The sequence below is a fragment of the Kogia breviceps genome, chromosome 4 (assembly GCF_026419965.1).
Source record: "Kogia breviceps isolate mKogBre1 chromosome 4, mKogBre1 haplotype 1, whole genome shotgun sequence".
Classification (NCBI taxonomy): Eukaryota; Metazoa; Chordata; class Mammalia; order Artiodactyla; family Physeteridae; genus Kogia; species Kogia breviceps.
The window spans coordinates 136,454,764-136,562,263 of NC_081313.1; the positions used below are offsets into that span (position 1 = coordinate 136,454,764).

General features: G+C 40.1%; 3 protein-coding genes across 12 annotated transcripts; 1 reads left to right on the forward strand and 2 right to left on the reverse strand.

Annotated features, from left to right (window-relative positions):
• Positions 1–1,252: 1,252 nt before the first annotated feature.
• LSM11 (LSM11, U7 small nuclear RNA associated) lies at positions 1,253–15,204 on the reverse strand. The gene is made up of 4 exons (XM_059062945.2): positions 14,757–15,204; positions 9,113–9,252; positions 7,225–7,308; positions 1,253–6,555 (listed from the first exon to the last, which is right to left on the reverse strand). Exons 1-4 carry the CDS (start codon positions 15,202–15,204, stop codon positions 6,145–6,147), a joined length of 1,083 nt encoding a protein of 360 aa, XP_058918928.1. The 3' UTR covers positions 1,253–6,144.
• A 1,758-nt stretch (positions 15,205–16,962) lies between these two features.
• Positions 16,963–23,786, reverse strand: THG1L (tRNA-histidine guanylyltransferase 1 like). 9 transcript variants are annotated; one of them, XR_010840291.1, is made up of 7 exons: positions 23,572–23,780; positions 22,604–22,780; positions 21,768–21,937; positions 20,857–20,945; positions 19,543–19,650; positions 18,817–18,990; positions 16,963–18,476 (listed from the first exon to the last, which is right to left on the reverse strand). XR_010840291.1 is itself a non-coding variant. In XM_067032001.1 (7 exons), exons 1-6 carry the CDS (start codon positions 23,760–23,762, stop codon positions 18,315–18,317), a joined length of 897 nt encoding a protein of 298 aa, XP_066888102.1. In that variant the 5' UTR covers positions 23,763–23,783; the 3' UTR covers positions 17,161–17,238; positions 18,295–18,314. The 9 variants fall into 9 exon arrangements, 8 of the variants coding, with proteins under 8 accessions (XP_058918940.1, XP_066888104.1, XP_058918936.1 ...); XM_067032001.1 differs by lacking the exon at positions 18,817–18,990 and having other exon boundaries at positions 17,161–17,238; positions 18,295–18,476; positions 23,572–23,783; XM_059062957.2 differs by lacking the exon at positions 18,817–18,990 and having other exon boundaries at positions 21,768–21,842; positions 23,572–23,786.
• Positions 23,787–40,060: 16,274 nt separating this feature from the next.
• Positions 40,061–85,541, forward strand: SOX30 (SRY-box transcription factor 30). Of its 2 annotated transcripts, XM_059062931.2 has the most exons (5): positions 40,061–41,219; positions 43,202–43,441; positions 44,660–44,839; positions 50,888–51,380; positions 83,777–85,541. In XM_059062931.2, the coding sequence occupies exons 1-5, from the start codon at positions 40,232–40,234 to the stop codon at positions 84,156–84,158; spliced, it is 2,283 nt and encodes a 760-aa protein (XP_058918914.1). In that variant the 5' UTR covers positions 40,061–40,231; the 3' UTR covers positions 84,159–85,541. The 2 variants fall into 2 exon arrangements, with proteins under 2 accessions (XP_058918914.1, XP_058918915.1); XM_059062932.2 differs by lacking the exon at positions 50,888–51,380 and having other exon boundaries at positions 83,777–83,949.
• Positions 85,542–107,500: the final 21,959 nt, after the last annotated feature.

Below are 107,500 nucleotides of genomic sequence, written 5' to 3' on the forward strand. Positions count from 1 at the left end.
CAGTGGGCCATCTCTCTCTTCATCACTCTTCCGCAGGCACGTTGGCTGGCTAATTGCCACTGGTCAGGCTTCCTTAACTTCACATTATGTAAATTCAGTAGTGGTAAGAGATGTTTATATTGCCACTTGGGTTGACTATAGTTTGTTTTTCCTTGATTATCTCAGACCAGACTGGTGAGCATTTAACAATAATTTGTAGCAGTGCCTGGAGATCTGGAGACTCAGGTCCCCCAGGGACTCTGTAGTTAAATAGTTCTCTTTAAACCACTGCCACCTAGTGGTTACTGAGCAGACTGAAATGCGCTTCACTTAATGTCCAAGGAGAGAACGGGGATGGGCAAAAAGGAACTTGTTTGTTCTCTGCCACCCTACCCAGGAAGCACAGGGAAAGAAGTGACAGATGAATCTCATTCCACTGGCCTCCACTTCCTGCCAATGTTTAACCATCACTGTACATTTTATATGTCAAGCTAGCAGACTCTTCTGATTTTATTTTGACTAATGACGACTTTTTCATTTAATCACAAGCCTTTGACATATAAAATAAACAAGCAAGGGCCGGAACTGGAGCACGTGGGTCTTGCCTCCCTTTCCTCCACCGTGGTGGTTAGCAACTTCCTGATGTCAGCTGCGCCCAACTTAACGTATTCCTTGAAAGTAGGGAATTGGGTCTTGACAATTAACTTGAGGTTTCCCCCTCTAAGAATCAATGTCATTTTTGTTTTTCCACCTCACTCAGGTGACTCAGCGCTAGAAGCACACAGAGGAGATCAAGTAATCAACGTGGCAAATCTCTGCAGATCAACTTCCTGTACGTGCACAGAGGAGCCGGTGGCAAATTCAGATACTCCTGGAAGCATGAGGACCAACAAGTCAGACGTGGTAAAACCCTCCGAGGTGAGCAGAGTCAATGGTAATCTCAGCAGGTTGTGAAGAGAGCTATTAGGTAGAATAAAATAAATTCACAGGGCAATTACCACTGCTTGGGTCTTAGAGGAGATAATCCACAATGTGGACCAATTCCCTTTTCTAAGCGTGAACTTCAAGTAAACTTGGAACAACAAAGCAACCTCAAGGATAGTGATCTAGGTATGTGAGCTCTGGTAAAGAGAAGGCACAAGGTTATAACAATGAGACTGCAGAAACCCTGAGATGTTTCAGCTTCCTAGATCAGTGTTTTCCCTTGGTAACAGACTCCCCTGCCTCCTTCTCTGCACCCACCCCTCTCCAATCAGCAGACACAAAGCAGCCATTATATTGTATTAATCATATTTATTACAGTTTCCAGACTCCCATATGACAAATACCTAAAGCAGAAGAACACTGAAAGCTGACGTTACTAGCAGCAACCCACCTAAACCCTTCCTGGGAGGAAGGGTTTAGGTGAATTTAACAATGAGGAGTAATTTCAAGACAAGAATAAAAGTCATGTTTTTTCTTTTAGCAGCTGGTATATGAATAGTGAAACTATAAATACATAGAGTCATCCAGGTTTAGCCTTGTCTAAAAAACATTAATAAGTCACGGGTGCAGAGGGGTATCCCCAGGGCTGCCAAACAGAAGGCTAATGCCTTTAGATGTCAGTATGAAATAAGCAAATCACTTTTCAAGACATCACTTACTATCTGCTTTGCTGTCAGGACAACAGAAAAAGAACCGGACATCTGCCCTGGAACTTAGCCGACACATAATTCAGCCAGACAATCATTGTTTCAATACACCCCTAAAATTTTTTAAAACACTTCCCCCACCCTGACAGCTCTAAAAACATAACATCAGACATAACATCAGACATTTGCTTGGAAGGACTAAAAATCAAAATCAATTGCAGTGTATTGGGAGTAGCTTTTACGGCTTTCCTGAGGGACAGTTCCTATCTCTTCAGAGAATGTTTTTAAAGAAGCACTACCTCTGGTAGCTTATCAAACTACTCTTTATTCTAAATAAATAAGACCAACTGAAGGTCTCAGGTGTACTTCTTCCACCACCACCCCTAGACCTCCAAACCATCCAAAGCCATTTCTTGACAGAGAGCTTTCATTTTTATTAGAGGAGTGCAAGAGAACTTACAAACATTTGAAAAATACTCGAAACACTGACAGTAAAGGAGGTCCAACCCTTCCTCAGAGCCCAGAAAACTGTGACAGGAACCCCAGAGGCTTATCTTAAATCCATCAACTCAATTTTCCAGAAAGTCATGACAGACCACTCACCTTTGCCACACAGGCCTAGATGGGATTTTCTTTCTTTACAATCACTAAGAAAAGCCTTCTGGGAGTTATTGCCCAGAAGAACACAGGCTGATGAACAGAAGCTACTGAAAAGGGATCAACTGCATTCTATATCTGGCACAGGAAAAGGAAAATTAAAACATCTGGAAACCATTACATTTACACCATGATACTCTTAGGTGAATCTTTACCTTCCCTCAGCAACCACTGCATTCATAAAAAAATACACAAAGGCTTAGAAAGCTTTGGGGCAGCACCAGTGACAGCTAGCTGTCTTTGAATAATTTTAATTTTTTCCTAAAGGCAAAATTAAGAGAAATTTAAAGAAGTAATTTACAGAACAGATTCTATTTCATGGTTTTGCCCATGTCAGCTGCTATGGAAACAGTACAAACAGAAATACAAATGTCCACTCTACATCAAGTTAGGTTTCCATTTTTTCTCAAGGGACAGAAGCAGTACACCTAGGTTTCTGTAAGGCTTCTGAGGATGAAGGGCAGCTCATAGCTCATGGCCTGACAATCTCTAAAAGTACTCCTGGATTATTTCCACCATGAGGATAGATAAAGCCCTTCTTCATTCGCTAACGACTCTAGCAAGGATTCCTATGTACCTAGACTTTAACGCTAATGGTTTCTAGGCTTTCTGACTTGACATGCGCCATGCACGGAGAGCAAGGAACCAACTAGCCCAAGGCCACCTGCCTTAGACACTGATAACTCCAGCTACCCATTGCACAAACGGCCCACCTATCATAAATGGTCTCTGAGAGGAAGCAGAAATATTTCCCAAATACTACCACAAACAACCTAAAGTACAGTCTCTCCTAGTGGTGAAGCAGTAGAACCATCTCTGTGTACAAAGAATGGCTCATGAAATCGTTCTGGGGGTGAAGCCACACCTTCCATTTCTTGATCCCTTGTTACTTCCTAACAAAGCTGGATACTCCTGAGAAGACCTCAACAAGTGTACAGGTCTGCCCTGTGAACTGCCCTGAAAACACACTGCCATGTCTAGAGATTACTTTGAAGAATCAAAGTTGAATGTTCAAAATTAAGTACTAGTGTCTCAAGCCCAAATCCCTAGAGAATACCAGAAGCCAGTTTTGCTGTACTTTGGCTGCTTAGGACCCCCTTGACAAGTTGATGGGGGGCCTCCAGAAATCTACCATTCTGGCTGTTACTTTCCCCTTTTCTTTTCTTGCCTTCTTCTGAGGAAGACTTCAGCTATTTCCATAGCAACTTATTTAAATGTCCTAGATGATCACATTTTTGAGCAGCATATACATTTTTAGGACACGTTTTTCATTCCTTTTGAACAATTTCTCCAATAATAAAGAAAAAGCAATAATTTAAAAAATTTACGTCTCTAAAAATATGGTTATCATGCTTTGTACACAACAGCACATCTACTAGATAATACTCATTCCAGAATCACTGTCCAAACCAAACAAATAAATGGGGGTATATGGGCACATAAGACAGATGACACACAGTTTTAAAATAATTTTCAGATCCAGAATTGGTAAGTTGGGCAGAAAAGCAGTAAATCAATCCTTATATGGATACATGAAAATTAAATGCAAACTAGAAAACAAGCATGTGTTTAAAATAAATCAGGTTAGATTTAATCAGGCACTACAATGAATGGAAATTGATTATATTCCTTTTGATTCCAAATTTCCACTTTATTGGGAAAATCTAGTAACCATTACAGCTTCTGGCTGAGGGACAAGAGGACAGACAGATGGCGACTTCCAAACAGGGAGGACTGGTAAAGAGGTAGAGGCAGGGGTGCCTGATGATTAAACAAGACAACTACTAATTGGGGAACTGAGATTTTAGACATACTGTTTAGAAGAGATTTAGACTGGCAGATTCCAAAGATAATTGTTCACGAGCGTTTGTAACCTAGAACTTCTCTAAATGTTTAGTGGCTCTAAAGAGTATATTTAAAATGCATCTGGCTCTAAAGAATATATTTAAAATGCATTTTGAAACAAAATCAAATAAACAAACAAAACAACTTCCAAAGATGTCCCTTTGGGGATGCGCTGTTTTTAGGTGTGCATTGTCCTTCGGTGCTGTCATATAAACTCAGAAAAAGCAGTGGAATTCCCTCTCATGGTGACCAGAAGAGGGTGGGGGCTGGGACGCAGGGGGCAGCAAGGAAATGCCCCTCTTCCTTCACTGAAGATACTCTCTGAGCACTTCCATTGTCCCTTAGGAGGAAGGAACGCAACATGGAAAACAGCTCCTGAAGGTATCACTGCTTTTTGATGATAACAAGATTGTAACTGTGACACCTATGGAGATTACTCTCTATTATATAGCACCTACCTTGCTCATGAAACACTGAACTTTTACCAAGCTATGAAACAGGGTGAGCAGAAATCACTCATGGCACTTACACGTGTTAAAAGACTTTAAAATGCCTTCCCCAAATTCTTTTACTCAGTGCCCCTGTGAGGTAGGTGTCTGGTGGGAAAAAACTGAGGCACAGAGGGGTTAGTCTGCTCTCCTCTCACTGCATGATGAGCCAGAGTCCCAGCTCCTTAAACTTGATTCACCAGCTTCTCAGAAGGCTTATTTAAGTAACACGACAAATACAGCAGACGAAGTTTTTCTTTTCAAACGTTTTAACTAGTTAGCTATTTATCATTCTCACTTTGAACCTAAGTTATCTAAACTAAAACCAAATAATGTATAAACTAACAAAACAAAAGGTCAACAATGCCTAACAGTCTGTGTCAAGATATAGCTTATTTTGCACTGGTGATTGGAAAAGCATATGGTTCAAGTAGAAGTAGTAGTAGCAGGTGGTCTAGTGTTCCTGTTACTCAAGCCGGGCTGAGTAAAGTGTCCCTTACAGACACCACCGCTGTACTCTGTGAGAACCTCTTTGGCCTGACACAGGGAATAAAACTCCACCCCTGTTTCATGGAAACCATCCTAAAAGATACTCTAGACAGGGGCCAGCCCTGCCTGGAAAGCGTACTCTCAACCACATGATGAGTGTGTATTATTGAGTCCACGCAGAACTCTTTGAAGCCACACATGAAGGTCACAGTCTCCTGACATAAAGCTCACAGGACAGGTCACACTATATACAGAGGGGCAATACACAGGGTACATGCACTATCACCATGCCACAGAAGTGAAAGAGAAGGACAAGAGCATCTTATAGTCCCATCTGGTACACAATCTGCAGAAGCTATCTCTGGCAAGAGGAAGACCAACCGCGAGGTCCCATATTTCTTTCCATAAAGTGGAGAGGGATAAAAACACAGCATTCATTGCTAGATGCTTTGAGCATACCACCTACCCAAATTTCACTCTTACATAAATTGGTGGGCTTCTTATATCTTATAGGTATTAAAAGATAACAAATTACGTTTCTTGATCAAGAGAGAATGGTGTAGAGCAAAATTCAAAGGTCAGTTACAAGATGTGGGTTCAGGGCTCAAGGTGATTTATACTGCTACTCTTAGAAACAAATTTATGAGTACTCAGGGCACTAGCTTTTAGAAATGAGATTATTCTTTTTGAGGTGTTTTTTTCCTTCACCCTGCTATAGTGTCTGTGGAGTGAATTCAATTCATACCATGCTCTCTAATTCAAATCTAGTATTTGGTTTGAGTGTCTGAAGTAGACCACGATACCAAATAAGATGCATGTACCTCTGTACAGCTTTTGCCTTGATATTAATGCAAACACCCACCCACCCTCTCAAGGCCTGTTTCCCCTTCAGGGACCTCATCTTCCAGAGGGCCCGAGCCTGGCTCTATGCTCTGCACATGCCAGACCAGAGGGAATCATTCCAACACATAGCTTCACTGGGATACTAGGATATAGCATAGCAGCGATTCATGCATTTATTTCTATAAACCAAAGCTCAAGTGAGGCCGAGCTGGTCACTGTGCAAGATGAACCAGCAGGACATTCTCGCCTCGAATGAAAATCTGATTTATGTGTCGAGTGAATACCTGCTGGTAATCCACTTTGGGCTTTCGCTTTTTCTTACGGGGCTGGCCCCTGGAAAGGGTGGTGGCCCTGGAAAAGGTACCTCCCGCACTCGACCCTTCTGTCTGTGTAGTCCTCCCTGACAGCTCTGACCTGGACTCCTCCCTTGCCGATGCCTGCAGGGAAGAAGGGACGGAGCGGGAACGCTTGCGTGAACCCCGGTCAGTGTCTCCTCGTCCCCACACCGAAGCCACCTTCCAGGTGGATGTCTGGGAGTATCTGGACAGAGTGGAGTCTTCAACTGCAGACTTGGAATCTGTTTCCTTCTTGGAGGAATCCTGCAGTTTTAGTCGATCAAAGAGCTATAAGGAAAGCAATGACAAGTATTAACCTTCCCTTTAGTTTATAACATCCCTCTTTCAATATGTAGAAGAAAGACTAGATTCCTTTATCATGCTCTGTGGACTGCTTGCTTTGCAAGTTTTAAAAAGTTAGTAATGAATTTTCTATTTCTAGCCATAACTCAGATAAATCAATAAATATGTCAAGAGAAAAGGCACCCGCTTTTTCTACGGTATAAAACAGAAAGACGGGCTTCCCTGGTGGCGCAGTGGTTGAGAGTCCGCCTGCCGATGCAGGGGACACAGGCTTGTGCCCCGGTCCGGGAGGATCCCACATGCCGTGGAGCGGCTGGGTCTGTGAGCCATGGCCGCTGAGCCTGTGCGTCCGGAGCCCGTGCTCCACAACGGGAGAGGCCACAACAGTGAGAGGCCCGCGTACCGCAAAAAAAAAAAAAAAAACCTGAAAGACTTCTAAACCTTATAAGAGGTAACTTGTTGTTCAAACAATATGCAAGTAAGAAGCACAGACTCATTTTTGATTTGCTGGATGCATGGGAAGAGACTAATGAAGACCGTGGTCCAGGCATACCTGGTTGACAGCAATAGGGTTTTTCCACCTGGGCTCAGTGATCTTAATTCCTAAGCTTGAAAGCATGTTGGGGACTCAGGAAGTCAGGTGAAACTGCCTACCCTAGTGAGAGTCAATGAAGAATCCCGTTCATATGCTTTGCCTAGAACAGGTTTTCGGTAGGTCTCATCCACATCAGTAAGTGCCTAGAGAAAAACAGACCAAAGAGGGGAAAATAAGGTAGCATTCAAATATTATTTTTATAGCTTTCAGGAAAAAATTTTAAAGGCAGAATAACATCTAATTATAGCAGAACTAACCTTAACAGGTGACTCAGCTCTTGGGCAGAAACAAATAGTAATACATGGCACCCTCTGAATAGGAATTCCAAGTGGCTATGACCATGCAAGATGGGTTTCCCCTATGGTAAGGTGCCTTTACCAACGCAGAGTAGAGGTTCATAAATTTCAGGAAGCATGAATATCTAGGAAGTTTATTAAAATATAAATCTAAGGCTATCCTCCTAGAGAGTCTTCATCCTGGGATGAAGCCCAGAAACTTTCTATTTTAACCAAAACCCCCATGATTCTGATGCAGGACAGCCACAGACCACATGTTAAGAAACACTACTCTACTGCTGCTTTTCCCTTTTCAGTCTGTATGTCTTATGACAGCAATTAATAAAGATTAACCAGGGTAACACATAGAATTGCTGGTGAATTCTTGTTGTGGAGAGATCAACCTCACAGGACAGCTATTAGGATCAAATGAGATCAGGTATGAGAAATTACTTTGAAAAGTGTGAATCATCCTACAAATATAAGCTGACAGTATTATGATTACCACCACTGTTATCAAATATATTCTTTTAAATCTGTTCCTTCAAAGGTAAAATTATAATAAAATATTTTCCCTACACTTTAGAGATGAGAAAACTGAGGCTCAGAGAAATTACTTGGCCTAGAGTCACACACACAAATGGTGAAGCTAGGATTCAAATCCAGGTTTTCTGATTCCATACAGCTTAAAACATGGTCTCCGAAGCCAGAAAGGACAAAGTCATGGTCCTTTCACTTACTTACAGTGTGATCTGGGACCAATCTTCCAAAATCGCTAGCCTCGATTTCTTCATTTGTGAAATAAAACAGTCATAGACCTACAACTCATTCATTGAGATATTATATATAAAGCCCTTAGTACAGTATCTGGCACATAGCAAGTGCTTAATAAGTATTAGCAACTATTATTATTATCAAAGTTATTTTAACTGCCTCATATTATAGTTGTGCTATAATATATACCTCCTCTCCTACAAATGTTTAGTAAATAGACAGTAAGCCTCTAGAAGACTGAGGGCACGTGGTACACTCCTTCACAAGGAAACACTATGCAAAGTGTCTGGCTTATTAATATGTCTGCTTCCCCTCTATCCACATCTGTCTTTCCAAAAGCTGTAGAGTAAAAGTTCCTTTCTGAAATTTCTATACCTAGCACTGTGCCCAGCCAAAGTGGGAAGTCAGCAAATATTTTTAAATGAATGAAAAATAGTTGGTAGGAAATCAACATAAAAGTACTAAAAGATGAAATAAGTAATTATTCCTTAGGGCTAGATTTCTCAACCCTGGCACTAATAACATTTTGGACCAGATAATTCTTTGTTTTTGGGCGGGGGGGGCGGTGTTTTGTGTATTGTTGGATGTGCAGCAGCAGCAGCCCTGGCCTCTACCCACTAGATGCCAGTAGTACTCCATCCCACAGTCATGACAATCAAAACAAATGACATTGCCAAATGTCCCTGGGAAGGAGGAATGGGCAAAATCACCGCAGGTGAAAGCCTCTGCCTTTGGGAACAGCAATAAAAAGAACTTTTTTGTTGTTGCTCAAGAGAGTGCAAAGATTCTAGCTCCTCTGGGAAGTTATTCTGGAGGTTTTGCTGAATAAGGTCCTTGAGATATATGAAAAATTTAATCCCTAGAAGGTTCTCCAGCCCCTCAAGAAAGGTTTAATTACCATATTCCAGAACTTGTCAAATGCAACAAGGAAGCCCGTACAGACGCCCCGAAGTCCCTTGAAAGTACGGATGTGAACATTCACCTTCACCCCCTCCCGGATACAACGATGGAGTTCACCCAGAGGGCTGCCTTCGTGCACTGAAACAAGAAAAACAGTCAGCACCGCATGAACACCTGCTCTGATTCCCAGAATTAACAACCAAGACCACCCAACCATCTCCAGCAACACAAGGCAACACAGTGTAGTGTCAACCACACCACAGGAGGAGGAAGGCCCAGTGGGCAAAATGGCTAGCGTAGGCAACGCACAATGAATTGAAACAAGATTCCCTGCAACATGGATAAATGAGCTGTATGGCTACCATCCAAATGTTTCACTACCTCTCTACCCTATTTCTATGATGTCACTGATTCTAAGAGGCACCATCATTTTAAAACTTTTTTGGACAAAACAGAAATACTACATTAAATATGCGTGTCAGCAGCTAGATTCTTCTCAGTTCTATGCCCTGTTAAGACAACCTCTTTCAGGATAAATCTCATGAACCACATATCCCGCTTGAGCCTTCCAAAGAACAAAAACCCTCATCATAGGTTTAAAGGAAATGAACCATGTAACTCATTTGCCCTGAAACACATGCAATCGTCTAAGAAAGAATGGCCTTTGGCCTCCCCAGTCTGAGCTACTTCATGCACAAGCTCTCTGGGGCCACTAGTGTTTCAGTGTATATCATCTTTACACTAGGATGAAGAGGCCCGGTTGTATTCCAAGCCTTGCTGGTGTAAAGGCACCTGCTGAGCATCTGACTCTTATGACATTGCTGATAAGCATAATATAAAAAGAGCAGTATGACAACTCATGGGAGGAATGCTGGGATTATAAACTGCAGCTTTTACTATGATGGACCCTTTTTTTCAGAGCTTGAGAGCAAGGCTGAATTTTATTTTTAATACTTCATGTTAACTTAGGCTTCAAAATATGCTGGCTATACTACATAAAACCTCCCTAAAGAAAACTGCGTGAGCACACGCGTGCACACACACACTCTCTCTCTCACAGTCACATTCACACTCACTCATATACAGTCTCATTCTTCCCCCCAAGTTTGCAAAGCACAATTCTTTGGAAGTTATTGTCACTGATAGTAAACAAACTAACAAAATCTCTGTTTCGTTTCTAGTGGCATAAAAGAGAACAAACGTCTTGCACTTCAACTTGGATAACTAAGGTGGTTACTCTTAACCTCCTTACCCCTCAGTCATGGATTGGCTTATAAATGATGGCAGTGATAAATTAACACAAGAAGATATGCTTGGATTAAGTGATTTAGCACCCTCAGATTGAGGGTTCAGCAAGAAGGCACAGTTGGAGGCAAAGTGACAGAAACAGTGGCCTTGGAAAGGAACATGAGAACCTTGGTCTGATTTTCATCACCTATCCCTCCTCTAGCCATCTTTTAAAATTCTTTGAATCTCTGACATATAAGGATGTATGTACATATATCTGGATATGTGTTATAGACAGTGTCAAATCAAGCATTGTAAACAACTTTTAGGTCATTATAACTAGTTGTGTGAACTTGGCGAACAACTTTTTCTCTATAAGCCCAAATTTCCTCATTCATTAAATGAGGTTAGACTACTTAACTTCTAGAGTCATGTAAGGAATAAGCCTTTATAATTCAATTTCTTAGAAACTGATCACAATGCCTGGATTACTCCATTTACCTATACACATTTACTCTCCTTTCTCACCATACACATGTATGTTCCACAAAGGGTGGAAAGAACACTCTTTTTCTAACTTGAAAGAAAATAGGGGCACCACTTCTCCCCATGCACCCCCAAATCAGAGAGAAAGGACAGGCATGTATCTTAACAACCATCTCTTATTCTAATTAAATGGCAAACTCAGGTTTTCCACCCTCACATCTGTACTTTTCTTTTGTTTTTTTTTTCTTCTAAAGATTTAATAAGGTGTAATTCCAGGGAGTATTTCTCTCCTTATGTGATCAAAAATACAACACTAGCACCACCTATCAGAGCAAAACACCAAGACAAAAATGAACTTCACATTCTGAATCAGAAGGCACAGTCTGAATCTCTTTGCAGCAGTGTTTGTGACAAACTCCAAATGGATATGAGCCAGTCTTCTAGATATGTATATATATAGATAGATAGATACACACACACACACACACACACACACACACACACACACACACATATATACACATACACATATGCCTTATCTTTGAAAAAGTTACTCTTCCAAATCCCGCTCTCCATTGCCATTACTCTTGGGCCACATCTTTCCAAATCCAGGTCATTTTTAACCCCACTCTTATTTTTCCCTGCTTGTAGCCAATACTAAGTCCAAACAATAGATTCTCAATAACTAAGACCTGCCCTTTCTTTTCTCTTTCCACAACCAACAATACAGTCCAGAGCCTCATCAGATGATTGGTTCACTTCAAGAGTCTCCTAGCTCCCCTTCTTCACATCAGCAACAGCATCATCATCATTGTCATCAACATTATCACCAATTACTGAGCCCTCAGTATGGGCCAGGCCCTATGGTAAGTTTAACTTTACAAACATTATTTAATCCTCACAACTCAAACAGGTTTAAATAATTTGCTCTAAGTTACTTACCTAGTAAACAGCTGAGCCAACAGTCAATACTGGTAGGTTATATGCATTCTCACCTGGGGCTTTTAATTAGGACAGTCTAAAACTAATAATAACCACAACAATCTACAACAATAAAAACAGTGACATTTAATACTCACTGAGAATTTCCCTACATGCTAGGCAACATTACAATTGTAAACCTTTAAATGTGTTAACTAATTTAAATTTCACAACTAGATTCTATTATTGTCCTCACTTCACTTATGAGGAAACTGAGGCCCCAAAGAGTTTAAGTAACTTGCTTAAAGTAAAACAGTTGGAAAGTGGAGGAGCAAGTATTCAAACCTAGGCAGTCAAGCCCCTGAGCCTGTGCTCTACTCTACCTCCCAAACACATTTTACTACTAGAAACTTAGCAATTAGAAACATTTGCCCTACAAAGCCTTTTGCTTAAGAATATACACCATGGTTCCCACTCTCTCTCATAACAAAGTCAAAGAAAAACTGTTTGACTGGTCTTCAAAACATTCTGGCTACCAATCCCTTTCTGGACCCAAATTCAGTTCTCATTGATCTGGACACAAACCACATATGCAGCACCCTCTACCCACCAAAAAAAAAAAGCAAGCAAGGAAACATTAGAATGTACTCTTCCTCTCCTGAGACTAGCATAATGGTTAAGCATATAGCCCCTGGACTGGGACAACCCAGGATGAGCGGCAAACTGACTAGTTTCGTGATGCTGGGCAAGAAGTTGAACTCAATGAGTGTCAGTTTCCTCATCTATAAAAGTGTATCCAAGGGTAAAATGAGATGCAATGCATCTAAAGGGCTTAACACTGTGTATAGCACACACTGGCTAAATAATAATAGTTATAATTAACAACAATAAAGTTACCACCTGACTTACAAAGGGACATGAGGAAACTTTTTGGTGAGGATTTGCTCTGTATCTTGATTGTGGTGGTGATTTCATGACCATACACTTGTCAAAACTCACTTTAAAAGAATGAATTTTGCTATGTGTAAATTATACCTCAATAGTCTGATTTTTAAATAATTGCTGTTATCTTCAACCATGCCCTTCCTTAACTTCAAGACCTAAAGCTGACCTCATACATGAACTATTTCTTTTTTTATTTTTTATTTTTTTAATTATTTATTTTTTTTTTTTGCGGTATGCGGGCCTCTCACTGTTGTGGCCTCTCCCGTTGCGGAGCACAGGTTCAGCGGCCATGGCTCACGGGCCCAGTTGCTCCGCGGCATGTGGGATCTTCCCGGACCAGGGCACGAACCCGTGTCTCCTGCATCGGCAGGCGGATTCTCAACCACTGCGCCACCAGGGAAGCCCTGAACTATTTCTTGAAAAAATCTAATCCTCACCCATGCTGCTGTACTTTTTTTGCTTTCTGAAGGTCATCAACTCTTTGTGCTATCTACTCATCTTTACCATGTACACCCAAGTGTTTCCAGTGGTGGGATTAAAATTTTCAGTGCCGAGGGTACATTCTGAGACTTTGATTCCAGGAATATATTTATCATGGGAGTCAATAAAGTTGGCTTTCACACACTTTCATACAAATAACATAGCAAAGTGCTCCAAAGGTAAAGGCAAAACCATCCACCACATAGAAATATTTCTTTTCTCTTGAAAATCCTGGAAGCAAAGCAATGATTGGCAAAATGGAAATAAATGTTACAATCTGAGACTTGGAGTGCATTTTAAAGATCTGATAGTGGCAAAAAGTATGGGCAAAATAAAGTTCCCCAAACTGCTCTTAATTTAGGAACATGCATAATCTATCTTTGTGCCACTGCTGGGCAAGCAAACTGGAGTAAACCCTAGCTTAGGCAGGGATGCTCCGGCATACTAAATCATCCCACAAAGGCACCCCTAACAGCACTCAGCTTTTCAGGATGTTTCTCTCTTAACAAACACATTTCTAGAAATGAAACAAAATATTCCTTTGCTTAGCACAACCCTCCATTCCAAAGGCAGTGATTTAATAATGCCAAGGTTTAGCTATCAGGATACAGATGCTCTGAATGGCTAAGTAGGTCATTGTGTTCATGGGGCAGATGTCAGAACTGCTTGCCAGATGACAAAGCTATAACCCTGGGCTGTTTTTATTCCATTTATACAAGACCTAACACACATTAGCAACTTCTGCTGTTTACAGCTTTACTCTAAGGATCTATTAGGAGGCTGCAAGAAATTCCCTTGTGCCATTTACACCTTCAGAACATAAAACAACCTGTGCATATGGTAGTATGAGCCTGACAGACACAGTCCTGCACTCAGCCTGGCAGAGTGGCTGTAAAATAGTGTCTGTGCTTTACTGGCATTTTGTGCCTGCTGCATTCCAGGACTTGTGATTTGCTAATGTGAACATATGTATACCAACACCCTGCAGCCCTTCTCCTGCTTACAGCACTGAGAACGAGCTGTAACTTAATGTGAAGGGGTTGTGGGATTATGTCCCCTGTGCTACCTGAACAGATTTCCTCACACTGCATCCCAACATCCCCAAATCTCAATGACCAAGCACTCTCCCTCCCCTAATATTGGCTGTGCCCTCCCTCCCCCCACTGTGCGTGGTCCCAAGACCTCAACGCCTCTGCAAACCCTCCCTGTGATGTCCCGTTTCCAGGCCCACCACCTCTCCAGACCCCCCAGCACTCCTGCAGATCCTTTCTGCAGGATCCTCATCACCTAGGTAGGCAGTTCCATGGACCCCATCACCTTCACGCACGTTATCCAAGTAGACGCTCCCCATGGCTATTTATTACCTCTACAGCCTCACCACTCTTCCCCAGCAGCTCACGCAGACCCTTTTTCACTCCTCAAGCTGACCCTCCCCACGGTCGCTGATTATCTCTTCAACATTCACCAAGACCCTCCTGCGATACACGCAGACCCGCGCCAAGCCGCTATCACCCCGCAAACGCCTCCAGGGCCGCCGCCTTCTCGACAGCCGGCCCGGCCCCAGCCCCGCCCGCCGGACTCACAGGGCATTCTCGTGAGCACGTTGCGCGGCGCCTTCCTGCTCCGACCCGGACCCCGCCGCCGCGCCCCGGCGGCCCCGTCCCCTTCCTCCTTGGCCACCATGAGGCGGCGGAGGCGCTGGATGCGCTCGGGGTCCGGGGCGGGGATGTCCGGGCGGCGGCGGGTCCTGCCCAAGGACCCGGCGGCGGCGGTGGCGGGGCCCCCAGAGCCCGCGGCCGCGCCCCGCGTCCGTCCGCGCCCGCCGCCCCGGCACCCGGTCCTGAGGAAGCTCTCGTACTCGGCCAGGTTGTTGAAGCAGGGCGCGTTGGGATAGGGGATAGGAGGCAGGCGAGGCGCGTACAGGGCCAGCAGTGGGTCGAAGCTGTCAGAGCTGACATCCAGCCGCGGGCTGGGCGGGCGCGCAGGGCTGCCGGCGCGAGCCGACCTCGCCCCCCTCTCCCGCTCCTCCATGTTTGAAAGGCCCGCAAGCCGAGGCCGATGGGAAGGAGAGGGGGCCGCCAGAGGGCGGCACTGCGCAGCCGCGACGCGGGTCTCACTGCGCCGGCCTGGCCGCCGGGGGGCAGCATCTGCCCGCGCTCTGCGTCTCCGGGGGTGTGGCGAGCGGCTGCGACCCGCCCGGTCCTCGCAGAGCATCAGCGTTCGGGGAAGAGGTTAATTTGCTCTAACGCAGTGTTTCCCCATCTATATCATTATCACTTTCGGTGTTTCCTAGTGGTGCGGATTCCCTGGGGGTGGAGCCCGGGCCCGGCATCTTAACAAGCTCCCCAGGTGTTTCTCTGCTCTCTGGAACTGCGCTCTACTCCTAGTTTGCGCTGGCGGGAAGCAGTGGGAAAGAGGGCAAGGAATGCCCTATTTTGCTCTCATGCTGAGTACCACTGGGGTTTAGCCTAGGTGGGCTCCAACTATTTAGCTTCTCTGGCTCTTTATATTCTCATCTGAGATATAGAAATGGTTGCCTACCTCACAGAATTGTCCAAAGAATGAAGAGATACTGCATATAGAGCGAATAAATGCTCTGTGAATGTTAACTAATATTGTTTAAATGTACAATGAAACTGAACGATGATGGGTGGACCCTGGTACTGCATTTCCTACACCCTCTGCAAAAAGAAATTTACGCATACACCAGAAAGACTCTAGTATTAAGGCAAATTCACTATCACTGTTCTTGTAAGCATTGCTAAGCACCTGGAGGAAATGAGGATGCCGCAACGCAATTGGAGGACAAGATAATGGAAGATTTTCAAAACCTGGTTGTACGTTGGAGCCTCTGTTCAGCGGAACATTTTTTGTTTTTTGATATTAAAATAAGTCTACTCTACACCAAAGGCCCAGATATTGTCCCTTCATCCAGCAGAGCCAAGATGTTTCCAGTCACCTACAGGCCACATAAATCACTTTCCTAACTGCCACCACTCTCCCAAACTGCTATCAACTGGTATTAATTCTATACTAGCTGCTTTTGTGTATATTTTAGTTTCCTTAAGACCTGGAAAGGAAGCCCGAGAGAATACTATTCTCTTAGAGAGCAGGATGAAAATATACAGCTGTGAAGTATACTCTAGAATACATGATGCAAAATAAAAAAGGTAACATAAAAAGCTACCAACAATGCTTCTGATAGCACTACATAACTCAATAGGTAAACCCGGGTCATTCCTTTGCTCGAAACCCCTGCCCCAACACAAACCTCAAACCTGTAAACTGCTGGCAATTCAACGAGCAAGTGCACATCCCCGTCTTATAACAAAATCAAGTGATAGCCTTTGTGGTATCACATAGCACCCACAGACACAAAACTTCCGTGGGTAGTTGTCTTGAAAATTTGTACTAATACCTACTTATATTTGTTTTGATATAAAATGCTATAATTTACTTACAATTAAGTTAAATTTGCCAGTCAAGAGCTACATTCTTATCGCCTTACTTGGCCTATCACAGTGTACTAGCCTACGTATATCATATTTGGGCCTTGTTACACAAAGTGTGGTACATTGACCATTATCCACCAAAAGCCTTTGAACCCCAAAATCTTCATGGGGAAAGCTTAGAACCATTTTAAATGAGTATTTCAAGTAAATTTGTTGCATCCAGAAGTCTGTGAACCGCCACTGTGAGGAAGGGATGTGAGCCTGGCTTATGTAAAGACACACACACATGAAAGTTGGACTCATATACTGCATTTGTATGAAAAAAACAAATGAAAAATTAGGCCAAGGGAGTTGAAACCTTTATTTTTTTCTCTCAAAGACATTTTATCAATTACCAAACATGAGCCATGCCTCCTATTCCCATGAAGTGAAAAGAACAGGAAGGGAAAAAAAGGCATTGACAGATGGGGTGTCAATTGGTGAGGGATGAGACCAGCCGTTGCCCTTTCAAAAATACATTTTCTTCTTGGCTGTAAATTCTACAATGCAAGACCAGGCACTGGGATGTGGGCTGTCTCTTAATTCTTTATAGAGCCAAATTAATCTTCTTCCTCTGAAACATGAAACAAGGACAGGAGATGTGAGTTCTCTACCACCTGTCCCCACTGCCTCCCCCCTTGAGAGGCCAATGGCTTGGCAACCTGCAGTTCCTGCTGCTCCTCACCCAACTCCACTTGCCCGTCGGCACGGAGAACTATTAGGACTCCTCTGCCACCTGCTACCTGTGACCCCAAGATGCGGGTTGGTCCCTCTGTTCTCCAACTCAAATGTCATTGTTCTGATTATACAGAGGCTACCTGAGAATCTTTTTCAGGAAGTCCACAGGAAGGTGACTTTCAAAACTGAAGTGTCTAGAAGACAGAGTAAATGTTTCTTCCTCCTCATTCATTCATTCTCGCGTTTTCTTTCTCCCACATAAACAGGCAATTCTCTTTCTTCTTAGAAAGAGGTTAAGTGGCCGTGTAATCATTGCCCCTGGCAAGATGATCATGATGATCAAGCTGCCAACTCCACAAAATCAATCTAGGGAATGTTTACACATGGACATGCAAACTACAACTCATTTGTTCAGCTCAAGTTGCCAATCTGGAGATAGGCACAAAGCCCTAAGTTTGCCCTGGAATTCCTGAATTCAGGGCATCGGTCAGGCATCAACCCATATTAACTCCAGATCTGCCAAAAATGAATGCAAGTAGATAGGTGGGAAAGGTGACCAAGGTCACTGGATGCTGTGCTTAAGAACAAGTGGGCGAGAGTAAAGTTTGGGCTCATCTTCTATCACAGGTGAAAAGAGCTTGACAAGTTTTTATAAGACTTATGCCACAATCTAAAAATGATTCATTTTGCAAGGCATAAAATAGTTCTTGCTTTATAAAAATAGTACGATTTTTTAAAAACTGCACTTCTACCAAAGGAACCATGTTTCAACACTGAAAAATAGGTGTTCCACTTAAAGCGGAACAAGATACACCACCCACATCCATTCTTTCTTTCTCTGTTCCCCTCCCAACTAGAGTCATGTCACTCCCAGGACACTGTTCTGCATGGCACAGATGCTAGGGCCACCTAAGGCCAGGAGACTTGGGGGACCCTGCATGGTCAAGCACACCAGTACTGAAAAGCAAAGGGTCAGCTGTCTTCATCTAGGATTTCTGGATGTTCCTTCCAGAAAGCATCCCCAATGATATCGCAGTGTAAGGGCACCGCCTTAGTCCTGGTCCGGGTCACCACCATCTTTTTTCCTTCCATTTCTGCTGGCAACCTAACTTCTTTTGTTGTGACTTCATCCACCTATAGGTAAAGTTAAAATATTGACACATTAACTAGAGAGTGGGTTTGGGAGAGAAGAGGGAGAAGTGGGGGAAGTTTATTTTTTTTCTTTATATCCTTCTGACAAATACATATTTTCAGGCATATATATATACATATATATATCAGAGATATATGTCTATCTCTCACCATACATGAATTTCTTTACAACTAAAATACTTTTTTAAGAAGTTATGTTGCAAAAAAAAAAAAAAAAAAGTTTTGTGGCTATATTTTGAAAGGAGGCCTTAGGAACAAAGAAGGAATTCTATGTTCCTTGTTAGCAATAACCATAAAATTAAAGACATTTCTGCTCTCCCACCTGCATTAAGAAGGATCCGAGTCTGTGCCAAACAAATGTTTTAAAAATACTAATAAAAGAGCTGAAGCTGCCAGTGGGATACCTAATACCCCTTAATACTTGAAAACATTCATTTCAGAAAAAAATACTTTAGACAGAAGGAAATAAATTTAGAGACTTCATTATGCCCAGGAGCTGGAACAGAGCAAAAATATTGGTAGAATTAAGGATATAGGTGAATGCACAGACAGAATATTAAGTAAAGTATGAATGTCTAGGGAAGCCCTCAAACATTCTGCAAGGGACAGAACCCTCACATATAACATCAGTTCCTCGTATTATAGTTCTCATGGGATGGATGGACCATTTAATGTAATTATCCAGTGTGGGAGAAATTATTTTTTTAAATGTTCTCTGAATGCAAAAATTCTCATATCTGTACTATACCTGTTTAAAGGGGGTTGATTAGATTTGGGGAGAGCTCATGACATGGAAAAATAAGTGCAGTAATTCTAAAATTCTGTGATTCTACTTACAGAATGGGGGAGTCCAGATCACAACCTTCACTGACAAACTAACAAAACAAGCATCCATAATAATAATCTATAGCATCTTATTTTGGAAAGGGTCTAATTTGTGCTAGTGACTGGAGTCACATCAGAATACAGGCAGCAGGCAAGACAAAGCCTGAGATGGGCACAGGCTTTCCTTCTGACCTCTGTTTTTCCTCAGACATAACAGCATTACCTTCTGCCATATCAACACAGTTCCCTTCCTATACATCAGTGGCTCATTATTGTAGTTGATGTTGAATTCGGAAAATAAAATCTCATTCTTGTCTGCTGTAAGAGTTCCCTGAAGAAATAAAAACAGATATAAAAAGCTTTGTAGGTCTTTTCTCTCCCCTAACCCCACCTATCCATTCTACTCTCTATCTAAACTTCCACAACAAATCAAGAAGTGGAAGCATTTCATCAAACATCATATAGGTGTTAATGAATTTTTATTTTAAAAGCAGTTCAAATCTTATTTAAATATCAAAATTCATAAAATTCTCTTTTGTAGCAAATAACTGGCTTTACAAGTCACGAATGCGATGGGGTGAGAGGAACTAATAGTAAGAGTACCAATTCTGTACTAGACAGCTTTTGTATTATTTGACCCTCATAACCATCTCCATTTTAGAGATGAGAGCTCTGAAGCTTAGAAAGATTATATAAATTTTCCAAGGCCAAAAATGCTCTTATTCATATAAGAATCAAAATCTGATCTCAGCACTTCCAAACTCTGGCTAGATCTACCAGTCTTCCTATTATTGCTACATATACAACTTTATCATTATTGTTAATAATGACAACCATTTACTCTGTCATTATAACATCCCAGGCATTGTATTAGGAGTTAATACAACACATCATCTCATTTCACGGTTAGTTTTCCTACAAGTAGCATGGTCATCTAATAATACAAGTCAGTATTTATTAAGTACTTACAGTGTGCTCTGTACTAGCCTTTATGTGTTTTACATGCATCATGCCGTTTAATTCTCACCAGAAACCTATGAGGTAGGAACTACTATTTTCTACATTTTACCTATTAAAAACTAAGGCAGAGATGGTAAAACTAAACAAAAGCCTCTGAGTACAATTATTTGACCCCCAGAGCCTAAACTCTTAATGATATACAGAAGTCCTAACCCCAAGAAACTCCAGGTCCCCAGCAGGGATTGACAATCATGAAGCAGCCAGGTGGGGCTGACAAAAAAAGAAGAGCATGTGCCCTTTATAGGGGGCAGCCTATACACAGCTCCAGCTAAGCATTACCATGTGGTAGTGTAGAGCCATTAATTCCATTTTCCAGCTGAGGACACTGAGGCTCAGGGAGTAGTAACAACTTATCCACAGTCACAAAGCAAGCAAGCAGCAGACCTGCTACTAGTATGATCTTTGTATCTTTTCAAAACAAAACTGTAAAAATTTAAGAGATTAAAAAGAAGGCCAAATGTCATGAGAGAGCATAAACTGTCCCCCTTAAAGTATTAATGCAGTAAGATCTTTATACCTGTAATCTCTCTTGGGCTTGTATTGGTGTTAATCCAGACTGCTGTACAAGTGCCCAGAAAACTGTATTATAAAGATTATTGATGTGACCTGTTAAGAAAACATAGTGGCACTGTGTATGCACATAGAATCTTTATTCAATATTCACCCTTCAAAGAGTACTGGAACCCCACCTCTCTCCTCCTTAAAGTAAAGAGACCACAGAGACATATAATTACTTGTGCAAAGCCATACACAGGGAACACAGGGGGCAGTGGTCAAGCAGAAAAAACTTATTTCCTAACAGTTTTATCCTGTCATTTCAGTTGTGCTTTACACAAATCTGTTAACTTGTGCATTAAGCTAAGGAATACTTTCCAAGTTATTTGATTTATATTATTCCCAACTCTCTTCCAGTTCTTCTGGCAAAATCAAGACACACCAAATGAATAAGTCTCACAAACATTTCACCATAGTCACGTAAGGAAGGGTCACAACTTGAATACCCACTGAAGCCAGCACAAACACAGGTGTGTAAAGCAGAGTTCCCGGGGGAACAACGGGGAATGGCAGAGGCTGAGGCACACTGGCTCCTATGTGCATGAATGTGTGCCTGCGTGTGTGTATTTATGTGTGTGTGTGTGTGTGTGTGTCTGTGTGTATAAAGGCAGCAGTCACTACGCAGGTTCTGACCAATACTAAGTGGGAATACAGACCCACTATTGCCAGACCTGATTTTTCAAAAAAAAAAAAAGTTGGAAATAAGTAGTATTTACATAAAACCTTCCAATTTTTCAAGTATTTTCAACTTATTTTAGAAACTTGAAATACTGCATTCCAAACAAAATACATGGGCCAAAAATGTATCAGATCATCATCTCTAATATAAAGAATCAGTAGTTTAACTACATCTGTTTATTTGGTTTCACTTACAATCTGCTTGCCGCCAGCTGAGATAGTCCTTTAAAGTCTGGTTGCTAGGATACACCACGACTCTTCCATCAAAGCCTGGGGGATACAGAAGGGGCTGGTCCTCAAAGTAATCCCGCCAGTAAAACACATAGCTGGAGGCGAACTGGGAGACCACGTGAGTCATAAACTTACTTGCAAAAGGCACAGTGGGTGGAGCAAGAAAAGAGAAAATACATGATATTAATTCAACACCAAGACAGGGTCTGTGGGTGTAACAGAGAGATAACACAAACTGTCCAGCGAGCTAAGAGATAAGATGCCATGGGTCAAGAAAAACTATTTTAGTATTTCAGTTATATATTTTAAAAGCAGCCTGTCTCTCCTTCTAGTCCTATAAGTAATTTACTAATGTCAAACGTTCTTCCATAGCATGTGACGTGAATTTATGGTTCAAGAGGTTTTTTTTCAAGTCTTGGAAGGAGGGGAACCATTGTTTTAAAAACACCCCAATTCATTACATGATCTGTTTCCTGTGAGACTTTCAAAATACTGCCAAATCAAATATCAGATTTGTCTAATTTGTACTGAGATCCTCCTTAGCTAAAATTTTAGTTTCTGTTTCTAGTCTTAATGTTCAATGTCAGATCAGTCTAGAAGCTAAGGTGATGGCGAATAGAGAGAAAAAATTAAAGAGGTATACAGAATGCTCAGGTATCAGATGGAAGTACAATAGTCTAACCTGTTATATACATACATTCTGCAGCTGCAAATACTACAGTCTGTAAGTCTGTGATTAAGACAAGCAGAAGCCAAATGCTGGTAGGAAATATTCTGAAGGAGCTAGGCCACAAAATTACCTGGCTCTTCTTTTAAACCAATTGCTTTTCCGCTTGAACACAAAGCTGTACTCATCACTCTGTCCATATGCAATCACAATATCCTCCAGTTCTTCCATTACGGTTTGGGCACATTTAGTCATTAGATGGAGAGCACGGCTGTCATTAGGTTTTGTAAAGTTGTGCTTCTCAGCAAAACTTCATAAGGGAAAAAGAAGCGGGAAAAGGGTATGGGTGGAAGAAAGCTTGTCATTAATACCACAGATCAAAGAGACTATTCAAAGAGGAACATACTGTAATAGTGGTGTGAGTCCAGACATTCCAGTAGCCACAACCTGATCCATTTCGTTAAGAACTCTAGTTTTTCTTGCTCTAACCAACTGAGAAAAAGGAACATAAATACTAAGCCTCCATTCCCTTTTCAGGGGAATGGGGATAAAGTTACTTCATAAGGATTCTCCTGAAGATGAGAGGGAGATAACAAATATAACTATGCCTGGCTCCTTGAAAGTGCTCAATAAATGTTAACTACAATAATCACTACTAAAGTAACACTTTTTAAGATTTAAATTCCCATCTTCCTGCTACACTTTTTTTTCTTTTTCCCTCCTGAATCCAGTCCATGTGTCCTGCTACTTATAATGAAACAACATAGTTGCCCACAGCAAGGCCAAAACGGGCCGCTAAACAGTCAGCCCTCAAAGATACCTACCAAAATAGCTTGTCAATTTGTTGGAGAGCTGAAATAATGGGCCCGAGAGTGACTTTTTCGACCACAGTCTTGCTAATGGACACCCAAGCCAGCTCCTCACTAGGGGAGCACCGTGTCCCCACCTAGCTCGCGCTCAAGCCGGTTGCAGCCAGCCCGCAGGGTGATGCTCAGTGCCGCGCGAGTTACCCCGGTAACCATGAGCTAGGGGCTGCGACAAATGTGTCGCATTCTCTGGAAGCACTGGAGAACCACGCAGCCCTGAGCCCAGCTCGCTCACCGATGGAAATTCCTGCCGTCCAGCCGCACCACCACCCAGCAGTGGGCAAGACACGTGTCGTCAGCCTCGAAGTCCCGCACGTACTCGAACTTGCTCTTTGCCATTGCCGCTCCCAATTTGAAGCACCGTCTCAAAGTGACGGAAATAGAAGCCAAGCAAACGCGAACTTTCACTGGGCCAGCAACCCACATTTCCCAAACGGAAATGAAATCACCAGAGAGCTCCGCCCCGGAAGTTCCTGTGTGCTCTCAGCGTCGCTCTAGCCGTAGTGGAGGGCAGCATCTCTCTCGCCTCTCCTTGTAGTTCTTAATGGACTTCCGGGCCTGGGAGGAGGGTTCCCTTCTTAGCACTACTCATGGTTGCTCGCTTGTCTCCTTCCGTCCTGCAACAAATCATTCTAACGAAATTTTAAAAAATTCATTTCTGGCCAAGTTTGAAGGTTTGTGATTTTTTTTTCTTTCCAAATAGCATTTGTTAATTTGTTGTAGAAAATGTGGGATATATCGAAAAATATGATTAAGAAAATTAACACTTCATGTCTCCCCTCTCCCCGTCAAAGCACTGTGGATGGTTCCTTACGGGCTCTTTTTGTATATGTATGTTTACACAGGAATACACAAAATTGGAATCAGACACCTGCACAATTTTTATATTTTTTCCACTCACCTCGAGTATTTGCCAAGGTCATTAAATATTTCAAAGAGTGACTTAAAATAAATAAATTAATTAAAAGGACTCATTCTAACATACGTAGTACTAAATGAAGTCCTTCAACTTTTTCACAAAGACCCAGTGCTTGAGATCTTGTTACTGTTAGATACTAGTAACAGTAAAACCCTCATATTTGTACGATGCTGTATGATTTATAAAGCTCTTTTGAATTCATTACCTTCATATATATATCCCTCAAGAAAATATCATTAAACAATATAAAAGTATATATGGTGAAAAGTAAATCTCTCACTGACTCCTAACTCCTTACTTTAAGCAATCACTGTTACCAGTTTCTTGCATATCCATTCAGGGAGAGATATAGAAATAGAGACAAAGATGAACATAGAGATAGAGATGTGTTTTGTTTTGGGGCAAATTATGCTCAGAGACTGAGAGTGTCTTTGCTAATATTTTATTTACTATAGGTTCACTGTGGGAATTATAATTTCACAAGCCAATAGCATAATGGATAAGTCTCTTAATAAGCCAATAAAGAAATAACATACTGCAGATGATAGATTGCTTACACTATTGTTCCAGGCAAGGGGAGATAAGAGAAAGTCCAAATTCAGTTGAGGTGTATCTTTCCTATGTGGTTTGTTCTAGGGAGACTTGGCTTAGCCAACCACAAGTTGATGTCTAGCTGCCAGCTAAAGGAAAGTGGAAAGTCCCCTGTTGCTAGAGTATGTTGTTAGGGAATGAAGCCTAGTGTTGAGGTGTAATAGGGTCTTTGCTGGGTCCCTGCACAGCTTTCACCAGTGCTGGTAAAAGAGTCACTTTTACCAAAAGAAGCTTATGTTCCAAGGGTCTTCAGAGAGCTGTTAAGTCAGCAAAGAGTCGCCTTGCCCAGGTCAAAACTCTCGGATAGTCCTCACAAACTTCTCACCACAGTTGCTTCTTAGTCTGTTTTTATTGATAAGCCCCCAGTGGGGCCCCTCAGCAGTTGAACTGCTGGGTGCTTATCGATGACAACAGATGAGATAATGACATCCTGACACAACTTACTTTATTCTTATAGCAAAACAACTTTATTTCTTTACTTTTTTTTAAAAGGGTCTTGGGGCTTCCCTGGTGGCGCAGTGGTTGAGAATCCGCCTGCCGATGCAGAGGACACGGGTTCGTGCCCCGGTTTGGGAAGATCCCACGTGCCGCGGAGCGGCTGGGCCCGTGAGCCATGGCCGCTGAGCCTGCACGTCCAGAGCCTGTGCTCCGCAACGGGAGAGGCCACGACAGTGAGAGGCCCACGTACCGCAAAAAAAAAAAAAGTCTTAAATTTATTTATTTATGGCTGCGTTGTGTCTTTGTTGCTGCGCGTGGGTTTTCTTTAGTTGCAGCGAGCCAGGGCTACTCTTTGTTGCGGTGCACAGGCTTCCCACTGCAGTGGCTTCCCTTGTTGCGGAGCACGGGCTCTAGGCATGCGGGCTCAGTGTTGTGGCTCGTCTCTAGAGCGTAGGCTCAGTAGTTGCGGTGCACAGGCTTAGCTGCTCCACAGCATGTGGGATCGCCCTGGACCAGGGCTCAAACCCGTGTCCCCTGCATTGGCAGGCGGATTCTAAACCAGTGCGCCACCAGGGAAGCCCAAAACAACTTTATTTCTAAAAACAACTCTTTTTTTGCCTTTGCCATAAACAAGTGGATTGAAACAACTTCACTTTAGTCGTGAACAAGTGAATCTGAAATCATATCAAACCACTTGGAGCTTTCTGGAGCAGCCTAGCCCAGTAGATGAGAAGGAGCAGTGATGTGGAGTAGCTGAGGAAAGGATGGGGATACCTCACTGCAGTCCCCCTCAGCTTTGGGGGCCTAGAAGAGATCATTATTAGTCCCATGAGAAGGATCTCAGAGGTTGATGGGGGGCAGGAGCTGGGAGTTTCCCCTGGGGCCACTGGGCAAGTGGCCTCCTGGAGAGGATATGGAGACAGACAGAGCTAGAAGGGCGAAAGGGAGCTATGGCTGCTTCTCTTCAAGGGATCCTTGGAGGATCACGCTGGTGCTAAAACCATGGCCCCAGGCACCATGCCAACCCAGGAAGAGAGGACTTCCCATCACCCAGCCTTAGAAGGCCACTGCCTTGTCTACACCCTAGTTCAGCCCTCAATCGGAATTAAGCCTTGAAAAGAGGGGAGTGATGCAGAGAATCTCAGAACCAGAATGTGCCTCCCACCTCTTTCCAGATTGTTGGAGTGGGAGCAGAGTGAAAGAGCAGACCCTGGACCTCCCACTCCAAGCCCTTTCAAGTAAGAGGCCTGGCCTGCACTGGGGCTTTGAGGGAGGGGACACTTTTCACAAAAAGACAAATACTGTATGATTCTGGAAACTTGATGAGGTGCTTAGAGAAGTGAAATTCATACAGACAGAAAGTAGAATGATGGTTGCTAGGGGATGGGGGCAGTGGGGGAAGGGGAGTTGTTGATGAGTATAGAATTTCTATTTTGTAAGATGAAAAGAGGCCTGGGGAATGGGTGCAGAATAATGTGAATATACTTACACCCCTGAACCGTACTTAAAAATGGTTAAAATGGTAAATTTTTTTGTTATGTGTATTTTACCAAAATTAAAAGTTAAAAAAAAATTCTGCATATAGATATTTATGACCTAACTGCATGCTGACCTCTATTTTTCAAAAATTCTATTACTTAGAAGATAATTTACTCACTAAGACTGACAGAAAGAAAAGTTGCCTTTGGTATGGAAGTCATGTTTCAGTTTGTCTTCCCCGATGCTGACTCATTTTATTTATACTAAGAACTGCATTATGTAAATGAAATTTAGGGTGGAGGCGGGTAAGAAGGAGTAATTTGTCTCTAAAGTCTCCATCCCTGCTCTGAACCACTGTAATCAAATTTGTGGCTGGGAGTAATGCATATGCTTCCAGGAACGAACTGCCTAGTTCTGTCACAGTCTTGAGGCAGAGAGAAGCATTAGGACGTACTAGGACGTACACAGGTATAAAATTTAGAACTATTATTCTAGAGTAAATTAATGATTACACATCTTGTAATTTCCATAATACATTTATTCTGAATTTTTGAGATGTAGCTTGCGTAGGTCAGAGTGAATGGATTTTATTTCTGAATAGTCATTGATTGTGTGTCCTTAAAAGAACATGCTTAGTCAACTACCCATTCTTTCTTTACTTAGCAGCAGTTCCGTAAGTCATGAGGACGTGGTCGCTGGAGGGCTTGGAAAAAAATATTAGGAGAGGGTGGTCCAGTGGTTAAGAATCTGCCTTCCAAAGCAGGGGACGCGGGTTCGATCCTTGGTCAGGGAACTAAGATCCCACATGCTACGGGCGGGGTAACTAAGCCCATGTACTGCAACTACTGAGCGTGCGTGCAACTAAGATCCGACGCAGCCAAATAAATAAATAAATATTTTTTAAAAAAATTAGGAGAACAGGGCTTCCCTGGTGGCGCAGTGGTTGAGAATCCGCCTGCCGATACAGGGGACACGGGTTCGTGACCCGGTCTGGGAAGATCCCACATGCCGCGGAGCGGCTGGGCCCGTGAGCCATGGCTGCTGAGCCTGCGCATCCGGAGCCTGTGCTCCGCAACGGGACAGGCCACAACAGTGAGAGGCCTGCGTACCACAAAAAAAAATAATAATAATTAGGAGAACAGAAAGGGGAAATTAGATGTATGTTTCCTAGTCCATTTGACCTTGTTCCACTTAATCTCATGAATTTACTCATTCATTGAACAAATGTTTCTTAATTTCCTACTATATACCATGCACAACAGGATGCAACAGCAAACAATGCAGCCATGGTGCCTGCAGAATGGAGTTCATGGCCAAGGATGGAGACAGACATTAAACAAGAGTTTCACAAGTAGCCATTAAACTAGAATTGTGTTAAGTGTTGTGAAACAGGTTGGAGACCCTGCAATGATTGGGGGACTGGGGATGAACGGTGAAGTTTCCCCTGAGGAAGTAATACTTAAATTGAGATCTGAATGATAAGGTCAAAAGATAGCTTACTCTGCATGTTCCTAGAGTCATTGAATTTTAATGTTTTTTTAAACATCTTTATTGGAGTATAACTGTTTTACAATGGTGTGTTAGTTTCTCCTTTACAACAAAGTGAATCATTTATACATATACATATGTTCCCATATCTCTTCCCTCTTGCGTCTCTCTCCCTCCCTCCCTCCCTGTCCCACCCTCCCTGTCCCACCCCTCTAGGTGGTCACAAAGCACAGAGCTGATCTCCCTGTGCTATGTGGCTGCTTCCCACTAGCTATCTAATTTACATTTGGTAGTGTATATATGTCCATGCCACTCTCTCACTTCGTCACTGCTTACCCTTCCCCCTCCCCATATCCTCAAGTCCATGCTCTAGTAGGTCTGTGTTTTATTACGTCCTACCACTAATCTCTTCATGACATTTTTTTTTTCTTAGATTCCATATATATGTGTTAGCATACGGTATTTGTTTTTCTCCTTCTGACTTACTTCACTCTGTATGACAGACTCCAGGCCTATCCACCTCATTACAAATAACTCAGTTTCATTTCTTTTTATGGCTGAGTAATATTCCATTGTATATATGTGCCACATCTTCCTTATCCATTCATCTGTTGATGGACACTTAGGTTGCTTCCATGTCCTGGCTATTGTAAATAGAGCTGCAATGAACATTTTGGTACATGACTCTTTTTGAATTATGGTTTTCTCAGGGTATATGCCCAGTAGTGGGATTGCTGGGTCATATAGTAGTTCTATTTTTAGTTTTTTAAGGAACCTCCATACTGTTCTCCATAGTGGCTGTATCAATTTGCATTCTCACCAGCAGTGCAAGTGTTCCCTTTTCTCCAGACCCTCTCCAGCATTTATTGTTTCTAGAGTTTTTGATGATGGCCAATCTGACTGGTGTGAGATGATACCTCATTGTAGTTTTGATTTGCATTTCTCTAATGATTAATGATGTTGAGCATTCTTTCATGTGTTTGTTGGCAATCTGCATATCTTCTTTGGAGAAATGTCTACTTAGTTCTTCTGCCCATTTTTGGATTGGGTTGTTTGTTTTTTTGTTATTGAGCTGCATGAGTTGCTTATAAATTTCGGATATTGATCTTTTGTCAGTTGCTTCATTTGCAAATATTTTCTCCCATTCTGAGGGTTGTCTTTTGGTCTTGTTTATGGTATCCTTTGCTGTGCAAAAGCTTTTAAGTTTCATTAGGTCCCATTTGTTTGTGTTTTTATTTCCATTTCTCTAGGAGATGGGTCAAAAAGGATCTTGCTGTGATTTATATCATAGAGTGTTCTGCCTATGTTTTCCTCTAAGACTTTGATAGTGTCTGGCCTTACACTTAGGTCTTTAACCCATTTTGAGTTTATTTTTCTGTGTGGTGTTAGGGAGTGTTCTAATTTCATACTTTTACAGGTAGCTGTCCAGCTTTCCCAGCACCACTTATTGAAGAGGCTGTCTTTTCTCCACTGTATATTCTTGCCTCCTTTATCAAAGATATGGTGACCATATGTGCATGGGTTTATCTCTGGGCTTTCTTTCCTGTTCCATTGATCTATATTTCTATTTTTGTGCCAGTACCATACTGTCTTGATTACTGTAGCCTTGTAGTATAGTCTGAAGTCAGGGAGCCTGATTCTTCCAGCTCCGTTTTTCGTTCTCAAGATTGCTTTGGCTATTCAGGGTCTTTTGTGTTTCACAAATTGTGAAATTTTATTGGATTCATTTTAAGTAACCTTCTTTGAGGACACTGTTGTGACCCTGAACAGTTTTGGTATGAATTTAAAATTTCTTTTAAAAAGGTAAGTTGTGTAAGGGAAGAGGAATCATTTGTCTAATTCCCTGTTATATTCCTAGTGCCTAGCACAGAGCTTTTCACATTCTAGGGGTTCAGGAAATATTTACTGCATGAATAAATCACTCAGTGAATGGAAATTCTCCTCTAGACTTTCCTTAGTCAATGGAAAAGAACTAATCCCAGAACTTTCTGTAACACGTTATCCATTAAGAAAAGAATATGGAATATATTAGTTTCCATGGGTTGTTATAACAAAGTATCACCAACTAGGTGGCTTAAAACAACATTTATTCTCTCACAGTTCTGGAGACTAGCACATTCAAATCAAGACTGATTCCTTCTGGAAGCTCTGAGGGAAAATCTGTTCAATGCCTCTTCCTAGCTACTGGTGGCTCTCAGCAATCCTTGACATTTCTTGGCTTGTAAATGTATCCCTCCAATCTCTGCCTCCATCTTTTTTATTTTTTCTTTTGCGGTACGTGGGACTCTCACTGTGTGGCCTCTCCCGTTGCGGAGCACAGGCTCTGGACGCGCAGGCTCAGCGGCCATGGTTCACGGGCCTAGCCGCTCTGCGGCATGTGGGATCTTCCCCGACCAGGGCATGAACCCATGTCCCCTACATCGGCAGGCAGACTCTCAACCACTGCGCCACAAGGGAAGCCCTCTGCCTCCATCTTTATATCATCTTCTCTGTGTCCTCTCCTCTTATTATGACACAAGTCATTGGATTTAAGGTTCACCCAAATCCAGTATGATTTCATCTCACTTGTTAAGTAATTAAATCTCCAAAGATCCTATTTCCAAATAAGTTCACATTGTGAAGTTCTGAACACTACAAGGAATCTGATGGCAGATAGATTTCCATCATTAAGTAAATAAATAAATAACACTTTGTGCTTTGCCTTATATAAACTGTCAAGGAACCAACTACTGAAATTAATATTTTATGTTATTTGACAATTATTATTGATGCCCTTCCATGAGAGATAAGAGAGCAAGAGTCTATCCGACCCATTAGCAAATCGAAAGATAGCTTTCTGTGAATAGAAACTTACTGTGTGTGAGTGGGGTTCAGATATTGAATTTAGCAGGTAAAAACTTCAAAGAAGCTATTAAGAATATGTTCAAAGAATTATAGAAAAGTATGATAATAAATAGGAAATCAATAACTAGAAGTTATTAAAATTTGAACTTCTAGAGTTAAAAAGTATTACAATTAAAATGAAAATTTCACTGGACACCTCAAAAGTAGAATTGAGATGGCTGAAGAAAGAATCAGCAAGCCTGGGGCTTCCCTGGTGGCGCAGTGGTTGAGAGTCCGCCTGCCGATGCAGGGGACACGGGTTCGTGCCCCGGTCCGGGAAGATCCCACATGCCGCCAAGCGGCTGGGTCCGTGAGCCATGGCCGCTGGGCCTGTGCATCCGGAGCCTGTGCTCCGCAACGGGAGAGGCCACAACAGTGAGAGGCCCGCGTATCACAAAAAAAAAAAAAACAAAAAAAAAAAACTACTGTATCAATTAGACTTCCTTTAAAAAAAAAAAAGAAAAAAAAAGAAAAAAAAAAGAATCAGCAAGCCTGAAGATTAGATTGGATCAACAGAAATGATCTAATCCAAAGAATAGAGATAAAAAGGACTGAAAAAAAATGAACAGAGCATCAGAGACTTACAGGATAATGGTAAGGGTCCCAACATGTGTTAATGGGAGTCCCCAAAGGAGAAGAGAAAGCCAATGGGTAGGAAAAAATACATGAAGAAATACTGGTTAAACTTTTCCAAATATGATTTAAGAGAAAACAAAACATACAATCCAAATCTCAACAAATCCCAAGTAGGATAAAAATAAAGAGAACCACAGCTACACTTATTACACTCAGACACCTGAAAACCAAAAACAAAGAGAAAACTGTGAAAGCTGCAAAAGAAAAATGACTCACTATGTATGGAAAAAACAAAAGTATAATTACTGACTGACTCCTCAGAAACAAGAGTGTAGTGGAATGACATATTCAAGGTGTTGAAAGAAAAACAAGTCAACTATAAATTCTACATCCAATTAAACTAACCTTCAAAGATGAAGGTGAAATAAAAATATTTGCAGATAAACAAAATGAGAGAAGTTGTTGCTAGCAGACATGCCTTCCAAAAAATACTAAAGGAAATGATGCTTGACAATAACTTGGATCTGTGGGAAGGAAAGAAGAACGTGGGAAATAATAAATGTGTGGGTAAATATAAAAGACTACATAATTTTTCTCTTATTTTCTTTGAAAACCACAAGTTTGTTTAAGGTAATAAATATATTACTCTATTATTTGGTTTATAATATATATAGCCATAATATATATTATAATAATAGCATAAAGGAAGGAGGAGGAAATGGAGTTCTACTGGCAAAATGTTGCAATATTTTATCAGAATCAAGTCAGTATAGGAAGACTGTAGAAGACTGTGATAGGTTAAAGATGAATATTGTAATCTAAAGAGTATGCACGTGTGTATGCACACATATACTCTCATACACACACACTAAACCTCATAAACTCATCTAAAAAAATCAACAGAGGAATTAAAATTGTAAGCTAAAAATATTTGTATAACTAAAGGAAAGCAGTATAGGAGAAACCAAAGAACCAAAAGCACAGAGAAAACAAATTCCAGGACAACAGACACAATTCTAAGCATATCAATAATTACATTAAATTGTACTGGACTAAAAACTCTAATTAATAAGCAAAACAATCAGATGGGATTTAAAAGCATATTCTGTTTACAGGAGAAATACTTTATATTTAAAATACAACACAGCAAATGTAATAGGATGGGGAAAGGTATACCAAGCAAACAGTAACCATAAGAAAACTGGAGAGGCTATATTAAAATAGATTTTTAAAAAATTAATTAATTTATTTATTTTTGGCTGTGTTGGGTCTTCGTTTCTGTGCAAGGGCTTTCTCTAGTTGCAGATAGCGGGGGCCACTCTTCATCGCAGTGTGCGGGCCTCTCACTGTTGCAGCCTCTCTTGTTGCGGAGCCCAGGCTCCAGACATGCAGGCTCAGTAGTTGTGGCTCATGGGCCCAGTTGCTCCATGGCATGTGGGATCTTCCCAGACCAGGGCTCGAAACCATGTCCCCTGCATTAGCAGGCGGATTCTTAACGACTGCGCCACCAGGGAAGCCCTAAAATAGATTTTAATAACAAAAATATTGCTAGAGACAGAGAGGGATATTTCATAATGACAAAAAGGTCAATTCATCAAAAAGTTACAACAATTACTAATATACTTGCACCTAACAAGAGAGCCCCAAAATATGTGAAGCAAAATTTGACAAAATCAAAGGAGAAATAGACCATTCATCAACTATAGTTGATATTTCAATATTTCTCTCTCAATAATTGATAATACTAATAGAGATGACAAGAGCAAATCAGAAAGTATACAGAATACTTGAATATTATTAAACAGCTAGAATGCTCTACCCAACAACAGTAGAATATACTTTCTTCTCAAGTACACATGAAACATTCTATAGAATAGACCATATGCAAGGTGATAGAACAAGTCACAATACATTTATAAGGACTGAAATCATACAAAGAATGTTCTTTGACCACAGTCGAATTAAATTAGAAATAAAGAGCAGAAGGAAATCTGGAACATCTCCGTACAGTTGGAAATTAAACAGTACGCTTCTAAATAAATCATAGGTCAAAGAAGAAATCACCAGAGATGAATGAACACAAAATCATGCCATAGCGGGCTTCCCTGGTGGCGCAGTGGTTGAGAGTCCGCCTGCCGATGCAGGGGACGCGGGTTCGTGCCCTGGTCCGGGAAGATCCCACATGCCGCGGAGTGGCTGGGCCCGTGAGCCATGGCCGCTGAGTCTGCGCGTCCGGAGCCTGTGCTCCGCAACGGGAGAGGCCACAACAGTGAGAGGCCCGCATGCCGCAAAAAAAAAAAAAAAAAAATCATGCCATAGGAAAAGTAATGGAAAGCAGGTAAAGCGGTGCATAGAGAGAAACTTACAGCTTTAAATGCTTCTATTAGAAAAGAAGTGATTTAAAATCAATAACTTAAAAAATCAACTAACTAAGCTTTCATCTTAAGAAGTTAGAAAAAAAAGAGCAAATCAAACCCCAAGTGAGTAGAATGAACAAAATAATAGAGCCCATAGCAGAAATTAAAAGAAAAAAAACAGCAGAACAATAGAGAAAATCAGTGAAACTGATGGTTGGTTCTTTGAAAAGACCTATGGAATTGACAAAACTTTAGTAAAATGACCAAGAAAAAAGAGAAAAGATACAGATTACCAAAATTAGGAATGAAAAGGAAACATCCTGAACTCTACAGAAATTTAAAAGATTATGAAGAAATATTATGAACAACCTTATGTCAACAATTTGATAACTTAGCTGAAATGGGCAAATTCATAGACAGAAATTATCAAATTGACTCGAGAAAAAATATAAAATCTGAATAGACCTATATCAAATAAAGACATTAAATTATTTGACTTACTAAAAACTCTTCCTACAAAGGAAAGTCCAGGCCCAGATGGCTTTACTGGTGAACTTTATCAACATTTAAGGAATTGATAGTACCAATACAACACAAACCCTTTCAAAACTAGAAGCGAATGGAACATTTTCCAGCTCATTTTACCCTGACACCAAAGTTTCAAAGATATCACAAGAAAACTACAGACCAATATCCATCATGAATATAAATGCTAAAATTCTTAAAAGAATAGTAACTGTGTATAATACTGTATAAAAAAGATTATACATTATGACCAAGTAGGTGTATCCACTAAGGCAGTCTAGTTTAACATCTATCAATTAATGTAATACATGTAGTAGTAACAGACTAAAGCAGGGGTCAGCAAACCACAACTCAGAGACCAAATCTGGCATGACTTTTGTTTTTTTAAATAAAGTTTGATTGGAAAACAATCATGCCCACTCATTTACACGTGTTCTATAATTGCTTCCATTCTATAATAGCAGAGTTGATCGGTTGCAACAAAGATCATATAGCTCACAAAACCAAAAATATTTACTATATGGCCCTTACTGGAAAATGTTGCTGACCCCTAGACTAAAGGGGAATATGACAATCTCAAAATATGTAGAAAAAGCTTTCGATAAAATATCAATATTTACAATACATCAGAAATCAAATCATTTGCAACTGTGTAAATTTAAAATGAAAAAATTTAGATGTGAATTTAAAAAAAGAAAAAGCATTTGATAAAATGCAACAAACATTCATGATAAATCTCTCAACAAACCAGGAAAGAAGAGAAAGAAACATCTTTAATTTGATAAAAGGCAGCTACATAAAACCTACAACTAACATCATGCTTAAACATAAAAGACATTGCTTTTCTCCTGACACTAGGTACAAAGCAAAGATGTCCACTCTCACCACTTGTATTCCACAGTAGACTGGAGCTTCTAGCCAGTGCAATAAGGCAATGAATACAAAATCAATACATAACCAACTAGAAATGAAATTAAGAAAACAATTACATTCATAACAGCATCAAAATTAAAGTATTTAGAGTGAAGTTAACAAAAGAAGTGCAGAACTGTACACTGAATATTATACAACATTGTCAAGAAAAATTAAAGACTGAAATAAATGGACATATATCCCATGCCTGCAAACTGAAGACTCAATATTGCTTAGAAGTCCATTTTTCCAAAATTGATCTATAGATCCAGTGCAGGCTACCTAAATCAGCAGGCTTGTTTTTGGTGAAAATTGATAAGCTGATACTAAAATTTACATGAAAATCTAAAGGATCAAGACTAGCCAATATGATTTTGAAAAAGAGCTAAATTTGAGAACTTATATGACATAATCCCCAAATTTACCATAAAGATATAGTAATCAAGACAATGTGGTATCAGCATAAAGACAGGCATAGATCAGAGGAACCGAACGGAGTTCAGAAATAAAGCCATGCATATATTGTCAATTAATTTTCAACAAAAGTATTAAAGTAATTCAATGGGAAAAGGATAGTTTTTTCAACAAATGGTACTGAAACAACTGTAGGGTGTTAAGTAAGGAACTAGTTCTTTCTTTGCATAAAAATTAACTTGAAATGGATCATAGTGCTAAATGTAAGAACTAAAACTAAACTCTTTTAGAGAAAATCACGAGAGAAAAATCTTTAATCTTAGGTTAGGCAGTGATTTCTTAAATATAATCAATGGCATATTGACAAATTAGACTTCATCAAAGGTAAAAATGTTGCTCTTCAAAAGACACTACTAAGAATGAAAAAAAAAGCAGAACAAAAAGACAAGCCACAGACTGGAAGAAAATATTTGCAAAACATATATCTAATAAAGAACTTATATCCAGAATATATTAAGAATCCTTAAAAATCAAAAATAAGAAAATCGGGCTTCCCTGGTGGCGCAGTGGTTGAGAGTCCGCCTGCCGATGCAGGGGACGCGGGTTCGTGCCCCAGTCCGGGAAGATCCCACATGCCATGGAGCGGCTGGGCCCGTGAGCCATGGCCGCTGAGCCTGCGCGTCCGGAGCCTGTGCTCCGCAACGGGAGAGGCCACAGCAGTGAGAGGCCCGCGTACCACAAAAAAAAAAAGAAAAGAAAAAAAGAAAATCAACAACACAATCTAAATACTAGGCAAAAGAAACTTTAACAGAACTAGCCAATAAAGATATATGAATAGCAACTAAGCACATGAAGAGATGCTCAACATCACTGTGGAAATGTAGTTTTAAAACACAATTATTTACTATTATATACTATTACAATAATATATTCTATATATACTATATAGAATGGATAAAATTTAAAAGACTTTTTTTTTTTTTTTTGCGGTACGCGGGCCTCTCACTGTTGTGGCCTCTCCCGTTGCAGAGCACAGGCTCCGGACACGCAGGCTCAGCGGCCATGGTCCACGGGCCTATGTGGGATCTTCCCAGACCAGGGCACGAACCCGTGTCCCCGGCATCGGCAGGTGGACTCTCAACCACTGTGCCACCAGGTAAGCTCTTAAAAGGCTTTTGACACCAAATATTGGAGAAGAGGTAGAGAAACTGGGACCCTCATATGTTGTAGGTGGAAATGTAAGATGATACATTTTGCAAAGCAGTTTGGCAGTTTTGTAAAATGTTATACATAAACTTATCACATAACCTAGTAAATCAGCTCCTAGGTGCCTACCGAAGTGAGATGCAAACCTATGTCCCCACAAATATTTATACATGAATGGGCATCATATTCATAGCAGCCAAAACCTAGAAATAATCCAAATGCTCATCAGCCAGTCAATGGATAAACAAAATGAGTGGGAGACATCTTCCAATAAAACATCCCTGAATAATTAGGTATTTCCATACTATGGAATACTACGCTGTAATAAAATAAAGAACTACTGATACATTAAACTTGGATGAACCTCAAAAACATTATGCTAAGTTAAAGAAGCCAGACATATAAGCCTACACATTATTTGATTCTATTTATATGAAATTTCTAGAAAAGGTAAAATTATAGAGACAGAAAGCATATAAGTGGTTGTTTGGGGTTGAAGGTGGGAGCATATATTGACTGCAAAAGGGAACAAGAGGATTTTTTGAGTTACCTTACCCCAACTTTTCTGAGTTTATGAAAATGTTCTGAAACTGGATTGTAGTGATGGTTACACAACTTTAAATATTTATTAAAACACATCAAATTGTACATTTAATTGTAAACATTATATATAAATCAAACCTCAGTAAGTTTTTTGTTTTTTAAAAAAGTTTACTTTCTGCTTAAAATATACTCCCCATATACTATTTGCACTGCTATCACAGAGGACTGACACATCACGTGCTCTGAATTACTAATTCAGATTGGAATATGTATTAGTCTTGCACAAAATCAACACTAACATGATTTATTCCTCTGCCTCTTTCACTAGCCTTTGTTTTGTCAGTGGTTCTCAAAGTGTGGTTCAGGGACTGACTCTTTCAGAGTGTCTGCTAGGTTAACACTACTTTCATAATAATTCTAAGACAATATTTGCCTTTTTTACTTCATACTCTCATGAGTGTACAGTGAAGCTTTCTAGAGCCTATATGTCATGAATTACAACAAACTGAATGCAGAAGCAGCCATGAGAATCCAACTTTTTTTTTTCAACCAAGTCAGACAGTAGATTCACAATTCCACTCTTCTAATTTGGGGGAAAACATAGTTTTATCATGATAATATGTTATGTTAATATGTAATGGGTTTATTACAGATACTTAAAATGAATTGATAACTTCATTAATGAATGAATTAAAATGAATTGATAACTATACTAGTCCTCAGTTTTTATTTATAATATGGCAAATATTGATAGATAAAACCACATAAATAAAAGCTCTTTGGAATCTTCAATCATTTTTGTGGATATAAAAGGTTCCTGAGATAAAAATTTGAGAACCACTGCCCTTGACTACCTGCCAGTTGTAAGAACGCCTATTTGCCACATTTGACAACAGGGCATTAGAAAGAGAGTTGGGTCAGGTCTTCTTTGAGAGCTAACTTGTTCTGGTGGCAAGGAATTATCTGCTTCAAGATAAATCTATAGCTTTTAATCAGGACATCACTTAGAATTGTAACAAATGTTAATACAAGATTTCTTCTTTCTCTTGGTGATATTTAATGGAAACAAACACAGTACAGTACTAGTAAAAGGAGAGGCATAAGCACTTGAAGGACTTGAAGCAATGCCTAGTGTAAAAGTAAGCCCTTAATATAGGTAGTGATTACTATTTTATTTTTAGACTACGACAGTCTTTATTCATTCAACAGGTATTTATTGAATGTCTACTATATGCCAGGCTCTATGGTTGGCATTGGAGATTTACAAAACACAATCGGCCCTCAAGGAGTATATAGGAAAGTGGAGGAGGCAGCAGAATAATGCCATAAAGAAATACGTAATTACAAATTGTGGTAAGAACTTTAAAAGAGGTGATAGAGGTAGGAGTCCATAAAGGAGATTTGACCTGATTTTCAGAGTCAGAGAATACGTCTTTGAGGAATTACTAGTTGAGTGCAATTCGGAATAGGAGCAGGAGGTGTTAAAGAGACACAAGGGAGAAATACAAGTGAGGGCATATTCAAACATCTTTGAAGTAGGAGAAAGAATGATGAGAGGCAGTGTAGCTAAAGCTGGGGCTAGAGTGGTAAGTAGGAGAACTACAGCCCAAGCCATTTGAGGCCTTATGGACCTTGCCAAGACTATTAAACCTTTACTGCGTGGCCTGAGAAGATTTTTTTTTTGGAGAGAGGGTGTGGGAAGACTAGATTTGTATTTTTCAAAGATTCTTGGCAGCTGGATCATAGTGGGACAAAAGCAAAAAGCAGGGAGACTATTTACAGAGCTATAGCAGTATCCAGGTGAAAGATGATGTAAGAGCAGAACAGAGTAATGGCGGGAGAAACCGAAAGAGGTGGATGAATTTGGGATGTATTTTGCAAGCAGGGCCCACAGGAGTGGTGATAAATGAAAAGTTTAACTAGCACAGTAATGGCCGAGTCGAACACTCTTCCCAGCAAGATCAGCTAAGGCGGTTATTGAGAAGTTGCAAAATTTGCCTTCTTTTCCCTTGGCACAAATCCAAAGACCCCGGTGAGGGTCAGGGCCCACGGGGTATTCTGGAATTGCAAACCACGCGTACAAGGCAGGGATCCCCAGCTCTTGTGAAGAACTCACACGGCTTTATCTCCTGGAGGTTAGTGGCGTGGAAGCGCTCTGTTTCCTGGGCAACGCCATTGCCGGGCGCTCCGGACGGGGGAGGGGTAACTAAGGACAACGGCCGGAAGAGAACTCCGGAAGAGAGGAAGAGTCACAGGGGGAAAATGGGTAGCACGTGCCGCGGCTCAGGCCGTAGCGGGTGATTCGAGGGGTTGGCACCAGGAGTGCGTGGAGGGCGGGAGGAGCCGGAGAACGTGCCTGTGATTGGCGGGCCGGAGGTGGGGGTACCAAGACGCTTGTGGTTGGGCGAGGCCAAGACCAAGGGCTGCTTTTTGAACCGCGTAGGGTTCTGGGTAGCAAAGGCTTTGGAAGGGTCTTAACTGAAAGGGGGAGGGGAGAAGGTCGCCAACAAACGGCTGAGGTCACAATCCGGGCCGGGACCAGGCCGGGGCGTCTCCCACCCCCCATGGAGAGAGCCAGACCGGAGCCAAGCCAACTGCCACGGGCGACCCCGCTGCGCCCCGCTCTGCCCACGATGCCTGTCGAGGGCGCCTCCTTTCGCGCAGCGGCCGCGGAGCCCTCTGCGTCGCCGCCCGCCCCGTGCGCGGCCGCCATTGCGACCGTAGCCCCGTCGTGCGGGGAGGCTCCGGCGTCGGGCGTACAGTCCGCGGCACAGCGGGTGCTGCAGGTGAACCCGGAGCAGGTGTTACTGCTGCCGCCTGGGCCACCATTGCCTCTGGCCTGGGAGGAAGGCGCAGCCGCCTCTCTGGCGCAGGCGCGGCTGCTGCAGCTGAGGCCCGACCTGCTACTGCTGCCGCCGCTGCCGGCGTTCGAGGGCGCCCCCTGCAGGCCTCATTTGCACCCGGTGCAGCCCCGGCCGGTGCACGTTAAGGCAGAGAAGCAGGAGCCGTACCCCAGCTTGGATCCGTCAGTGGGACCTCAGAGGGCCGTCAAGGCGGGCCCTAAGGCCTCCAGGGCGGCGAAGGCGGGAGGCCCCGGGCCGGCCCTCGACAGCCCCCGAGGGGACGAGAAGGGCAAGTTGGAGGAGGAGGAGGAGGTCATGAGCCACACGGCGAAAGGCGGGGAAGGCAAAAGCCTGGCGGCTATCAGAGAAGGAGTCATCAAAACGGAGGAGCCTGAGAGACTCCGCGAGGGCTCCAGGCTCGGCACAGAGCCCGCGTCCAGTGGCCTGGTCCATGGCATCAAAGATGTCATCCTGACCCAGCCGTCCAGTGCCTTTGGGCCGCACCAGCAAGACCTTAGAATCCCTTTGACTCTTCACACCGTGCCCCCTGGGGCCCGGATCCAGTTTCAGGGACCTCCACCTTCAGAGCTGATACGATTGACCAAGGTCCCCTTGACACCGGTGCCTATTAAAATGCAGTCCTTACTGGAGCCTTCTGTAAAAATTGAAACCAAAGATGTCCCGCTCACCGTGCTTCCCTCAGATGCAGGTATTAGACGGCAAGGGAATCAGTCTGGTTTTCAAACTTCGTCTGTTGCCCCGTAGCTGACATGTCAGCTGTTGAGAAGCATAAATTAGAAAAATTAAATCATGGGTTCAGGGCAAAGTCTGCAAAGGTATCACTTCTGACTTGTACATGTACCAGTAAAATATGCTAACACGTTCAAGATTCCCAAACATGAAAAATAATAATTTTTTTAAGGCCCAGTGAAGGATGAGATTTAGATATGACTAATGTTTATACACAAAAATAGAAATATTATTGCTAGATAACACAAAGCCCTCAGTTTATATGCTACAGATAATCAACATTTTAAAATATTGTATTATAGTAGTTCAGTATTTTTACGTGTATCAAGAAACAAGAAAAAATAGTGTTTAATGAAAAACAGGAAAGTTTATACTGGATTTAGAGGTGATTTATCTTCTTTAAAAATGAAGAGTAAACATTTTCTAGGAGAAAATACGTAATTAATTGTAATGGTATTCTAAAAGCTAAGGACTTATAGAAATATAGAAAATGAAAACACTGTAGAATAAGTTGTTTTCAAAGAAATGACCACAGTTACAGTAGTAACAATTACAAGTAGATATTTTATTTCTATCCATTATTTCCAAATATATAGCTAGAAAATTCTTATTTTAAGATTTAATTCAGACAGAATACTATGGCAGTAAATGTCAATGGAAAGTCATATTAATCTTCAGTTCATATCTTCATTGTCTTTTATCTTTATTGTTTTCTTATTTTCTTTACTGATTCTTCCTCCCCACCCCTCCCTCTTGCTTTTTTTTTCTAAAATTTTATTGGAGTATAGTTGCTTTACAATGTTGTGTTAGTTTCTGCTGTACAACAAAGTGAATCAGCTATACATATACATATATCCCCTCTTTTTCGGATTTCCTTCCTCTTTAGGTCACCACAGAGCATTGAGTAGAGTTCCCTGTGCTATACAGTAGGTTCTCATTAGTTATCTGTTTTACACATAGTAGTGTATATATGTTGATTCCAATCTCCCAATTCATCCCACCCTCCCCTTCCCCCCGTGGTACCCATATGTTTCTTCTCTCTACATCTGTGTCTTTATTTCTGCTTTGCAAATAAGTTCATCTGTACCCCATCCTCCTGCTTTTTATCGTCAGTAATTTTTAAACTTTGTTTTCATTTTATAAAGGAGACAAAGGGGAAGCTTTCTTTATAATACTTATTTCATCCTTTGTGCATTTTAAAATTTTATATATCAAGTAACCATAAAATAAAGAGAAACAATATATGAAGTTTATAGGCAGTGGTTTTTGATGCATTATGTAAGAGATGTGAATTTAAACAACTTCCTTTATTGTAATTTCAGCTGTCTCTGTAACTTTCAAAAAGTCATCTTTCTTATTTTCCTCTTATTTTTTCTCCTGGGACATGGAACTAGTGTTAGTGACCCACCTTGGCAGGTGCTTCACCTTCATAACAAAATGGAAATAATATAGTATATTAATATTATAAGTATTTTTGCTTGAATGGGCACTCCAGTGGCATGTAAATGAGTTTCTTTAAACATTTAGGGTACACCCACCTAGTGCTAGTATTATAGTCATTAATAAGTCATAATTCCTGTCCCCGAGTAATAGAATATTTTAGTGGGAAATAAGCTAAATGTTATTTATTGTTAGAGATATTAATATAGCTCAAAGAAGTAGTAAGCCAGCAGTTTACTGTGTCTTCAACATTATTACTTCCACAGTATCTTCAACAATGTTATTATTTATGAGGAAGAGAAGAGTCTTTCTAAGCCACAGTTCAGAATGTTGAGTTCAGGGGTTTTGAGGAATTCTGGAATGCTGGCAGTTCCTTGGCTATATTGAAGTGTATATTTTCTCCAGCTATTTAAAAAGTAAATATAGGTGGAAGTGCACTTCACTTTAAAATTGTGTGTGTGTGTGGCACGTTAATTTAGTCTCTTAATTTTTGTCATGTAGGAATACCAGATACTCCCTTCAGTAAGGACAGAAATGGTCATGTGAAGCGACCCATGAATGCATTTATGGTTTGGGCAAGGATCCACCGGCCAGCACTAGCCAAAGCTAACCCAGCAGCCAACAATGCAGAAATCAGTGTCCAGCTCGGGTTAGAGTGGAACAAACTTAGTGAAGAACAAAAGAAACCCTATTATGATGAAGCACAAAAGATTAAAGAAAAGCACAGAGAGGAATTTCCTGGTAATCAAATGAAATGAACAAAGCCTCTTTCTAATTTCTTTAAATTTATTTAGGTAAAGAATAGGATAGGTTGAGACTGAAAGACAAAAATGTAATTTTTTTCTAATTTGATATATACAATAGAGAAGAGACTGGCTAATATTACAGTAATGATTTAATTGATACTGGGCATAAGTTTCCTTAAACAGGACAAAGTAGAGGGATATCTGGTCTCATATTTGCCAACTAATGCAAACCTGGGGACAAACAGTATTACTGTCGTTTTGATTAAATATTTAAATATAAATGTAATGAAGGTAAAGCTCCAGAGTTCTAGGCTATAATTTTTCAAATATGCTAGAAAATGAAGTTCAAATCAGAGCAACAGAGGAAATATGCAGGGCATACTGCAGGCATTAACACCATGCTCCATTTTAATATTATATGGTTATCAGGATATAGTGCTGCCTTCTGATTGATAAATTTATCCTCATCATGATGTAGTTTGAAATAAATTCTGATTCTCTCCCCAGCAGTGAGGACATTGATATTAAGCTTGGTAAAAGCACAGTGTATGGCCAACATATTGTGCATGGTGGGAAAAGAATAACTTTTTCTAAAGTAATAGCAGAAAGGTTCTGGGGGGAATTGTCAGAGTGGCGGTTACAGGGAACCAGTGATTCTCTTGGTTATACTGTGGCTACAACTGCCCTAACTCCACTTTTCTGAGTTTGGAAGGAAATTGGGTGGTTTGTGGACTCGGAGACTGCCAAGTCTAAGAGAGTGAGTCTCTTCCCGAAGAAGGCATAAAAATAGTGACTGGTCATTAGTAACCACTTCATCATAAGATATAGATAATTGTATCTTATAGAAAGTGAGGAAACAGGAGGAGACAAATAGTTTCTTACTGGGGCATTGTTTTATGGGTAGAGGAAAAGCTTTGAGATTCAAACTCAGTGCCTTTAATGTTGATTTTACTATAAATTCATTATGTGTCTTTGGATAAAAGACATTTGCCCTTTCTCTTCCTTTGAATTATGGGTTACAACATTGGCCACTAGTTAGGAGCCGTATGGATATATATGCTAAAATGCACAGAAATAGTATCATAGAGCTGGAAAAGATACTTTAGACAATTAAGACTTAGAAGTGTTTTGGACTTTTAAGGTGAAAAGAACTATTTCAAGGCTAAATAGTACCTATATGTTCAAATTTAAAATAGTTTATCTTCTTCTCTAGGTTGGGTTTATCAGCCTCGTCCAGGGAAGCGAAAACGCTTCCCTCTAAGTGTTTCCAACGTACTTTCTGGTACCACACAGAATATCATCTCTACAAATCCAACAACAGTTTATCCTTATTGCTCACCTACCTACTCTGTGGTAATTCCCAGCCTACAGAACACCATCACTCATTCAGTTGGTGAGTTGGTTTTATTGTAGATTACACATTTTTTAATGGCTGTGTGATAATTTTACCTCTTAACTTGAAATTTTGTTTCTGTTAGCTTAAAACTTTAGAACAACAATGTTAAAAAAAATCAAAAATGGAGTGAAAACATTAAATCAGAGAAAGAAAGATTTCAGTAGGCATCAAAGCCCTTGGTTTGCTAGAGTAGCAAATATTCTGTCAGACTTTTAAGCAAATCAGGATGAGTCTGTAGATTATGCAGATAATGCAGGAAATGACTGAGGTAATTCAATAGGAAATAGGAATGTGTTTTTACTATTAGCATAAAAGAATGCCTTGCTGATGGGGTATGAGGCATCCTGTCCTGGAATATAGTAATGGTGACTGATCTCTTAAGACCGTTTTTTTTTGCTGCCCTAGAAAAGCAATGGAAATAATCTATCTTCTACCAGATATTTCGTTCATTACATTATCTTTCCCTAAATTTCTCCTCTATTATCAGTTCTTCACAACATTCCTGTCTTTTGCTTTTAAGAACCCAAAATTGAGAATCTAGTATCTTAATAACTTGTTATAGGTCTATCCATCATTAGTTTGTTCTTCCAGAGCCTATTTTAGTCATCTCTTAGGCAGAGCTTTGTACGTTCACTACTTGCTCTCACTTGTCCTGAAACTACTGTTCTTTCCAGTTTCTACCTCCTCATATCTATGTGCTGAGAGGTTTAGATATCTTGAAAATTAACTTATTATGATCTTAGGCATTTTCAGTTTTTTTCCCATGTATTATTATAGCAATGGATACCAACAAAGCCACATTTGGAGTATCTAGGCTCAAGGCAAAGAAAGCTGTCAGGCACTTTCATCCTTTGCTATTTGGTAGTATCTCTTTTAATCCTGTATTTCAATCTAGGCTTAATTGTGCTTTTTTTTAAACTTACCTTGTTTTATCTGTTATTTATGATTTATACTTTTATCATCTGTTTCTTCTCTTCACCCCTTTTTCTAAGACCCCTCTTCCATGTCATTCTATCCACAGTTAAATGCTGTATGTCTTCTCTCCCCAGAAATATATTTATCAGTGTTCTTACTTGAGGCAGCTGACAGTTTTATACAATATATTAATTTTATGCAATTCTGAGCAAAGATTTGGGGAGATGGAAAGTGGTAGAGCTCTTGCATCCATGATGTTTTATTTAAGTATGACAAGCAGTATTACAGGAAGCATTTCAGAGCCATATTCAAAGTAATCAAATCTAAGGATAATGATCTTTTGTTTGCTTTTTTCTTTTTAAATTTCTCTTATTTCTAGTAATATGTAGTATCAGTAAAGATTTAATTCTTGGATCTCAAATGATTAAAAAAATCATTATCTTTTAAGTATAAAATTTGGGAATTATTTTCCCAGATATATAAAGTTATATGTATAATAATTGATATATATGTATGTAATAGTTATATAATAGTTATGATGAGATTTATTGGCTACTCTGGTGCCCAATCATACAACTTTTGAAATATGTTCTTTTAGTTTGTACTCATCGGCTTGGCATTATATTACTTGGAGGAGTTGTTATCAGTTGCAAATTTGGAAATTTCACTGTATATTTTATATTCTAAATCATTTATAAAACTGTTAAATAAGATCAAATTATAGCAAAAATCCCTAAGAGAATCTACTTTTAATAGCTTATTATCTACAGATACAAATTTTTACACCATCCCTTTTTTTGTTTCTTTCAACTAATTTTATATTATATTTTAAACATAAAGTCATGGTAATTGTGTTTTTCAAACTTGTTTTGTTTATTCCCATGGAAGAAAGATATCAAGTTAGTGAGGTATAATTTATCTCTTATCAGAAAAAATTTGCTCTCATTTTTCCTAGCAACCTTTATACACTAGTACATTGTATAGATTTCATCAGCTTTTCATGTGTAGAAAATAGACTCACCAAACTATAGTTCTCAAGTTCACTACTTCCAATAACAAGTTCACTACTTCCAATAACTTGGAGTTACGTTGACTTTCCAAAAATGCTCTCGCATAGCATTTTTGGCAGAGAGACCACTTGTATTATTTACTTCATCTAATATTTTCTCAGTTCTAACTTTGAGTTTCTCTAAAATTCTTCAGTGAATGCCACCTAAGATCTTGTGATATTGTGATCTTGTGAGCTTGTCTCCTGTTTCTAGTTTCTGAAAGTACTTACAGCCAGATAGTCCAGAATACTTTTTAGGTGCTTTCTTTTATCATATGTCTTTGTTGCCAGTTATGCCAGCATTTTCATTTTACATTAAGTGATCAAATTTATTTATTTTAAAGGATTCTGGAAGTTTGGTGGAAGCTATATTTATTTTAGCCTGGCTTATTAAATGTCAATTTTATATATTTATGAATTTTCTGGTGAGATTATTTCATTTTCTACATTTTATTTCTCAAACCTGAAATGGGTTTTCCTTATTACATCTAAACTCAGTTGACATCTTTCAGTCTTCTGAATTCATACATTTTCTCTAAATTTTTACTTAAAAAATGTTTACTACTATTTTAATTTTTTGGTAGTAAACATGTGATGTGATTTTGGCTTACCCATCTATTCTTTTTTTTTTTTTTTTTTTTTTTTTACCCATCTATTCTTATTTAACAGAAATAGAACCAAAAAACCCCCTCCAACATTCTGATACTGTTATTATAATGCAAAAAAATCTGGTCTTGTCCCTGACTTAAGATCACTTCTAGGGCTTCCCTGGTGGCGCGGTGGTTGAGAGTCTGCCCGCCGATGCAGGGGACACGGGTTTGTGCCCCGGCCTGGGAAGATCCCATATGCCGTGGAGTGGCTGGGCCCGTGAGCCATGGTTGCTGAAGATCACTTCTAGCAAAGTTTTATATCCATAAGAAACAAAGATATGCCTTGAAAATTCCTTGAAAAGTGATGTAGCTCATTATTGTAGGTTTTCTTATGAGGCAAGGAAGGTGGAATCTTATGGTTCAAACTATAGTAAGTCTTCTTAGGTTCCTCATTACCATTTCTGTCCCCAAAGTCCCATCTTTCTTAGCAGTTGTCTAACTGTTCTTCCCAAGTCTCCATTTCCTATCTCTGTCTCTATGTCTCTGCCTCTTACTCTATTTCTCTCTGTCCTCTCCTCTCTCTGCCTCTGTTTCTCTCTCCTCAGCCATATGCTTGTCCTCCTGTTCTTCTTTCTACCTCTATACAACTTTTTCTTGTAGAGAAATTTGGTCTATCCTCAGTTTATGCCATTCTCTACTCCTTCCTGTTCATCCCAGTCACGCAACAAAAGCCTGGTTGCATCCTTCATCCATTCAACACAGGCAGTAGAGTCTTCCTCTTTAGGAGTGGGTGGGAGAGATTTGCCAGAATTGTTGAAAGTTATTAATAACTTTAGTTTTTTTCTTTTGTTCTTATCATATTGTACTATAGATCTAAAATTCTGCTCTGTACCTCATGTAACAATCAGATAATGCTAGCTGCTTCAACACTCACCTAAACATAACGGTTTAAACAGAATCATGGTTTATTTTTTTACCCATGTAAAGTCCAAAATAAGTATTTCTGGCTTTCTTCCAAGGGATTCATGGACATAGTTTTCTTCTACCCTATGGCTCTTCCATCTTTGATATGTAGCATCCAAGTGTGCATGACCTGCAGAAGGGAAAAGAGCATGGAGGATCATGCATGAGAGTTTTTTATGGGCCAGTTTCAGAAATGGTGCATATCACTTCTTCTTACATTCCATTGGTTAGCCTGAGCCACAGGACCACTTCTAAATGCAAGAGAGACTGAGAAATGTAACCTAGCTGTATGCTAGAAGGAGAGAAACCAGGTGACTGGCTGGTCTTTTCCATGCTTTATCTACAGTGTGATACATTAGATCTCTGCCCTTTCCACAAGTCTTCCCTATTCACTGACAGTTTATCAGTGATGACTAGGTGTTGCAGACTTTAACCTCTTGTTTAGCAACATGAATTTTGACATTTAGAACATCTTTATTATACTACCATATAACTCTCTATGCATCTGATTTATCTGATTTTTTTACCTCAGGCCAAAATGGTGCTTGACACATGTTAGTTGCTTAGTGAATATTTGTTTAGTTAAATGAATGCATGATTTTATCACCTCATGCCTCACTTTTGGTAGAAAAGAACATTTGTATCAGCTAAAAGATGAGTCCCTTCCTTCTTCAATAACTGAAATGATATCATTGTTCTCTACAGCTCCTATAATTTGTGTTTCCTTTGCCTAAAATGACCATACTTCTTTTCTGAGGACTAAGAGCCTCCTGTACTGTACAGGGAAAAGAAATCTGTGTCAGAGGTAGATTTTAGGAGCAGATGTCTTGAGTCCAGTGTTAATTCAATGAATAAAACTGAGAGATTTTACAGGTCAGCCTGGCTTCATAGTTGCATAGAGAAGATTTTCCTTATACCAGATGAGTGGTAGAGGTTCTGTCAGCTATAGGTTTATTTGTTCATTTGTTTTTTCTTTCACCTACTCATACCTTTCTTAACTATTATTAACCAGGTTCTGTGCCAGGTAATGGGGATACAAACATGAATTAAACTGTTCCTGCTCTTGAGCTCCCAGTTTTGTGATTGTGGTAAGGGTGGCAGACTTTCAAATTTACACTATTTTATGATATGTGATAGATTTATAGGTTCTGAGGGAACCTGAAGAGGGAAATTATGTTTGATTAATCAGGAAAGGCCTAAGGCCTGTGCCTCACAGATTGGAGGACTAGTCCATGTAACCCCATTAACTGAGAATCAGTACAGCTTCATCTACACCCTGCTCCTGTGTTGCCTCTACTTCACTGGGTCAGAGGCCAACTTGAAACAGATATACCCCTTAATTCCCTACCTCCAGGTTTAAGGGGGAGGAGGGGTAGTTATTTGACTTATCTGGAGAGAAGGAAGGAGAGGAAGGTGTTACCTGGCCAAGGCTGAGAGAAGATTCACAATCCTTTTGGCCTCTGACAGAAACATTTCTCATCATGGGGTCTGTTCTTGGACTGCATCTTCTATATTAACAGAGACCTAACTGCATTGAAATAAACTAGATCATGAATCTATTGCTTTGGCTTCTCTGTGTATTTCTGTGGAAAAGTTAAGTTAAATTTAGGCTAAGTGTGTCATTTGGATAACTCAGCAACTCGGTCAGCAGTCCTCTCTTCTTCAGGATCAAAAAGATCAAATACATGATTATTTCACTTGCCTCTAAAAATTCTGCTATATCCATCATGCCCTGCTGCGATAATATTCCTTTCTTATCTGTCACAAATTGCTGACCTATGGCAAGTCTTTGTCTCACTTGGGAATTTCCTTATGTATTCATATTGAATGCAATAAAGCAAAATAATTTTACTGATTGTTTCTTTAGTTTTTTCCAATTAAAAAATTAAATGTCATTTATAATTTAGTTTAATATAGAGAAGTATACAAAATAAAAGAAAAATGACCCATACCACTATGATGAAACCTCTATTAATATGTAAAATAGAATTGATATATTTAGAGAATAGAAAATTCAAGTAGCACCAATAGGTATAAAATGAAAGTCTGGTGTCCCACCACCCTGTCCCCTCTTCCAGATGACCACCTTTTAAAAGTAACCATTATCAGTAGTTTCATATTATTTCTTTTAGAAACATTTATATATATGTACCAGCATTTGTGTGTATTTGTCTTTCACCCAATCACTCAATCATTTTATTCATTTATTTATTCATCCAAAAAATATTTTTTAAGAGCCTATTCTGTGCCAGGCAGAATTTTGAGCCCTGGGGATACAGTAGTGAGCAAAACAGAAAGGTGTCTTCTCTTATGGCACTTAGAATCTAGGTGGGAAAGAGAGACAAGAATGTAAAATAAATGAACAAGATGACTTCAGTTTGTTCAAGATGCTAAAATAGAGTGGTGATGTTCTTAGGTAAGGTGGTTAGTGAAGGCTTCTGGTTGTACAGTTTATTAAGTTCTGCAGAAAAAAGAAAAATATGGAGTGACTCAGTTCATGCCTGACCCATGCTATTTTTATTTCCAAAGGTGAAGCTCCACCTGCCATCCAGCTGCCCACACCTGCAGTCCAGCGCCCAAGCCCCATCACGCTTTTCCAGCCGAGCGTCTCCAGTACTGCCCAGGTGGCTGTCCAGGCTCCAAGTTTGCCCCTCTGTCCACCACTCCCACCCCAGTGCTTTGCTGGGCCCTCCCAAACAGACACTCATCAGCTGCATTCTGGAGCCAGTTGCTCTGTGAAGAGACCCACTCCTGTCTCTCTGGAGAGCACCAGCAGGATTCCAACTAGTGCAAGTACTGCCCACGCCAGATTTGCACCCTCTACCATCCAACCTCCCAAGGAGTGTCCCAGCGTCTCCACTTGTCCCAGAAGTGCTCCAATCCCACAAGCTCCTCCTATTCCACATCCACATGTCTGCCAGCCCCCTCCCCTTGGCCACGCAGCCACACTGTTTGGGACCCCACCGCGATTCTCTTTTCATCACCCTTACTTCCTACCTGGACCTCACTACTTCCCATCAAGGTAAATGAACAATTTATTTCCTTTCACCTAAAACTACTTATAGCTAATGAATTTTTACCTCTGAAGGCCTCTCTTATTTACTGAAAAAGGAACTTCCTCATTACTGCTTGGGATCTATATAATTTAGATTAGTGGCTAAATAGGGGCCAAGCAGTTAACATAAGAGGGGCCAGATGAGAACTGGGGAAGCCAAGGAGAGTGCATGCCCCATCTTATGAGGCAGCTGCTACTCAGTTCCAGCCTACTGTTGCCGCATGAGAATACAGGCTCCAGTGTTGTCAGATCTGATTTTTCTCTTGAAAAAATAATCAGTTATATGTGACCTTAAGATCATTTAGTTAAACCCCCTTATTGTATAGAGGTGTGGTTCTGAAACTTTCATATATATATATATATATATATATATATATATATATATATATATATACCACATGTGATCTTGTTAAAATGAAGACTCTGAGTCAGCGGGTCTGGGGTACAGTAGTTTCCTATACTGAGTTATAGTAAGCCTAATATTCTGCATGTCTAACAAGCTCCCAAGTGATGTCAATTCTGCTGATTGTGGACCACACTTTGAGTAGCAGGGGTATAGAGAGCACTTGGTCTAAGAGGTTAAATGACTTGTCTGAAGTTATATACCCTCTCAGTGCCCTTTTTAACAAACTAAAACGTTTCTTATATAAATTACCAGTAAAGGAATTTATTTTCACAGGGAAGTATCTAGGGAAAATAAATTTGTAACTTCTCATTTTGGAGTGAGAATTTAACTTCTTTGCAAGCATTCTAATAGTGGCATTAACCTCCACTTTTCAGTTGCTGTTAAGTGTGTAGACAGAGATGGTTTCTGTTGAGAATGGAGTGTTACATGTTTAACACAATCTTTTACGGTTACTTACTTAGAAAGTAAAACTACTCCGCACTTGGGTACCAAGACCTCAAAGAACTTTCGAGATATATATTATGTTGCTTCAATTCATAATGGGATTGCTTGCTTTCAAGTCCTTAGCCCAGAACTGAAAGAAAGTGGAACTAGGGGATCAGATCAGGAGAAAGGAAGATTTTGCTATTTGTGGTTTGTTTTGTTTTTCCCAATAGGCTCTTCTTTAATAGCTTTCAGAAGTCTTTTAGTTCAAGAAATCAAACTTCAAGAGACTCCTAAGGCCAGGGGTTGATAATCTCTTCTCATTGCTATTTCCTAGGATCTGAGATGTTATAGGAATTTTAGAGAATTTTAAAGTGGTTTTTTTAGTTATAAGAAGAGTGCTAAGGACATAGCTGGAATTTAATAAATGAATAGGTTTGAGAAGATCAACCTTAGTTAGAACCTCGAGGTCCACAAACTAAAACTGCGGAAATTTTATCTTTGTTACATAATTCATTTTGTAATACAGGAAAGACTTAGACAATATTTACTCACATTAAAGGAGAAGAAGAGGCATCTAGAACAGGTTGTGTACCACGGTCTTACTCTAGTTGTTATTGTTTTTTCTTTTTAGCATTTTGAGAACTTGGCATTTTTATCTATAATTCTCACAACAGTCCTTTGTTTTAGGCATAGCAATCCCTTTACTTTTTCAGATAGAGAAACTGATCAGCTGTTAAATAGCTTTGTTAAGGTCACACAACTAGTAAATGGCAGAGCCAGTAGTCAAACTTAGATTTGCTATCCGATTTTGAATTCCGTGTTTGTTTTTCTCACTGTATCAGCAAGGCTTCTCAATATAATGGCTTCTCTTGATTGGTAGCTGTTAGTTGCTAGCAGAGAATCACATGGAAAATACATACTGCATTTTTGAATGGAAAAATCATGTAGTCAAGTAGACTTTGGGGCAGGAAATGTTTCCTTATATAATAAATAGATAAAATCATAGGAAATTTATCTTCCTTACTCATGACAAGACTTATGGGATTTGGCTGTTAATGTACAAATCATCTGATAGTTTAAAGAACATTTTGAAAAGAAACTCTGAAAATTATGTCCTGAGAGGAAAGAAACTACCTTTATCTTTACTACCATTATTGCTAATTAATAATAATGCTATTAAAGGAACCAAATGAAGTGAGTTGGTAGTTTTATAGTGAATTTTACTTTATGTAAGAATGTCAAAGAAGTATGTGAGCTATAAACATTAAGTTGCTCCTAACTTCTACCTGTATGTGTGTGATGATAATTTTCCCAAGGGTATAGATGATCTTATTTATGCTTGTTTAGATAGTATATTTCAGTAAAATCCAGCCTGGCTAAATAACAAAATTAATTGATTTCCTCTCAATTTTTCTATTGTCTCTTCTCCTGACTAATAATAGAGTCTTCTATAAAGAATATTTCCTCCCTAATCTAATCCATTTATGTGTGGAATTATTCAACCTTTTCAATACCGTAATTGTAATGACTTTTGATATATATATTAAATATATACCAAATATACATATTTGATATTTTTCCCTGTGTATCTAAAGTAAAAATCAAGGAGGTTAGGCAGTTTAATCAAGGAGTCACTTTATGAAACAGATGGGCACTTAGAAGTGCTGATCCCTAGCTGTGAGGGCTAACATCCTCCTGCCTTCAAATATTAACCATCTTCATACTGTGCTTATTGAGATACTGTCTTTCTGTACTACATTAATTTCTTAGTTATTCTTTTCACTCCCCACCTTTTCTTCTTTTTTTAAAAAAATTAATTAATTTATTTATTTTTGGCTGTGTTGGGTCTTCATTTCCGTGCAAGGGCTTTCTCTGGTTGTGGGGAGCGGGGGCCATTCTTCATCGTGGCTCGCGGGCCTCTCACTGTCGTGGCCTCTCTTGTTGCGGAGCACAAGCTACAGACGCGCAGGCTCAGTAGTTGTGGCTCACGGACCTAGTTGCTCCGCGGCATGTGGGATCTTCCCGGACCAGGGCTCGAACCTGTGTCCCCTGCATTGGCAGGCAGACTCTCAAGCACTGCGCCACCAGGGAAGCCCCACCTTTTCTTCTATTCCTCCTCCTTCTTGTAGTATTTATACTTTCATATGCACAAGAGATATCTAGGATCTTCATTCTGTTGGCCATTGAGTAAATAAACGTGTTCAAAAAGTGTAGTGCAGGGACTTCCCTGGTGGCACAGTGGTTGAGAATCTGCCTGCCAATGCAGGGGACACAGATTCGATCCCTGCTCTGGGAAGATGCCACATGCTGCAGAGCAACTAAGCCCGTGCGCCACAACTACTGAGCCTGCGCTCTTAGCCCGCGAGCCACAACTACTGAGCCCACGTGCCACAACTACTGAAGTCTGCACGCCTAGAGCCTGTGCTCCGCAACAGGAAGAACCACTGCAATGAAAAGCCCGCACACCGCAATGAAGAGTAGCCCTCGCTCGCCACAACTAGAGAAGGTCCACATGCAGCAACAAAGAACCAATTAAACCAAAAATATAAACAAATAAATAAATAAATAAAAATTTTTTAAAGTGTATTGCAGTTAGGGATATAGAAAAGATACGAATGATAAATGGGAATTTATTAGGTTGAAATGTATAAAAAATATAATCAGACAGCTATATCTATGTATTTATTAGGGAAGGTGAGTCCAAAGAATTCTAAATTTGTGGGATTATATAGCATCTTAACTGTAAAATTTTAGACAAACAGATCAAAAGTTAAAAGCAATTATCCTTAACCCTTGTTTGGTTTGTAGACCTATTTAAGAATTTAATTGAAGTTTTGGACCTATTTTCTGTAATAATGCACATCTACATACATATACAATATTTTGCCTAATCCTTATGGAGGATAGAATTTATAGCCCTGGGCTTCCCTGGTGGTGCAGTGGTTGAGAGTCCACCTGCCGATGCAGAGGACACGGGTTCGTGCCCCATTCCGGAAAGATCCCACATTCCGCGGAGCAGCTGGACCCGTGAGCCATGGCTGCTGAGCCTGTGCGTCTGGAGAGGCCACAACAGTGAGAGGTCCACATACTGCAAAAAAAAAAAAGAATTTATAGCCCCTAAACATGGTAGATTTAGCTAATATGGAATACCTTCTGCTGTAACTATCTATAAATGTTGAATTTAAATATGAACAATTTAATACCTAGCTGAAATCACAAGAAAGGAAAATAAATCCCCCTTTGTCAAAATGACAAAAGAGTTGAAAACTAGTACAGTGGTCTTGGGGGTAGTTTGCAGACTCAGATAGTCTCAGCATTTATAAACTTGGGTTTTAATGCCTACATAAGGAGAGGATATGAGGTCATGACTCCGCTCAAGGTGAGGAGCTGAAACTAAAGCCTCTTCATAAAGCTAAGACCCTAGAGGACTTCCCTGGTGGCGCAGTGGTTAAGAGTCTGCCTGCCAATGCAGGGGACACGGGTTTGATCCCTGGTCTGGGAAGATTCCACATGCTTGAGCAACTAAGCCCGTGCACCATAACTACTGAACCTGCGTTCTAGAGCCCATGAGCCACAACTACTGAGCCCACACGCCACAGCTATTGAAGCCTGTGTGCCTAGAGCCTGTGCTCCAAAACAAGAGAAGCCACCACAATGAGAAGCCCATGCACTGCAATGAAGAGTAGCCCCGACTCGCCGCAACTAGAGAAAGCCCACACACAGCAATGAAGACCCAATGCAGCCTAAATAAATAAATAAATAACTTTTTTAAAAAGCTAAGACCCTAGAAAGGCGTCTCAACCTTGATAAAGTAATAGAAGATTTTTATCATTGACCCAGAGAAAGCACAAAGGAAACTTGTTTTTATTCAGGGCTATATATGGAAAAAAGTCTTCTGTTAGAAATCAAAACCCTAGATTATACTGCACACTGGTTGAGAATCTGAAATCAACCTATCCACTTGATAAACTGAGCAATTAGGGATTTCCCTGGAGGTCCAGTGGTAAAGAATCCACCTTACAATGCAGGGGGCGTGGGTTCGATCCCTGGTCAGGGAACTAAGATCCCACATGCTGTGGGGCAGCTAAGCCCACGTGCCACAACTACTGAGCTCACATGCCTCAACTAGAGAGCCCATGTGCCACAAAGTACAGAGCCCACGTGCTCTGAAAACTGCGTGCCACAGCTACAGAGCCCATGTGCCCTGGAGCCTGTGCACTACAACTAGAAAAGAGAAAAAACCCACACGCCACAACTAGAGAGATGCCCACACGCCACAACGAAAGATCCCTCATGCCTCAACAAAGATCCTGCGTGCCACAACGAAGACCTGAGGCAGCCATCCCATAAAATAAATATTAAAAAATATTTAAAAATAAACTGAGAAATTAACACAGAAATTAGTTCTTGGATGACTTACCTGGGACAACTATTCTAGAGGAACACTTCCACAATTCGAGCCACTTGGAATTTCCAAAGGGAGAAAATTGTTATTACAGGTGAGCTTTAGAAAATTATGGAACACAAGGAAAGTATTCATTAAGAACAAGAGTCAGTAGATGCTACAAATAGGAGAATTAACACCCCAAGAATTTGAAATAACTGAAAATCAGGGAGAGACTAAAAATCAATATTTCAAATGTTTAAAGAGGACTTCTGTACCAGCCAAGATGCAATATAAGGAACTGTATCTACCCTCATCTGAAATGATAAAAAACAGACAAAATATATGAAGATATGGTTTTCAAGACACTGTTTACCAGGCAATGAATATGAAGATCCCTGAGAGACAGAAAGTAAATGAGGTAAGCTTTGCAATCTAACCAGCTTACTGACCTGGAAACCGTGGCACAGGGAGGAGAAACACAAGCAGATCCTTGCAGAATCCCTGAGTTGAGGAGATGGAGCTGAGAGACCAGTGAAACCAAGTCAGTTAGAATTCTCAGGATAGAGTACTGGAGAGAAGAAAGCTGCACGATGCAAGAACTCTGGATCTCTGCATAGATTCCATCTTGAGTATTCAGCTGAATACTGAACAGTGTATGCCTGTGAGGAAAATTACCCAAGGCTAGTGGAAAAACTACCTGAAAAATCAGAGACAACAGTTCCCAGCAATCACACCAGGCTGGAAATAGTTCCTGTTCTCACCAAACAGATTGGAAAACCTTGATGGGGTATTAAATACTTAGAGAGTCTTGTTTCAGCTAGGCCTAGATTAAATTTTTTTTTTTTTTTTTTTTTTTTTTTTTTTGCGGTACGCAGGCCTCTCACTGTTGTGGCCTCTCCCGTTGAGGAGCACAGGCTCCGGACGCACAGGCTCAGCGGCCATGGCTCACGGGCCCAGCCGCTTCGCAGCATGTGGGATCTTCCCGGACCGGGGCACAAACCCGTGTCCCCTGCCTCGGTAGGCAGACTCTCAACCACTGCGCCACCAGGGAAGCCCCTGAGACTAAAAATTTTTAATCAATTTTTATCTAAAAAATTTTATCTAAAAATTCTTAAGATCTGAAATGATCAAACTGTTTTCAAGTAATTAACTGCATCCAAAACAAAGCTCAAGGATATTAATAGAAATAGTATGATTAAAAAGATAAGTGAGAGGGAGTTTCATTTCTGGGGTGGCAGCATGAGGAGCTCTGTGAAGCTGCTTCCAAGCAAACAAGCATAACTGGTGAAAACTATTTTAAAAACTAACCACTTAAATTCTCTGGGCAGTGTCCTAAGGGCATACAGCAAATGAAGAAACATTTATTCAAGAAAACATCCTAAAACTTGGTGAGAACAGCAAGAGTCTATGACCCTTGAGCCATGACAAATACCATCCCTCACTCCCACCCTCAGTTCATCTGGGTGGAATGCCAACTCTGGGTGGGTATGGCCAAGAAGGTAGCTCTCACTCCCCTCAGCTCCTAATCAAGGGATACAATATCTTACAGAGAATGGTAGCATTTCTCATCCTCTCCAGCTCTTGAGTTAAAGAAACTAAGTTGATGGCGCGTGTGACCAAGAAGTTGGGGGTTCCTTTTCTTCTCTCAGCCCCTACTAACAGGATAACCATTCAACTCTAAGGATGACAGGCAGAGAATACTGCAACCCTGAACACGCTTGACCCAGGTCACTTGTACAAGAGATGTTCTATGCTGGCAGAGGCAAGCCAAGAAGACCAGAGATTTTGCCATAAGAACAGAGAACTCAGAAGCTTTCCCCAGAAGGAATTTCACTTTATCTGAAACAGTGTGGGGAAGTTCAAGCCTAAGGACACTTTTGAAAACAATGAGATTTTGGTGATAAGCAAATAAAAAGAGACTCTTCTTAATTGAGACCAAGAAGCTACTGTATGCCAGCTAGTACACCAAAGAGAACTAGGGAAAGAAAAAGCTTAAGAGCCCTCTTGCAGTCAGAACAAACCTCAGACTCCTCAAAATTTACCCTGTCTGAATTTAATTGGATCAGACTGTGGAACAATCTCTGCCCCAAGGCATTTCGAAAACATTAGAGCAATCAGCCAGCAATTAGTGGAATCTTAACAGCTGTATGTGATAGCAAATGAGTCAGAGAGCTTAACACAAAAATCAGGGAAAGAGATAGTCAAAGAAAGTCCTGCTAAAACCAATATCATCCTAGGGTGACTGTATTTATGTCCAAGTCTGTGCCCTCTAAGGAGTGACACTCAAGGTTCACACTGCAGAGGAAATAGACTTCACTAAAATAGTCTGTCCCTGGTGGTCCATTGGGTAAGACTCTGTGCTCCCAATGCAGGGGGCCTGGGTTTGATACCTGGTCTGGGAACTAGATCCCACTTGCATGCCACAACTAAGAGTCTGCATGCTGCAACTAAGAAGTCTGCATGCCTCAACCAAGACCCAGTATAGGGCTTCCCTGGTGGCGCAGTGGTTGAGAGTCCACCTGCCGATGCAGGGGACGCGGGTTCGTGCCCCGGTCCAGGAAGATCCCACATGCCGCAGAGCGGCTGGGCCCGTGAGCCATGGCTGCTGAGCCTGCGCGTCCGGAGCCTGTGCTCCGCAACAGGAGAGGCCACAACAGTGAGAGGCCTGCACACTGCAAAAAAAAAAAAAAAAAGACCCAGTATAGCCAAAACAAACAAATAAATAAATAAATAATTTTTAAAATAAAAAATAAAATAGTCTAGTCAAGTCAGTAAACAAAAAACAAGCAAAAAAACTAAAAAAGTAGCCCTGGAGAAGTGAAAGAGTCATTGTCCAGAGTTGCTACAGTATATTACCTAAAATGTCCAGACTTCAACCAAAAATTATGACATGCAGAGAAAAACAGGCAAAAGAAACTACCTGTGGTAGGGCCCAGATTTCAAATTTGACAAAGGCTTCCAAGACATTATAATAATATTCAAACAATTAAAGGAAACCATTTTTAAAGAAGTAAAGGAAATTATGATGACAATGTCTCTTCATAGAGATACTATCAATAAAGACATAGAAATTATAAAAACAGCCAAATGGAAATTCTGGAGTTGAAAAGTACAATAACCAAAATGAAAAATTCACTAGAGGGGCTCAACAGTAAAACTGAACTGACACAAGAATGAATCAGAAAACTTGAAAATAGACTGGTAGTGATTATACAGTCTGAAAAATAGAGTGGAAAAAGAATGAAGAAAAATTAACAGAGCCTCAGAACACAGTCATCATTAACTGTACCAGTGTACCTATAAAAGGAGTATCAGAAGGAGAGAGGAGAGAAAAAGAAGCAGAAAAAAATATTTGAAGACCTAATAGCTGAAAACTTCCCAGATTTGATGAAAAATATTACACATTTAAGAAATTTAATGAATTATGAGTAGTCTAAAAGCCAAGAGATCCACAGCGAGACACATTATAGTAAAATACTGAAATCCAAAGCCAAAGAGAAAATCAAAGTGAGAGAGACAGACAGACACTCATCATGTACAAGGAAACCCCAATAAAATGAACACCTGACATCCATGAGAAACAATGGAGGCCAGAATACATATTTAAAGTACTGAAAAAAACCTGTCAACTTACATTTAGTGAAGCCATGTTTCAAAAATGAAGCCAAAGTAAAGACATTCTCAGATAATCCAACACTGAGATTGCTAGCACACTTGCGTTGTGAGAAATAGTAAAGGGAGTTCTTCAGGCTGAACGTAAGTGATCACTAATGGTAGTTGGAATACAAACCAACAAAATACCAAAGAGTCCAGTAAAGGTAAAAATGCAATTATAAGAGATAGTATAGGAAATCTAAAAAAGACTGGATATATGTATACGTATAACCAATTCACTTTGCTGTACAGCAGAAACTAATACAACATTGTAAAGCAACTATACTCCAATAAAAATTAATAAAAAATAAATAAAAGATAGTATAAAAAAGACAGTATAAATCTTCTTTTGACTGGTTTTAAAAGCAGTTGCATAAAACAATATGCAAATAATTGTTTTGGGGGTCCTATAACATATAGAAATGTAATATATTTGATAATAAAAGCATAAAGAAGTAGGTGGAGGCAAAGTTATTTTAGAGTAAGGAAATGATGGCAGATGGTAACTTGAATCCACAGGAGCAAATGAAGAGAACCAGCAGTACTGAATAAAAAGGTTAATATAACAAACTTCAAAGTATATACTTGCTCTCCTTTCTCTTCTCAGCTTATTTAATAGGCATAAAATTATATAAATTAATAATCATACCAATAGATTGCTGGTTTTATAACACATATAGCTATAATTTATATAACAATAGTAGTACAAAAAGGGGGATGAAGGAGTAGAGCTATATACAAGCAACATTTCTATATTTGGGGACTTCCCTGGTGGTCCAGTGGGTAAGACTCCACGCTCCCCCAGGGGGCCTGGGTTCAATCCCTGGTCAGGGAACTAGATCCCGAATGCATGCCGCAACTGAAGATCCTGCATGCTGCAACGAAGATCCTGTATGCTGCAACTAAGACCCAGTGCAGCCAAAATAAATACATACTTTTTAAAAATTTCTATATTTTACTGGAATTAAGTTAGTAAAAATCTGAAGTTGATTCAGGTAAGGTAAGATGTATATGATTAGCCCTAGAGCAACCACTAAGAAAATAATGAAAAAATAGTGGAAAAGTTGTTAAAGGAACTAAAAACTTATTTAGAAAATATTTACTTCATGCAAAAGAAAGCAGTAAAGAAGGAATAGAAGGCCACAAGGAAAATACAAGACACATAGAAAACAAAAAATAAAATGGCAGACATGAATCCAGCTGTTTCAATAATTACATTAACTGTTAATGATTAAACAATCAAAAGGCAGATATTGTATAACTGGATAAAAATCAAGATCTTAACTATATGTTGTCTACAGTAGACACACTTCATAGTCAGACTCTTCCAAAAAATGTGAGGGCCTCATTCCATGAGCACAATATTGCAAAACCAGAAAAAGACAACATAAGAAGGAAAAACTGCAGGTCAATATCTCTAATGAATACAGAGACAAAAATCCTCAACAAAATACTAGCAAACTGAATTCAGCAGCATAAAAAAAGGATTATACACTGTATACAACTTGGATTTATTCCAGGAATGTGAGTTGTTTAACATTTGAAAATCGATTAATGTAATATACCATATCAATAGGATAAAGGACAAAACCACACAATCATCTCAATAAACCCAGAAAAAAAGCATTTGACAAAACTGAGCACTTCTTCATGTTGAACATGAAGTAACCAGCAAACTAGGAATACAAAGAAACTTCCTCAACTAGTTAAAGGGCATCTACCAAAAATACCCTAACTAACATTATACTTAATGGCAAAGACTGGAGATCAAGCAAGACCCACTTAAGATCAAGAATAAGACAAGGATGTACATTTTTACCACTTCTATTCAACATTTTATTGGAGGTTTAATCCAGGACAATTAGACATGAAAAATAAATAAAAGGTATCTAAATTGTAAAGGAAGAAATAAAACTATATTTATATATTGCACAATCTTATATATAGAAAATCCTGAGGAATCCACAAAAAAAGCTATTATAAGTAACAAATGAATTCAGCAAGTTTTCAGGATATAAGACTAATATATATAAAGCAGTTGCATTTCTGTATAGTAGCAATGAATAAATAGAAAATGAAATTGAAAAAACAATTCCATCTACAATAAAATAGAATTTAAAAACCTTAGGAATCAAGTTAACAAAATAAGTGCAAAACTTATATTCTGAAAAGTACAAAACACCACTGAGGTAGAATGTCACTGAGAGTTACAGAATAGGGAGCCCCAAGAATCTCTCTTTCCACTGAAGCAATAATTAAGCTGGCAAAAACTGTCAGAATCAGCTTGAGGGGTGTTTAATGAAGAAAGAAGCTGCTAAATTCTGATAAGAGAGCACTTTGGCATTTTTTGCCACAGCTATCTCATATTTTCTAGTTCAGTGATGGCCAAGGGGATAGTGACCCATGTTCCTGGTGTGACTTGTTGCTATTAGAGGAGGCAGTTCAGACCTTGTTCTTAAAGCATTATGGTTGTGCATTTTTGACCTGTCTGGTGACTTCCTGAGGAATTGGCTCAGGAACTTACCTTAGTTTGACTCTCCCAAGCATTCCCTTAGAGCTGGAGTGGCCTCCCAGCTAGTGTTTGTGGAAAATATTTAAAGGTATGTACTGTCCACAGCTGCCTGGGTTAAGGGACAACAGACAGGACAAGCAGCAGACAGACTGAAAAGCCTAGAAGAGACTGGGAAAGGAGATATATGTGGGAATAGAGGCTTTGAAAAACTCCCATGTATACTGAGGAATCAGTACACAAGGGCACAAACATATCCAGAGCTAGCATATCCAGGGCTGGACACATGTTCAGCAAACACTGGAGAAGACCCTAAGCTTTCACCTCTGACTGCTTTTTAGGCTCTGTGTAAATAGGAAGTCAAGGCTGAAGAAGACTTGTAAATAGCTTGACCCAAAACTTCCAAAATTTAAAGAAAGATAGGAATCCAAGAAGCTCAATGAACACTAAGTAGAGTAAATTCAAAGAGATACATTATAATCAAGCTGTCAAAGCCAAAGGAGAGAATCTTGAAAACAGCAAGAGGGAAGTGACTAATCTTGTACAGGAAATTCTCAATAAGGTCAACAGCCAGTTTCTCATCAGAAACCACGGAAGTCAAAAGACAGTGGCATAGCATAGTGCTGAAAGAAAAGAAACCATCAACCAAGAATTCTATAACCAACAAAACTACCCTTCAGAAATGAAGGAGGGCTTCCCTGGTGGTGCATTGGATAAGAATCTGCCTGCCAGTGCAGGGGACATGGGTTTGATCCCTGGTCCGGGAAGATCCCACATGCTGTGGAGCAACTAAGCCCGTGCGCCACAACTACTGAAGCCTGTGTGCCTAGAGCCCATGCTCTGCAATAAGAGAAGCCACTGCAGTGAGAAGCCCGTGCACCACAATGAAGAGTAGCCCCCGCTCACTACAACTAGAGAAAGCTTGTGTGCAGCAGCGAAGACCCAACACAGCCAAAAATTTTTTAAAAAAGAAAGAAAGGAAGAAAAGAAATGAAGGAGAGGAAATTCCCTGGCAGTCCAGTGGTTAGGACTCAGCACTCTCACTGCCAGGGCCCCAGATTTGATCCCTGGTTGGGAAACTAAGATCCCACAAGCCACGCAGTGTGGCCAAAAAAAAAAGTAGAGGAAGTTCATCACCAGTAAACCTACCCTACAAGGAATCTAAAGGAAATATTTCAGAATAAAATGAAAAGGCAGTAGACAGTAACTCAAAGCCAAACAAAGAAATAAAGAACACTGGTAAAAGTTACTAAAATAACAGATACAAAAGCCAAGTATCTTTTTTCTTTTGTTTTTTTGGCCTCGCCAGATGGCATGCAGGATCTTAGTTCCCTGAGCAGGGATCAAAGTCATGCCCCCTATAGTGGAAGCACAGAGTCTTCACCACTAGACCACCAGGGAAGTCCTTCTTTTGCTTTTAAAAGCAAGTATATTGTATTTTTGGTTAGTAACTTTTTTTTCTATATGATTTAAAAAGCAAATGCATAAAACATCTATTATAAAATCTATGATATATCTAGATATAAAATGTTTATAATGTTTATATAAAATGTTTATAAAATTTTATCTAGATGTAAAATGTATAAGTACATAATTTAGGACAGTAGCAATACAAAGGAAGGAAGTCACCGTATACAAGCAGAATTTTGATATGCTAATGAAGGTAACTTAGTATCAATTCAAACTAGATTGTTATAAATATAAGATGTTAATTATAAACCCCATGGTAACCACTTAAGAAAATAACTTAAAAATATTTGAGGGAATTCCCTGGCAGTGGTGGATAGGACTCCATGCTTCCACTGTACCCCTGTATCCCAGCTCAGGAACTAAGATCCCACATGCCACGTGGTACAGCCAAAAAAAAGAAAAAAGGCAGAGTAAGTATTTCCTTATCAGTAATCCCTTTAAATGGATTAAATTAAAAGGTAGATTGGCAGAATGAATTGAAAAAATAATCACACTAATCACACTAAATCTTGTCTCTAAGAGACGCACTTTACTTATTTTAAAAAATAAACATGATATTCACTGAGCAGAATTTTTTTTTTTTTTGGCTGTACCATGTGGCTTGTGGGCATCTTAGTTCTCTGACCAGGGATTGAGACTGTGCCCCCTGCAATGGAAGCGCAGAGCCCTAACCACTGGACCACCACGGAATTCCCACAAGAGACTCACTTTAGATCCAATGACACAAATAGGCTGAAGTGAAAAAATAAAAACAGATATTCCTTGCAAGTAGTAACCAAAAGAGAGCTGAGGTGGCTATAATAGTATTTAACAAAATAGACTTTATGTCAAAATTGTTACAAGAGACAAAGACATTACATATTTTATTTATTTATTGGCCACACTACATAACATGTAGTATCTCAGTTCCCTGACCAGGGATTGAACCCGGGCCACAGAAGTGAAAGCCTGGAATCCTAACCACTAGGCCACCAGGGAACTCCCACATATCTATTTTAAAACGTTAAGAAGGGACTTCCCTGGTGGCACAGTGGTTAAGAATCTGCTTGCCAATGCAGGGGACACGGTCTGGGAAGGTCCCAAATGTCATGGAGCAACTAAGCCTGTGAGCCACAACTACTGAGCCCAGGCGCTGCAACTACTGAAGCCCACGTGCTCTAGGGCCCATGTGCCACAACTACTGAGCCTGCATGCTGCAACTACTGAAACCTGTGCGCCTAGAGCCCATGTGCTGCAACTACTGAGCCCACATGCTGCAACTACTGGAGCCCACGTGCCTAGAGCCCATGCTCTGCAACAAGGGAAGCCACCACAATGAGAAGCTCGTGCACCGCAATGAAGAGTAGCCCCCACTTGCTGCAACTAGAGGAAGCCTGCGTGCAGCAACAAGGACCTAACACAGCCAAAAATAATAATAAAACGTTAAGAAGATATAGCAGTTATAATCACATACATATATAACAACAGTACCCCAAAATATATGAAGCAAATATTGACAGAATTGAAGGGAGAAATACAGAGTTATGCAATAATTGTTGAAGACTTCACTACTTTATTTTATTTATTTTTTTATTGAGATATAATTGACATATAACATTATATTAGTCTAGGTATGCAACATAATTTTTTTCTTGTGATGAGAACATTTAAGATTTAATCTCTTAGAAACTTTCAAAAATACAATACAGTATTATTAACTATAGTAACTATGCTGTACATTACATCCTGAGGACTTACTTATTTTATAAATAAGAAGTTTGTATATTTTGACCACTTTTATCCATAATGCTCACCTCTCACTCCCAATCTCTGGCAACCACAAACTGTATCTGTGATTTGGTTTTCTTTGTTTTTTGTTTGTTTGTTTTTAGACTCATGTAAGTGAACCCATATGGTATTTGTCTTTCTCTGACTTATTTCACTTAGCATAATGTCCTCAAGGTCCATCCATGTTGTTGCAACTGGCAGCATTTCCTGATATCATTGTGGTTTTAATGTGTATTTCCCTGATAATTGTGATAATTATGAGCACCTTTTTTTTTTTTGGCTGCACTGGGTCTTCGTTGCTGCGCATGGCCTTTCTCTAGTTGTGGTGAGCAGGTGCTACTCTTCATTGAGGTGTGTGCGCTTCTCATTTCTGTGGCTTCTCTTGTTGTGGAGCACAGGCTCTAGGTACACAGGCTTCAGTAGTTGCAGCACGTGGGCTCAGTTGTTGTGGCACATGGGCTCTAGGGTGCGTGGGCTTCAGTAGTCATAGTGCGCAGGCTCAGTAGTTGTGGCTTGCAGGGTCTAAACCGCAGGCTCAGTAGTTGTGGTGCACAGGCTTAGTTGCTCCACAGCGTGTGTGATCTTCCCAGACCAGGGGTTGAACCCATGTCCCCTGCATTGGTAGGTGAATTCTTAATCACTGCACCACCAGGGAAGTTCTTGAGCACCTTTTCATGTACCTGTTGGCCATCTGTATGTCTTCTTTGGGAAGAAAATGTCTGTTTAGCTCCTCTGCCCATTTTTAAATCAGATTTTTTTTTTTTGCTATTGAGTTATATGAATTTTATTTATTTATTTATTTATTTATTTATTTTAGCGGTATGCGGGCCTCTCACTGTTGTGGCCTCTCCCGCTGCGGAGCACAGGCTCCGGATGCACAGGTTCAGCGGCCATGGCTCATGGGCCCAGCCGCTCCGCGGCATGTGGGATCTTCCCGGACTGGGGCACGAACCCATGTCCCCCGCATATGCAGGCGGACTCCCAACCACAGTGCCACCAGGGAAGCCCTATGAATTTTTTTTTTTAAAGAAGATGTTGGGGGTAGGAGTTTATTAACTTATTTATTTATTGTTGCTGTGTTGGGTCTTCATTTCTGTGCGAGGGCTTTCTCTAGTTGTGGCAAACAGGGGCCACTCTTCATCGCGGTGCACGGGCCTCTCACTATCGCGGCCTCTCTTGTTGTGGAGCACGGGCTACAGATGCTCAGGCTCAGTAGTTGTGGCTCACGGGCCTAGTTGCTCTGCGGCATGTGGGATCCTCCCAGACCAAGACTCGAACCTGTGTCCCCTGCATTGGCAGGCAGATTCTCAACCACTGTGCCACCAGGGAAGCCCTATATGAATTCTTTATGTATTTTGTATATTAATTGTTTATCAGATGTATGATTTTCAAATATTTTCTCCCATTCAGTAGGTTGCCTTTTCATTTTGTTGATGGTTTCCTTTACAGTACAGAAGCTTTTCAGTTTGATGTAGTCCCACTTGTTTATTTTTGCTTTTGTTGCCTTTGCTTTTGGTGTCAAATAAAAAAAAACAATTGCCAATTCAGATGTTAAGGAGCTTATTGCCTATGTTTTCTTCTAGGAGTTTTATTTATTTATTTATTTATTTATTTATTTATTTTTGCGGTACGCGGGCCTCTCACTGTTGTGGCCTCTCCCATTGTGGAGCACAGGCTCCGGACGTGCAGACTCAGCGGCCGTGGCTCACGGTCCCAGCTGCTCCGCGGCACGTGGGATCCTCCCAGACCGGCGCACGAACCCGTGTCCCTGCATCAGCAGGCGGACTCTCAACCACTGCGCCACCAGGGAAGCCCCTCTTCTAGGAGTTTTAAAGCTCTAGGTCTTATGTTTAAGTCTTTAATCCATTTTGGCTTGATTTTTGTGTGTGATGTAAGATGGGGTCCAGTTTCATTCTTTTGCATGTGGCTGTCCAGTTTTTCCAACACCATTTATTGAAGCTACTATCTTTTCCCAATTGTCTATTTTTGTTAATTAATAGCCATGAATTAGCCACATATGCATGAGCTTTTTTATAGCTCTGTTTTCTGTTCCATTGATCTATGTGTCTGTTTTTATGCCAATACCATACTGTTTTGGTTACTATAGGTTTGTAATATAGTTTGAAATCAGAGAGTATAATGCCTCCAGCTTTGTTCTTCTTTCTCAAGATTGCTTTTACTATTCAGTCTTTCATGTTTCCAGAAAGCATTTGGGATTGTTTGTTCTATTTCTGTGAAAAATGCCATTGGATTTTGATAGGTATTTCGCTGAATCTGTAGATTGCTTTGGGTAGTATGGATATTTAAGCAATATTATTTCTTCTAGTCCATGAGCACAGAATATCTTTACATTTATTTGTGTTTTCTTCAATTTTTTTCATCAGTGTCTTATAGTTTTCAGTGTACAGGTCTTTCACATCCTTGGTTAAATTTATTCCTAGGTATTTTATTCTTTTTGATGCAATTGTAAATGGAATTGTTTCTCTTAATTTCTTTTTCTGACAGTTCACTGTTAGTGTATAGAAATATAACTGATTTTTGCATATTGATTTTGTATCCTGCAATTTTACTGAGTTCACTGACTAATTCTAACAGTTTTTTTAGTTGAGTTTTTAGGTTTTCCCAGATTTATTATTATGTCATTTGCAAATAGAGACCATTTTACTTCTTTCTTTCCAATTTGGATGCCTTGTATTTCTTCTACTTGCCTAATTGCTGTGGCTAGGGCTCCCAGTACTATGTTGAATAAGTGGTAAGAGTGGGCATCCTTGTTCAGTTCTTTATCTTAGAGGAAAAGCTTTAAACATTTTACCATTGAGTATGATATTAGCTGTGGATACTTTAAATAATGAATGGAAGACCATCCATCCAAAAATGATGAAGATCAAAAATGAAATAGAAGACTGTATGATACTTTAAACCAACTAGATCTAACAGAAATACATGGTCTCCACCCAACAATAGGATATAGATTCTTCTCAAGTGAAAATGTGTATTCTGTAGGATACACCATATGTTAGATCACAAAATGAGTCTCAGAAATTTCTATAAGATTGAAACCATACAAAGTTTCTTCTCTAACCATGATGGAATGAAACTAGTCATCAATAACAGAAAGAAAAACTGGAAAATTCACAAATATTGGAAATTAAACAGCACACTCTTAACCAATGGGTCAAATAATACATCACAAGGAAAATTAGAAAATACTTTGAGATGAATGAAAATGAAAACACAACATACCAGCTCGGGCGCGAGGAGAGGGGATTAAGAGCACTGCGTAAAGGAGCTCCAGAAACGGGCGCGAGCTGCGGCTGTCGGCACGGACAACAGAGACGGGTGTGGGACGCTAGGGTTGCTGCTGCCGCCACCAAGAGGCCTGTGTGTGAGCACAGGTCACTCTCCACACCGGCCCTCCCGGGAGCCCGTGCAGCCTGCCACTGCCGGGGTCCCGGGATCCAGGGACAGCTTCCCCGGGAGAACGCGCGGTGCACCTCACGCCTCGGGCCGGTGCAGCGTCAGGCCGGCCTCAGCCGCCACGGACTCGCCCCGCCCCCGTGCCACTCCCTCCCCCCAGCCTGAGTGAGCCAGAGCCCCCCAATCAGCTGCTCCTTTAACCCCGTCCTGTCTGAGCAAAGGGCAGAGGCCCTCAGACGACCTACGTGCAGAGGCGGGACCAAGTCCAAAGCTGAACCCCAGGAGCTGTGCGAACAGAGAGGAGAGGGAGAGGTCTCTCCCAGCAGCCTCAGAAGCGATGGATTAAAGCTCCACAATAAACTTGAAGTGCCCTGCATCTGTGGAAAACCTGAATAGCCAACGAATCATCCCAAGTTGAGGAGGTGGACTTTGGGAGCGAGATATACTATTATTTCCCCCCTTTTTTTCTTTTTGTGAGTGTGTATGTGTGTGCTGCTGTGTGAGATTTTGTCTGTATAGCTTTGCTTTCACCATTTGTCCTAGGGTTAGACCGACCCATTTTTCTGTTTTTTTTTTTTAATATAAATTTTTCTTCTTAATAATTATTTTTTATTTTAATAACTATACTTTATTCTACTTTGTCTTCTCCCTTTCTTTCTTCCTTTCTTTCTTCCTTCCTTCCCTCCTTCTTTCCTCCCTTCCTTCCTCCCTTCCTCTCTTCCTTCCTCCCTTTCCTCCTCTCCACCTTCCTTCCTTCCTTTCTTGCTTTCATCCTTCCTTCATTTCTTCCTTCCTTTCTTCCTTCCTTCCCTCCCTCCCTCCCTCCTTCCTTCCTTCCTCGCTTTTCCTTCCTTTCTATTTTTTCTCCCTTTTATTTTGAGCCGTGTGGATTAAAGGCTCTTGGCGCCCCAGCCAGGCACCAGGCCTGTGTCTCTGAGGTGGGAGAACCAACCTCAAGACACTGGTCCACAAGAGACCTCCCAGCTCCACGTAATATCAGACGGCGAAAATCTCCCAGAGATCTCCATCTCAACACCAAGACCCAGCTTCACTCAAGGACCAGCAACGAACAGTGCTGGACACCCTATTCCCAACAAAGAGCAAGACAGGTCTACAGCGCCATCCATTAGCAGAGAGGCTGCCTAAAATCATAATAAGGCTACCAACATCCCCAAACACACCACCAGACGTGGACCTGCCCACCAGAAAGACAAGATCCAGCCTCATCCACCAGAACAGAGGCACTAGACCCCCAACCAGGGAACCTACTCAACCCACTGAACCAACCTTAGCCACTGGGGACAGCCACCAAAAACAACGGGAACTACGAACCTGCAGCGTGCAAAAAGGAGACCCCAAACACAGTAAGATAAGCGAAATGAGAAGACAGAAAAACACACAACAGATGAAGGAGCAAGATGAAAAGACACCAGACCTAACAAATGAAGAAGAAATAGCCAGTCTACCTGAAAAAGAATTCAGAATAATGATAGTAAAGATGATTCAAAATCTTGGAAGTAGAATAGACAAATTGCAAGAAACAGTTAACAAGGACCTAGAAGAAATAAAGAGGAAGCAAGCAATGATGAGCAACACAATAAATGAAATGAAAAATACTCTAGATGGGATCAATAGCAGAATAACTGAGGCAGAAGGACAGATAAGTGACCTGGAAATAAAATAGTGGAAATAACTAATGCAGAGCAGAAGAAAGAAAAAAGAATGAAAAGAACTGAGGACAGTCTCAGAGACCTCTGGGACAACATTAAACGCACCAACATTCGAATTATAGGGGTCCCAGAAGAAGAAGAGAAAAAGAAAGGGACTGAGAAAATATTTGAAGAGATTATAATTGAAAACTTCCCTAATATAGGAAAGGAAATAGTCAATCAAGTCCAGGAAGCACAGAGAGTCCCATACAGGATAAACCCAAAGAGAAACACACCAAGACACATAATAATCAAACTGTCAAAAATTAAATACAAAGAAAACATATTAAAAGCAGCAAGGGAAAAACAACAAATAACACACAAGGGAATCCCCATAAGGTTAACATCTGATCTTTCAGCAGAAACTCTACAAGCCAGAAGGGAGTGGCAGGACATATTTAAAGTGATGAAGGAAAAAAACCTACAACCAAGATTACTCTACCCAGCAAGGATCTCATTCAGATTTGATGGAGAAATTAAAACCTTTACAGACAAGCAAAAGCTGAGAGAGTTCAGCACCACCAAACCAGCTCTACAACAAATCCTAAAGGAACTTCTCTAGGCAAGAAACACAAGAGAAGGAAAAGACCTACAAGAACAACCCGAAACAATTAAGTAAATGGCAATAGGAACATACATATCGATAATTACCTTAAATGTAAATGGATTAAATGCTCCCACCAAAAGACACAGACTGGCTGAATGGATACAAAAACAAGACCCATATATATGCTGTCTACAAGAGACCCACTTCAGACCTAGGGACACATACAGACTGAAAGTAAGGGGATGGAAAAAGATATTCCATGCAAATGGAAATCAGAAGAAAGCTGGAGTAGCAATTCTCATATCAGACAAAATAGACTTTAAAATAAAGTCTATTACAAGAGACAAAGAAGGACACTACATAATGATCAAGGGATCAATCCATGAAGAAAATATAACAATTGTAAATATTTATGCACCCAACATAGGAGCACCTCAATACATAAGGCAAATACTAACAGCCTTAAAAGGGGAAATCGATAGTAACACAATTATAGTAGGGGACTTTAACACCCCACTTTCACCAATGGACAGATCATCTAAAATGAAAATAAATAAGGAAACATAAGCTTTAAATGATACATTACACAAGATGGACTTAATTGATATTTATAGGACATTCCATCCAAAAACAACAGAATACACATTTTTCTCAAGTGCTCATGGAACATTCTCCAGGATCGATCATATATTGGGTCACAAATCTAGCCCTGGCAAATTTAAGAAAATTGAAATCGTATCAAGTATCTTTTCCGACCACAATGCTATGAGACTAGATATCAATTACAGGAAAAGATCTGTAAAAAATACAAACACATGGAGGCTAAACAATACACTACTTAATAACGAAGTGATCACTGAAGAAATCAAAGAGGAAATCAAAAAATACTTAGAAACAAATGACAATGGAGACATGACGACCCAAAACCTATGGGATACAGCAAAAGCAGTTCTAAGAGGGAAGTTTATAGCAATACAATCATACCTTAAGAAACAGGAAACATCTCGAATAAACAACCTAACTTTACACTTAAAGCAATTAGAGAAAGAAGAACAAAAAACCCCCAAATTTAGCAGAAGGAAAGAAATCATAAAGATCAGATCAGAAATAAATGAAAAAGAAGTGAAGGAAACAATAGCAAAGATCAATAAAACTAAAAGCTGGTTCTTTGAGAAGATAAATAAAATTGATAAACCATTAGCCAGACTCATCAAGAATAAAAGGGGGAAGACTCAAATCAATAGAATTAGAAATGAAAAAGGAGATATAACAACTGACACTGCAGAAATACAAAAGATTATTAGAGATTACTACAAGCAACTGTATGCCAATAAAATGGACAACCTGGAAAAAATGGACAAATTCTTAGAAATGCACAACCTGCCGAGACTGAACCAGGAAGAAATAGAAAATATGAACAGACCAATCACAAGCACTGAAATTGAAACTGTGATTAAAAATCTTCCAGCAAACAAAAGCCCAGGACCAGATGGCTTCACAGGCGAATTCTATCAAACATTTAGAGAAGAGCTAACACCTATCCTTCTCAAACTCTTCCAAAAGATAGCAGAGGGAGGAACACTCCCAAACTCATTCTATGAGGCCACCATCACCCTGATACCAAAACCAGACAAAGACGTCACAAAGAAAGAAAACTACAGGCCAATATCACTGATGAACATAGATGCAAAAATCCTCAACAAAATATTAGCAAACAGAATCCAACAGCACATTAAAAGGATCATACACCATGATCAAGTGGGGTTTATCCCAGGAATGCAAGGATTCTTCAATATACGCAAATCAATCAACGTGATACACCATATCAACAAACTGAAAGAGAAAAACCATATGATCATCTCAATAGATGCAGAGAAAGCTTTTGACACAATTCAACACTCATTTATGATAAAAACCTTGCAGAAAGTAGGCATACAGGGAACTTTCCTCAACATAATAAAGGCCATATATGACAAACCCACAGCTAGCATCGTTCTCAATGGTGAAAAACTGAAACCATTTCCACTAAGATCAGGAACAAGACAAGGTTGCCCACTCTCACCACTCTTATTCAACATAGTTTTGGAAGTTCTAGCCACAGCAATCAGAGAAAAAAAAGAAATAAAAGGAATCCAAATAGGAAAAGAAGAAGTAAAGCTGTCACTGTTTGCAGATGACATGATACTATACATAGAGAATCCTAAGGATGCTACCAGAAAACTACTAGAGCTAATCAATGAATTTGGTAAAGTTGCAGGATACAAAATTAATGCACAGAAATCTCTGGCATTCTTATACACTAATGATGAAAAATCTGAGAGTGAAATTAAGAAAACACTCCCATTTACCATTGCAACAAAAAGAATAAAATATCTAGGAATAAACCTACCTAAGGAGACAAAAGACTTGTATGCAGAAAACTATAAGACACTGATGAAAGAAATTAAAGATGATACAAATAGGTGGAGAAATATACCATGTTCTTGGATTGGAAGAATCAACATTGTGAAAATGACTCTACTACCCAAAGCAATCTACCGATTCAATGCAATCCCTATCAAATTACCACTGGCATTTTTTACAGAACTAGAACAAAAAATTTCACAATTTGTATGGAAACACAAAAGACCCCGAATAGCCAAAGCAATCTTGAGAACGAGAAATGGAGCTGGAAGAATTAGGCTCCCTGACTTCAGACTCTACTACAAGGCTACAGTAATCAAGACAATATGGTACTGGCACAAAAACAGAAATATAGATCAATGGAACAGGATAGAAAGCCCAGAGATAAACCCACACACATATGGTCACCTTATCTTTGATAAAGGAGGGAAGGATATACAGTGGAGAAAAGACAGCCTCTTCAATAAGTGGTGCTGGGAAAACTGGACAGCTACATGTAAAAGTATGAAATTAGAACAATCCCTAACACCACACACAAAAATAAACTCAAAATGGGTTAAAGACCTAAATGTAAGGCCAGACACTATCAAACTCTTAGAGGAAAACATAGGCAGAACACTATACGACATAAATCACAGCAAGATACTTTTTGACCCATCTCCTAGAGAAATGGAAATAAAAACACAAATAAACAAATGGGACCTAATGAAACTTAAAAGCTTTTGCACAGCAAAGGATACCATAAACAAGACCAAAAGACAACCCTCAGAATGGGAGAAAATATTTGCAAATGAAGCAACTGACAAAGGATTAATTTCCAAAATTTATAAGCAACTCATGCAGCTCAATAACAAAAAAACAAACAACCCAATCCAAAAATGGGCAGAAGAACTAAATAGACATTTCTCCAAAGAAGATATACAGATTGCTAACAAACACATGAAAGAATGCTCAACATCATTAATCATTAGAGAAATGCAAATCAAAACTACAATGAGATATCATCTCACACCGGTCAGATTGGCCATCATCAAAAACTCTAGAAACAATAAATGCTGGAGAGGGTGTGGAGAAAAGGGAACCCTCTTGCACTGCTGGTGGGAATGTAAATTGATACAGCCGCTATGGAGAACCGTATGGAGGTTCCTTAAAAAACTACAAATAGAACTACCATACGACCCAGCAATCCCACTACTGGGAATATACCCTGAGAAAACCATAATTCAGAAAGACTCATGTACCAAAATGTTCATTGCAGCTCTATTTACAATAGCCAGGACATGGAAGCAACCTAAGTGTCCATCAACAGATGAATGGATAAAGAAGATGTGGCACATATATACAATGGAATATTACTCAGCCATAAAAAGAAATGAAACTGAGTTATTTATAATGAGGTGGATGGACCTGGAGTCTGTCATACAGAGTGAAGTAAGTCAGAAGGAGAAAAACAAATACCGTATGCTAACACATATATATGGACTCTAAGGGAAAAAAATGTCATGAAGAGATTAGTGGTAGGACGGGAATAAAACACAGACTTACTCGAGCATGGACTTGAGGATATGGGGAGGGGGAGGGGTGGGCTGTGACGAAGTGGGGGAGTGGCAGGGACATATATACACTATCAAATGTAAATTAGATAGCTGGTGGGAAGCTGCTGCATAGCACAGGGAGATCACCTCTGTGCTTTGTGACCGCCTGGGGGGGTGGGATAGGGAGGGTGGGAGAGAGGGTGATGCAAGAAGGAGGAGATGTGGGAGCATGTGTGTATGTATAACTGATTTAGTTTGTTGTAGAGGGAAAACTAACACACTATTGTAAAACAATTATACTCCAATAAAGATGTTAAAAAAAAAGAATAAAAGAGAGAAGACTCAAATCAATAGAATTAGAAATGAAAAAGGAGATGTAACAACTGACACTGCAGAAATACAAAAAATTATTAGAGATTACTACAAGCAACTGTATGCCAATAAAATGGACAACCTGGAAAAAATGGACAAATTCTTAGAAATGCACAACCTGCCGAGACTGAACCAGGAAGAAATAGAAAATATGAACAGACCAATCACAAGCACTGAAATTGAAACTGTGATTAAAAATCTTCCAGCAAACAAAAGCCCAGGACCAGATGGCTTCACAGGCGAATTCTATCAAACATTTAGAGAAGAGCTAATACCTACCGTTCTCAAACCCTTCCAAAAGATAGCAGATGGAGGAACACTGGCAAGCTCATTCTATGAGGCCACCATCACCCTGATACCAAAACCAGACAAAGATGTCACAAAGAAAGAAAACTACAGGCCAATATCACTGATGAACATAGATGCAAAAATCCTCAACAAAATATTAGCAAACAGAATCCAACAGCACATTAAAAGGATCATACACCATGATCAAGTGGGGTTTATCCCAGGAATGCAAGGATTCTTCAATATACGCAAATCAATCAACGTGATACACCATATCAACAAACTGAAAGAGAAAAACCATATGATCATCTCAATAGATGCAGAGAAAGCTTTTGACAAAATTCAACACTCATTTATGATAAAAACCCTGCAGAAAGTAGGCATACAGGGAACTTTCCTCAACATAATAAAGGCCATATATGACAAACCCACAGCTAGCATCGTTCTCAATGGTGAAAAACTGAAACCATTTCCACTAAGATCAGGAACAAGACAAGGTTGCCCACTCTCACCACTCTTATTCAACATAGTTTTGGAAGTTCTAGCCACAGCAATCAGAGAAAAAAAAGAAATAAAAGGAATCCAAATAGGAAAAGAAGAAGTAAAGCTGTCACTGTTTGCAGATGACATGATACTATACATAGAGAATCCTAAGGATGCTACCAGAAAACTACTAGAGCTAATCAATGAATTTGGTAAAGTTGCAGGATACAAAATTAATGCACAGAAATCTCTGGCATTCTTATACACTAATGATGAAAAATCTGAGAGTGAAATTAAGAAAACACTCCCATTTACCATTGCAACAAAAAGAATAAAATATCTAGGAATAAACCTACCTAAGGAGACAAAAGACTTGTATGCAGAAAACTATAAGACACTGATGAAAGAAATTAAAGATGATACAAATAGGTGGAGAAATATACCATGTTCTTGGATTGGAAGAATCAACATTGTGAAAATGACTCTACTACCCAAAGCAATCTACAGATTCAATGCTATCCCTATCAAATTACCACTGGCATTTTTTACAGAACTAGAACAAAACATTTCACAATTTGTATGGAAACACAAAAGACCCTGAATAGCCAAAGCAATCTTGAGAATGAAAAATGGAGCAGGAGGAATTAGGCTCCCTGACTTCAGACTCTACTACAAGGCTACAGTAATCAAGACAGTATGGTACTGGCACAAAAACAGAAATATAGATCAATGGAACAGGATAGAAAGCCCAGAGATAAACCCACACACATATGGTCACCTTATCTTTGATAAAGGAGGGAAGGATATACAGTGGAGAAAAGACAGCCTCTTCAATAAGTGGTGCTGGGAAAACTGGACAGCTACATGTAAAAGTATGAAATTAGAACAATCCCTAACACCACACACAAAAATAAACTCAAAATGGGTTAAAGACCTAAATGTAAGGCCAGACACTATCAAACTCTTAGAGGAAAACATAGGCAGAACACTCTACGACATAAATCACAGCAAGATCCTTTTTGACCCACCTCCTAGAGAAATGGAAATCAAAACAAAAATAAACAAATGGGACCTAATAAAACTTAAAAGCTTTTGCACAGCAAAAGATACTATAAACAAGACCAAAAGACAACCCTCAGAATGGGAAAAAATATTTGCAAATGAAGCAACTGACAAAGGATTAATATCCAAAATTTATAAGCAACTCATGCAGCTCAATAACACAAAAAGAAACAACCCAACCCAGAAATGGGCAGAAGAACTAAATAGACATTTCTCCAAAGAAGATATACAGATTGCTAACAAACACATGAAAGAATGCTCAACATCATTAATCATTAGAGAAAAGCAAATCAAAACTACAATGAGATATCATCTCACACTGGTCAGATTGACCATCATCAAAAACTCTAGAAACAATAAATGCTGGAGAGGGTGTGGAGAAAAGGGAACCCTCTTGCACTGCTGGAGGGAATGTAAGTTGATACAGCCACTATGGAGAACAGTATGGAGGTTCCTTAAAAAAACTACAAATAGAACTACCATACGACCCAGCAATCCCACTACTGGGCATATACCCTGAGAAAACCATAATTCAAAAAGACTCATGTACCAAAATGTTCATTGCAGCTCTATTTACAATAGCCAGGACATGGAAGCAACCTAAGTGTCCATCAACAGATGAATGGATAAAGAAGATGTGGCACATATATACAATGGAATATTACTCAACCATAAAAAGAAATGAAACTGAGTTATTTATAATGAGGTGGATGGACCTGGAGTCTGTCATACAGAGTGAAGTAAGTCAGAAGGAGAAAAACAAATACCGTATGCTAACACATATATATGGACTCTAAGGGAAAAAAATGTCATGAAGAGATTAGCGGTAGGACAGGAATAAAACACAGACTTACTAGAGCATGGACTTGAGGATATGGGGAGGGGGAAGGGTGGGCTGTGATGAAGTGGGAGAGTGGCAGGGACATATATACACTACCAAATGTAAATTAGATAGCTAGTGGGAAGCTGCCACATAGCACAGGGAGATCACCTCTGTGCTTTGTGACCGCCTGGGGCGGTGGGATAGGGAGGGTGGGATAGAGGGTGATGCAAGAGGGAAGAGATATGGGAACATATGTATATGTATAACTGATTCACTTTGTTGTAAAGGAAAAACTAACACATTATTGTAAAACAGTTATACTCCAATAAAAAAAAATATTAAGTGGGAAAATACTAATGGAAACACTAAGAATCTGGAGTATATCTACTCCATCACTGTTCAACACATGCTTGATAATAATAGCTTCCTCTTTAGACACATGTACAGCGTGGACAAAAATCATAACTGAGTAGTTGCTTACATGGTACAAACATAAACAAAAGAAATACTTTATACAGATTTATCAAAGATTTCTGGCTGTTCGTATATCATATCTATGTGTTTTTAGTAAATAACAATAAGAGAAAGATCAGTATGTAGTAATCAGAAAACTAATAATTAAAAAGCTAAAATTTTATATGGACAAATTTACACATTGTAAACAATGACCAGCTCAGTAAATAGATTGCAGTCACAGTAAATCATGTTTACTAAGCACCTATTGTTCATGTGAGGTTTTATATGTTATCTATCACACAGATCCCCTTTGGAGATATACGTTATTGTATATTAAACATGAAAAACTAAAAAAAAAAAACACAACATACCAAAACTTAAGGAACTATATAGCAAAAGCAGTGCTGATAGAGGAATTCATAGCTGCCCTGGCCTACATTTAAAAATAAAGATGTCGGGCTTCCCTGGTGGCGCAGTGGTTGGGGGTCTGCCTGCCGTTGCAGGGGACACGGGTTCGTGCCCTGATCCGGCAGGATCCCACATGCCATGGAGTGGCTGGGCCCATGAGCCGTGGCCACTGAGCCTGCACGTCTGGAGCCTGTGCTCTGTGGCGGGAGAGGCCACAACAGTGAGAGGCCCATGTACCGCAAAAAAAAAAAAAAAAAAAAGGAAGATGTCAAATTAACAACCTAACTTTATACCTTAAGGAACTAGAAAAAGAAGAGCAAATAAAACCCAAAGCTAGCAGAAGGAAGGAAATAATAAAGATTAGAGTAGAGATAAATGAAATAAAGAATAGAAAAACAAAAGAATTTAATGAAATACAGAAAAAAAGATCAACAAAATTTGGCTTTTTGAAAATATCAACAAAATTGACAAACTTTTATAATTAAGCTAAGAAAAAAAGAGAGAAGACATAAATTACTAAAATCAGATATGAAACTGGGTACATTATTCTGACCTCATAGAAAAATGATTATAGGATAATAATAAATAATTGTACACCAACAAGTTAGATAACCTAGATGAAATGGACAAATACTTGAATTACCAATACTGCCTCAAGAAGAAATAGGAAATCTGAACAGGTGTATATCAAGAGATTGAATCAGTAATTAAAAACCTCCCAACAAAGAAAAGCCCTGGACTAGATAGCTTCACTGGTGAATTCTACCAGACTTTTAAAGAATTAACACTAATCCTTCTCACATTCTTCCAAAATATATAAGAGGGAACAATTCTAAAGCCAGCATTACTCTGTTACCAAAGCTAGAAAAAGATATCACAAGAAAGAAAATTACAGAATCAACAAAATACTAGCAAACTGAATCCAGCAGCATATTAAAAGGGTTATACACCAAGACCAAGTGGGATTTTCCCCAGGAATTGTAAGTGTGATTCAACATCAGGAAATCAATCAGGGTAACACATTTCATTAAAAGAATGAAGGAACAAAACCATCTGATCATTTCAATTGATGCCGAAAAAGCATTTGATAAAATCCAACACCTTTTCATGATAAAAATCAATTCCTGATTTCAAAACTTAGCAAACTAGGAGTAGAAGGGAACTTCTTCTATGTGATAAAAGGCATTTATCAAAAACTGACAGTTAACATCATACGCAATGAAAAGGACCAAAAGCTTTCCCCTTAAGACTGGGAACAGACAAGGATGTCTGCTTTCACCACTGCTGTTCAACATTGTACTAGAAGTTCCAACCAGAGCAATTAGGCAAGAAAAAAAGACATCTAAAATGGAAAAGAAGTAAAATTACCTCTTTTCACACATGATACTATATATGGAAAATCCTATATATGGAAAATCCTAAAGAATCCACAAAAATTTATTAGAGTGAATGAATGAATTCAGCAAAGTTGAAGGGTATAAGATCAATATACAAAATTCACTTGTATTTCTGAACACAAGCAACAAGCACTCAAAAAAGGAAATTGAGAATGCAGTTCTTTTTACAATAGCATCAAAAAGGGTAAAATACTTAGGAATAAATCTAACTAAGGAGATGCAAAACTTGTAAACTGAAAACTATAAAACATTGCTAAAATAAAGAAGACTGAAATAAATGGAAAGGTATTTGTGTATATGCATTGGCAGATTTATTATTAAGATGGCAATACTTCCCAAAGGGATTTACAAAATCAATACAATCCTTTTCAAGATCCCAGCAGCTTTTTTGCAGAAATGGAAAAGCTGATCCTAAAATTTACATGAAATTGTAAGTGACCTGGAATAGTTAAAACAATCTTGAAAAAGGAAAACAAAGTTGGAGGACTCACAATTCTTGACCTCAAACTTACTACAAAGCTACTTTGTATCAAAAATCATGGTATCAAGAGAAAGAGACAAGCCACAGACTAGGAGAAAATATTTTCAAAAGATGTATCTGATAAAGGACTGTTATCCAAATATACAAAGAACTCTGAAAATTCAATAATAAGAAAATGAACAACCAGTTAAAAATGGACAAAAGATGGGCTTCCCTGGTGGCACAGTGGTTGAGAGTCTACCTGCCAATGCAGGGGACGCGGGTTCGTGCCCTGGTCTGGGAAGATCCCACGTGCTGCAGAGCGGCTAGGCCCGTGAGCCATGACCGCTGAGCCTGTGCGTCCAGAGCCTGTGCTCCTCAACCGGAGAGGCCACAACAGTGAGAGGCCCGTGTAAAAAAAAAAAAAAAAAAAAAAGACAAAAGACCTGATCAGATACCTCACCAGAGAACATATACAGATGACAATTAAGCATATGAAAAGATTCTCCACATCATATATCATTAGGGAATTGAACTTTAAACAACGTTGCAATATCACTATACACCCCTCAGGATTGCTTTCCCCACTACACCATGATGCTTCTGTAGGTATTCATTTTCATCCATGTAACCTTTTACGATTACTCTTTTTTTTTTCAATAAATTTATTTTTTTATTTTTGGCTGTGTTGGGTCTTCGTTGCTGCATGCGGGCTTTCTCTAGTTGCGGCAAGCAGGGACTACTCTTCGTTGTGGTGCGCGGGCTTCTCATAGGGGTGGCTTCTCTTGTTGCAGAGCACTGGCTCTAGGCACGCGGGCTTCAGTAGTTGTGGCATGCAGGGTTAGTAGTTGTGGCTTGCGGGCTCTAGAGTGCAGGTTCAGTAGTTGTGGCACACGGGCTTAGTTGCTCCGTGGCATGTGAGATCTTCCCAGACCAGGGCTCAAACCCATGTCTCCTGTATTGGCAGGCGGATTCTTAACCACTGTGCCACCCGGGAAGTCCGGGATTACTCTTATCTTTACTGATCCTTTTGTTCTCCAGATATAATACTAACTTGTTTTTACCACACCAATATAGCCATGTGATGTTTGCATTATAGCACACTTTAGCACATATCAAGTATATACTACCTGGATTTTAGATTTTTTTAAATTAAATTCTCCACCAAACCTTGTGTAATATCTTGCCTATATTGAGTCCTAAAAGAATAGTTAGTAGGTGAATTGTTCCTAGCTGAAGAGAAGAAGGCTTTGTGGAGGAAGTAGATTTGAGCACACCCTTGAAGTATTTGTGGAATCCAATGGATGGAGAGATCTAAAGGTGGAAGAGCTATGGAGCAACGTCATAGTAGCTGCAAGTACAATGCATTCAGGATGTATATATTAAATTAAAAATGCCTGAATGAGGATGTGGCAGTAGGAATGGAAAGCTGAAACGTTTCAGAAACTAGGTCTCATATTTGTGATATTAAAAAAAATGTGGGAGCATGAAATGAAACACCCAACTTGTCTTGGGTTTTGCTAATGAGCATGGTTATTATGCTTATATTATCTGTCACTAGATGGAGTCCATGAGTCCAGGCAACTTTTGGTTGGACTTTTCTACATTACTCTTCCTATGATTCCTGTTCTGTGCTTTTGGAGGGTGGAGTAATTAATACTTTTCAAAAAAAAAATTGACAAATGGGTTTGAATGACAGAATTTTTAGATTTGCCTTACAAGAAAAACCATTAGTTTGTAAAACAGCAAAGTGATCTTTTCAATTCTTCACATTCCCACACTCCAAATTTTTTTTTGGATAAGATCTCTAAAAACCACAGTTTAATATCAGTTCTAAATCTTTCTGGTATTGAGTGTTTTAATATAATTAATTATTGAGTGGGAATTTTAAAATTAAGTTGTTATCCTCTGTTCGACTGCCCTCCCCCATCCCCAAGAGCTCTTGATTTCAACCCAGTTATACACTTCCCCCCACCTCCCATAAATTTTGCTTCAAATACTAGTAAGAACAATTGTTACACTGCTTACTAAGTGTCAATATTTAGCACAGCACAGCAGGTACCAGCATTTCTAAAACCTTACATGGTATAAGGCATCATGAGTGAAAGGCCCAGATAAGTAATTTCTCTTTGTCAAGTAATTTTTCTTTATCAAGGCTGCCAAAGGTAAGAAACCTGAGGCTGATAATAGGTAATAGTTATAAGCTTACTTTGCCAATTGTTTTATGTTGGGACTAGGCAACATGTGGATGAGTACATGAAGTAGTTGCAGAAAGTTATCTTGGGAGCTCTCTAGGCCCCAGTTAAACTTGCTCAGTTAGTCGGTATACAAAGCAACATGTGGACAAGTTATGATTGAATTCCTTTTTTGTCTTTCTGCTACAGCACGTGCCCTTATAGTCGGCCTCCTTTTGGCTATGGAAATTTTCCAAGTTCAGTGCCAGAATGCCTTGGTTATTATGAAGACAGTTACCAAATAAATGAGACTATGTTTTCAGCTTTAAATAGAGACTATACTTTTAGAGACTACCCAGATGAACGTGCTCACAGCGAAGATTTTCGGAGTTGTGAGAGCATGGATGGGACCTCTTCCTGTAACAGTCATAGCCACGGTGGGGAAGAATACTTAAATCCCATGCCTCAGCTGGACACTGGAGCCTTGGAAAGTGTCTTCACAGCCCCAACATCAACTCCCTCTAAAGTCCAGCAAGTCAATGTCACTGACAGTGATGAGGAAGAAGAAGAAAAAGTGCTCAGGAATTTATAATTATAAAACAAATATGTACAGAAAATAAACATTTCTTAAAATATATTCTGGGTCACTTGATGTGAAAAAAAAGCACCTAGAATGCTTTGCTGAGGCTTTTCAGCCATGATCTGAGGAGTCAAAACCAAATGCAATTTATGCCTTCATAAAGTTTTGATTAGTGAAACTGGAATCCTGATGTTTCATCATAGGAATATTTAAGATATGAAGTAGTTTATTTTTATGGCTGAAATTTGCATCAGCATATATTATCATTACTTTATCTTGGAACATGCAAAACACTGAATCCTCACAATTATATGCGAGGGGAAAGGGGGTGTATAATCTGGCATGACAAGTGTGATTTGTATTTTATCTCACGATACATTTATTTTTCTTTATATGATGTTTTGTTTGGTGTTTATGTAGTACATGGATGTTTCAGTTTTTATGTAACATTTTGAAAATATTTTGATAACTTTTAGTAGTAAATTGGGACTCAGTTACTAAATTTAATTTACACTAATAACCAATTATAAGTTGCAAATGTGTTTTAATGGAACCTGAGTAATTCCTTCAGCTAAATTAGTCATTTCTGTTCCTAAACATTTTCATCATCTTTTTTGGATATCTTTTTACATTTGGTATGCATTGTTCTACTTTTGTTATAATTAAATAAACATAGAGAAAATTGTTCTTGTTGGATGTTTTCTGTTTGGGAGACAGAAATAAGCAAAATGAGTATTGTTCAAATGAGAATGGGTTCCATACCACATGCAGATATTCATTTTTACCTAATAGTCTCTAGAATTGTACAGATCCTATTAGCTTACTTGAAACTGTATGAACAAAGATGGTGTGCACGTATTATGATGCCATTTCCAAACTCTTTACAGATGTGTACCTATGACTTAAGCACTCCCTAAATGGAAGAGCTCTTCCAGATTTGGTTCAAGCAGCTGTCTTTAAAACCATGGAGTTCATTTACGAGCACATGGAATTTGTTTAATTCACAAAGAGCAAAAAAATCCTATTTGCGATGTGGCCTCTGGGTAAATGCCCACTTATGGATGGAGAGAACCATATTAGAACAGGATCAGAACCACCAGAGTTGGGATCAGGGTAAAAGAGATCTACAAGACACAAGGTGAATTGATGATCAGAAATAGCCACAAACCAATACACTTTTCTCTCAATGATCTGTATAATTTATGCAAATTGAGATCTTTTACTTAAAACTGCTTGGAAATTATGTGTGGAAACCTATTCTAAGCTTCCAACTTCTTCCTTTATTAAACCTGTTCCTTAAGCAAAGGCTGTTACTGTATGATACATTTCATCAACCATATACTTCATTGTATGTAACATTTCCTCTTCCCAATAAAATTTTTATTTTCACATTTTATATTTATTATTACTCTGTGCAATATCATTTGAATGTGGTTAAAGACCAAAACTTGAATTTCTTGGTAGAGAATAAACATGTAACTTCACATTGGAACTACAGCACATTTGATGTCTATACCATGACATGTCTACACCATTGTATGTGACAGTTTGAGCCATTGTATCCCATTTCATTTTAATCACATCTTAAAGACTGAACTGGGTTGTTTTTTTTTTTTTTTTTGGTGGTACGCGGGCCTCTCACTGTTGTGGCCTCTCCCACTGCGGAGCACAGGCTCCGGACGCACAGGCTCAGTGGCCATGGCTCACGGGCCCAGCCGCTCCGCAGCATGTGGGATCTTCCCAGACTGGGGCACGAACCCGTGTCCCCTGCATTGGCAGGCGGACCCTCAACCACTGCGCCACCAGGAAAGCCCTGAACTGGATTTTGATCACAGACCTTATTCTTTTTTTACTGAAGTATAGCTCATTTACAATTTATACTAGTTTCAGGTGTAAACAGTGATTCAATGTTTTTATAGATTATACTCCATTTAAAGTTATTATAAAATACTGGCTATATTCCCTGTGCTGTACACTATATCCTCATAGCTTGTTTTATACATAGTAGTTTGTACCTCTTAATCCCCTATGCCTATCTTGACCCTCTCCCATTCCCTCTACTCACTGGTAATCACTAGTTTGTTCTTTATCCTGTGAGTCTGTTTCTGTTTTGCTATAGTTGTTTGTTTTATTTTTTAGATTCCTCATATAAGTGAAAACATACAGTATTTGTCTTTCTCTGTCTGACATTTCATTAATAGGGAATTTCCTGGCGGTTCAGTGGTTAGGACTCTGCACTTCCACTGCAGGGGACATGGGTCCCTCCTGGTCGGGGAACTAAGATCCCCCATGCTGCATGATGTGGCCACAAAAAAAAAAAAAAAAAGACATAATACCCTCCAGCTCCATCCATGTTGTTGCAAATGGCAAAATTTCATTCTTTTTATGGCTGAGTAATATTCCATTGTGTGTGTGTGTGTGTGTGTGTGTGTGTGTGTGTGTATCTTCTTTATCCATTCATCTATTGATGGACACTTAGTTTGCTTCTACATCTTGTATTTCCCAAAATTATTTGACCAAATATTGTCAGAATATCTAAAAGGCCTGAGTTCCAACTAACACCTTTAGAGAAAGACTGCTCTTGACTTTCTAAATTTGATAATTCAGCTACTTGAAAGTTGGGACTAAATCTATTTTCAGTCTATTTGCAGTGAAAAGAATAATGCTGCTGTGAACATTGGGGTGCGTATATCTTTTCGAATTAATGTTTTCCTTTTCTTTGGATATATATACCCAGGAGTGGAATTGCTGGATCATATGATGGCTCTATTTTTAGTTTTTTGAGGAACCTTCATGCTGTTTTCTGCAGTGGCTTCACCAGTTTACATTTCTAAAAACAGTGTACTAGGGTTCCCTTTTTTCCATGTCTGTGCCAACATTTGTTATTTGTAGACTTTTTGGTTATAGCCATTCTGAGAGGTGTGAGGCAATATCTCCAACAGACCTTGTTATTATAGACAAATTCGTTGGGGGAATCCCTTTGTAAGGCAGTGGAATGATATAGAGAATAGTTCAGTGCATCCTAACTATCTGTCTTCAGGCTAATCCTTCCCCAATCTTCATTTTAATGGCTGTTGAGTCAGGGCTACTCTTTTAATCTTCTTCCTTCTCTCCCTTAATGCTGGGATCAGAAGTCAGTTTAGATTGTTTACAGATCCACAATATAATTTGAGCTGGGAAATATGGATATCTCTTAGGTGAAACAATATCCAATAGCAGTTAAGCATGCCTAGCTGCAAATGCCCGTATCTGCTCATTTATAGCTCTTCAAACCACTGTTAGCTCTGAGTAGAGACCTAGAGACTAAACAAAAACCCTGCCCTATTGGAATGAATTCATTCACCTCTCCAAGTCATCGAAGTGAAATTCTCTAGAGCTTGAAACCACAAGCACTTTCTAATAGGTTTCAAGGCCTTATTTGTTCTTATTGTAAATTGGAGGTAACCATATTTGTAATAAGAATAACTTCCTTTCAAAGTGTGTTGAATGTCACTCAGACTGTTCTGTGCTTTGGACAAATCTGCCCTTCTTATTTGCAAATAAAAATTCTTTTCACTGCAAATAGACTGAAAATAGATTTAGTCCCAACTTCAAGTAGTTGAATTATCAAATTTAGAAAGTCAAGAGCAGTCTTCTTCTAAGGGTGTTAGTTGGAACCCAAGCCTTTTAGATATTCTGACAATATTTGGTCAAATAATTTTGGGAAATGTATGCTGTGTCCCCACCTTGGAGAGTGCCAATGCCTACTGTCTTTGCAAAGCTTCTCAAAAATCTTGACGTGAAGAAATATATTGAGCTCTGTTTATCTCAGTGCTCCCCTACCTGAGCGTGAGTATCCTTTTTTCTTTTAACATAATGTCTACTAACAGAATTCACTCCGGAAAATGCTGCTTATGGCTGTTGCTTTGGTTTTCAGTCGTTGGCTTCACATATGGTTTTCTGCATTGATCGGAAAAAATCCTTAAATCGTTTACTGAAAGAAGGTGGTGACTTAATTAAACTGTATTCTGCTTTAAGTATCTGATGGTCTTAAAAGACAGAAGAACTGAAACCTAGAATTGTTATAAATTTTGACTGTCCACTAAACTGACTTTTTAATGAAAGTTGATATTGCACCCAAGAATTTGAGTGGGCAAATGTGCTAAATTCCCATATAAGTGTATTTTTCACAGTGAAAACCAGCTGTCAGAAGGATTATTCCTGAGCCAAAAATACAAGCTACTTTTGAAAGTTCCAGTTTGGAAATGATTTCAAAATGAAATTCTGGGGGATTCTATGCATTACTTGCAATATTTTAAAGTAGTATAATTTTGATGTGAACAGCGTAATTCTGAAAAATCTGTCCTACATGTTAGAACAGACTCTGCTGAGGAACATCCTGTTCTAGCTTTCTGAATCATCTTAACTTTTTAGGATTTTAGAGAAATTAGTTTCACAATAAAACTACTTTTCTGAAAACAAGTATGGAAGGAGTTACTTTCTAATTCTACTTGATGAAAAATTCCACATCCTCTAGACAGATTTACCCTTTATCTCTACTTTCCTCATTCTAACTGCCTGACCGAACCCTACATGTCTCTTTTCTGATGGGTAACACACACAAATCTTAGTAAACTTTTCACTAAATGATGAATGCTTGCAGGAAAAAGGGGGAGATGGAGATGTAGGAGGAGGACCATTTGCTGCACCTTAAATCCCTGGCTCCTCTGAAACCACTTCAGGGAAATGTTTTATTTCTAAAAAATAATGAACAGCATTTTATATGTATTCTTTTTCAGAGGAAGATCTTCCAAAAGCTATGTTCGTGCCTGTATTCCCTGGGACACTGTCTGTGGAGGCTGATAACCCCTCCTGAAAAGGGTCTTTTTTTTTTTTTTCACTACGCGGGCCTCTCACTGTGGCTCCGGACGCGCAGGCTCAGCAGCCATGGCTCACGGGCCCAGCCGCTCCGCGGCACGTGGGATCTTCCCGGACCAGGGCACGAACCCGTGTCCCCTGCATCGGCAGGTGGACTCTCAACCACTGCGCCACCAGGGAAGCCCCTGAAAAGGGTCTTTTAAGCTGTGCATAATTACATGGGTCACAGGCAATGGAAAAGTATGGGGGTGACCAACTGTCCTAGTTTGCCCAGTACTGAGGGGTTGCAGGGGTGGAGGTCATGGGACCTAGGACCAGTGATAAAACCAGAAAATTCCTGGGCAAACAGATAAACTGATCATTCTAGTGAATACAGTGAGTATAGAATCAACTGGATCTATGCAGATCTATGCTTATGCACATTGTGCAATGCAGATGTAGAGTTTGAAATGACTGCGCTTCACTCACGAAGGCAGATTATGGCTGAACTTGTGCTGGGCCTATTAGAAAGGCGTGGAGTAAGTTACAGGATACATGGGGACTGTAAGAGAACTGGAGATACATAACTGTTAGTGCCTGGGTTGCTTTTATTAGATAGCTTCAAGTTTTTGCTCAAAGACAAAAGAAAAATGATCAAAGCTGTACCTTTTAGTGATATTTCACTATATAAGCCAGGGGGAGAAAACATTTTTGTGAATATGGAATATTTGTTTTAAACTTTCTTACTGTTTCCCCAACAATGATAGTGGAATATTGGCCAGAGTCCTTAGGACAATGCAAAGCTGGGCTGTTTTGGCACACATAATATTCCAACTCTATACATTTTTAAATGTCTCTGAGACACTAGATATGGTGGTGTTTTTCAGATGTGGTCAGTGCACTGCTTCCAACAAAATGATCTGGGGTGCTTGTTAAAAATGCAGCCATTCCCTAGATCTATAGATTCAGAATCTCTCTGGCTAGAGCCTGGGAATATGCATTTTTAATAAGCTCCTCAGGTGATTCTTAAGCACTCCTACCTTTGACACCATGTAAAGTTTGCAAGACATTTAAATTTTTGTTATGAAAACAATTTAACTGTACTAAAGGGAATCTTCAGGAAGAAAAAACCTGTAATCCATCCAATAATTGTTTTTATTTTATGATGGTCTTTCTATATTTGCCCATATACACACATTTTTCACACAGTTGTAATCACAACACATACACAATTTTGCATATACACAAAGTTGCATTTCCTCAATATTATATCATGAGCTGTTTTTCATACTCTGTAGCTTCGTAAGTGATGACTTTTCATGTTTGCATAATATTGCTTCAGGCAGATGTGCCATAACTAATTATATGAAAGGGTTAGGTTTGCAGTTTCAGTAATTTGTCCTAGTAAATTTCAATGATGAGATTTCAGAGTGAGCACTCTTACAGACTAGAGGCTTTTATATGAGAGAAAAGTAAATTTTTAACTAGTTTAATCCACTATAAGTTTGTGCCTTCTGTCACATGCAGCTGGAGCAGATTCTAACTCATTCAGAATTCTTCCCCTCCAGAAAGTTTTATCTAACCCTCAAAGACTTAGTTGTTCCTGCTTTGTATTCTCACAGCACCTTCATTTATATCTCCCACTACATTCTAAGTTCCTTGAGGGCCAACCAGGGCAAGTATTTTAGAAATTAGAAAAATAAATATATGGTGGCCAGCAGACACAGCCCTGTATTCTCAGTTTCAGTGACTAGTGGAATTCATAAGCTGCCTGACAAGCACTGCTTCCCATGATTGATTGCCCATAAGAATTAACAGTGAACTTAAAAAAAAAAAAAAAGCAACAACAACAAAAATTCCTGGATCTCCAGAATTTGAATATTTGAGGATGGGAACTGGGAGTCTGTATCTTTTTAAAAAATAAATGTATTTATTTTATTTATTTATTTTGGCTGCGTTGGGTCTTTGTTGCTGTGCGCGGGCTTTCTCTAGTTGTGGTGAGCCGGGGCTACTCTTTGTTGCAGTGTGCGGGCTTCTCATTGCAGTGGCTTCTCTTGTTGTGGAGCACAGGCTCTAGGTGTGCAGGCTTCAGTAGTTGCAGCACGCGGGCTCAGTAGTTGTGGTTCATGGGCTTTAGAGCGCAGGCTCAGTAGTTGCGGCGCATGAGCTTAGCTGCTCCATGGCATGTGGGATCTTCCTGGACCAGGGATTGAACCCGTGTCCCCTGCATTGGCAGGCAGATTCTCAACCACTGTGCCACCAGGGAAGCCCCAGGAGTCTGTATCTTTAAAATGCTCCCCAGGTAGTTCTGAATCCCACCAGGCAATGATTCACAAAATGGCATTTGGGAGCTATGGTACAGCTTCAGGATTTTCCTCTCACCAACGTTTCATTTTTCTCTCTGTCTTCTTCATGTTGCTTTAAGAGTCCATAGTTCAGTGAATTTCCAAGCTCAATTAAAGTCATTGTTGAGCTCTCTTTAATTTGAGAGTGGCTCCTAAAACATAAAGGAGTAGAGAGAGATTGACCAGGAATGTTTTTACACTAATAGTAAATATAAGCACAGAAATAATTTTCTTTTCAAAGCACTTATCACCAAATGTAATTATCTCATTTATTTGTTTCGTTGTTTATTTTCTCCCCACCAACCATGGCTAGAAGCTTCGAGAGAACAGGGACATTGTGTTTCTTGCTTGACGAATTATCCCTAATACCTAGCACTGTGCCTGCAGTGTATTGCGTGTTCAATAAATATTTGTTGGATTAATCAATAGATAGAAGCTACACTTTACTGAACACCTGCTATGTGCAACTGTATCTGGTATGTTATGGGATTATCTCAGTCTTCATAACAAGCTTGTAAATAGTTGTTTTCTTTATTTAACCAATGAAAAAACTGAGGACTTAAAAAGAAGTGAAGTGACTTATCCAAGTCCACCCACCAAGTGAGTGGAAGAAACTGAGACTCAGGAACAATTGACTTGTCCCACATCAAACATCTCTGTGGAGGAGCAGAACTCAGGTCTTCCAGGGAACAGTTCAACTTTGTACAGAAATAGAGTGCATACATTGGTAGTTATGACGTATTCAAACATTTTCTTAAAATATCTGTGATATCATGATTTATAACAATAAATGCAGATTTGGTCTTTGTCTCTGGCACAGAACTTCTAAAACCCTTGGAATCTCCAAAGTGATCAGAGAACTAGGAACATCTTTTTTTCTAATGGTTGGTCTTTGACCCGGGTTCCTGATGCTGTGCTCCTGAAACCCTTGTAGTTTTCTGGGTGATAGGAGTGTCTTTGTTCTGATGAGGTGACTCTGGGTGGGCTCCTGGATGACGGCTGGATGAGTGCTGGTCAGCCACCAGAAAGACCAAGCCATGATTAGAAGCTTGGAATTTTCAGCCCCACCCCCCATTCTCTTGAGAAGGGAGAAGGGCTGAAAATGGAGTTAATGATCTATCATGCCTATGTGATGAAGACTCCATAAAAATCCCCAAAGTATGAGGTTCAGAGAGCGTCCAGGTTGAATATATGAAGCTGCTGGGAGAGTAGCATGCCTGGAGAGGGCATGGAAGCTTCATGCCCTTTTCCCTATACTTTGTCCTGATGCATGTCTTCATCTGGATGGTCCTGACTTATATAGTTTATTACCGTGTATAATAAACCAGTAATCTAGTGAGTAAAATGTTTCTCTTAGTTCTGTGAGCCACTCTAACAAATTGGTTGAATCCTAGCAGAGGGTCACTGGGAAGCTTCATTCTATAGCTGGTCAGTCGGAAACACAGGTGGTAACCTGGTGATATGACTGGTGTCTGAAGTAGGGTGGAAACAGTCTTGTGGGACTGAGTCCTTCACCTGTAGGGTCTGACATTATCTCCAGGTGGATGGTGTCAGAATTGAGCTACATTGTAGAATACCCAGCCAGTGTCATAGAGAATTGCCTGTTGGTGGTGTGGGAAGTGCCCCCCTGCCCCAGGTTGGAATTGGTGATCAGAACCATTTCAGTGCACTAAAATGAAGCCAACTTTTCTTTGTTCTAAATTTCTTTTTATAAGAAATTTTACTCTTTTCAGTGAATTAGGAAAACACAGGAAAGCCCCAAATCCTAGAAGACTATCCTCCCATAACTTTTCTGTGCAAATATAGTTATGCATATATTTTTTCTAATTTTAAATATATTCATTGTTATTTCATGCTTATATATGAGTAATAATGATTATTATAAAAATTTATAGCAGTGAACACACTAAAAAAGTATAATCACTGTAATTCAGTCATTCAGAATTAATCATAGTTTATCAGTCATTTTGTTTCATATATTTTTGCAGACTTTTTCACACATACACACAGTTACAAAAATGAGATCATAATAGTACTTAAGATACAATTCCCTCTTTCTTTTAATGTAATATGCCATAAACAGTTTTCCATGACACAAGATTTCTTCCACATGATTTCCAAAAACTTTTTATTATGAAAAATTTCAAACCATATAAAAGTAGCATAGGACTTCCCTGGTGGCGCAATGGTTAAGAATCTGCCTGCCAATGCTGGGTTCATGACTTCTGGTGACACCACAGGTACTTACCTTAGCTCCTCCCACATGATAACATGTTTGCCATTGGGCCTAGTCAAGGGGTCAGTGCAGCAGGCCAGCCTAAGTCTCCCACACAGCTTTTGTTGGGAACCAAGACATCTGAATCATTCTGGAACCTCTAAAATCTCAGTTCTTCACCAGAAGATGAAGCAGCGCCTTCTCCACTCTGGTTTGTAGGAGAATGGAGGGGCAATCCCACCCCACTTCCAGCCTGGGAGTGTTGAACTCTTGTCATATAATGGTGCAAGCCTGTAACAGCCAAGATAGAGCAAGTCAACTTCTGACTCCCCTTGGCCTGAGAAGACAGTCCAAAGCACTGATGAAGACAGAAGCACTTCACACTTGCAAGGGATCTTACTGAGAAAGCAAGAAGACCAAGCAGGTGACTTTAAGGAGCTGGGAGAAGTGACTCGAGCAGAGGGGCAGAGGCGCTGTGCTCTGGCTTCTCCAGTCTTGGGTGAGACCCCACCTTGCACCAAATGGGCAGAGGTCGGAGTAGATCTGGAAGTAGGTAAAGATGCTGAATATAAACAAAAATGATAATAGAGCCTACTGATTCAGGACACTGAATTCTCTGCCTTGAGAGGAACTTTGTAACATTCCAGCCTTGTTTAGCTTATCAAACCTGGATGGAGCAAAAGCCCCAGGATCCACCCACTCCATCAGAAACAAGTCTGAATAAGCCAGGTACTGTCCATCAGATACCCAGGCATTTTGATGGTTCAGTTCCGACTGCCAGCCAAATGTAAATCGAGAACTCCAAGTCATCCATCATGCTTTAGCCATGCGTGAGGTTAATACCCTGTCTTTGAGAAGCACACAAAGGGCCATTTGAGTAGGAAAGTCCCACCTAATCCCACTGAAACACATAGCCCACATTTGGATCATCTTTCTGAACAGCATCTTGGTTTGGAAGGCACAGCTGTCACTGAGATCCCTGAATACAGCCTGCTGTTCTCTGTGGAAGTGAGAGTAGACTAGCGTGGTTAACTTGAGATGCACTAAAGCCCTCCAGACTGCCCCTTCCTCCTGCTGGGAGCCAGATGCTGGTGTTTGCCATAATATTCATCTCTGCTTGACAGTGGGCAAAGCTGGGTAGTAGCTGAACTTTTCGTAGGACTTTAGGAATATCAGCACCCCTTTCAGGGGTTTGGTTCCACTGAACCAAGGCACAAACGGGCTCTGCTTCACACTGGAAAGTCCCCTCCGGAATAAGCGCTCAGCACTTCTGTTTTCTGGGAGGGTGACGATTAGGAGAAGCGGCGTTCTCTGACTCAACCACCAGAGCGTGGCTTTTGGTGAGTTCCATGAAACATGAGACATGGATCAAGGACAAAGCTAGAATCAGGTTTATGCCTCTAACAGCTGTGGTTTTCAAATTGTTTCAGATTGCAGAAGTTCAAACAACAGCTGCAGATTTATTCCTTCTTCTTGGGATGGGAGGTGATGGGTGCAAATACAATGGAAGCACAACTGCCATGACTATTTTCTATGTCAGTAAATCCCAAGTCATGCCTTGGGTTCTGTGAAATAAGATGGAAAGTTAGTGATCTGCTACAACCTAACTAAACTGAATACATGTTAGGTACCCCTAACCCCTATGACTTTCCAAATTCAGATTAATATTTTCACTTAAAGATGCCCCAGACTCTTGGGGCTCTAAGAGACCTTAAAGTTATGTAGTCTACATACAGTAATGGCATGGTCCTCCTGTGTCAGTCCTCATTTGTCTGTCCATGACAGACAGATTGCTTTCTTAAGGACAAACACGTTTTAAACGCTTTTGACACACACTGACAAATTCCTCTCCAATAAAGCTCAAAGCAGGGGGCCAGCAGTATCTGAAAGACTAAATTGTACGTTTTTTAGCAACTTCACTAACGTGAGATTTCATTACTTCTGTTGTTCTTTTATTCTCCTGCCTGTATGGTTTGAGTGTCGAAATGGAAAATAGAATTCCCAAAGGCAAAACCACAGTTTTGCAGTCCCCGTGGTAAGAGGCATGAGTGAACACATAATAGTAATGAATCAACATTTACTGAATATCTACTAAGTGCCAGACATTAGGCATTAGCTCACAGGGTTCACAACGACCCATTTTGTAGAGGAAGCACAGCAGGGCTGAGCAACTTGCCTTATGCGACACAGGGACCAAGCTCAGACCAGTCTGATAAGAGTCTGCAGATCAGCCCATTGCCATGCTGCTTCCACATGGTCACTACAAATAAATATTCATACATAGGTTGATTAATTGGTTGTTTTCTCCTGGTAGGACAGACCTGAGCAACTCAGAAGGGAACAGCCATAAGAATGGGCTAAAAATGCAATCCTAGTTTCCCAGTCAGTCCTGACTGGAATAGTCCCAGCGGATTTCAACAATGTTGAGCTGAGTTTGAGGGTATGACCTGAGGTAGTATTTTTATTAAGGATTTCTTATGACTGGAAACTCTAAGAAGGAAGCTTGAATTATCCCATATAAAAATACAGCCATCTAAGATCATCAGTGGTATTTCCTTTTTATAGTGTGTGGTGCTAATAATAACCCCAAACTCCTCAACCCAACTTTCCAGCTTTTTAAAAGAACAGTACTTACGAGAATGTTTGAATGCTTGTGATTGGCGGGATTTATTCCATCCAATGTTTCCTGTGGCTTCGCTGAAGGAGAAGGTAAAGGATTCAGAGTTGATGGCTATTGCAGTCTCTGTTCTGCCCAAGGACCTGTGAGGGGCCCCTGGCTGCTGAGTGAGAGCTAGAGAGAGAGTGAGGCAGAGATGTGAGGCCAGAGGAGGAGCAAGGCCGTGAGGGTTTTTATGGAGAACTCAGAACTAAGTCAGATGATCTGTCCTAGGTTTAGGGAGGTACGTGGAAAAAACAGACCCCTTTCTCCATATTGTTATCCTTTGGGCAGCCCTGCTCCTGCCGGCCCAGCACTCCATGTCTGACAGGACCTGAGGAGGGACTGCAACTTCTATGAGTGTGAAAGGTCTTGGCCAGGTGGAGAGTGATTGATAAACTAAATAATTTCTGGAAGGTTTCCGGCCCATGCCAACTCCACGTCTTCCACAACAAATCTACCTGAGGAGGCCCTCTCCCTGCCACAGCGCCTGTGGAACAATTCACCATGTTTTAAGGTTCTTTTTAAAAAAAATTTCTGGAGGTAGAGTTTACATATAGTGATATGTGCCCATTTTAAGTGGACAAATAGCTCAATAAATTTTGACAAAAGTGTGCACTAATACAACCACCACCACAATCAAGATTTAGAAAATTCTTACCTGCCCCTTCCAAGCAATGCCCACCCCCCAACCCCCAACCCCAGGCCACCACCGATGTACCTTCTGCTGCTGCAGCTTAGATTTGCCTTTTCCAGAATTTCATTTACATCGAACCACGGAGAATGTAGTATTTTGTTCCCGGCTTCCTTCATTCGGCAGAAATTTCGTGAGATTCATCAGTGTTGTTGTATATATGAATAGTTCTTTTTTGTTGCTGAGTAATATACTATTCTATGGATGTACCACAATCTGTTTAGCCTTTGAGTTAGCCATTTTTTGATTATTATGAATGAAGGTTCTGTGCACATTCATGTAAAACTCTTTTTGTATGTGCACTCATTTCTCTTGGGCAAATACCTAGGAGTGAAATTGCTGTGTCATAGAATAAGTATATATATATATATTTTTAATATTTATTTAGTGGCTGCGTCGTGTCCTAGCTGCAGCATGCAGGATCTTTCATTGCGCCGCGTGGGCTCTTCGCTGTGGCGTGCGGGCTCCAGAGCATGTGGGCTCTGTAGTTGTGGCACTTGGGCTCTCAAGTTGTGGTGCACAGGCTTAGTTGCCCTGCGGCATGTGAGATCTTAGTTCCCCGACCAGGGATTGAAACAGGGTCCCCTGCATTGCAAGATGGGTTCTTAACCACTGGACCACCAGGGAAGTCCCGTATATTTTCAACTTGATAAGAAACTGCCAAACTGTTTTCCAAAGAGGAATGTCTGAAAGTTCCAGGTGCTTCATCACATCCTCCCCAATGCTTGGTATTGTCAGTCATTTTAAATTTAGTCATTCTCAGGGGTATAAAGTCGTATCTCACAGTGGTCTTAATTTGCATTTCCCTGATAACTAATCATGTTGAACATCTTTTCTGTGCTTGTTATCCATTCATGTATCATCTTTTTCAAACCTTCTGTCCTTTTAAAAAGATTGTTACCTTCTTTTTATTCTGGTTGCAAATCCTTTATCTGATATTTACATTGCAAATATTTTCTTCTAAATTATGGCTTGCTGTTTCCATTTCAAGTGTCTTTCGAAATGCAGAAGTTTGGTGGGTTTTTTTTTTTGAAGTCTAATTTTTCATTTTTTTCTCCTATGGTTTATGCTTTTGTATTCTGTCCATGAAATCTTTGCCTACCTCGGGGCTGTGAATATATTCTCCTGTGATTTTTTCTAGAAATCTGTAGTTTTAGCTTTACTTTTAGCTCTATGATTTATTTCAAGGTAATTTTTGTATACAACGTGAGGTAAAGGCCAAGATTCGCTTTTTTTCATGCAGATATCCAGTTGTTCCAGTACCACTTATTGAAAATATAGTTGTTTTCTCCTTCTGTGCAAAATCTGCTAAACATAAATGTGCATTTACTTCTGGTTCTGCTACTCACCAGCCTCATGACCTTATAGAAAGACTTAGCCTCTCTGAGGTTCCATTTCCTTATCTGTAAAATGGGATAATAGCACCTACTTCTAGGGTACTTTTTTTTCCTTCAAAGAATTTGTATAAAAGATTTGCCACTGTGCCTGGCACAGTAGGTCCTCCATAACTGTGGACTGAACACTAACATCAGTTATATATACAAAGCTGTTGACCATTGCTAAAGCTCTTTTGGATATATTATTTGGTATGATCTTGTCCGATTCTTCTGTCTCATGCTTTAAGACCCTCTAAGAGAAAGAACTGCAAGATAGTCATCCTTGCACTTCATCTGTACTCAGTAGAAGTTGTAGGTGTAATTTCCTGAAGGTCAGAGACCGTGTTTACTCTACTTTGCGTTCTCTCCTGGTACCTAGGCAGTGCTCAGCCACACACACTAGGTGCTCGGTGGTAGTGTGATTTCGTTTAGTGGGACAAGAATATATCTAAGTTCTTCTTGAAATCAGTCATGTTTCCAGTCTTTTCTCTCATCTCTCTTTCCCTCCCTAGAGATCTCATGGGTTCTGAACCATCTTTGATGATCAGCCTGTGACTCCCACATCCTACCCTCTGCCTGGCTTGCTTCCATCCTCCCTTGCATTTCCAGCACCCTCACACTCAATATGTCTGAAACCACATGCACTGGCAGTATCTGAATCAAAGCTCTTTTAGCTGCAAGAAGCAGAAACTCACTCAGATTAACTCAAGTAGAAAGCAGTGTTTATTGAAAGGCTGCAGGAGGACTCTTTCACAAATGAAGGGCGGGGGTCTTGCAGGAGAGCTTCCTTGACTTGAGTGATCAAGGACAGTCTCATAGAATAACAGCATTTGAAACAAAGTCAGGCCATATTTGAAGAGGTGAACATGGTGTGAGACGTCTTTTCCAGTAAATGGAACAGCTTGGATAAATTCAAGAAGATAGGAATGTGATACTTATTCTTGAATACTGCTTGGTACTGTGGTACTGTGGTTATTTGGGAATCCAACTCATTTTTCCAACTGGATTCTGAGTATTAACCTGATCTTATATCTCTTCATATTGCTTTAGGACAAAATAATAAAGGTTATCACAACCACCATCATCATCATTATCATCATTACTACCACAACTATTTATCCAACATGTGATGTGCCAGGTACAGCACTAAATTCTTTTCCACATTTTTTTTCCAATCCTCAGAGTACCTTTGAATTTTATAGCTGAGAAATTTGAGGCTTAGAGAGGTATGTTCTTTAACTTGACCAAAGCGATTATTTAAAAGGTACAGGGGAGAGACTGGAATCCAACCCAGGTCTTGCTCCCAAACTCCCTTAATCTTGAACTTTAGCTTTCAAACATTGTCTTAACTCTTGGCTTGCTTTTTTTTTTTTTTTAATAAATGTATTTATTTAATTTATTTATTTTTGGCTGTGTTGGGTCTTCACTGCTGCGCACAGGCTTTCTGTAGTTGCAGCTAGCAGGGCTACTCTTTGTTGCGGTGCACGGACTTCTCATTGCAGTGGCTTCTCTTGTTGTGGAGCATGGGCTCTAGGTGCGTGGGCTTCAGTAGTTGTGGCACATGGGCTCAGTAGTTGTGGCTTGCAAGCTCAGTAGTTGTGGCTCGCGGGCTCTACATTGTAGGCTCTGTAGCTGTGGCGCACGGGCTTAGCTGCTCCACAGCGTGTGGGATCTTCCCGGACCAGGGCTCAAACCCGTGTCCCCTGCATTGACAGGTAGATTCTTAACCACTGCGCCACCAGGGAAGCCCTTGGCTTACTTTTTGAATGAAAAAGGCTCTATGTGATTGGTATTGGAAATTGCCCCCACAGTCATCTATAACTATTAAATTATTATTAGTGCAATCCTGAACTAAAGATCTTTGATGATGACTTCATTCATCACAAAAGATTCTGGCTCTTTGAAAATGACAGAAAAATCATTATTTCTTCTGACCAGCCCTTCTTCAAATGGGATTCTAATCCTTAAACCTTGCAGGAATATTGACACTGGGAGGAAGTAATTTCTCAGCCCCAGTTAGCATTGCTAATATTTGGGCAAACAGCTCCTTTTAGAGTTGTTTCCTTGGCTTGGCTTTTTGCTTAGAGAACTTTGGTTACAGAGAACACAAGAGAAGGGCTTTGCAAATGATACTGATCAATAAGCTTCAAGAGGCAGGGAGGATATGATGGGTTTAAGTGGTCCCTGGCTACCCTCCCTGAGCCAAACGCACTTTCAAGGTATCTAAAGCAGTGGCTTTTTAAAACCCAGGTCCCCTAATCAGTGAAGAAGACTACCTTGTGCATTTGTTGCACTCTCTTTGAGAGGGGATCTTCAAATCCTCTCATCTCCAGTCTGAATCATGGTCTCACTATGCCACGGAAATTACTCACGGTCTGTTAAAGAGGAAGTGGGGCCATGAAGGGGGACCCTGGCCCAGGAAGTAGTATGAATCATTCCAGTGGGGTGTGTGGGGCACCACCCACTGTTGGCATTACATCCAAATTCTACTCTGCCCTCAGCATCCCCTCACCCTGCCTGCTCTGGTGATCTAACATAGAGCCTCATAAATCTAGCTCTAAGTTGGATGCTAACAGCAATTGTTTGTATCTGTATAACTCTTTGTAGGGTGCAATGCATTTTGAATCATTTATCGATCCTTCCATCTATTCATTCATTCAGTAAATACATACTTAGTAATAATAGTAATATTATGGGCCCACCATAGGACAAGTATTGTGCCAGATATAGAGGCTATAGAGATAATCAAAAGAGTCAAACAGTTTTGGTCACTGCCATCGTGAATTTGATAGTCTAGGGGAGTGTTTTGCTTTTTTTAAACCTAATTCAGTGAAATTCAGTTGAATTGTGATGTAAAAGGTATTTCTTACTGAGGATCATGGTCAAAAACATGGAAACACACTGGTTTAGTGGAGGCTTTTATATAAGATTCCTCAAAGTATCCTCCTCACAGCCACTGGAGAGTTCATGAAGGCTAGTGCAGGAGAGAGAAAATATTATTAATTATTCTTGCTTATAGTGGTATCCATTGGGTATTGCACCTTGCAAGGTAAGCAAAGGTGATCAAACACATTGGTCCTTGCCTTCAATTCTTTTGGGACTCCCCATTATCCTCAAGGCTCAGATACCTTAGCCTGATACAGAAGCCACTTTTGGATGATCTGGTCTCTATCTCTCTGGCTCCCTTCACCTCTGTCCACATCACTCCCTCCCTCCTCCTCAGACGCCCTCCTGACCCCAGATACCTGGAAACACCTCTTCACCTTGGAACATTCAGCCTAAGCATCACTTCCTCTGTGCCTTTGACGTGCTCCTCCAGGCAAAATTGACTGCTGCTTCTCTTGTGATTCACTGTCACCTTTCTCATCCCGCTTCTGTTCATGGCACTCTCTTTCCTTTGGGAAGATTCCCCCCCAACTCTCCATGTGGTGCTGATGACAGGCAAGGCTCATAGAGTGACCTCATGATCCTGGCCTAGAACCCCATATTCTAGCGATCACAGTTGGTCCAACTACGTTATATAACCCAAGCAGGGCCAATCACAGCCCATGAGCCTTTTGTGTTAAGGTGGTTCAAGCTACATCTCTAAATGGTCCTGAACATACAGTCTCTAACTTTATATGCCCTTGTTTGTCTGTAGTCTGTCTCCTTCTACCACCCTGTAAATTCCTCAAGGCAGGGACTTCTCTTTGATTTAAATAATATGTGTGTATGAATTTGTGTGTATAAAAGTAGTATGTTCTCTTTGTAGGAAATTTGTAGGCAATTTCTCTATAGAAAATTTTAAAAACACACAAAAAAATTGTTAAACACTTGTAATCCTTCCTCTCCCAAACACACTTTAACACCATTTTTACAATGCAGATACACACAAAACTCACCTTTTACACAATTAGGATATAATTGAGCATACGATTTTATAACTCATTTTTTTCACTTAATTATATATTGTGAAAACTTTCCCATGTAATTAACTATTTTTCCACATGATTTTTATTGGCCATCTATTATTCTGTCAAGTGGATAAAAAGTATCATGATCTATTCATCAAAAATCTATTAGAAATTTAGGTAGCTCCTACTTCTCATTATTATAAAAAATGCTGTGTCTGGTCTTCCCTGGTGGCGCAGTGGTTGAGAGTCCACCTGCCAATGCAGGGGACGCGGGTTCGTGTCCTGGTCCGGGAAGATCCTGCATATCACGGAGCGGCTGGGCCCGTGAGCCATGGCCGCTGGGCCTGCGCGTCCGGAGCCTGTGCTCCGCGACGGGAGGGGCCACGGCAGTGAGAGGCCCGCGTACCGGAAAAAAAAAAAAAATGCTGTGTCTGATTTATGCCAGAGGTGACCCTGCAGAGAATGATATTTTCATTAAATGAGGCTGGTCAATGTGATATCCACATGGCGAGTGTATTAGTTACCTATTCCCATGTAACAATATTACCACAAACTTGCACTTTAACACAACACACACTTATCTTATTTTTTGCTTTTGTTTCTGGCTGTGCCATGTTGCACGTGGGATCTTAGTTCCCCGACCAGGGATCGAACCCGTGCCCCATGCAGTGGAAGCTCAGAGTCTTAACCACTGGACCACCAGGTAATTCCCAACACACACTTATTATCTTTTTTAAAAAATAAATTTATTTTTTTATTTTGGCTGCTTTGGGTCTTTGTTGCTGTGCGCGGGGTTTCTCTAGTTACGGAGAGCGGGGACTACTCTTTGTTGTGGTGCAAAGGCTTCTCATTGCGGTGGCCTCTCTTGTTGCAAAGCATGGGCTCTAGGTACGCAGGCTTTAGTAGTTGTGGCTCACGGGCTTAGTCGCTCCTCGCTGTGTGGGATCTTCCTGGACTGGGGATCGAACCTGTGTCCCCTGAATTGGCAGGCAGATTCTTAACCACAGCGCCACCAGGGAAGTCCCCACACTTCTTTTTTTTTTTTTTTTTTTTTAATTGGCTGTGTTGGATCTTCTTTGCTGTGCACGGGCTTTCTCTAGTAGCAGAGAGCGGGGGCTACTCTGTTGCGGTGCTCGGGCTTCTCATTGCAGTGGCTTCTCTTGTTGTGGAGCATGGGCTCTAGGCACATGGGCTTTGGTAGTTGTGGCACGCATGCTCTAGAGCACAGGCTCAGTAGTTGTGTCCCATGGGGCTTAGTTGCTCCGCAGCATGTGGGATCTTCCCGGACCAGGGATCGAACCTGTGTCCCCTGCACTGGCAGGCAGATTCTTATCCACTGCGCCACCAGGGAAGCCCCCCCATAATTATTATCTTAAAGTTTCTGTAGACAATAGTTTGGGCATGGCTTAACTTGTCCCTCTGCTTCAGGGTCGCACAAAGTTGCAGTCAGGATGTTGGCTAGCGCTGCAGTCTGATCAGAGGTTCAATTAGGGAAGAATCTACAAGCAAACTCATGTGGTTATAGGCAGAATTCGATTTCTTCCAGGCTGCCAAATTCAGGGCCTGTTTTTGCTGCTGAGAGCCTGAGCCCACCCTCACCTCCTTGCTGCATGGTTCTCTCTATGGAGTAGCTCACAAGATGACAGGTTGCTTCTTCAAAGCCAAGGAGAGAGAGAGAGCGAAAGAGAGAGAGAGAGAGAGAGAGAGAGAGACTCCTTTGAAGTCGAGTGTTACAATTTTAAGTAACAATCATGTACACATAATCACATATATCTTATCACTTTTGCCATATTTTATTGGTTAGAAGCAAGTCACCAGTACCACGTACACTCATGAGGAGGGGATCACACAGAACATAAACACCAGGGTGGGAATCATGGGACTGCTCTAGGCTCTGCCTCAGTGAGGGTCCCAAACTTTCTTGATGCATGGAACATTTAATGTCTCAGTCATTTTTTTCATGGCAGCTCTAGGCCCAAATACAAATACCTAATAATTCTGTTTATTAAGTAGCTAGATCCAAACAACCTAGTGAATATTTATATAATACACATAAATTAAAAGAAAAAATAACATTTTATTTTACTTTTAAGCAACCACAATGTTTGCTAATGAACTTGTGCTCCTATTGGGCACTGCAGAGCTTATCATTTTGTTAGAATCAGATTGAACACCATTACTCTCATCTCTTGATTTCAAAAATTGCAAAAATATGATGTCATTGAAGGGAACATAGTACAATTTAATGATGAAACTGTTAACTACTTCAGGTTAATAGTTTATACGGTACCCAACAGATACCACTGTGCTTCCTTCAAAAATGTAAAATATCCCATGACACCCCTGTGAATTCACTGTGGCACCCAAGGTACCACTGTGTACTTGGTACACAGTTTGAGAGCCATGGCCATATGGAAAAAATTTCCTTGACCTCTACTTCACACTATAAACAAAATGAATTTCAGATAAATTGTAGATCTAAATATAAAATAAAAACAGTAAAGCTTTTAGAGGAAAATATAGGAGAACATTTTTCTGATCCTGGGGTAGGACACAGTTTCTTGAATAGGACTCAAAAAGTACTAACCATAAAAAAGATTGATAAATTTGGATATATTAATATTATATTAAGAATTTCTTTTCACCAAAAGTGAGTGAAAAGGCACTTCACAGAGTGGAAGCAGATATCTACATACATATATCTGACCAAGGGCTTGTAGCCAAGAAGTTTAAAGAACTCCTGCAAACCAATAAGAAAAAGACAGACTACTCAGTAGAAAAATGGGGAATAGACTTGAACAGACTTTTCAGAAAAGAGGATGTCCAGTGGCCAATAATCATATGAAGAAGTTTCAACCTTGTTAATCATTAGGGAAATGAAAATTGGAACCACAATTCGATACCACTACCAGATGGCTACAGTTTTTTAAAAGGGGAACTATCAAGTGTTATCAAGGATTTGAAGAAACCCGAACTCGCTTACAAAATTGGTGGGGGTGTACATTGGTGGAATCATTTTGCTAAACTGTTTAGCAATATCTGCTAAAGTGGGTCATATACTCTGACCCAACATTCTATGGCCCAGCAATGTCTCTCCTAAGCATATACCCCAAATAAATAGACATATATTGACCAAAAGAATGTTCACAACAGTATTGTTTATAATAATCTCAGTCTAGGAACTATCCGTATGTCTATAAATTGCAGAATAGAGAAATAATTTGTGGGACATTCCCACAAATATATATATATATATATATACATATATATATTATATATATGTGGGAATATATATATATAAATATATATATGTGTATATATATATATACACAAACACACACACACATATATATATATATATATATAAATTAAATGGATGGAGAAAAATATACCATTCTAACACTATCCAAAAGAAATCAGGAGGAGCTATATTAATTTTAGATGGAGAAGACATCAAAGCAAAGAAATTTCTCAGGGATGAAGAAGAGGGGAGGTTGTGCATATGTGGGGAAGTATAAGGAATTCTCTCTACCTTCTGTTAAATTTTGTGGCAAACCTAAATCTGCTCTAAAATAAATAAAGTTTGTTAAATAAAAAATATATTTCTTTTAGGGTCTAGTGAGAGCAAACAAGTATCAATGCCTCTTTCCTGTCTATGGGGGCACTACCCTGATGGAGGTGCTCCTGAGGATGGCCTGGATTCAGCCCAATTTCCAGAGTGACAAGCAGGTGATGAGGGAAAAAAGGCAGTTTGGCCAGGAATCTGCAGCTAGGATGCCCTAAAAATTTGGGCATGGTAGATCCCACAGTCACCTCAGGCAACTTCACCTCTTCACTCAGTTTGCTCATCTGTAATAATACCAGAGTAGCATAGTGGGTACGGACCACTATGGCTTCAGCGGCTCTGAAGTTCCCCACATTTCAGTTTGAATTCAGGCTTTGTCTCCAACTTAGCAGCTGCATGATCGTGCTTAAGTTACCCTTCCACCACTGCTTCCAGGCTCAGCTGCATCATCTATAAAGTGGGAATATCCGTAGTACCTACCATAGAGGGTTATCCTGAGGATAAAATGAATAATGCACTGGGCACATCGTAAGCCTTGTGCAATCAATTACAACTATTATTTATTAGGTTGAACCACATTACACTGACAAAGTTTGACTCTTTGTGACCTATAAAATCAATAATTTCATATGGTTTGACCTAGTATCTCTCATGGGACTGTTATGAGAACTACATGAGATAATATAGGCGCTGTGCTTAATTAAGCACCATTTGAGGTGCTTAATACATGATGGTGATGATGATGATGATTATCCACAATCCTGGCGACATTACCTGGTGCTGGGAAATCAAGAGACCCAAGTCACACATCAAGAAACTTGATCACTGTCTGTAACTAGCCCTTTAATTTACTTGTCAGTTCTACCTCCTTCACTCTTTCCCCCACTTACTCCTGCCCTAATTGTTATAGTGGAGATCTTATCTTAGAAATCTTTGTATTGATAGATTCTAGCAAAGAGCAGGCATATAATAAATGCTGTTGGTTGAATGAGTGATTCCAAGAGCTTTATGGGTTTCCCATGGGTTAGGGAGATTTGCTTTTTCTGTGGGTAAAAACTCAAAATTAAAGACTAAAATCTTGGGCTTCCCTGGTGGTGCAGTGGTTGAGAATCCGCCTGCCGATGCAGGGGCCGCGGGTTCGTGCCCCGGTCCGGGAGGATTCCACGTGCCGCGGAGCGGCTGGGCCCGTGAGCCGTGCCCGCTGAGCCTGCGCGTCCGGAGCCTGTGCTCCGCAGCGGGAGAGGCCGCGACAGTGGGAGGCCCGCGTACCACAAAAAAAAAAAATAAATAAAATAAAATAAAATAAAGACTAAAATCTTGAATATAACCAAGAGACTTGGGTAAAATATCCTCTTTAGACTTTAATTCCTTCTGTCAAAATAGATCCAGTCACGGGTTTGTGCCCCGCTCCGGGAGAATCCCGCATGCCGCAGAGCGGCTGGGCCCGTGGGCCGTAGCCGCTGCGCTTGCGCGTCTGGAGCCTGTGCTCCGTCACGGGAGAGGCCACAGCAGTAAGAGGTCCGCGTACCGCAAAAAAAAAAAAAAAAAAGAAAAAAGATCCAGTAATACTAACCTGCTACCTCAAGGAGTATTTGAACAGCAAGAACATTGTTGGGGAGTTACACATCTATTAGAATGGCTAAAATTAAAAAACTGACGGTACTGTGGCCAGGATACAGAGCAGCTGGAACTCTGATACATTGCTGGTGGGAAAGCAAAATCATACAGCCACTTTGGAAAATACTTTTTGCAGTTTCTAATGAAGTTAAACATA

Excerpts from the sequence above, each read along its gene's own strand:
- SOX30 (XM_059062931.2), top strand. The coding sequence starts at position 40,232 with ATGGAGAGAGCCAGACCGGAGCCAAGCCAACTGCCACGGGCGACCCCG. Across the intron at positions 43,442-44,659 it reads GCACAGAGAGGAATTTCCTG|GTTGGGTTTATCAGCCTCGT; the intron begins GTAATCAAATGA and ends CTTCTTCTCTAG. Across the intron at positions 44,840-50,887 it reads CACCATCACTCATTCAGTTG|GTGAAGCTCCACCTGCCATC; the intron begins GTGAGTTGGTTT and ends TTATTTCCAAAG.
- THG1L (XM_059062953.2), bottom strand. The coding sequence starts at position 23,762 with ATGTGGGTTGCTGGCCCAGTGAAAGTTCGCGTTTGCTTGGCTTCTATT. Across the intron at positions 22,781-23,571 it reads GACGGCAGGAATTTCCATCG|TTTTGCTGAGAAGCACAACT; the intron begins GTGAGCGAGCTG and ends TCCCTTATGAAG. Across the intron at positions 21,938-22,603 it reads TGGTTTAAAAGAAGAGCCAG|TAAGTTTATGACTCACGTGG; the intron begins GTAATTTTGTGG and ends GCCTTTTGCAAG.
- LSM11 (XM_059062945.2), bottom strand. The coding sequence starts at position 15,204 with ATGGAGGAGCGGGAGAGGGGGGCGAGGTCGGCTCGCGCCGGCAGCCCT. Across the intron at positions 7,309-9,112 it reads TTGACAAGTTCTGGAATATG|GCACTTACTGATGTGGATGA; the intron begins GTAATTAAACCT and ends GTTTTTCTCTAG. Across the intron at positions 6,556-7,224 it reads CTTCATTGACTCTCACTAGG|CTCTTTGATCGACTAAAACT; the intron begins GTAGGCAGTTTC and ends CTTTCCTTATAG.